General features: G+C 47.1%; 1 protein-coding gene across 1 annotated transcript; it reads left to right on the top strand.

Moving 5' to 3' along the window:
• Positions 1–61,067: 61,067 nt before the first annotated feature.
• Positions 61,068–141,711, top strand: LOC121273243 (transmembrane protein 198-like). Its single transcript, XM_041180274.1, has 5 exons — positions 61,068–61,580; positions 126,378–126,603; positions 138,731–139,306; positions 140,187–140,335; positions 141,568–141,711. The coding sequence occupies exons 2-5, from the start codon at positions 126,447–126,449 to the stop codon at positions 141,709–141,711; spliced, it is 1,026 nt and encodes a 341-aa protein (XP_041036208.1). The 5' UTR covers positions 61,068–61,580; positions 126,378–126,446.
• The last annotated feature ends 279 nt before the right edge of the window (positions 141,712–141,990 follow it).

Here is a 141,990-nt window from a genome sequence, read left to right as displayed (position 1 = left end):
CCTCTTGCTCGCTCTCCTTTTCAGTCTCGATCGTGGGAGCACTTCTTCTCAGTGTCGCTCTTGCTCACTCTCCTTCTCAGTCTCGCTCTTGCTCACTCTCCTTCTCAGTCTCGCTCTTGGGTGCTTTCCTTCTCAGTCTCGCTCTCATTCTCATTCTTGCACTTGCGCGCTCTCCTTCTCAGTCTTGCTCTTGTTCGCTCTCCTTCTCAGTCTCGCTCTTGCTCGCTCTCCTTCTCAGTCGGGCTCTTGCTAGCTCTCCTTCTCAGTCTCACTCTTGGGTGCACTCCTTCTGTCTCGCTCTTTCTCGTTCGCCTTCTCAGCCTCGCTCTTGCTCGCTCTCCTTCTCAGTCTCGCTCTTGCTCGCTCTCCTTCTTAGTCTCGATCTTGCTCGCTCCCCTCTGTATCGCTCTTGCTCGCTCTCCTTCTCAGGCTTGATATTGGTCGCTCTCCTTCTCAGTCTCGCTCTTGCTCGCTCTCCTTCTCAGTCTCACTCTCCTTCACAGTCTCGCTCTTGCTCGCTCTCCTTCTCAGTCTCGATCTTGCTCGCTCTCCTCAGTATCGCTCTTGCTCGCTCTCCTTCTCAGTCTTGACATTGCTCGCTCTCCTTCTCAGTCTCGCTCCTGCTCACTCTCAGTGTCGCTCTGCTCACTCTCCTTCTCAGTCTCACTCTTGCTCGCTCTCCTTCTCAGTCTCTCTCCTGCTCGCTCTCCTTCTCAGTCTCGCTCCTGCTTGCTCTCCTACTCAGTCTCGCTCTTGCTAGCTCTCGGGCTCAGTCTTGCTCCTGCTTGATTTCCTTCTGAGTCTCGCTCTTGCTCGCTCTCCTTTTCGGTCTCGATCTTGGGCGCTCTCCTTCTCAGTCTCGCTCTCGCTCGCTCTTCTTCTCCGTCTCGTTATTGCACGCTCTCCTTCTCAGTCTCGCTCTTGCTCGCTCTCCTTCTCAGTCTCGCTCTTGCTCACTCTCCTTCTCAGTCTCGCTCTTGCTCGCTCTCCTTCTCAGTCTCGCTCTTGCTCGCTCTCCTCAGTCTCGCTCTCCTTCTCGGTCTCGATCTCCTTCTCAGTCTCGCTCTTGCTCGCTCTCCTTCTCAGTCTAGCTCCTGCTCGCTCTCCTTCTCTGTATCGCTCTTGCTCGCTCTCCTGCTCAGTCTCGAAATTGCTCGCTCTCCTCAGTCTCGCTGCTGCTCGCTCTCAGTCTCGCTCTGATCGCTCTCCTACTCAGTCTCGCTCATGCTCGCTCTCCTCAGTCTCGCTCTTGCTCGCTCTCCGTCTCACTCTTGCTCCTGCTTGCTCTCCTTCTGAGTCTCCCTCTTGCTCGCTCTCCTTTTCAGTCTCGATCGTGGGCACTCTTCTTCTCAGTGTCGCTCTTGCTCGCTCTCCTTCTCAGTCTCACTCTCCTTCTCAGTCTAGCTCTTGCTCGCTCTCCTTCTCAGTCTCGCTCTTGCTCGCTCTACTTCTCTGTCTTGCTCTTGCTCGCTCTCCTTCTCAGTCTCTCTCCTGCTCACTCTGCTTCTCAGTCTCGCTATTGGGCACTCTTCTTCTCAGACTCGCTGCTGCTCGCTCTCCTCAATCTCGCTCCTGCTCGCTCTCCTACTCAGTCATGCTCTTGCTCGCTCTCCGTCTCAGTCTCGCTCCTGCTTGCTCTCCTTCTGAGTTTCGCTCTTGCTCGCTCTCCTTTTCAGTCTCGATCTTGGGCGCTCCCCTTCTCAGTCTCGCTCTCGCTCGCTCTTCTTCTCCGTCTCGTTATTGCACGCTCTCCTTCTCAGTCTCGCTCTTGCTCGCTCTCCTTCTCAGTCTCGCTCTTGCTCGCACTTTCTCAGTCTCGCTCCTGCTCGCTCTCCTTCTCAGTCTCGCTCCTGCTCGCTCTCCTTCTCAGTTTCGCTCTTGCTAGCTCTCCTTCTCTGTCTAGCTCCTGCTCGCTGTCCTTCTCAGTCTCGCTCCTGCTCGCTCTCCTACTCAGTCTTGCTCTTGCTCGCTCTCCGTCTCAGTCTTGCTCCTGCTTGCTCTTCTTCTGAGTCTCCCTCTTGCTCGCTCTCCTTTTCAGTCTCGATCTTGGGCGCTCCCCTTCTCAGTCTCGCTCCTGCTTGCTCTCCTTCTCAGTCTCGCTCTTGCTCGCTCTCCTTTTCACTCTCGATCTTGGGCGCTCCCATTCTCAGTGTCGCTCTTGCTCGCTCTCCTTCTCAGTGTCGCTCTTGCTCGCTCTCCTTCTCAGTCTCGCTCTTGCTCGCTCTCTTTCTCAGTCTCGCTCTTGCTCGCTCTCCTTCTCAGTCTCGCTCTTGCTCGCACTCCTTCTCAGACTCGCTCTCCTTCTCAGTCTCGCTCTCCTTCTCCATCTCGATCATGCTCGCTCTCCTCAGTATCGCTCTTGCTCGGTCTCCTTCTCAGTCTTGATATTGCTCGCTCTCCTTCTCAGTCTCGCTCCTGCTCGCTCTCCTACGCAGTCTCGCTCTTGCTCGCTCTCCTTCTCAGTCTCGCTCTTGCTCGCTCTCCTCAGTCTCTCTCCTGCTCGCTCTCCATCTCAGTCTCGCTCCTGCTTACTCTCCTACTCAGTCTCGCTCTTGCTAGCTCTCCTTCTCAGTCTCGCTCTTGCTCGCTCTCCTCAGTCTCGCTCTCCTTCTCAGTCTCGATCTCCTCCTCAGTCTCGATCTTGCTCGCTCTCCTCAGTCTAGCTCCTGCTCGCTCTCCTTCTCTGTATCGCTCTTGCTCGCTCTCCTGCTCAGTCTCAAAATTGCTCGCTCTCCTTCTCAGTCTCGCTCCTGCTCGCTCTCAGTCTCGCTCTGCTCGCTCTCCTTCTCAGTCTCGCTCATGCTCGCTCTCCTCAGTCTCGCTCTTGCTCGCTCTCCGTCTCACTCTTGCTCCTGCTTGCTCTCCTTCTGAGTCTCCCTCTTGCTAGCTCTCCTTTTCAGTCTCGATCGTGGGCACTCTTCTTCTCAGTGTCGCTCTTGCTCGCTCGCCTTCTCAGTCTAGCTCTTGCTCGCTCTCCTTCTCAGTCTCGCTCTTGCTCGCTCTCCTTCTCAGTCTCGCTCTTGCTCGCACTCTTTCTCAGTCTCGCTCCTGCTCGCTCTCCTTCTCAGTCTCGCTCTTGCTCGCTCTCCTTCTCAGTCTCGCTCTTGCTCACTCTCCTTCTCAGTCTCGCTCTTGCTCGCTCTCCTTCTCAGTCTCGCTCTTGCTCGCTCTCCTCAGTCTCGCTCTCCTTCTCGGTCTCGATCTCCTTCTCAGTCTCGCTCTTGCTCGCTCTCCTTCTCAGTCTAGCTCCTGCTCGCTCTCCTTCTCTGTATCGCTCTTGCTCGCTCTCCTGCTCAGTCTCGAAATTGCTCGCTCTCCTCAGTCTCGCTGCTGCTCGCTCTCAGTCTCGCTCTGATCGCTCTCCTACTCAGTCTCGCTCATGCTCGCTCTCCTCAGTCTCGCTCTTGCTCGCTCTCCGTCTCACTCTTGCTCCTGCTTGCTCTCCTTCTGAGTCTCCCTCTTGCTCGCTCTCCTTTTCAGTCTCGATCGTGGGCACTCTTCTTCTCAGTGTCGCTCTTGCTCGCTCTCCTTCTCAGTCTCACTCTCCTTCTCAGTCTAGCTCTTGCTCGCTCTCCTTCTCAGTCTCGCTCTTGCTCGCTCTACTTCTCTGTCTCGCTCTTGCTCGCTCTCCTTCTCAGTCTCTCTCCTGCTCACTCTGCTTCTCAGTCTCGCTATTGGGCACTCTTCTTCTCAGACTCGCTGCTGCTCGCTCTCCTCAATCTCGCTCCTGCTCGCTCTCCTACTCAGTCGTGCTCTTGCTCGCTCTCCGTCTCAGTCTCGCTCCTGCTTGCTCTCCTTCTGAGTTTCGCTCTTGCTCGCTCTCCTTTTCAGTCTCGATCTTGGGCGCTCCCCTTCTCAGTCTCGCTCTCGCTCGCTCTTCTTCTCCGTCTCGTTATTGCACGCTCTCCTTCTCAGTCTCGCTCTTGCTCGCTCTCCTTCTCAGTCTCGCTCTTGCTCGCACTCTTTCTCAGTCTCGCTCCTGCTCGCTCTCCTTCTCAGTCTCGCTCCTGCTCGCTCTCCTTCTCAGTTTCGCTCTTGCTAGCTCTCCTTCTCTGTCTAGCTCCTGCTCGCTGTCCTTCTCAGTCTCGCTCCTGCTCGCTCTCCTACTCAGTCTTGCTCTTGCTCGCTCTCCGTCTCAGTCTTGCTCCTGCTTGCTCTTCTTCTGAGTCTCCCTCTTGCTCGCTCTCCTTTTCAGTCTCGATCTTGGGCGCTCCCCTTCTCAGTCTCGCTCCTGCTTGCTCTCCTTCTCAGTCTCGCTCTTGCTCGCTCTCCTTTTCACTCGCGATCTTGGGCGCTCCCATTCTCAGTGTCGCTCTTGCTCGCTCTCCTTCTCAGTGTCGCTCTTGCTCGCTCTCCTTCTCAGTCTCGCTCTTGCTCGCTCTCTTTCTCAGTCTCGCTCTTGCTCGCTCTCCTTCTCAGTCTCGCTCTTGCTCGCACTCCTTCTCAGACTCGCTCTCCTTCTCAGTCTCGCTCTCCTTCTCCATCTCGATCATGCTCGCTCTCCTCAGTATCGCTCTTGCTCGGTCTCCTTCTCAGTCTTGATATTGCTCGCTCTCCTTCTCAGTCTCGCTCCTGCTCGCTCTCCTACGCAGTCTCGCTCTTGCTCGCTCTCCTTCTCAGTCTCGCTCTTGCTCGCTCTCCTCAGTCTCTCTCCTGCTCGCTCTCCATCTCAGTCTCGCTCCTGCTTACTCTCCTACTCAGTCTCGCTCTTGCTAGCTCTCCTTCTCAGTCTCGCTCTTGCTCGCTCTCCTCAGTCTCGCTCTCCTTCTCAGTCTCGATCTCCTCCTCAGTCTCGATCTTGCTCGCTCTCCTCAGTCTAGCTCCTGCTCGCTCTCCTTCTCTGTATCGCTCTTGCTCGCTCTCCTGCTCAGTCTCAAAATTGCTCGCTCTCCTTCTCAGTCTCGCTCCTGCTCGCTCTCAGTCTCGCTCTGCTCGCTCTCCTTCTCAGTCTCGCTCATGCTCGCTCTCCTCAGTCTCGCTCTTGCTCGCTCTCCGTCTCACTCTTGCTCCTGCTTGCTCTCCTTCTGAGTCTCCCTCTTGCTAGCTCTCCTTTTCAGTCTCGATCGTGGGCACTCTTCTTCTCAGTGTCGCTCTTGCTCGCTCGCCTTCTCAGTCTAGCTCTTGCTCGCTCTCCTTCTCAGTCTCGCTCTTGCTCGCTCTCCTTCTCAGTCTCGCTCTTGCTCGCACTCTTTCTCAGTCTCGCTCCTGCTCGCTCTCCTTCTCAGTCTCGCTCCTGCTCGCTCTCCTTCTCAGTCTCGCTCTTGCTCGCTCTCCTTCTCAGTCTAGCTCCTGCTTGCTGTCCTTCTCAGTCTCGCTCCTGCTCGCTCTCCTTCTCAGTCTTGCTCTTGCTCGTTCTCCGTCTCAGTCTTGCTCCTGCTTGCTCTCCTTCTGAGTCTCCCTCTTGCTCGCTCTCCTTTTCAGTTTCAATCGTGGGAGCACTTCTTCTCAGTGTCGCTCTTGCTCACTCTCCTTCTCAGTCTCGCTCTTACTCACTTTCCTTCTCAGTCTCGCTCTTGGGTGCTCTCCTTCTCAGTCTCGCTCTCATTCTCATTCTTGCACTTGCGCGCTCTCCTTCTCAGTCTCGCTCTTGCTCGCTCTCCTTCTCAGTTGCGCTCTTGCTAGCTCTCCTTCTCAGTCTCACTCTTGGGTGCACTCCTTCTGTCTCGCTCTTTCTCGTTCGCCTTCTCAGCCTCTCTCTTGCTCGCTCTCCTTCTCAGTCTCGCTCTTGCTCGCTCTCCTTCTTAGTCTCGATCTTGCTCGCTCTCCTTCTCAGTATCGCTCTTGCTCGCTCTCCTTCTCAGGCTTCACATTGGTCGCTCTCCTCAGTCTCGCTCTGCTCGCTCTCCTTAGTCTCGCTCTTGCTCGCTCTCCTTCTCAGTCTCACTCTCCTTCACAGTCTCGCTCTTGCTCACTCTCCTTCTCAGTCTCGATCTTGCTCGCTCTCCTCAGTATCGCTCTTGCTCGCTCTCCTTCTCAGTCTTGACATTGCTCGCTCTCCTCAGTCTCGCTCCTGCTCACTCTCCTCAGTGTCGCTCTGCTCACTCTCCTTCTCAGTCTCGCTCTTGCTCGCTCTCCTTCTCAGTCTCTCTCCTGCTCGCTCTCCTTCTCAGTCTCGCTCCTGCTTGCTCTCCTACTGTCTCGCTCTTGCTAGCTCTCGGGCTCAGTCTTGCTCCTGCTCGCTTTCCTTCTGAGTCTCGCTCTTGCTCGCTCTCCTTCGCAGTCTCGCTCTTGCTCGCTCTCCTTCTTAGTCTCGATCTTGCTCGCTCTCCTTCTCAGTATCGCTCTTGCTCGCTCTCCTTCTCAGGCTTCACATTGCTCGCTCTCCTTCTCAGTCTCGCTCTGCTCGCTCTCCTTCTCAGTCTCGCTCTTGCTCGCTCTCCTTCTCAGTCTCACTCTCCTTCACAGTCTCGCTCTTGCTCGCTCTCCTCCTCAGTCTCGATCTTGCTCGCTCTCCTCAGTATCGCTCTTGCTCGCTCTCCTTCTCAGTCTTGACATTGCTCGCTCTCCTTCTCAGTCTCGCTCCTGCTCACTCTCCTCAGTGTCGCTCTGATCACTCTCCTTCTCAGTCTCGCTCTTGCTCGCTCTCCTTTTCAGTCTCGATCTTGGGCGCTCCCCTTCTCAGTCTCGCTCTCGCTCACTCTTCTTCTCCGTCTCGTTATTGCACGCTCCCCTTCTCCGTCTCGCTCGTGCCTGCTCTCCTTCTCAGTCTCGCTCTTGCTCGCTCTTTCTCAGTCTCGTTCTTGCTTGCTCTCCTTCTCAGTCTCGCTCTTGCTCGCTCTCCTTCTCAGTCTCGCTCTTGCTCGCACTCTTTCTCAGTCTCGCTCCTGCTCGCTCTCCTTCTCAGTCTCGCTCCTGCTCGCTCTCCTTCTCAGTTTCGCTCTTGCTAGCTCTCCTTCTCTGTCTAGCTCCTGCTCGCTGTCCTTCTCAGTCTCGCTCCTGCTCGCTCTCCTACTCAGTCTTGCCCTTGCTCGCTCTCCGTCTCAGTCTGGCTCCTGCTTGCTCTCCTTCTCAGTCTCGCTCTTGCTCGCTCTCCTTTTCACTCTCGATCTTGGGCGCTCCCCTTCTCAGTGTCGCTCTTGCTCGCCCTCCTTCTCAGTGTCGCTCTTGCTCGCTCTCCTTCTCAGTCTCGCTCTTGCTCGCTCTCTTTCTCAGTCTCGCTCTTGCTCGCTCTCCTCAGTCTCGCTCTTGCTCGCACTCCTTCTCAGACTCGCTCTCCTTCTCAGTCTCGCTCTCCTTCTCCGTCTCGATCATGCTCGCTCTCCTCAGTATCGCTCTTGCTCGCTCTCCTTCTCAGTCTTGATATTGCTCGCTCTCCTTCTCAGTCTCGCTCCTGCTCGCTCTCCTACGCAGTCTCGCTCTTGCTCGCTCTCCTTCTCAGTCTCGCTCTTGCTCGCACTCTTTCTCAGTCTCGCTCCTACTCGCTCTCCTTCTCAGTCTTGCTCCTGCTCGTTCTCCTTCTCAGTCTAGCTCCTGCTCGCTCTCCTTCTCAGTCTCGCTCTTGCTCGCTCTCCTTCTCAGTCTTGCTCCTGCTCGCTCTCCTTCTCAGTCTCGCTCCTGCTCGCGCTCCTTCTCAGTCTCGCTCTGCTTTTCAGTCTCGCTCCTGCTCGCTCTCCTTCTCAGTCTCGCTCTTGCTTGCTCTCCTTCTCAGTTTCGCTCTTGCTCGCTCTCCTTCTCAGTCTCGCTTGCTCGCTCTCCTTCTCAGTCTCTCTCCTGCTCACTCTGCTTCTCAGTATCGCTATTGGGCACTCTTCTTCTCAGGCTCGCTGCTGCTCGCTCTCCATCTCAGTCTCGCTCCTGCTCGCTCTCCTTCTCAGTCTAGCTCCTGCTCGCTCTCCTTCTCAGTCTCGCTCTTGCTCACTCTCCTCAGTCTCGCTCTTGGGTGCTCTCCTTCTCAGTCTCGCTCTCATTCTCATTCTCGCACTAGCGCGCTCTCCTTCTCAGTCTTGCTCTTGTTCGCTCTCCTTCTCAGTCTCGCTCTTGCTCGCTCTCCTTCTCAGTCGCGCTCTTGCTAGCTCTCCTTCTCAGTCTCACTCTTGGGTGCACTCGTTCTGTCTCACTCTTTCTCGTTCACCTTCTCAGTCTAGCTCCTGCTTGCTGTCCTTCTCAGTCTCGCTCCTGCTCGCTCTCCTTCTCAGTCTTGCTCTTGCTCGCTCTCCGTCTCAGTCTCGCTCCTGCTTGCTCTCCTTCTGAGTTTCGCTCTTGCTCACTCTCCTTTTCAGTCTCGATCTTGGGCGCTCTCCTTCTCAGTCTCGCTCTCGCTCGCTCTTCTTCTCCGTCTTGTTATTGCATGCACTCCTTCTCAGTCTCGCTCGTGCCTGCTCTCCTTCTCAGTCTCGCTCTTGCTCGCTCTTTCTCAGTCTCGTTCTTGCTGGCTCTCCTTCTCAGTCTCGCTCTTGCTCGCTCTCCTTCTCAGTCTCGCTCTTGCTCGCACTCTTTCTCAGTCTCGCTCCTGCTCGCTCTCCTTCTCAGTCTCGCTCCTGCTCGCTCTCCTTCTCAGTCCAGCTCCTGCTTGCTGTCCTTCTCAGTCTCGCTCCTGCTCGCTCTCCTACTCAGTCTTGCTCTTGCTCGCTCTCCGTCTCAGTCCTGCTCCTGCTTGCTCTCCTTCTGAGTCTCCCTCTTGCTCGCTCTCCTTTTCAGTCTCGATCGTGGGAGCACGTCTTCTCAGTGTTGCTCTTGCTCACTCTCCTTCTCAGTCTCGCTCTTGCTCACTCTCCTTCTCAGTCTCGCTCTTGGGTGCTTTCCTTCTCAGTCTCGCTCTCATTCTCATTCTTGCACTTGCGCGCTCTCCTTCTCAGTCTTGCTCTTGTTCGCTCTCCTTCTCAGTCTCGCTCTTGCTCGCTCTCCTTCTCAGTCGCGCTCTTGCTCGCTCTCCTTCTCAGTCTCACTCTTGGGTGCACTCCTTCTGTCTCGCTCTTTCTCATTCGCCTTCTCAGCCTCGCTCTTGCTCGCTCTCCTTCTCAGTCTCGCTCTTGCTCGCTCTCCTTCTTAGTCTCGATCTTGCTTGCTCCCCTCTGTATCGCTCTTGCTCGGTCTCCTTCTCAGGCTTGATATTGGTCGCTCTCCTTCTCAGTCTCGCTCTGCTCGCTCTCCTTCTCAGTCTCGCTCTTGCTCGCTCTCCTTCTCAGTCTCACTCTCCTTCACAGTCTCACTCTTGCTCGCTCTCCTTCTCAGTCTCGATCTTGCTCGCTCTCCTCAGTATCGCTCTTGCTCGCTCTCCTTCTCAGTCTCGACATTGCTCGCTTTCCTTCTCAGTCTCGCTCCTGCTCACTCTCAGTGTCGCTCTGCTCACTCTCCTTCTCAGTCTCGCTCTTGCTCGCTCTCCTTCTCAGTCTCTCTCCTGCTCGCTCTCCTTCTCAGTCTCGCTCCTGCTTGCTCTCCTACTCAGTCTCGCTCTTGCTAGCTCTCGGGCTCAGTCTTGCTCCTGCTTGCTTTCCTTCTGAGTCTCGCTCTTGCTCGCTCTCCTTTTCGGTCTCGATCTTGGGCGCTCTCCTTCTCAGTCTCGCTCTCGCTCGCTCTTCTTCTCCGTCTCGCTCTTGCTCACTCTCCTTCAGTCTCACTCTTGCTCGCTCTCCTTCTCAGTCTCGCTCTTGCTCGCTCTCCTCAGTCTCGCTCTCCTTCTTAGTCTCGATCTTGCTCGCTCTCCTTCTCAGTATCGCTCTTGCTCGCTCTCCTTCTCAGGCTTGATATTGGTCGCTCTCCTTCTCAGTCTCGCTCTGCTCGCTCTCCTTCTCAGTCTCGCTCTTGCTCGCTCTCCTCAGTCTCGCTCTCCTTCTCAGTCTCGATCTCCTTCTCAGTCTCGCTCTTGCTCGCTCTCCTTCTCAGTCTAGCTCCTGCTCGCTCTCCTTCTCAGTCTCGCTCTTGCTCGCTCTCCTTCTTAGTCTCGATCTTGCTCGCTCCCCTCTGTATCGCTCTTGCTCGGTCTCCTTCTCAGGCTTGATATTGGTCGCTCTCCTTCTCAGTCTCGCTCTGCTCGCTCTCCTTCTCAGTCTCGCTCTTGCTCGCTCTCCTTCTCAGTCTCACTCTCCTTCACAGTCTCACTCTTGCTCGCTCTCCTTCTCAGTCTCGATCTTGCTCGCTCTCCTCAGTATCGCTCTTGCTCGCTCTCCTTCTCAGTCTCGACATTGCTCGCTTTCCTTCTCAGTCTCGCTCCTGCTCACTCTCAGTGTCGCTCTGCTCACTCTCCTTCTCAGTCTCGCTCTTGCTCGCTCTCCTTCTCAGTCTCTCTCCTGCTCGCTCTCCTTCTCAGTCTCGCTCCTGCTTGCTCTCCTACTCAGTCTCGCTCTTGCTAGCTCTCGGGCTCAGTCTTGCTCCTGCTTGCTTTCCTTCTGAGTCTCGCTCTTGCTCGCTCTCCTTTTCGGTCTCGATCTTGGGCGCTCTCCTTCTCAGTCTCGCTCTCGCTCGCTCTTCTTCTCCGTCTCGCTCTTGCTCACTCTCCTTCAGTCTCACTCTTGCTCGCTCTCCTTCTCAGTCTCGCTCTTGCTCGCTCTCCTCAGTCTCGCTCTCCTTCTTAGTCTCGATCTTGCTCGCTCTCCTTCTCAGTATCGCTCTTGCTCGCTCTCCTTCTCAGGCTTGATATTGGTCGCTCTCCTTCTCAGTCTCGCTCTGCTCGCTCTCCTTCTCAGTCTCGCTCTTGCTCGCTCTCCTCAGTCTCGCTCTCCTTCTCAGTCTCGATCTCCTTCTCAGTCTCGCTCTTGCTCGCTCTCCTTCTCAGTCTAGCTCCTGCTCGCTCTCCTCTGTATCGCTCTTGCTCGCTCTCCTGCTCAGTCTCGAAATTGCTCGCTCTCCTTCTCAGTCTCGCTCCTGCTCGCTCTCAGTCTCGCTCTGCTTGCTCTCCTTCTCAGTCTCACTCTTGCTCGCTCTCCTTCTCAGTCTCTCTCCTGCTCGCTCTCCTTCTCTGTCTCGCTCCTGCTTGCTCTCCTACTCAGTCTCGCTCTTGCTAGCTCTCGGGCTCAGTCTTGTTCCTGCTTGCTTTCCTTCTGAGTCTTGCTCTTGCTCGCTCTCCTTTTCGGTCTCGATCTTGGGCGCTCTCCTTCTCAGTCTCGCTCTCGCTCGCTCTTCTTCTCCGTCTCGTTATTGCACGCTCTCCTTCTCAGTCTCGCTCTTGCTCGCTCTCCTTCTCAGTCTCGCTCTTGCTCACTCTCCTTCTCAGTCTCGCTCTTGCTCGCTCTCCTTCTCAGTCTCGCTCTTGCTCGCTCTCCTCAGTCTCGCTCTCCTTCTCGGTCTCGATCTCCTTCTCAGTCTCGCTCTTGCTCGCTCTCCTTCTCAGTCTAGCTCCTGCTCGCTCTCCTTCTCTGTATCGCTCTTGCTCGCTCTCCTGCTCAGTCTCGAAATTGCTCGCTCTCCTCAGTCTCGCTGCTGCTCGCTCTCAGTCTCGCTCTGATCGCTCTCCTACTCAGTCTCGCTCATGCTCGCTCTCCTCAGTCTCGCTCTTGCTCGCTCTCCGTCTCACTCTTGCTCCTGCTTGCTCTCCTTCTGAGTCTCCCTCTTGCTCGCTCTCCTTTTCAGTCTCGATCGTGGGCACTCTTCTTCTCAGTGTCGCTCTTGCTCACTCTCCTTCTCAGTCTCACTCTCCTTCTCAGTCTAGCTCTTGCTCGCTCTCCTTCTCAGTCTCGCTCTTGCTCGCTCTACTTCTGTGTCTCGCTCTTGCTCGCTCTCCTTCCCAGTCTCTCTCCTGCTCACTCTGCTTCTCAGTCTCGCTATTGGGCACTCTTCTTCTCAGACTCGCTGCTGCTCGCTCTCCTCAATCTCGCTCCTGCTCGCTCTCCTTCTCAGTCTAGCACCGGCTCGCTCTCCTTCTCAGTCTCACTCCTGCTCGCTCTCCTACTCAGTCGTGCTCTTGCTCGCTCTCCGTCTCAGTCTCGCTCCTGCTTGCTCTCCTTCTGAGTTTCGCTCTTGCTCGCTCTCCTTTTCAGTCTCGATCTTGGGCGCTCCCCTTCTCAGTCTCGCTCTCGCTCGCTCTTCTTCTCCGTCTCGTTATTGCACGCTCTCCTTCTCAGTCTCGCTCGTGCCTGCTCTCCTTCTCAGTCTCGCTCTTGCTCGCTCTTTCTCAGTCTCGTTCTTGCTTGCTCTCCTTCTCAGTCTCGCTCTTGCTCGCTCTCCTTCTCAGTCTCGCTCTTGCTCGCACTCTTTCTCAGTCTCGCTCCTGCTCGCTCTCCTTCTCAGTCTCGCTCCTGCTCGCTCTCCTTCTCAGTTTCACTCTTGCTAGCTCTCCTTCTCTGTCTAGCTCCTGCTCGCTGTCCATCTCAGTCTCGCTCCTGCTCGCTCTCCTACTCAGTCTTGCTCTTGCTCGCTCTCCGTCTCAGTCTTGCTCCTGCTTGCTCTTCTTCTGAGTCTCCCTCTTGCTCGCTCTCCTTTTCAGTCTCGATCTTGGGCGCTCCCCTTCTCAGTCTCGCTCCTGCTTGCTCTCCTTCTCAGTCTCGCTCTTGCTCGCTCTCCTTTTCACTCTCGCTCTTGGGCGCTCCCATTCTCAGTGTCGCTCTTGCTCGCTCTCCTTCTCAGTGTCGCTCTTGCTCGCTCTCCTTCTCAGTCTCGCTCTTGCTCGCTCTCTTTCTCAGTCTCGCTCTTGCTCGCTCTCCTTCTCAGTCTTGCTCTTGCTCGCACTCCTTCTCAGACTCGCTCTCCTTCTCAGTCTCGCTCTCCTTCTCCATCTCGATCATGCTCGCTCTCCTCAGTATCGCTCTTGCTCGCTCTCCTTCTCAGTCTTGATATTGCTCGCTCTCCTTCTCAGTCTCGCTCCTGCTCGCTCTCCTACGCAGTCTCGCTCTTGCTCGCTCTCCTTCTCAGTCGCGCTCATGCTTGCTCTCCTTCTCAGTCTCGCTCTTGCTCGCTCTCCTTCTCAGTCTCGCTCTTGCTCGCACTCTTTCTCAGTCTCGCTCCTGCTCGCTCTCCTTCGCAGTCTCGATCCTGCGCGTTCTCCTTCTCAGTCTAGCTCCTGCTCGCTCTCCTTCTCAGTCTCGCTCTTGCTCGCTCTCCTTCTCAGTCTTGCTCCTGCTTGCTCTCCTTCTCAGTCTCGCTCCTGCTCGCGTTCCTTCTCAGTCTCGCTCTGCTTCTCAGTCTCGCTCCTGCTCGCTCTCCTTCTCAGTCTCGCTCTTGCTCGCTCTCCTCAGTTTCGCTCTTGCTCGCTCTCCTTCTCAGTCTCGCTTGCTCGCTCTCCTTCTCAGTCTCTCTCCTGCTCACTCTGCTTCTCAGTATCGCTATTGGGCACTCTTCTTCTCAGTCTCGCTGCTGCTCGCTCTCCTTCTCAGTCTCGCTCCTGCTCGCTCTCCTTCTCAGTCTAGCTCCTGCTCGCTCTCCTTCTCAGTCTCGCTCTTGCTCACTCTCCTTCTCAGTCTCGCTCTCATTCTCATTCTCGCACTTGCGCGCTCTCCTTCTCAGTCTTGCTCTTGTTCGCTCTCCTTCTCAGTCTCACTCTTGCTCGCTCTCCTTCTCAGTCGCGCTCTTGCTAGCTCTCCTTCTCAGTCTCACTCTTGGGTGCACTCCTTCTGTCTCACTCTTTCTCGTTCGCCTTCTCAGTCTAGCCCCGGCTCGCTCTCCTTCTCAGTCTCGCTCCTGCTCGCTCTCCTACTCAGTCGTGCTCTTGCTCGCTCTCCGTCTCAGTCTCGCTCCTGCTTGCTCTCCTTCTGAGTTTCGCTCTTGCTCGCTCTCCTTTTCAGTCTCGATCTTGGGCGCTCCCCTTCTCAGTCTCGCTCTCGCTCGCTCTTCTTCTCCGTCTCGTTATTGCACGCTCTCCTTCTCAGTCTCGCTCATGCTCGCTCTCCTCAGTCTCGCTCTTGCTCGCTCTCCGTCTCACTCTTGCTCCTGCTTGCTCTCCTTCTGAGTCTCCCTCTTGCTCGCTCTCCTTTTCAGTCTCGATCGTGGGCACTCTTCTTCTCAGTGTCGCTCTTGCTCACTCTCCTTCTCAGTCTCACTCTCCTTCTCAGTCTAGCTCTTGCTCGCTCTCCTTCTCAGTCTCGCTCTTGCTCGCTCTACTTCTGTGTCTCGCTCTTGCTCGCTCTCCTTCCCAGTCTCTCTCCTGCTCACTCTGCTTCTCAGTCTCGCTATTGGGCACTCTTCTTCTCAGACTCGCTGCTGCTCGCTCTCCTCAATCTCGCTCCTGCTCGCTCTCCTTCTCAGTCTAGCACCGGCTCGCTCTCCTTCTCAGTCTCACTCCTGCTCGCTCTCCTACTCAGTCGTGCTCTTGCTCGCTCTCCGTCTCAGTCTCGCTCCTGCTTGCTCTCCTTCTGAGTTTCGCTCTTGCTCGCTCTCCTTTTCAGTCTCGATCTTGGGCGCTCCCCTTCTCAGTCTCGCTCTCGCTCGCTCTTCTTCTCCGTCTCGTTATTGCACGCTCTCCTTCTCAGTCTCGCTCGTGCCTGCTCTCCTTCTCAGTCTCGCTCTTGCTCGCTCTTTCTCAGTCTCGTTCTTGCTTGCTCTCCTTCTCAGTCTCGCTCTTGCTCGCTCTCCTTCTCAGTCTCGCTCTTGCTCGCACTCTTTCTCAGTCTCGCTCCTGCTCGCTCTCCTTCTCAGTCTCGCTCCTGCTCGCTCTCCTTCTCAGTTTCACTCTTGCTAGCTCTCCTTCTCTGTCTAGCTCCTGCTCGCTGTCCATCTCAGTCTCGCTCCTGCTCGCTCTCCTACTCAGTCTTGCTCTTGCTCGCTCTCCGTCTCAGTCTTGCTCCTGCTTGCTCTTCTTCTGAGTCTCCCTCTTGCTCGCTCTCCTTTTCAGTCTCGATCTTGGGCGCTCCCCTTCTCAGTCTCGCTCCTGCTTGCTCTCCTTCTCAGTCTCGCTCTTGCTCGCTCTCCTTTTCACTCTCGCTCTTGGGCGCTCCCATTCTCAGTGTCGCTCTTGCTCGCTCTCCTTCTCAGTGTCGCTCTTGCTCGCTCTCCTTCTCAGTCTCGCTCTTGCTCGCTCTCTTTCTCAGTCTCGCTCTTGCTCGCTCTCCTTCTCAGTCTCGCTCTTGCTCGCACTCCTTCTCAGACTCGCTCTCCTTCTCAGTCTCGCTCTCCTTCTCCATCTCGATCATGCTCGCTCTCCTCAGTATCGCTCTTGCTCGCTCTCCTTCTCAGTCTTGATATTGCTCGCTCTCCTTCTCAGTCTCGCTCCTGCTCGCTCTCCTACGCAGTCTCGCTCTTGCTCGCTCTCCTTCTCAGTCTCGCTCATGCTTGCTCTCCTTCTCAGTCTCGCTCTTGCTCGCTCTCCTTCTCAGTCTCGCTCTTGCTCGCACTCTTTCTCAGTCTCGCTCCTGCTCGCTCTCCTTCGCAGTCTCGATCCTGCGCGTTCTCCTTCTCAGTCTAGCTCCTGCTCGCTCTCCTTCTCAGTCTCGCTCTTGCTCGCTCTCCTTCTCAGTCTTGCTCCTGCTTGCTCTCCTTCTCAGTCTCGCTCCTGCTCGCGTTCTTCTCAGTCTCGCTCTGCTTCTCAGTCTCGCTCCTGCTCGCTCTCCTTCTCAGTCTCGCTCTTGCTCGCTCTCCTCAGTTTCGCTCTTGCTCGCTCTCCTTCTCAGTCTCGCTTGCTCGCTCTCCTTCTCAGTCTCTCTCCTGCTCACTCTGCTTCTCAGTATCGCTATTGGGCACTCTTCTTCTCAGTCTCGCTGCTGCTCGCTCTCCTTCTCAGTCTCGCTCCTGCTCGCTCTCCTTCTCAGTCTAGCTCCTGCTCGCTCTCCTTCTCAGTCTCGCTCTTGCTCACTCTCCTTCTCAGTCTCGCTCTTGGGTGCTCTCCTTCTCAGTCTCGCTCTCATTCTCATTCTCGCACTTGCGCGCTCTCCTTCTCAGTCTTGCTCTTGTTCGCTCTCCTTCTCAGTCTCGCTCTTGCTCGCTCTCCTTCTCAGTCGCGCTCTTGCTAGCTCTCCTTCTCAGTCTCACTCTTGGGTGCACTCCTTCTGTCTCACTCTTTCTCGTTCGCCTTCTCAGTCTAGCCCCGGCTCGCTCTCCTTCTCAGTCTCGCTCCTGCTCGCTCTCCTACTCAGTCGTGCTCTTGCTCGCTCTCCGTCTCAGTCTCGCTCCTGCTTGCTCTCCTTCTGAGTTTCGCTCTTGCTCGCTCTCCTTTTCAGTCTCGATCTTGGGCGCTCCCCTTCTCAGTCTCGCTCTCGCTCGCTCTTCTTCTCCATCTCGTTATTGCACGCTCTCCTTCTCAGTCTCGCTCGTGCCTGCTCTCCTTCTCAGTCTCGCTCTTGCTCGCTCTTTCTCAGTCTCATTCTTGCTTGCTCTCCTTCTCAGTCTCGCTCTTGCTCGCTCTCCTTCTCAGTCTCGCTCTTGATCGCACTCTTTCTCAGTCTCACTCCTGCTCGCTCTCCTTCTCAGTCTCGCTCCTGCTCGCTCTCCTTCTCAGTTTCGCTCTTGCTAGCTCTCCTTCTCTGTCTAGCTCCTGCTCGCTGTCCTTCTCAGTCTCGCTCCTGCTCGCTCTCCTACTCAGTCTTGCTCTTGCTCGCTCTCCGTCTCAGTCTTGCTCCTGCTTGCTCTTCTTCTGAGTCTCCCTCTTGCTCGCTCTCCTTTTCAGTCTCGATCTTGGGCGCTCCCCATCTCAGTCTCGCTCTCGCTCGCTCTTCTTCTCTGTCTCTTTATTGCATGCTCTCCTTCTCAGTCTCGCTTGTGCCTGCTCTCCTTCTCAGTCTCGCTCTTGCTCGCTCTTTCTCAGTCTCGTTCTTGCTTGCTCTCCTTCTCAGTCTCGCTCTTGCTCGCTCTCCTTCTCAGTCTCGCTCTTGCTCGCACCCTTTCTCAGTCTCGCTCCTGCTCGCTCTCCTTCTCAGTCTCGCTCCTGCTCGCTCTCCTTCTCAGTTTCGCTCTTGCTAGCTCTCCTTCTCTGTCTAGCTCCTGCTCGCTGTCCTTCTCAGTCTCGCTCCTGCTCGCTCTCCTACTCAGTCTTGCTCTTGCTCGCTCTCCGTCTCAGTCTTGCTCCTGCTTGCTCTTCTTCTGAGTCTCCCTCTTGCTCGCTCTCCTTTTCAGTCTCGATCTTGGGCGCTCCCCTTCTCAGTCTCGCTCCTGCTTGCTCTCCTTCTCAGTCTCGCTCTTGCTCGCTCTCCTTTTCACTCTCGATCTTGGGCGCACCCATTCTCAGTGTCGCTCTTGCTCGCTATCCTTCTCAGTGTCGCTCTTGCTCGCTCTCCTTCTCAGTCTCGCTCTTGCTCGTTCTCTTTCTCAGTCTCGCTCTTGCTCGCTCTCCTTCTCAGTCGCGCTCTTGCTCGCACTCCTTCTCAGACTCGCTCTCCTTCTCAGTCTCGCTCTCCTTCTCCGTCTCGATCATGCTCGCTCTCCTCAGTATCGCTCTTGCTCGCTCTCCTTCTCAGTCTTGATATTGCTCGCTCTCCTTCTCAGTCTCGCTCCTGCTCGCTCTCCTACGCAGTCTCGCTCTTGCTCGCTCTCCTTCTCAGTCGCGCTCGTGCTTGCTCTCCTTCTCCGTCTCGCTCTTGCTCGCTCTCTTTCTCAATCTCGCTCTTGCTTGCTCTCCTTCTCAGTCTCGCTCTTGCTCGCTCTCCTTCTCAGTCTCGCTCTTGCTCGCACTCTTTCTCAGTCTCGCTCCTGCTCGCTCTCCTTCTCAGTCTCGCTCCTGCTCGTTCTCCTTCTCAGTCTAGCTCCTGCTCGCTCTCCTTCTCAGTCTCGCTCTTGCTCACTCTCCTTCTCAGTCTAGCTCCTGATCGCTCTCCTTCTCAGTCTCGCTCCTGCTCGCGCTCCTTCTCAGTCTCGCTCTGCTTCTCAGTCTCGCTCTTGCTCGCTCTCCTTCTCAGTTTCGCTCTTGCTCGCTCTCCTTCTCAGTCTCGCTTGCTCGCTCTCCTTCTCAGTCTCTCTCCTGCTCACTCTGCTTCTCAGTATCGCTATTGGGCACTCTTCTTCTCAGTCTCGCTGCTGCTCGCTCTCCTTCTCAGTCTCGCTCCTGCTCGCTCTCCTTCTCAGTCTAGCTCCTGCTCGCTCTCCTTCTCAGTCTCGCTCCTGCTTGCTCTCCTACTCAGTCTTGCTCTTGCTCGCTCTCCGTCTCAGTCTTGCTCCTGCTTGCTCTCCTTCTAAGTCTCCCTCTTGCTCGCTCTCCTTTTCAGTCTTGATCGTGGGCGCTCTTCTTCTCAGTGTCGGTCTTGCTCACTCTCCTTCTCAGTCTCGCTCTTGCTCGCTCTTTCTCAGTCTCGTTCTTGCTTGCTCTCCTTCTCAGTCTCGCTCTTGCTCGCTCTCCTTCTCAGTCTCGCTCTTGCTCGCTCTCCTTCTCAGTCTAGCTCCTGCTTGCTGTCCTTCTCAGTCTCGCTCCTGCTCGCTCTCCTACTCAGTCTTGCTCTTGCTCGTTCTCCGTCTCAGTCTTGCTCCTGCTTGCTCTCCTTCTGAGTCTCCCTCTTGCTCGCTCTCCTTTTCAGTCTCGATCGTGGGCGCACTTCTTCTCAGTGTCGCTCTTGCTCACTCTCCTTCTCAGTCTCGCTCTTGCTCACTCTCCTTCTCAGTCTCGCTCTTGGGTGCTCTCCTTCTCAGTCTCGCTCTCATTCTCATTCTTGCACTTGCGCGCTCTCCTTCTCAGTCTTGCTCTTGTTCGCTCTCCTTCTCAGTCTCGCTCTTGCTCGCTCTCCTTCTCAGTCGCGCTCTTGCTAGCTCTCCTTCTCAGTCTCACTCTTGGGTGCACTCCTTCTGTCTCGCTCTTTCTCGTTCGCCTTCTCAGCCTCGCTCTTGCTCGCTCTCCTTCTCAGTCTTGCTCTTGCTCGCTCTCCTTCTTAGTCTCGATCTTGCTCACTCTCCTTCTCAGTATCGCTCTTGCTCGCTCTCCTTCTCAGGCTTGATATTGGTCGCTCTCCTTCTCAGTCTCGCTCTGCTCGCTCTCATTCTCAGTCTCGCTCTTGCTTGCTCTCCTTCTCAGTCTCACTCTCCTTCACAGTCTCGCTCTTGCTCGCTCTCCTTCTCAGTCTCGATCTTGCTCGCTCTCCTCAGTGTCGCTCTTGCTCGCTCTCCTTCTCAGTCTTGACATTGCTCGCTCTCCTCAGTCTCGCTCCTGCTCACTCACGTCAGTGTCGCTCTGCTCAATCTCCTTCTCAGTCTCGCTCTTGCTCGCTCTCCTTCTCAGTCTCTCTCCTGCTCGCTCTCCTTCTCAGTCTCGCTCCTGCTTACTCTCCTACTCAGTCTCGCTCTTGCTAGCTCTCGGGCTCAGTCTCGCTCTTGCTCGCTCTCCTCAGTCTCGCTCTCCTTCTCAGTCTCGATCTCCTTCTCAGTCTCGATCTTGCTCGCTCTCCTTCTCAGTCTAGCTCCTGCTCGCTCTCCTTCTCTGTATCGCTCTTGCTCGCTCTCCTGCTCAGTCTCGAAATTGCTCGCTCTCCTTCTCAGTCTCGCTCCTGCTCGCTCTCAGTCTCGCTCTGCTCGCTCTCCTTCTCAGTCTCGCTCATGCTCGCTCTCCTCAGTCTCGCTCTTGCTCGCTCTCCGTCTCACTCTTGCTCCTGCTTGCTCTCCTTCTGAGTCTCCCTCTTGCTCGCTCTCCTTTTCAGTCTCGATCGTGGGCACTCTTCTTCTCAGTGTCGCTCTTGCTCGCTCGCCTTCTCAGTCTAGCTCTTGCTCGCTCTCCTTCTCAGTCTCGCTCTTGCTCGCTCTCCTTCTCAGTCTCGCTCTTGCTCGCACTCTTTCTCAGTCTCGCTCCTGCTCGCTCTCCTTCTCAGTCTCGCTCCTGCTCGCTCTCCTTCTCAGTCTCGCTCTTGCTCGCTCTCCTTCTCAGTCTAGCTCCTGCTTGCTGTCCTTCTCAGTCTCACTCCTGCTCGCTCTCCTTCTCAGTCTTGCTCTTGCTCGCTCTCCGTCTCAGTCTTGCTCCTGCTTGCTCTCCTTCTGAGTCTCCCTCTTGCTCGCTCTCCTTTTCAGTCTCGATCGTGGGCGCACTTCTTCTCAGTGTCGCTCTTGCTCACTCTCCTTCTCAGTCTCGCTCTTACTCACTCTCCTTCTCAGTCTCGCTCTTGGGTGCTCTCCTTCTCAGTCTCGCTCTCATTCTCATTCTTGCACTTGCGCGCTCTCCTTCTCAGTCTCGCTCTTGCTCGCTCTCCTTCTCAGTTGCGCTCTTGCTAGCTCTCCTTCTCAGTCTCACTCTTGGGTGCACTCCTTCTGTCTCGCTCTTTCTCGTTCGCCTTCTCAGCCTCTCTCTTGCTCGCTCTCCTTCTCAGTCTCGCTCTTGCTCGCTCTCCTTCTTAGTCTCGATCTTGCTCGCTCTCCTCAGTATCGCTCTTGCTCGCTCTCCTTCTCAGGCTTCACATTGGTCGCTCTCCTTCTCAGTCTCGCTCTGCTCGCTCTCCTTAGTCTCGCTCTTGCTCGCTCTCCTTCTCAGTCTCACTCTCCTTCACAGTCTCGCTCTTGCTCGCTCTCCTTCTCAGTCTCGATCTTGCTCGCTCTCCTCAGTATCGCTCTTGCTCGCTCTCCTTCTCAGTCTTGACATTGCTCGCTCTCCTTCTCAGTCTCGCTCCTGCTCACTCTCCTCAGTGTCGCTCTGCTCACTCTCCTTCTCAGTCTCGCTCTTGCTCGCTCTCCTTCTCAGTCTCTCTCCTCCTCGCACTCCTTCTCAGTCTCGCTCCTGCTTGCTCTCCTACTCAGTCTCGCTCTTGCTAGCTCTCGGGCTCAGCCTTGCTCCTGCTCGCTTTCCTTCTGAGTCTCGCTCTTGCTCGCTCTCCTTCGCAGTCTCGCTCTTGCTCGCTCTCCTTCTTAGTCTCGATCTTGCTCGCTCTCCTTCTCAGTATCGCTCTTGCTCGCTCTCCTTCTCAGGCTTCACATTGCTCGCTCTCCTTCTCAGTCTCGCTCTGCTCGCTCTCCTTCTCAGTCTCGCTCTTGCTCCCTCTCCTTCTCAGTCTCACTCTCCTTCACAGTCTCGCTCTTGCTCGCTCTCCTTCTCAGTCTCGATCTTGCTCGCTCTCCTCAGTATCGCTCTTGCTCGCTCTCCTTCTCAGTCTTGACATTGCTCGCTCTCCTTCTCAGTCTCGCTCCTGCTCACTCTCCTCAGTGTCGCTCTGATCACTCGCCTTCTCAGTCTCGCTCTTGCTCGCTCTCCTTCTCAGTCTCTCTCCTGCTCGCTCTCCTTCTCAGTCTCGCTCCTGCTTGCTCTCCTACTCAGTCTCGCTCTTGCTAGCTCTCGGGCTCAGTCTTGCTCCTGCTCGCTTTCCTTCTGAGTCTCGCTCTTGCTCGCTCTCCTTTTCGGTCTCGATCTTGGGCGCTCTCCTTCTCAGTCTCGCTCTCGCTCGCTCTTCTTCTCCGTCTCGTTATTGCACGCTCTCCATCTCAGTCTCGCTCTTGCTCGCTCTCCTTCTCAGTCTCGCTCTTGCTCACTCTCCTTCTCAGTCTCGCTCTTGCTCGCTCTCCTTCTCAGTCTCGCTCTTGCTCGCTCTCCTCAGTCTCGCTCTCCTTCTCGGTCTCGATCTCCTTCTCAGTCTCGCTCTTGCTCGCTCTCCTTCTCAGTCTAGCTCCTGCTCGCTCTCCTTCTCTGTATCGCTCTTGCTCGCTCTCCTGCTCAGTCTCGAAATTGCTCGCTCTCCTCAGTCTCGTTGCTGCTCGCTCTCAGTCTCGCTCTGCTTGCTCTCCTTCACAGTCTCGCTCTTGCTCGCTCTCCTTCTCAGTCTCGATCTTGCTCGCTCTCCTCAGTATCGCTCTTGCTCGCTCTCCTTCTCAGTCTTGACATTGCTCGCTCTCCTTCTCAGTCTCGCTCCTGCTCACTCTCCTCAGTGTCACTCTGCTCACTCTCCTTCTCAGTCTCGCTCTTGCTCGCTCTCCTTCTCAGTCTCGCTCTTGCTCACTCTCCTTCTCAGTCTCGCTCTTGCTAGCTCTCGGGCTCAGTCTCGCTCTTGCTCGCTCTCCTCAGTCTCGCTCTCCTTCTCAGTCTCGATCTCCTTCTCAGTCTCGATCTTGCTCGCTCTCCTTCTCAGTCTAGCTCCTGCTCGCTCTCCTTCTCTGTATCGCTCTTGCTCGCTCTCTTGCTCAGTCTCGAAATTGCTCGCTCTCCTTCTCAGTCTCGCTCCTGCTCGCTCTCAGTCTCGCTCTGCTCGCTCTCCTTCTCAGTCTCGCTCATGCTCGCTCTCCTCAGTCTCGCTCTTGCTCGCTCTCCGTCTCACTCTTGCTCCTGCTTGCTCTCCTTCTGAGTCTCCCTCTTGCTCGCTCTCCTTTTCAGTCTCGATCGTGGGCACTCTTCTTCTCAGTGTCGCTCTTGCTCGCTCGCCTTCTCAGTCTAGCTCTTGCTCGCTCTCCTTCTCAGTCTCGCTCTTGCTCGCTCTCCTTCTCAGTCTCGCTCTTGCTCGCACTCTTTCTCAGTCTCGCTCCTGCTCGCTCTCCTTCTCAGTCTCGCTCCTGCTCGCTCTCCTTCTCAGTCTCGCTCTTGCTCGCTCTCCTTCTCAGTCTAGCTCCTGCTTGCTGTCCTTCTCAGTCTCGCTCCTGCTCGCTCTCCTTCTCAGTCTTGCTCTTGCTCGCTCTCCGTCTCAGTCTTGCTCCTGCTTGCTCTCCTTCTGAGTCTCCCTCTTGCTCGCTCTCCTTTTCAGTCTCGATCGTGGGCGCACTTCTTCTCAGTGTCGCTCTTGCTCACTCTCCTTCTCAGTCTCGCTCTTACTCACTCTCCTTCTCAGTCTCGCTCTTGGGTGCTCTCCTTCTCAGTCTCGCTCTCATTCTCATTCTTGCACTTGCGCGCTCTCCTTCTCAGTCTCGCTCTTGCTCGCTCTCCTTCTCAGTTGCGCTCTTGCTAGCTCTCCTTCTCAGTCTCACTCTTGGGTGCACTCCTTCTGTCTCGCTCTTTCTCGTTCGCCTTCTCAGCCTCTCTCTTGCTCGCTCTCCTTCTCAGTCTCGCTCTTGCTCGCTCTCCTTCTTAGTCTCGATCTTGCTCGCTCTCCTCAGTATCGCTCTTGCTCGCTCTCCTTCTCAGGCTTCACATTGGTCGCTCTCCTTCTCAGTCTCGCTCTGCTCGCTCTCCTTAGTCTCGCTCTTGCTCGCTCTCCTTCTCAGTCTCACTCTCCTTCACAGTCTCGCTCTTGCTCGCTCTCCTTCTCAGTCTCGATCTTGCTCGCTCTCCTCAGTATCGCTCTTGCTCGCTCTCCTTCTCAGTCTTGACATTGCTCGCTCTCCTTCTCAGTCTCGCTCCTGCTCACTCTCCTCAGTGTCGCTCTGCTCACTCTCCTTCTCAGTCTCGCTCTTGCTCGCTCCCCTTCTCAGTCTCTCTCCTCCTCGCACTCCTTCTCAGTCTCGCTCCTGCTTGCTCTCCTACTCAGTCTCGCTCTTGCTAGCTCTCGGGCTCAGCCTTGCTCCTGCTCGCTTTCCTTCTGAGTCTCGCTCTTGCTCGCTCTCCTTCGCAGTCTCGCTCTTGCTCGCTCTCCTTCTTAGTCTCGATCTTGCTCGCTCTCCTTCTCAGTATCGCTCTTGCTCGCTCTCCTTCTCAGGCTTCACATTGCTCGCTCTCCTTCTCAGTCTCGCTCTGCTCGCTCTCCTTCTCAGTCTCGCTCTTGCTCGCTCTCCTTCTCAGTCTCACTCTCCTTCACAGTCTCGCTCTTGCTCGCTCTCCTTCTCAGTCTCGATCTTGCTCGCTCTCCTCAGTATCGCTCTTGCTCGCTCTCCTTCTCAGTCTTGACATTGCTCGCTCTCCTTCTCAGTCTCGCTCCTGCTCACTCTCCTCAGTGTCGCTCTGATCACTCTCCTTCTCAGTCTCGCTCTTGCTCGCTCTCCTTCTCAGTCTCTCTCCTGCTCGCTCTCCTTCTCAGTCTCGCTCCTGCTTGCTCTCCTACTCAGTCTCGCTCTTGCTAGCTCTCGGGCTCAGTCTTGCTCCTGCTCGCTTTCCTTCTGAGTCTCGCTCTTGCTCGCTCTCCTTTTCGGTCTCGATCTTGGGCGCTCTCCTTCTCAGTCTCGCTCTCGCTCGCTCTTCTTCTCCGTCTCGTTATTGCACGCTCTCCATCTCAGTCTCGCTCTTGCTCGCTCTCCTTCTCAGTCTCGCTCTTGCTCACTCTCCTTCTCAGTCTCGCTCTTGCTCGCTCTCCTTCTCAGTCTCGCTCTTGCTCGCTCTCCTCAGTCTCGCTCTCCTTCTCGGTCTCGATCTCCTTCTCAGTCTCGCTCTTGCTCGCTCTCCTTCTCAGTCTAGCTCCTGCTCGCTCTCCTTCTCTGTATCGCTCTTGCTCGCTCTCCTGCTCAGTCTCGAAATTGCTCGCTCTCCTCAGTCTCGTTGCTGCTCGCTCTCAGTCTCGCTCTGCTTGCTCTCCTTCTCAGTCTCGCTCCTGCTCGCTCTCCTCAGTCTCGCTCTTGCTCGCTCTCCGTCTCACTCTTGCTCCTGCTTGCTCTCCTTCTGAGTCTCCCTCTTGCTCGCTCTCCTTTTCAGTCTCGATCGTGGGCACTCTTCTTCTCAGTGTCGCTCTTCCTCGCTCTCCAACTCAGTCTCACTCTCCTTCTCAGTCTAGCTCTTGCTCGCTCTCCTTCTCAGTCTCGCTCTTGCTCGCTCTACTTCTCTGTCTCGCTCTTGCTCCCTCTCCTTCTCAGTCTCTCTCCTGCTCACTCTGCTTCTCAGTCTCGTTATTGGGCACTCTTCTTCTCAGACTCGCTGCTGCTCGCTCTCCTCAGTCTCGCTCCTGCTCGCTCTCCTTCTCAGTCTAGCACCGGCTCGCTCTCCTTCTCAGTCTCACTCCTGCTCGCTCTCCTACTCAGTCGTGCTCTTGCTCGCTCTCCGTCTCAGTCTCGCTCCTGCTTGCTCTCCTTCTGAGTTTCGCTCTTGCTCGCTCTCCTTTCCAGTCTCGATCTTGGGCGCTCCCCTTCTCAGTCTCGCTCGCTCTTCTTCTCCGTCTCGTTATTGCACGCTCTCCTTCTCAGTCTCGCTCGTGCCTGCTCTCCTTCTCAGGCTCGCTCTTGCTCGCTCTTTCTCAGTCTCGTTCTTGCTTGCTCTCCTTCTCAGTCTCGCTCTTGCTCGCTCTCCTTCTCAGTCTCGCTCTTGCTCGCACTCTTTCTCAGTCTCGCTCCTGATCGCTCTCCTTCTCAGTCTCGCTCCTGCTCGCTCTCCTTCTCAGTTTCGCTCTTGCTAGCTCCTCTTCTCTGTCTAGCTCCTGCTCGCTGTCCTTCTCAGTCTCGCTCCTGCTCGCTCTCCTACTCAGTCTTGCTCTTGCTCGCTCTCCGTCTCAGTCTTGCTCCTGCTCGCTCTCCTTCTCAGTGTCGCTCTTGCTTGCTCTCCTTCTCAGTCTCGCTCTTGCTCGCTCTCTTTCTCAGTCTCGCTCTTGCTCGCTCTCCTTCTCAGTCTCGCTCTTGCTCGCACTCCTTCTCAGACTCGCTCTCCTTCTCAGTCTCGCTCTCCTTCTCCGTCTCGATCATGCTCGCTCTCCTCAGTATCGCTCTTGCTCGCTCTCCTTCTCAGTCTTGATATTGCTCGCTCTCCTTCTCAGTCTCGCTCCTGCTCGCTCTCCTACGCAGTCTCGCGCTTGCTCGCTCTCCTTCTCAGTCGCGCTCGTGCTTGCTCTCCTTCTCCGTCTCGCTCTTGCTCGCTCTCTTTCTCAATCTCGCTCTTGCTTGCTCTCCTTCTCAGTCTCGCTCTTGGTCGCTCTCCTTCTCAGTCTCGCTCTTGCTCGCACTCTTTCTCAGTCTCGCTCCTACTCGCTCTCCATCTCAGTCTCGCTCCTGCTCATTCTCCTTCTCAGTCTAGCTCCTGCTCGCTCTCCTTCTCAGTCTCGCTCTTGCTCGCTCTCCTTCTCAGTCTTGCTCCTGCTCACTCTCCTTCTCAGTCTCGCTCCTGCTCGCGCTCCTTCTCAGTCTCGTCTGCTTTTCAGTCTCGCTCCTGCTCGCTCTCCTTCTCAGTCTCGCTCTTGCTCGCTCTCCTTCTCAGTTTCGCTCTTGCTCGCTCTCCTTCTCAGTCTCGCTTGCTCGCTCTCCTTCTCAGTCTCTCTCCTGCTCACTCTGCTTCTCAGTATCGCTATTGGGCACTCTTCTTCTCAGTCTTGCTGCTGCTCGCTCCACTTCTCAGTCTCGCTCCTGCTCGCTCTCCTTCTCAGTCTAGCTCCTGCTCGCTCTCCTTCTCAGTCTCGCTCTTGCTCACTCTCCTTCTCAGTCTCGCTCTTGGGTGCTCTCCTTCTCAGTCTCGCTCTCATTCTCATTCTCGCACTTGCGTGTTCTCCTTCTCAGACTTGCTCTTGTTCGCTCTCCTTCTCAGTCTCGCTCTTGCTCGCTCTCCTTCTCAGTCGCGCTCTTGCTAGCTCTCCTTCTCAGTCTCACTCTTGGGTGCACTCCTTCTGTCTCACTCTTTCTCGTTCACCTTCTCAGTCTAGCACCGGCTCGTTCTCCTTCTCAGTCTCGCTCCTGCTCGCTCTCCTACTCAGTCGTGCTCTTGCTCGCTCTCCGTCTCAGTCTCGCTCCTGCTTGCTCTCCTTCTGAGTTTCGCTCTTGCTCGCTCTCCTTTTCAGTCTCGATCTTGGGCGCTCCCCATCTCAGTCTCGCTCTCGCTCGCTCTTCTTCTCCGTCTCGTGATTGCATGCTCTCCTTCTCAGTCTCGCTCGTGCCTGCTCTCCTTCTCAGTCTCGCTCCTGCTCACTCTTTCTCAGTCTCGTTCTTGCTTGCTCTCCTTCTCAGTCTCGCTCTTGCTCGCTCTCCTTCTCAGTCTCGCTCTTGCTCGCACTCTTTCTCAGTCTCGCTCCTGCTCGCTCTCCTACTCAGTCTCGCTCCTGCTCGCTCTCCTTCTCAGTTTCACTCTTGCTAGCTCTCCTTCTCTGTCTAGCTCCTGCTCGCTGTCCTTCTCAGTCTCACTCCTGCTCGCTCTCCTACTCAGTCTTGCTCATGCTCGCTCTCCATCTCAGTCTTGCTCCTGCTTGCTCTTCTTCTGAGTCTCCCTCTTGCTCGCTCTCCTTTTCAGTCTCGATCTTGGGCGCTCCCCTTCTCAGTCTCGCTCTCATTCTCATTCTCGCACTTGCGCGCTCTCCTTCTCAGTCTTGCTCTTGTTCACTCTCCTTCTCAGTCTCGCTCTTGCTCGCTCTCCTTCTCAGTCGCGCTCTTGCTAGCTCTCCTTCTCAGTCTCACTCTTGGGTGCACTCCTTCTGTCTCACTCTTTCTCGTTCGCCTTCTCAGTCTTGCTCCTGCTCGCTCTCCTTCTCAGTCTCGATCTTGCTCGTTCTCCTACTCAGTCTTGCTCCTGCTTGCTCTCCTTCTGAGTTTCGCTCTTGCTCGGTCTCCTTTTCAGTCTCGATCTTGGGCGCTCTCCTTCTCAGTCTCGCTCTCGCTCGCTCTTCTTCTCCGTCTTGTTATTGCATGCTCTCCTTCTCAGTCTCGCTCGTGCCTGCTCTCCTTCTCAGTCTCGCTCTTGCTCACTCTCCTTCTCAGTCTCGCTCTTGCTCGCTCTCCTTCTCAGTCTAGCTCCTGCTTGCTGTCCTTCTCAGTCTCGCTCCTGCTCGCTCTCCTTCTCAGTCTCGCTCTTGCTCGCTCTCCTTCTCAGTCGTGCTCTTGCTAGCTCTCCTTCTCAGTCTCACTCTTGGGTGCACTCCTTCTGTCTCGCTCTTTCTCGTTCGCCTTCTCAGCCTCGCTCTTGCTCGCTCTCCTTCTTCGTCTCGCTCTCCTTCTTAGTCTCGATCTTGCTCGCTCTCCTTCTCAGTATCGCTCTTGCTCGCTCTCCTTCTCAGGCTTGATATTGGTCGCTCTCCTTCTCAGTCTCGCTCTGCTCGCTCTCCTTCTCAGTCTCGCTCTTGCTCGCTCTCCTCAGTCTCGCTCTCCTTCTCAGTCTCGATCTCCTTCTCAGTCTCGCTCTTGCTCGCTCTCCTTCTGTCTAGCTACTGCTCGCTCTCCTTCTCTGTATCGCTCTTGCTCGCTCTCCTGCTCAGTCTCGAAATTGCTCGCTCTCCTTCTCAGTCTCGCTCCTGCTCGCTCTCAGTCTCGCTCTGCTTGCTCTCCTTCTCAGTCTCACTCTTGCTCGCTCTCCTTCTCAGTCTCTCTCCTGCTCGCCCTCCTTCTCTGTCTCGCTCCTGCTTGCTCTCCTACTCAGTCTCGCTCTTGCTAGCTCTCGGGCTCAGTCTTGTTCCTGCTTGCTTTCCTTCTGAGTCTTGCTCTTGCTCGCTCTCCTTTTCGGTCTCGATCTTGGGCGCTCTCCTTCTCAGTCTCGCTCTCGCTCGCTCTTCTTCTCCGTCTCGTTATTGCACGCTCTCCTTCTCAGTCTCGCTCTTGCTCGCTCTCCTCAGTCTCGCTCTTGCTCACTCTCCTTCAGTCTCACTCTTGCTCGCTCTCCTTCTCAGTCTCGCTCTTGCTCGCTCTCCTCAGTCTCGCTCTCCTTCTCAGTCTCGATCTCCTTCTCAGTCTCGTTCTTGCTCACTCTCCTTCTCAGTCTAGCTCCTGCTCGCTCTCCTTCTCTGTATCGCTCTTGCTTGCTCTCCTGCTCAGTCTCGAAATTGCTCGCTCTCCTTCTCAGTCTCACTCTGCTCGCTCTCCTTCTCAGTCTCGCTCATGCTCGCTCTCCTCAGTCTCGCTCTTGCTCGCTCTCCGTCTCACTCTTGCTCCTGCTTGCTCTCCTTCTCAGTCTCCCTCTTGCTCGCTCTCCTTCTCAGTCTCGCTCTTGATCGCACTCTTTCTCAGTCTCGCTCCTGCTCGCTCTCCTTCTCAGTCTCGCTCCTGCTCGCTCTCCTTCTCAGTTTCGCTCTTGCTAGCTCTCCTTCTCTGTCTAGCTCCTGCTCGCTGTCCTTCTCAGTCTCGCTCCTGCTCGCTCTCCTACTCAGTCTTGCTCTTGCTCGCTCTCCGTCTCAGTCTTGCTCCTGCTTGCTCTTCTTCTGAGTCTCCCTCTTGCTCGCTCTCCTTTTCAGTCTCGATCTTGGGCGCTCCCCTTCTCAGTCTCGCTCCTGCTTGCTCTCCTTCTCAGTCACGCTCTTGCTCGCTCTCCTTTTCACTCTCGATCTTGGGCGCTCCCATTCTCAGTGTCGCTCTTGCTCGCTCTCTTTCTCAGTCTCGCTCTTGCTCGCTCTCCTTCTCAGTCTCGCTCTTGCTCGCACTCCTTCTCAGACTCGCTCTCCTTCTCAGTCTCGCTCTTGCTTGCTCTCCTTCTCAGTCTTGCTCCTGCTCGCTCTCCTTCTCAGTCTCGCTCCTGCTCGCGCTCCTTCTCAGTCTCGCTCTGCTTCTCAGTCTTGCTCCTGCTCGCTCTCCTTCTCAGTCTCGCTCTTGCTCGCTCTCCTTCTCAGTTTCGCTCTTGCTCGCTCTCCTTCTCAGTCTCGTTTGCTCGCTCTCCTTCTCAGTCTCGCTCCTGCTCGCTCTCCTTCTCAGTCTAGCTCCTGCTCGCTCTCCTTCTCAGTCTCGCTCCTGCTCGCTCTCCTACTCAGTCTTGCTCTTGCTCGCTCTCCGTCTCAGTCTTGCTCCTGCTTGCTCTCCTTCTGAGTCTCCCTCTTGCTCGCTCTCCTTTTCAGTCTCGATCGTGGGCGCTCTTCTTCTCAGTGTCGCTCTTGCTCACTCTCCTTCTCAGTCTCGCTCTTGCTCACTCTCCTTCTCAGTCTCGCTCTTGGGTGCTCTCCTTCTCAGTCTCGCTCTCATTCTCATTCTCGCACTTGCGCGCTCTCCTTCTCAGTCTTGCTCTTGTTCGCTCTCCTTCTCAGTCTCGCTCTTGCTCGCTCTCCTTCTCAGTCGCGCTCTTGCTAGCTCTCCTTCTCAGTCTCACTCTTGGGTGCACTCCTTCTGTCTCACTCTTTCTCGTTCGCCTTCTCAGTCTTGCTCCTGCTCGCTCTCCTTCTCAGTCTCGATCTTGCTCCCTCTCCTACTCAGTCTTGCTCTTGCTCGCTCTCCGTCTCAGTCTCGCTCCTGCTTGCTCTCCTTCTGAGTTTCGCTCTTGCTCGCTCTCCTTTTCAGTCTCGCTCTTGCTCACTCTCCTTCTCAGTCTCGCTCTTGGGTGCTCTCCTTCTCAGTCTCGCTCTCATTCTCATTCTTGCACTTGCGCGCTCTCCTCAGTCTCGCTCTTGCTCGCTCTCCTTCTCAGTTGCGCTCTTGCTAGCTCTCCTTCTCAGTCTCACTCTTGGGTGCACTCCTTCTGTCTCGCTCTTTCTCGTTCGCCTTCTCAGCCTCGCTCTTGCTCGCTCTCCTTCTCAGTCTCGCTCTTGCTCGCTCTCCTTCTTAGTCTCGATCTTGCTCGCTCTCCTTCTCAGTATCGCTCTTGCTCGCTCTCCTTCTCAGGCTTCACATTGGTTGCTCTCCTTCTCAGTCTCGCTCTGCTCGCTCTCCTTAGTCTCGCTCTTGCTCGCTCTCCTTCTCAGTCTCACTCTCCTTCACAGTCTCGCTCTTGCTCGCTCTCCTTCTCAGTCTCGATCTTGCTCGCTCTCCTCAGTATCGCTCTTGCTCGCTCTCCTTCTCAGTCTTGACATTGCTCGCTCTCCTTCTCAGTCTCGCTCCTGCTCACTCTCCTCAGTGTCACTCTGCTCACTCTCCTTCTCAGTCTCGCTCTTGCTCGCTCTCCTTCTCAGTCTCGCTCTTGCTCACTCTCCTTCTCAGTCTCGCTCTTGCTCGCTCTCCTTCTCAGTCTCGCTCTTGCTCGCTCTCCTCAGTCTCGCTCTCCTTCTCAGTCTCGATCTCCTTCTCAGTCTCGCTCTTGCTCGCTCTCCTTCTCAGTCTAGCTCCTGCTCGCTCTCCTTTGTATCGCTCTTGCTCGCTCTCCTTCTCAGTCTCGCTCCTGCTCGCTCAGTCTCGCTCTGCTCGCTCTCCTTCTCAGTCTCGCTCATGCTCACTCTCCTCAGTCTCGCTCTTGCTCGCTCTCCGTCTCACTCTTGCTCCTGCTTGCTCTCCTTCTGAGTCTCCCTCTTGCTCGCTCTCCTTCTCAGTCTCGCTCTTGATCGCTCTACTTCTCTGTCTCGCTCTTGCTCGCTCTCCTTCTCAGTCTCTCTCCTGCTCACTCTGCTTCTCAGTCTCGCTATTGGGCACTCTTCTTCTCAGACTCGCTGCTGCTCGCTCTCCTCAGTCTCGCTCCTGCTCGCTCTCCTTCTCAGTCTAGCACCGGCTCGCTCTCCTTCTCAGTCTCGCTCCTGCTCGCTCTCCGACTCAGTCGTGCTCTTGCTCGCTCTCCGTCTCAGTCTCGCTCCTGCTTGCTCTCCTTCTGAGTTTTGCTCTTGCTCGCTCTCCTTTTCAGTCTCGATCTTGGGCGCTCCCCTTCTCATCTCGCTCTCGCTCGCTCTTCTTCTCCGTCTCGTTATTGCACGCTCTCCTTCTCAGTCTCGCTCGTGCCTGCTCTCCTTCTCAGTCTCGCTCTTGCTCACTCTTTCTCAGTCTCGTTCTTGCTTGCTCTCCTTCTCAGTCTCGCTCCTGCTCGCTCTCCTTCTCAGTCTCGCTCTTGCTCGCACTCTTTCTCAGTCTCGCTCCTGCTCGCTCTCCTTCTCAGTCTCGCTCCTGCTCGCTCTCCTTCTCAGTTTCGCTCTTGCTAGCTCTCCTTCTCTGTCTAGCTCCTGCTCGCTGTCCTTCTCAGTCTCGCTCCTGCTCGCTCTCCTACTCAGTCTTGCTCTTGCTCGCTCTCCGTCTCAGTCTTGCTCCTGCTTGCTCTTCTTCTGAGTCTCCCTCTTGCTCGCTCTCCTTTTCAGTCTCGATCTTGGGCGCTCCCCTTCTCAGTCTCGCTCCTGCTTGCTCTCCTTCTCAGTCTCGCTCTTGCTCGCTCTCCTTTTCACTCTCGATCTTGGGCGCTCCCATTCTCAGTGTCGCTCTTGCTCGCTCTCCTTCTCAGTGTCGCTCTTGCTCGCTCTCCTTCTCAGTCTCGCTCTTGCTCGCTCTCTTTCTCAGTCTCGCTCTTGCTCGCTCTCCTTCTCAGTCTCGCTCTTGCTCGCACTCCTTCTCAGACTCGCTCTCCTTCTCAGTCTCGCTCTCCTTCTCCGTCTCGATCATGCTCGCTCTCCTCAGTATCGCTCTTGCTCGCTCTCCTTCTCAGTCTTGATATTGCTCGCTCTCCTTCTCAGTCTCGCTCCTGCTCGCTCTCCTACGCAGTCTCGCTCTTGCTCGCTCTCCTTCTCAGTCGCGCTCGTGCTTGCTCTCCTTCTCCGTCTCGCTCTTGCTCGCTCTCTTTCTCAATCTCGCTCTTGCTTGCTCTCCTTCTCAGTCTCGCTCTTGCTTGCTCTCCTTCTCAGTCTAGCTCCTGCTCGCTCTCCTTCTCAGTCTCGCTCTTGCTCGCTCTCCTTCTCAGTCTTGCTCCTGCTCGCTCTCCTTCTCAGTCTCGCTCTTGCTCGCTCTCCTTCTCAGTTTCGCTCTTGCTCGCTCTCCTTCTCAGTCTCGCTTGCTCGCTCTCCTTCTCAGTTTCGTTCCTGCTCGCTCTCCTTCTCCGTCTCGCTCTTGCTCGCTCTCCTTCTCATTCTCGGTCTTGGGTGATCTCCTTCTCTGTCTCGATATTGGTCGCTCTCCTTCTCAGACTCGCTCTTGCTCGCTCTCCTTCTCAGTCTCGCTCCTGCTTGCTCTCCTTCTCAGTCTCGCTCCTGCTTGCTCTCCTTCTCAGTCTCGCCCTTGCTTGCTCTCCTTTTCACTCTCGATCTTGGGTGCTCTTCTTGTCAGTGTTGCTCTTTCTTGCTCTCCTTCTCAGTGTCGCTCTTGCTCGCTCTCCTTCTCAGTCTCGCTCTTGCTTGCTCTCCTTCTCAGTCTCGCTCTTGCTCTCGTGATATCTCGCCTTATACTTTGATTTTGATTTTCTTTCCATTTCCAGCCCTGGCACACAAATAAGCTTCATACACTGCAGAAATGAGTGAATATACTGCAGCAGGTGTAAGCCACATATTCTGGACTGGATACATGGAAAGGATCAATAAATCGATGTGGAGAATATCAAATAAACGCCTTTTAGTTAATTCAAGCACGGCACTGAATTAAAGTTTCATTGTTTCAATGAGGTCAGGGTGTATTGGACTGGAAATGGAGCTTGAACTCTTCAGTGTCTCTGAGTCCAAGGAAGTGAGTGGCTTATTTGAAGTGCAGAGCCTAGCTTTAAAGGGCTGCACTATGTGCGGTATATAATACATAACAATGACAGATAAAGTAAATAGGATTCAGTCTGTGTCCTCTTTTATCTGTTCCATCCTGGGTTGAATCCAAATAAAATCTTTTGATATATGTTCCAACAAAACATCCGGATATTTTGAGTCATTCTTTGGAAACAGGATTTTATCTTCATCTGATGAAAATGTTTGTTGTTCTACTTTGGCTTTAATTGTTACCTTCTAGTGGTGAGTTCTCCGGTGTTGTGTTGAAATTTTTTGCTGTAGTTGTGCCCAGCGTATCTTGTGCCAGGCTTTTCAACGCACATGTAGTTCCAGTGCGACACTCCAAGTGTGCAGGGCAGGATTTGGACAGCATGCCCATGTACAAATGGTTGTTCGTTGAATCTAGGCATGTCTCTGGTGGGCAACCTCATCAAACTCTGGGTGTGTCACTGAGCTACGCTACAGAAAATTAAGTATAGCCCTCACCATGTACACCGTCCACAGGTATCACGGGCAGCCGCCCATAATCGAGCAAATGATGCCAACCGCTTGTCAGTGCCACAGGAGCTATGTAACTTGTGAAGCTCCCAAACATTTTTTGGGCAGTTCCATAGATTCTTCGTTCCTCCATGGGCGAAACCAAACTATGATGATTTGCCTAATGTGCCAATCCCCTGTGCATCTCCGTTTAAAAACTCCTCTGATTTCAGGCAGAATCAGGTTTTCAGGCTGCTTCAATCCGCTGTTCGAACTGTTAAAATTGCGCGAGTTATTCCGTTGCCACAATCTATTATGATTATACCGACCACCGCAGGTGGCAGGCAAATTGTGTTGGTGCAAGCATGCCCACCATATGCAGTAGTAACTGCGATCAAATGGTGTCACATTTGACCCCAAGATGAGCTTCCAATCTCATATTGACACCATCACTAAGACCACCTATTTCTCTCTCTGTGACATTGCTGCACTTCGCCCTTGTCTCAGCTCATCCGCTGCTGAAACCCTCATCCATGTCTTTGTTACCTCTAAATTTGACTATTCCAACACACTCCTGACTGGTCTCCCATATTCTATCCTCTCTAAACTCAAGGTCATCCAAAACTCTGCTGCCCGTGTCTTAACTCAAACCAAGTCCCATTCCCCTCTCACCCCTGTGCTCACTCACCTACATTGGCTCCTGGTCAAGCAACGCCTTGATTTTGAAAATCACATCCTTGTTTTCAAATCCCTCCATGGTCTCAACCCTCCCTATCTCTGTAATCTTCTCCAGCCCCACAACTCTCCGGGATCTCTGTACTCCTCTAATTCTGGTCTCTTGGGCATCCCCAAACTTAATTGCTCCACCACTGGTGGCTGTTTCTTCAGTTGCCTGGGCCCCAAGTTCTGGAATTCCCTCCCTACACCTCTCTGCTTCCCTACCTCACTTTCCTCCTTTAAGATGCTCCTTAAAACTTACTTCTTTGACCAAGCGCTTGGTCAGCTGACCTAATATCTCCTTATGTTGCTCATGCATTGTTTTCTAATGCTTCTGTAAATTGCCTTGGGATGTTTCATTCCATTAAATACAAGTTGTTGTTGAATCCACAGTGCTTCCATGGGCCCAGATTTGTGGGAGGGCCGTGGCCAGCTCCCCTCATGTGTCATGGATTGTGGGAGCTGATTGACTGTTCATGCTTTCCAAAAGGCTGGTGGCACCATTTCTTGACTGGCAGCCCGCTATCCTTGGCAGGGCACCCGTGCTGGCTACATCTCGCAACCTTGTTCCTGGGCAGGCTGGTCTCACCTTCCTCACTGAACTGGCATGGTGATCTAGTAGCAGTGGTTGGGGATTGGGGTGGGGGGGGTGTAGTGGCAGGGAGGGAGAAGGACCCGAGACCTGTACATGTCACGATGTCATAAGATGGCAGTACCAGGCACGTGGGTTCCACTCATCTACTGATAATAGCTGCGCACACATGAACGCAAATGAGCAGACTCAGGACACAATAGTATGCTACCAGGGCGGAGGGGGGTGGCAATGCTCATTGGTGAAATTCTAGACCAATTATTGAAAAAAAAACTATCTCCTGGAAAGTAAGAGAGAATTACATTCATTTCTGAAGTAATACAGAGAATCAGTAATATCCTTCCATCTTTTCCCATTCTATCCTTCTCCTTTGATGCTGTAGCATCTTCTTTTCTGGTTTTGTTCCAGTCTAGCTGGTGGCAGTGCAGGTATCAGTGACAACATTATGTGTGTGGATTTCAGACAGTTCTCCTTTGAACATCCTCCACAAATGAAGTATCATTTTTTTCTTTACATGAATAGCCATTTGGACGAAGTATTGGAGGGTCGCCATGGAACCACGGCAAGTCCTTTAGGAGGGGAGGAAAGAAAGTATCTTTTTGGAGGGAATCAGTGGGGGTCTAGGTGGGGTGGGGGCATGGGGGGGGGGTGGCGCTGGGAAGGAAGATAGGCTTGATCAAGATGGAGAAAAATAATTGCACTTTGCTCTGAATATCACCAGAGAAGGGAAAAGATACAAGGCTTGTACTTTGGGCCTATCTCCCACACATATCCTTACTACACAGTCCAGTCCTGTGACTGACATAACAGACAACAGCTATGGCCATCTGTATTTTCACAGGACCCTGAGCAGAAGAAAGAATTCTAAGGCTTTTCACAAATAAGCATGATGAAAATCGATGTCAAGCAAGGAAGAGAGAGATTAGGAAAGGTAATCAGGAGCTGGGTTGAAAGAAACTGGTTTTGAAAAGGTTTGAAAGGTGAAAAAAGAGGGCCAGAGGCAAAGCAGTTTAGAAAGAGTGACCCCAAACTATGATAAAGCAACTGAAGATGCTACAATAGGAGGTAAAGGGAATAGCAACAAAACTTTATTTATATAGCGCCTTTAACCTAAGAGGAAAAGGAGGTTGGAAATGCAGCATTAGTTGAAGTGAACAAATAAGTTGAGTGTGAATATACGGAGGTGTACTTTCTGGCCTGAGTCAAAGTTGAAGCCAAGAAAACCGCCTGTTCACAACTGCCCAGGAGCTTGATTTGATATTATATGTAATTGTGCTGCATCCTATTACATACGGATAGCCTGTGACAGGAGAGCAAATGAGTGTCAATTCACCAGGATATAACTTGTGGTTTTTCCAATGCTGCTTCCAACTGCTGCATATACAGTTACAGGGAGAATCTTCACATATATAATTCCAGAGTACAATGTGCAGAATCAGGTTCCTGTGCAATATCTGTCACTGAGTGACTCCCAGCATACTCCAACATATACACCAATGGGTTCTACACCAAGACAAGGATAAGACCTTCTTTCTTCCTCTGGTGCTGCTGTTTGTTAAATAACTTTTCTATGGTTCTACTTAAAAATGCACAGCTTGTTTACTAGTTTAGCTTTTTTTCTCTTTTTTTGGCCGGCGCAGACATGATGGGCTGAATGGCCTCTTTCTGCACCATAACTTTTCTATGGTTCTAAATCTTGCATACAACAATGGGTACTAAGGTGACCAGAACACCCAGCTTTACTGATATATTAATATAAAGAAGAACAAAAGCATTTCTATAGCACCTTTCACAACCACTGGACATCTCAAAGTGGTTTACAGGCAATGAGATAGTCACTGTTTTAATGTAGGAAACGTGGCACCAATTTGTGCACAGCAAGCTCCCACAAACAGCAATGTGGTAATGATCAGATAGCTTGTTTTTGTGAGGGATAAATATTGACCAGGACACCAGGGACAACCCCCCTGCTCTTCTTCAAAATAGTGCCATGGAATCCTTTATGTTCGCCTGAGAGGGCGGGGCCTCAGTTTAACATCTCACCCAAAAGACAGGGCCTCCAACAGTGGCGTGTCAACCTTTATTTTTGTGCTCAAGTCTCTAGAGTGGGTCCTGAACCTGGAACCTTCTGACACAGCGCATCACTATTTACAAGGCTGCAACAGAGACATCTTGTCCTTCAGTTGAGGGAAGGTTTCTTTTCTCTCCTAGACAATTTTCTCCTCTTTCCTGAGGCTCTTGACTCCTTGCTGGGGTTCAGTTCACTGGGTGACTACCCCTCTACCATTTTTTTATTCATTCATTCATGGGATGCGGGTATCACCCATTTCTTGCCTATCTCTAATTGCCCTTGAGAAGGTGACGGTGCGTCGCCTTCATGAATAGAACTGAGTGACTTGTTAGGTCATTTCAGGGACAGTTAAGGGTCAACCATATTGCTGTGGGTCTGGAGTCACATATAAGTCAAACCGGATAAGAAGAGCAGATTTCCTTCACATTAGTGAATCAGGTTACAACAAACCAGCATGGTCACTATTACTGATTCTGGCTTTTTAATTCCAGGTTCAGTTAATTAACTGAATTTAAATTCCCCAACTGCCATGGCCGGAATGCAAGTCTCTAGATTGTTCATTCGGTAACCACTGTGCTTCAGTTAATGGTATCTATTCCCCACAGTGGTGCTAAATGGAGCTCACACAGAATCTCCTGTTGACTGTAATGCTGTGGTGTGTTTTACAGTCGAATCCCCTAAGAGGTCAACAGCAACAGCCTGAAAGGAAGTTGGCCACTTTACAAACTGCTCAAGCGCAAACTTCAATGGACAGAGGGAATATTGTCAGAAAATGATTGTATTGTTCAGCTCTGCTGTTAATTAAGGCATACAACCTGAGGAAATTAATCCAAGGATCACCGCTTAACAATCTGCACAGCACTGATACATGTGTGTGTCTGTGTGTGTGCATGTATGCTTATGGGGCTGTGCAGGTCTGTGTGCCTGCCTGTGTGTGTGTGTGTGTGTGTGTGCCTGTGTCTACGCGCGTGTGTGTGTGCCTGCATGTGTGTGTATGTCTACCTGTGCTTTTGCCTACATGTGTGCGTGTCTTTGTGTGTGTGTGTGCATGTGTGCGTGCATATGTGTGGCAGTGTCTGGACAGCGAGTTTGCATCTGGGGACTAGGGAGGAGTGCTAGAGGAAAAACATATGGGAACGAATCCTCATTTTTGTTCCAGCTGTAACTTTTAATCTGTTCCATATTTTAAACTGCTTTGAGTGGCACTGCAGGGGTGAATGAATTTACTTCATTATTAAATTTTCCCACCTTCTCACTCAGGCTCATTCCTGCCTCTAAAACAAAATAGATTTAAATCGGCTTTGGCATAAATGGTATCTTTAAATCTCTCCTGCCCTAAGGTTTATGTGTCATTGGTTCAAATCTGCAGTCCCTTCATGTATTGCTGTTTAACACATTGCAAACTTTGGTTGCTTTAAAAGATACTAGACTCTGCTCCTTTGCTTTTCCACTGCAAGATTTAACAATAAAATGACTGGCATCCCATCTATCTGCTCCATTGATAGACGTTTTGCAACTGAGCCACAGGGACCAGAATGTCTCAGGTTTAATTTCAATTGATGACCAGGACTTGTGCCACAGTATTAGCCTCAGTACTCATGGACTGGTGTTGGGGTCAGCATTCCCACTCTTGATTTGCTCTTCCGTGCCCCCACCCTTCGGTGGGATGTTGGCACTGGATCATGCTCATGGATGGCTGCTGTGCCCAGGTATTGGAGCATGGTTAGGTGCCTGTCAACCAGCCAGCCCAATAAGAGTCAGCACCTCCAGTCGAGGAAGAGGCAGAAAATTAAAGGCAGCAAAGTCTCAGCCATGGCTCAATTGGTAACACTCCTGCCACTGACTCACAAGGTTCTGGGTTCCAAGTCAAGATCCAGGGCTTGAGCACAGACATCAAGGCTGACACTCCAGTGTAGTACTGAGGGAGTGTGGCACTGTTGGAAGTGCTGTCTTTCAGATGAGATGTTAAACTGAGGCCCCATCTGCCTGCTTGGGTGGATGTAAAATATCCCATAGCGCTATTTCAAAGAGCAGGGGAGTTCTCCCCTGATACACTGGCCAATATTTGATCCTTGATCAACATCACCAAAGTAGATTATCTAATCATTATCACATCGCTGTTAGTGGGAGCTTGCTGTGCACATTTTGGCTGCTGTGTTTCTTACATTATAACAGTGACCACAGTTCAAAAGTACTTCATTGGCTGTAAAGGACTTTGGGAAGTACTGGGGTCACTGAAAGGTGCTATATAAATGCAAGTCTTCTTTCTTCTTCAGAGAAGTAAAGATGGAGCCCAATGGAGGGGAAACATGTGAAAATTGAGACGTAGACCCACAGAAGGCTCACTCTGTGAATGCAACATTCAATATGGTACAGAGCCGCAGAAAACAGCCAAGCCCCAGTTTAAACTGAGTCTGGACTGTTAGTTCATCTCAGACAGCACTGTCAGTGGGAGGACATCATCAGTGCCTCCTGGTCTAGAGAGGGTAAATAAACTGTCCTGGGTTCCTGATCTTGGTACACAATGCCTTATTCTGAAAGGGGCATGTGTTGATGATGGGTGAGGGTGGAATTGGGCTCTTCTATGAAGCTCCCCTCCCTATGCCTCTCCCCCAACATTGAAATAGCCACCTGACCCTCCATCTGGACCTAATCATGAAGAACAGTCACTTGGCTGTGGACAGTAACCCTGGAGCCAGCACATTTATCTGTTGATAAACTCAGGCACCTCCAAAACTCTGCTGCCCATATCCGAACTTGCACCAAGTCCTATTCATCCATCACCCTTTGTCCTCACTGACATATGCTGGCTCCCAGTCTGGAAATGCCTCAATTTAAAATTCTTTTGTTTTCATATCCCTCAATGGCCTGGGCCCTCCTTATTTCTGTAACCCCCTCCAGCCACACAGCTCTCCAAGATCTCTGCGCTCCTCCAACTCTGGCCTCTTGAGGATCCCCGATTTCCATCACTCCACCATTGGCAGCCGTGTCTTCAGCTGCCTGGATCCCAAGCTCTGGAATTCCCTCCCTAAACCTCTCCTCTTCTAGCTCTCTTTCCTCCTTGTAGACATTCCTCGAAACCTACCTCTTTGATCAAGCTTTTGGTCATCGGACTTAACATCATATTTGTCTGATAACTGATCTGGTGAAGCGCCTTGGGATGCTTTACTCTGTTAAAGGTGCTATATAAATGCAAGTTGTTGTTGATCATTTAAGCTGCTGCTTTCAAACGCAGAGGATTAAAAACCATTATGATAAAAGAAAGAGAAAGACACACAGAAACAAATAAAAGATGGTGAAGGATTGATGGATGGACTAGAGAGAAGGCAGGGGGAAAGTGGAGAGAAACAGGATGTGCTCTTGATTTAATGGTCATTGAAAATCTGATTGGAAGAGGGAGGAAAGGGAGATAAACAAGAGCTTCCTTCCCTCTTGCAAAATCAATGGCTTAATTTCTTGAGTAAATGGAAACTGAATTGGATACAAAGTCCCTTCCATTTCCTCCCAGCCTTGCTGCTTTTTTGCTGATTTTGGCAGTGCTGCCTCAAATTTCCTGTTGTCTCTCAAGGGATAGTCTCTTTTGTGAAGTTTTCAACTTCGGCCATCAGTGCCAATTTACATTTTCTTTAAGCGCTTGAACTCGGGAACATTTGGCTTTCTAATAAAAATGCAGGGTTCATTCCCCGACTCACATGAATTTGAGATTCACGAGCAGGCTGGAAGCTGATGCCCCCCCTGTTCCGTTGCAAATTTTCAAGACAAAAGAAAGGTTAATCTTTGCAATATTTAAGTATTAGATGATATTTCAATTTAAATGAAGAGCTGTGTAATTTTGCATGCAACTTAACAGGTACAATGGTTTGTTAACCTTTTCAGATCAGGATAGTTCTAAGAGATGTGTAACAGTTGATCAGTGCAGTCTATTGAGGCCTTTCCATTGCTGAAGCAGGCCTTGCTGTCTTTCGGTTTACTTTGCTGACCGCTGACTGCCCATTTAGCCTCTGCTGTCGCTCAGCAATGTCACTCCATGTCACAAATATTCAGGGGGAGGCAAGGGAAGATCCCTTGAACGACAAGCATGGTACCCAATGGAAACATTTACAATTCATTGGCCAACGTTTCCCTCCCATCTAGGGGGGGGAAGTGCGGGGGTGGGTCTCTGATCGGGCTGCCATTTCACGTGGGTGGGCCAATTGAGGCCCGCCCAGCATGACGTCCCCCAGGAAGCGCTATGTGTCCCTGTGTGGGCAGGGGGAGGGGTGTTCCCTCATGCGTGCGAAAGAGCACACAGATCTCCCTTGGGCAAGGTGCTGCCTCATGGAGATTGCCTCCAATGTAAAAGTTGAATTTCATGTGACACTGTCACATGAGTTGGGACATGTGCATAACTTTTATTGAAACATTTGTTAAAATTTTAAAAAGCCTCATGAAACCTCATCCCGCCCGTGGGTGAGGGTTCATGCTTTTCCTGATGCCCACCTGGGCTCCCGGCCTGTCCCGCCGGCCTTAAGGTTGGACGGGCAGGTCCATCAATCAGGTTAATAAGTTTTTTAATGGCCTTAATAGGCTGTTGACAGTTTGGCGAGCGCCCGCTGAACTGAAAATCTAAATGATGTGAGGTGACATCGGGACGCACACCTGACGGATCCCCATGTCATTCTACACGTCGACGAGCGGGCCCTGCCCTGCTTGCCGACTGGAAAAACCTGCGCATTGAATTTGCTCCTGCCATTATTAATGATTGTAGATACCTGGCAATCTTGAGTGCAGATGGGAGCTTTTCCTGGTGTTAGCTCCAAGATTGGGGTTATCAATTTGAATCCCAATTCACTCCTCTTTCCTCATATCTGTGTTTCCTACATCACAACAGTGACTACACTTCAAAATTACTTCATTGGCTGTAAAGCACTGTGGGAAGTCCTGATGTTGTGAAAGGTGCTATAGAAATGCAAGTTCTTTCTTTTTCTTTGCTTTCTGTATTCTTCTTCTTCAAGCCTTCAACCATCACTGTCCTGTATTCTGAAGTGCTTCCCTCAAACTCCAGCTTCAGAAACCTGTATAAACCCACTTCGTTCATCTCAACCTTCAGTCACTGTCTTCTCAAATTCCTGTTCCATGTCTGGTCCCTCCATGTGAAAGCACCATTGGGAGATTTTATTACATGAAAGACATCAAAACAATTAGGGAAAATTGTGGTGATACCCTTCAAAATGACCTGCTGCATCTCAATGTCAAGGTTCAAATTTGAATAATGGCCACGCTCTAGTTACAGGGGACAGGTTGGGGTTGGGGTTGGGGGGGGGTAGGGGTCAACTGGTAATGGCAGAACCGAACTCTAGCGTTGAAGTCACTGCGCTCTTGAGGGAAGGGAGGTGAATTAGTGCTTGTGGCCTGTGCTCGCTGACCTACCTTGAGTCCTTATCCTCAATTTTCAAATTCTCACCTCTATTTTCAAATTCCCCCCATGGTCTTACCATCAACACCCCCCCCCCCCCCACCCCCCCCCACCCATCTTGACCTCTGTAATCTCCTCCAGCCCTACAACCTTCTAAGGTCTCTGTGCTTCTCCAATTCTGGCCTCCTGCACATCCCCAATTTTAATCACTCCAACACTTCAATTGCCTAGATCCTTAAACCTCCCTAAACCTCTCCACCTCTCTACCTCGCTCTCCTCCTTTAAACTGCTCCTTAAAACCTACCTCTTTGACCGAGCTTTTGGTCATTTGTCCTTGTGGCTCCCTATGTATCACTACATAAGAGGTTTTGACAATATTGCCCCTTATAGAATAACACAGGAGGAGGAAGCACTTTGAACAGATCAAAGGTCGTTCATTGGCCGCAAAGTGCTTAAGGATGTCCTGAGGTCATGAAAGGCACTGTATAGATGTAATGTTAAAAATAGCAAGAGAGCAAAGGAACAATTCTTATAACACGTCAGCTGTGGCTCAGTGGGTAGCATATTGCCTCTGAGACGGAAGAGTCTGGGTTCAAAACCCACTCTAGGGCTTGAGCACAAACAAATTAAGACTGACACTCCAGTGCTGCACTGTTAGAGGTGAAGTCTTTTGGATAAAACATTAAACTGAGGCCCTGTATGCCCTCAGGTCGATGTAAAAGATCCCATGGCACTATATTGAAGAAGAGCAGGGGAGTTCTCCCCAGTATTCTGGTCAATATTTCTCCTTCAATCAACATCACAAAAACAGATTATCTGGTCATTATCACATTGCTGTTTGTGGGATCTTGCTCTGTACAAATTGGCTGCTGTCTATTCTAGATCACAACAGTGACTACACTTCAAAGGTGCTTCAATGGCTGAAAAGTGCTTTGATTCATTCAATGATGGTGAAAGGCACAGGCCTTATTAAATTTATAGCTCTTATAAAATTTGAACAATGTTGCTGATTAATTTATCATGGCCTGAAGGTGTTGGACCAGCTCCACTGGTGCCAGTCACCTTATACAAGTGGTCATTCTTTCAACATGTGTGGGCCTTGTCAGTGGTTGTTGGCCAATTATCTTGACTACAGGGAATGCTGGAGTTGATCCAAATCCTGTCTTCTTCTGATGTCCACTTCTAGCAGGGGTTACTGGATGGAGTTCAGGAGTCCTGACTAATTTCCACTCCCTAATCTATGGTCCTGAGGTCAATTTTACCCCTCCTGCTCTGGGGTCAGCTAACTGTGCGATCTAAACCTGTGACCCACCCTGCAGTTCTGGGCAGCACAGTTATTTGCAGGTAAATCACTGAAGGAATCTAGATTGCTGATTTTTAATGAATCTGATTAGTTCTGACCTCTCTCACCCACAGACTGACCAGGGGAACCACGCTGACACTTATACATCCCAAGATTGCTCAGTACTTCATGGAAACATCAGCCAGCCTTATGTCAAGTGCCAGTCTTGTGCTCAAGTTGCTGGAGTGGGACCCAAACCCACATTCTTCAGACTCAGAGACAAAAGTGCTACCAACTGAACATGAGTGACACTTATAAATAGCTGGAAATGTAGAAAAATATGAGAGTGGTAGTGAACCTTTTCCTTATCCTGAATCCTGCCCTATATATGACTGACAATTTATGACTGGTTTTTATTTCTGTGGTTATGATTATAAAATTCAGTTATTATTACGCGATTCTCTTTGCTTTGAATTGAGATTTCCAGCATTTCATTTCTGCAAGCTTTGTGTACAGATCATGTGTTCACAATACCATTAACCCTGATAACCATTTCCCTCCTGTTGCATGTGCTTTTTGGTCCAGTTTCCTTTGTCTGTGCCCAGCTGCTGAAGTTGCCTGAGATCGAGTTGAGTTACATTTGAAAAACATATGCTTTGAATTTGATCCTTTCCTGTCGTCAGCTTTCAAATCTCTTTTAACCCATTCAGCCAACCACTGAGAATCATCAGCTGCAATTCAACCTTACAGAGGCAGAGCTGCGAATCCACATGTGAAAGCCCGCCAGTTCCCATCGCCAGCCTGCACCCTGCTAGCTTATCCTGGGCAAAGGCAGTTGGGGTGGCATGATTGGCCTCGAAGTCCTGGATCGGGAGCAGACAGGACAGTCAGGGTTCCCACTACTGATCACCATCCAGTTTTTAAAAAATTCTTTCACGGGATGAGGGCGTTGCTGGCTAGGCCTGCTGCAAGCACACATGTGTGAACACCAACCGTGGACGGAATTAGGTGTGCTGCCTCGTGCTGCCAAAGTGTCTGTACTAGGCTCACCTATGAATAACAGCCAGTTATGGAGGGTGACCAACCATGCCATCCAAATCCAGCAAGGTGTCAACAAAACAATAACTTGCATTTATATAGCACCTTTAACGTAGTAAAACGTCCCAAGGTGCTTCAGAGGAGTAATTATCAAACAAAATTTCACACAGAGCCACATAAGGCAATATTAGGTCAGGTGATCAAAAGCGTGGTCAAAAAAGTAGGTTTTAAAGAGTGTCTTAAAGGAGGAAAGAGAGACAGAGAGGTTTAGGGAGGAAATTCCAGAGCTTAGGGGCCAGGCAGCTGAAGACACGGCCATCAATGAGCAGAGAAAAGAGAAAATAAATGCACTTCAGGAGCTTCCAATCATTATCCTGTGGACTGTAACATGGAATGTGCTTGGACACTGGTTCAGAACAGCAGTGGACTTGGTTGTTAGTCCTGCTACAGGCACCTAAGTTCAGGGGCAAAGAATGGCCACTTATGCAAAGTGACAATGGACTGCTAGAGCCCACAGACCTGTATCTCAGAATGAGTCCACTTGCTTCTGCAAAAGAGGGGAGAAAATCAGAGCGGAAATAAAAATCCATTGACCAAACATGTTTGCGGCTCTTCTCCTAAGGTCCATGCACAATACTTACCAGGGAACCAAAACATTGGAACACACCAGTTAGAAAATCAATAATGAAGGACAGCACGACAGCATATCAGGAGACAATGAATTTCAAGTGAAAAAAAGATTGCACATCACAGGTAGTGCAGTATCTGCTATCAGTAGTGGCATAGGCATAGGTGGCACAGTAACTGGTGTAGATGGGGGCAGAAGCCAGCGCTACTGGCTCAGAGACACTGCCACTACCTCCTGAGCCACAGGAATTCATGCCTGTTGACTTCACCAGAGTCTAAAACCGTGCAGGTTTGTAAGATAGGTGGTCAATCCAAAATCCACCTGCTTCTCACCTCGCAGGTTACGATAAAACCACCTCCCCACCATTGTGTTCCCCTGTTCTGGCCATGTACTTGCACATCTTATTGGTTTTGTTGCTTGTTCCTCTCTATTGCTCGCACATGTTGAGTGTTGAGTGACTCTTTCAGATTGAATCAGGCTGCCATAAAATGGCCTTTCCTATCCCAGCGAAAATAAGTTGCGGAGTTCGCAGCCTCGATCAGTGATGTGCTGACGTAAGCAGCACTCTCAGTCTGACCGCACGCTGGTATGGTGCCTCTGCACAAGGTATCTGACTGAGCACGAGTCTTGGCTGACAGTTGACTAAGAGGCTTCGAGGCTGTTTGGCTGCATTACTCAGACGGATTGATGTTAACAGAATACCAGTGATGATCAAACAATGGTTTCCATTATTAGGGACTTAAGATCAAAGGATTGTTCATCATGTGATCTACAGTGAAGCATGTTGTACCAGGCTCCACTGGCAAATGGCTCTCCCTCCACATTAACACTCTCTCACCCAGTGATTACCTGCCATCCGGGCTGTGTGCCATTTCAGCTCAACCCTCGCCTCGTGCTACTCAGCTTTTAGAGACATCTGTCCAAATAGGAATGTCATGAACCCATCACCCCTCCCCCTCCGTGCACTCTGATTTACACTGGTTCCCTTTGCTCCAATCGCACTGCATTGCAGCCTTTCCAGTAGAGCACTGCAGTCGGCTCCCCTCTCCACAGTCAATCATTCCAACAACAGAATTTGCCAACAAATGCTTTCAGTTAAATAACAATGGAACCTACACAATACAATATGAGGCAATCTTCTCTTCTAGCCTTCAATCAGTTGCATTCTGACATGGTTGAGGAGCTGGTAGATGAGGGGACCAGGCTGAAAAGGCACAACTGCAGCATTATAAATAATGTTATCTGTTTTCAGGAGCTATTTGTGCTTTCGAGAATGTAATTCCAGTTTTACAATGGATAAGGAGGAAAGAGTAGCCTTGTTACATTTCTGAATTCAGTCAAATTGCTAGGTTTTGCATGCCAGTATACTTTGCTGCAAACAGGATGGCAACATGCTGGAAGCAGGATTTAAAATTGCTAATTGTTTCCCAGCCAATATGAAAATCCTCACATAAAGCAAGAATGTACCAGCCCTAGGGCACGTTATTTAAAAAAAGAGCTGCAAATCCTTGCTAATGATTCTTTCCTCCCCCCTCTCCCACAGACACTCACATGTGCTGGGGTCACCCATTCCACAGCAGCTGGCAGTTCCTTGCCCAGTGACCTTTCTTTTTCTGTCAACACAGTGAAAGGTGACCAGCTATTCAACTGGCAGGGCATCGCAGTCCAATCTGATGCTAACCTGGCCTGATTTTCGCCCCCATTCCAGCACAGAGCACTGGATAGTGATTTAGGAGGAAGAACCCTGGGCTTTCTTGGTGTGTATGATTCAGCTACTCAGTGGCTAAGTTATCAGAACCAGCCCACCAGGACTGTCCCTTAACCACATGACCCTGTGAACCCTTTAATCCAAAAGCAAAACACTGTGGATGCTGGAAATCTGGGATAAAAAGGGCACATTCTGTGGACAGAGAAAAACGGAGTTACATTTCAGGTTGATGGGCAATTCACCAGCAGTTCTGATGGAAGGTCATCGATCTGAAATGCTGGGCTTGATTTTTAGCGCTCACTAGGGCTGGGATAGGAGGCTGGTGGGTGCTAAAAGTAACGCCATTGGTCAGCCTGCTGGTTTCCCCAGCATCATCCCGACCCCTGGACCATTTTCCCACAAGCGGCGGGTAGCCAATTAGGCTCAGTGACCATCACTTAAAGCCAATTGAAGGAGGCTGGCTAGGATTTCCCAGTCAGCCTCCAGGTTCCCGCAAGCAGCGGGGGACAGTTTAATTGCCTGGAAGTGGCACCCTTGTGGCAGACCAGGGGGCCAGCATTCCATGCAGGCTTAGGAGCCCTCCCTGCCTGCCTGGGCCCAGGAGCAACAGGCTGCCCTGTATCAGAGCTTTGACCCTCTCCCTCACCCCACAGTGGTAGCAAGGCTGAAAAAGCCATTTTTACTTTAAGTTTAAAACGTTAGAGAGCAGGCACCTCCATTTTGAAGCACTCTTTCTCTTACCTTCCATTGCATTCTGCTGTTCCTTTCAAGGCCTCTGATTGGCCCTCCATCTTTGAACCTCTGGTCATTAATTGACCTCTCATGGGGAAGGTCACAATGAGTGACTTTCCCCACACAGGGTGGAATTTTACAGCCCTGTTGTAGCAGGGCCATAAAACGCAGTGAGCCATTCAAAAGTGCATTGACTTCGGCGGGACCATAAAATGCTGCCGGCGTAAAATTCCGAACAGTGTGGGCTTCTGACCCCCGTTTGAGCCTGATGGCGGGATTCATAAATCCACTGGGAAAATCCTGCCCGCTGTTTCTCTTTCTCCACAGATGCCAAGATTGGCTGAGTATTTCCAGTGTTTTCTATAGCAGCCATTCAAAACCTGGAAAAGGCAACAAATAACACAGGAAGAAAAATAACCCTGGGTCAAATCAAGGCAAAGAATTCTGGGAAACCACATCCCCAATATCTCCTCTCCACCATGCCCCGACCGCAAAGATGGTCAAAAGGATTTCAGGAGATCACATTAGACATGAGGAACATCACCCAATATCTCACCTTTTACATCAACCTCAACCAGGAGTTTGTCCAGTTCCCTATTGAACATTTGCAACCAATCCTCCTGTTCAAGAAGGGCACAAGTAGAAGACTGATAAGCAGGTTACCTGTCTACTCACTTGGTTGGACTGGGCACTGCATTGCATGGGAGAACCCAGGGCTTTGGTTTGGGAAACAAAAAGGTGTAGGAGTCTGGTTTCCTTTAGTGATTTACAATCCATGGATGACATGGCGGAAACATGAAGCATGTGATTCACCTTGTACAGGAGATAGACAGAAGTAAGGAAGAGCTTGCATTTATATAGCACCTTTCACAACCTCAGGACGTCTAAAGCACTTCTCAGCCAAAGAAGTACTTTCTGACCTGTAGTCACTGTTGTAATGTAGGAATCCCAGGAACTAATCTGCGCACAGCAAACTCCCACAAACAGCAATGTGATAATGACTGGCTAATCTGCTTTTAATTAAAGGTGACAACCGAAGGAAGGGACCTCTGATAGTGCAACACTCTCTCAGTGCTATACTGGAGTGCCAGCCTGAATTATGTGCTCAAGTCGATCTCTAGAACGGGGCTTGAACCCACAGGCATCTGACTCCGAGGCAAGAATGCTACCAACTGAGCCATCGCCGACATTATTTAGGCCAATATAGTCTCCTGGTGGCGTTTTTTTCACCTTCAAGATTGATTTCACCAATTGGCTCTGGGATTTTATCTGCTTTTTCGTCTCCATGGATCTGGGTGGGATAGACGCTTGGGTGAGTTCCTGGCAAGATGCAGCCATCTGTGGAACTGCACACCAGCAAGAGTCATTGTGTTGAAGAGACAAGACAAGATAAAACCAGAAGCAAAGGACAATTGCCCAATGCTGAGCATTATACTGTTCTAAACTCAATCTTCTAAAGACCCCAACATGTCTTAATTTCTGTTAACCATTAAAAATAGCATTGAAAAAGAAACAATTGACCCTCCATGCTTTTACATGCAATTGCTGCCTCTTTGAAGAATTGTTGCTGGTGTTACATAACAATACAATGTCACTTAACTACTTTCTGAATTGCTGTAGTGTGTTTGATGCTCCTGCATTCTTGCAGTCTGATCCTCGATTCACTATCAATGCATCAACGCACAGAGTGAAAACACAATTAAGAAAGGGAGCTCCCTTCAAACTCTGTAAACTTGAATTCATCCAAATCTCTGCTGCCTGCGTTTTAAATGACACCAAGCCCATCACCCGCTGTGCTCACTGACATACATCGGTTCCCAGTTCAGCAACATCTTGATTTTAAAATTCTTATCCTGGTTTTCAAATCCCTCCATGGCCTCGTCCCTCCCTAGCTCCTCTGGCCCCACAACCCTCCAAAATCTCTGTGCTCCTCCAGTTCTGGCTTCTCACACATCTCCAATTTTAATCGCTCCACCATAGATGGATGTGCCTTCAGCTACGTGGGCCCTAAGCTCTGGAATTCCTTCCCTAAACATCTCTGCTTCTCTACCTCTCTCTCCTCCTTTAAGATGTTCCATAAAATCTACCTCTACTATCAAGATTTTGGGCACCTGTCCTCACTTCTCCTTGTGTGGCTTGGTGTCAGTTTTGTTTGATAATGTTCCTGTGAAGTACTTTGGGATGTTTTGCTACCTAAAGGTGCTATATAAATGCAAGCTGTTGTTCTTTTCAAAACCAGGCTCCCCTCAGTCTTTTGGATTTTACTAGAGGAATTGATGTCTTTTCCATTGCTATTGTAATGCAAGTTTATAAGGTTTACTGTGCTGTCAGCAACCATCAAGGCCAGTTGTTTTGTGACCCTTGTGGCCTTTATCATCAGCTCTGGATATCTCCTCCTGCTGAAACATCACAAATGCCTTGTGACATTGTTGCTACATTTAAAGATGTAAATGAATTGCAAGTCGGTTTGTTGCTTATTCACCTAAAATACAGAAAAATATGTAGGCCTTACTGTTAGAATCCACAGCTACTTTCCCTTCTGGGCAGACAAATAAACGATAGACTTTTTCCAAGTGAGCTTCCTTCTGTTTGATTTCTGCAGTTCCACGGGCCATGGGAAAGAAAAGGAGCAAAGTTGCGTCCCTTTCCTCCACTGGCACCCCTCCCACATACACCCCCGCTGCCCGCCAGCCCCCCACCCCCACCAATCTGCCTCCACTAAAGCTTCCAATTTTATCCTGGGAGGTCCTGGAAACTCTTCAAAGTGAAGACACCAAGAGTGCAATTCTCATGTTGCACTAATGCTGTATATTTTGTGGTGTGCTCGTTGAATGTACCATTCTGTCTGTCCCCACTGGGTGCATGAGGAATTAACCCTTACCCTACCAGCAGATTCAGGGGACGTCCCTGGACTGATCAATGTGCTTGTTTTCATCTCATTCACTGACACTGTAATGAAGATATTCAAACATCAGGAATAAATTTACTATGGTCGCGTTAACCTTAAACTGCTAAATTAATCACAAGAAAAGAAACATTTTACCTGCTGTTCCTTTTTGGCCTGTTCTCTTGACCCTTTTATTTCCCAGTCCTATTTAATTTTCATTTGAATTTTTTTCTAATTAACCAGCCCTTTGCATTTTTTTAAACTCTTTTAAAAAAAATTCTTCTATATTACTGTCCACTTTGGGAATGAGGAGTCTTTTTAATCTGAAAAAGAAGGTTCTCATTGACTGAAAAATAGTTTACAGGTTGCTTTTCCAGCCAATCAAAATCCCATATTCAGAAGGCTGTCAGTCATGGCTCAGTGTATGCACTCTTGCCTCTGGGTCAGAGGTCACAGTTTCAAGCCCCATTCTAGAGGCTTGAGCAGATAATCTGAATTGATACTTCCAGTACAGTACTGAGGGAGTGCTTCCTTGTCAGATAAGACATTAAACTGAGTCAGTCTTCCTTCTCAAGTGGATAGAAAAACAACGAAGAGCAGGGGAGTCCTCCTCCAGTGCCCTGACCAATATTTATCCCTCAGCTAACACCTAAAACAGATTGTCTGGTCATTACCACATTGCTATTTGTGGGAAGTTTCTGTGCTGCAAATTAGCTGCTGCATTTCCTACAACAGTGACTACACTTCAAAAGTGGCTGTAACACATATCGAAGTGTCCTGATGTCATGCAATGCAAATTGTTTCTTTACATCTTGTTCAAACTAGGAAGGGCCACTGCCAATGAGTCAACTTCTCTGTGATGCTGGCATGGTTACTGCAGTGCCCATGGCAACCAACACTCAAATCATTTTGAGGTGTCATGAGTGCTCCTCTGATTTGTCTCCAGAGGCAGCATGTTTGGTGCAGTCATTGAAATGTTGTCTTTTAAAACAGTAAACTATAAGATAGGCTTAATGCAGAGCAAATGTGATAAGATCTGATCTAGAAAATGCAAGTTTCTTAGAAAATTACCATGTCTGGTGCCTTGGTAGGTAAATGCTCTGTTCACATAATAGGAAGCATCCAGATGGAATCCTTCCCCCACCCCACCAGAGTCCTCCCCTCACCTCTCCTCTTTCCCCCTTCCCTCTTCCCTTTGCCTCTCTTCCCCTTTCATCCCCCCTCTCCTCTCCTCCCCTCCACTCTCATTCCCCTCCCGTAAAATAATTAAATTCTGAAGGCAAATTGCACAGACTGGGCTTGTATTCTCTTGAGTATAGAAGATTAAGAGATGATCTAATTGAGGTGTTTAAGGCAATTAAAGGATTTGCTAGGGTAGGTAGAGAGAACTATTTCCCTGGTGGGAGAGTCCAGAACAAGAGGGAAACAATATAAATTTAAGCCAGGCCGTTCAGGGGTGATGTCAGGAAGCACTCCTTCACACAAAGGGAAGTAGAAATGTGGAACTCTCTCCCCTAAAAAAGATGTTGTGGCTGGGGTGGGGGGCAGCGGGGAATGTCAATTGAAAATGTGATATATTTTTGTTACTGAAGGGCATTAAGGGTCATGGAACCAAGGCGGTTGAATGGAGTTAAGATACAGATCAGCCGTGATCTAACTGAATGGCGGAACAGGCTCGAGGGGTTGAAAGGCCTCCTCTTCCTATTATCCTATGTGCTTTTAATTCCATAACAAAGTATTACAAGTGGCAAAATGAGGCATTGATTAACCTTTTAAAAATATATTTTAAAAACATGAAGAACTTTTAAAATAAATACATTACAGGGCTGTGTTAGGCATCAGGGCACTTCACAATAAAAGCAGTATGGGGTTTTAAGCTGCAGTATTCCTTTAAATCCAGTTCACCAAATGTTTAATATCATAAAACAAATTGATTTTGTCCTGATTTCTGCTGTACTGATATCAACAAGGATATCCTTTAAACTATCTTGTAGATCAGGTTAAATTGACAATCAAAGCAGAGAAGTGGCTACGTTTTGAGCAGAAAGAGTTTGGTCTTGCAAACAAATGCTTCTAAAACAAACGGTTGGGGAGAGCGTCAAATTACTTTCGACATCAAAGTATGAGGTTTTCCATCGAATTGAACTCCATATGGCAGGACCACCAATTCTGATCAACAGAAACAAGCCTTCGCTTTCCCCTGGGATAGGGAAGGCCTGAGTTTGAGCTCTCCAGTATTGTATAACTTGTTTCTTTAAACCCTGTTAGATTTACCTTAGGAACCATTCTGCACAGCTGAACATAGGTGGAGCAGCACTGTGCTTGGATGATTTCAGATCTTCCACCTCACCTTCATTTCTAACCAACCACCTACAGATTGTAATCTAGAAACTATGAATGCTTACTGTGATATTAAACAGAATAAATGAAGATCTTGTTACAGAAAGTTACACTGAGTCTATAGTACAGAATCAGGCCATTCGGCCCAACTGGTCCATGCCAATGTTTATGCACTTGAGCCTCCTCCCACCCCTCTTCATTCATCTCACCCTATCAGCATATCCTTCTATTCTTTTCTCCCTCATGTGTTTATCTAGTTTCCCTTTAAACGTATTTATTCAATTCAACCACTCCCTTTGGTAGCGAGTTCAACATTCTCACAACTCTCTTGGGTATAAATGTTTCTCATGAATTCCCTGTTGGCTTTATTGATGACTATCTTATATTCAATTCCCCTAGTTTTGGACTCCCCCACAAGCGGTAACATCTTTTCTACTTTATCCAATCCCATTAAGAATTTTAAAGCCCTCTACCAGGTCACCTTCTCAGCCTTCTCTTTTCTAGAGAAAAGGGCACCAAAGATTTTGTGAGAACTCAAGCGGTGGGATTTTCCACACCTGCCTGCCGCCAGGATCTTCCGGTCCTGCCACAAGCCAATGGGCTTCTGGCTGAGGCGCCGCCTGACCCATGGGGGGTCCCACCCATGACAGGGCCGGAAAATCCCGTCCAAAGTTTCCAAGGGGCTAAAGCATATCTGAATCTCTTAAAAATTTGCTCATTCCCTCATAACATTTCCCTCAGGTTGGGAGCGCTGTAGTTCAGAGAATCTAGGCAAGAATCAAGAAGATCTGAGGGGCAGTAGATGGAGCCAGAAAAGAGTGATCTTTAAATGTCTTGAGAGCGTTTGTGGAAACTTTCACTTAAGTACCCCCACACCTATTGCCCTTTTCATCCAATGCCCTGCCCTGCTTGGAAGTTACGATTTATCATTTGCCTTACATATTCACATGGAGCTGTCTGCAAGCGAGATGATGGACAAGCGGAGATTGAGGCAAATTCCATCATTTTCATTTACATTACCACGCACAGAACTAGGAGCGCAAGTCTGACAGGATACTATTGTCACACTGCCCCTTTGTGTATACCTAACAACAAGCCTGTATTGGAAAGCAAAGAAAAACTTGCATTTCTATAACACCTTTCACAACGTCAGGGTGTCCCAAAGCGCTTTGCAACCAATGAAATTCTTTGAAGTGTAGTCACTGTAGAAATGCAGGAAGTATGGCAGCCAATTTGCACGCAGTAAGCTCCCACGAACAGTAATGAAATAAATGACAATATCATCTATTTCAGGTATTGTTTGAGGGATAAATGTTGGACAGGACAACGGGGCACCCCAGTTTGTCTTCCAATAGTGCTGCCCAAATAGTACCCCACAAAAGCTTCTAATTATAACTTAAACAGTTAAAGAATGTTCTAATCGCTGACATGTGAGACAGAAACAGAGAAAGACACACACAGATAGATAGAGAGAAGGAGTTAGAGTGTCTTTCCTCATCTTAGTTTGAGTTCCCATCCAACTATATTTAACTTTGAAAGTAAACAAAAGACTTTTGAAGGAAACAGAAAGGAGGGGAATGTAGGAAGGGAAAGGAGGAGGGAAGCAGGTTGAGGGTGAGGAAAACTCTGGCTTCTCATCATCCATTCTTGGGAGGAGTGACTGGGAATAAGAGGACAGGTTGAAAGTTAAAGTGACTGGTAGCAGAGCAAGAGGGAGGGGAGCATACAGGAAATGAATAGATTGTTCAAAGACAAAGTGGTAGGCTACCAATGGGATTGAATTGGGATAATGATGGAAGTAAGGGGCTGGTATGAAAAGGAGGAGTAGTGAGAATATGAGGGGGACGTGATGGGAGAGACAGTGGAGAATGCAGGGATTGGGGGAGGGGTAATGGGAAGAAAGCTTTTGAGGGTTACTGACTTAACTTTCCAAGCAACCTCCACACAGTGAAATGTGTTACCCTCATGGCTCCTTTAGGCCATCACCACTTCTTATGAGAAAGAAAAGAGGAAAAAGACAAAGAAATAAAAAGCAGAGTTAAGGGAAGGGGAGCAGGGGGGGAAGAGAAAGGAAGAAATGAGGAAAAAGACAGAGAGAAACAGTAGCAGGAAAATGTAAAAGAGAAGCCATATGGTGCCATGGGAGATCAGTTATATAAGGGTGCACATTATTTGAAAGTAGGCAGTGGCTCAGTGATATATTAGAAATATAAGGTTAGGAATTAACAAATGCTGGATCTGGCATTTTAGCATTAACCCTTCTTTTAAAAGGCTTAACTTCTCCATTAAAACAGCAGAGGAATGCCATCTGAATGAGTTAAATGCTCACCCACTATTATTGGCGAGCGCAAGTGTCAGCATATTGATTGAGGGCTGGGTGAGGCTTAGCTGTGATGCCTTCTCCCTCCCCATGCCACACATGTGTGACCAACAGGAAATTGGTGAGGTGCCAGCGCAAAAATGACTGCCTTAGGAGAAAGCGAACAAGGGGAGAACACTGTTAGAGAAAGGCACCTTTTAAAAAATTATGTGGAAGATTTAACAGATTCAAGCCTGAGTATGAATGGTGATGATGAGAAGTGAGAGATAAAACAGTGTCAGGAGGAGACTGATATGATGCCGCCCACTGCGTGTTCATCCTTGAGTTGGATTGGGTCAGGGGACGCGTTGCTATCCTAGGACTGATATAAACACCCACAGGATAGCTTGGGGCCCTTAATTATACAATAGTGAGCTGGCAAGCCATTGTTCCAGGCATTATGTGAATGTATTTACTGTGTACAGTCATTGCAGTTAAAAAAGTAACTCATTGTGTAAAGGAAAAATAGGGCTGCTTGGATAAACTGCAAAAAATACTAGTGAAATATAAATTGTTCAACAATCAAATTTGTCAATTAAACAGGAATTAATGCCCCAGCCATGGTGGGGGTTGGGGAGGAGAGTGGCTAAGTCTACAAAACTACAGCCCTCTCAGTGTCACTGTTGGCAGCTGCTGGACCCCAATAACTGACAAAATAAAAAGAGCCAGAGGGATGCACTGCACTGTGACCTGAGTCTGCAGGAGGCTTGTGTGTGTGAGGACAGAGAGTTACCTTATTAACAAGATGAAAGATTCAGTGCTTCCATCTCTTGCCGGCAGGCCACAGCAATCAAAATTAAAAATCGTATCAGATGAAATAAAGGAACATCCATCAATTTTTGCAAACATACAAGTTAGGATTGAATTGAGACACAGGGAAACATCTTGTACTATGTTGCATAACTCAGTGGGGTCGATGTAGATTGTTTACAATGGGGCCACACTGTCCTGGGGTCACCCTTCATCTGTAACAACAACAACAACTTGTCTTTAATGTAGTGAAACATCTCAAGGGGTGCCCCCATCAGACAAAATTCAACACTGAGCCACATAAGGAGATATTGCGGCAGGTGACCAAAGGCCAAACAGTTTTAAGGAGTGCCTTAAAGGAGGAGAGAGAGATAGAGAGGGATGGAGAGGTGTAGGGAGGGAATTCCAGAGCTTAGGGCTCTGCTTCAGGTCATGCTTTCAGATTAGAGGTTTGTGGTTTCACAGAAGGAAGCCAATGTTTGTGAACATCATTTGTGAACATTGTGAGGCTGAGCAAAAAATCATCTCAGCAAGTTTCTTTTTTAAACTAAAATTATACAAGAGAAAGATGAGTACTTTTTAGGAAGATCGGAGGGCGTTGGACTGTTTTCAGGAGTTTTGTTTCTTCTTAGTGGGTTTTTAAAAAAATGCAGCCAACATGGGGGAGGAGACCATACAGCCCCTCGATGCCTGTTCTGCCGCTGAATTAGATCATTGCTGATCTACCAGTTTTGTCAGTAGGAGAGCACTAGACTGATCTTTTGGGACCCTGCAATGTTGTGGCTTCTTGAGATAGGTCCCAAAGAGGATGAGGAGCATGTGGTGGCAGATGACACATCTGTCTAAATGACGGAGGGTTACATAGAATCAACAGCACAGAAAAAGGTCATTTGGCCCAACATGTCTGTACCAGTGTTTAGGTCCCACATGAGCCTCCTCCCACCCTACTTCATCTCACCTGATTAGCATCTTCCTTTCTCCCTCATGTGTTCATCCAGCTTCCCTTTAAATGCATCTCAACCAATCCCTGTGGGAGTGAGCTCTACCAACTCACCACTGTCTGGGGAAAGAGGTTTCTCCTGAATTCCCTGATTGGATTTATTAGAGGCTATCTTTTTTTGATGACCCCTAGTTTTGGACTTTTTTTCTTTTTTATTAACCACAAGTGTAAAAATAATTGTTCGCCTATCCTCTTTCCAGAGCTTCTTCAAATAAACCTCTGTTTGTAGGAAAAGTCTGCTGTTTTTAGGCCGTACGTGCAAGTGGAGATAATTTGGTAATCCCTTTCAATCATGCCTGGAGCCCACACTGTAAGTGACCAGGATTGAGTTTACCCACATGACTTTTATAATGCATCTATCCTCCACTCACTGTCTTTTGCTGGACAAATAATCCTGCTTTTGTCGGGAGACTTGGCTGTACTTTCAGTCAGGAGTTCTGTAGTTCATGTAGAGTGTTTGAAGAGACTCTGTTTGCTGGGTAAATAGACTGTGCATTGTAAGGGTGTAAATTAGACTCGGACATAAACTGGGCTCTGCTTTCTGTAAACTAGACTCTGTTTGACATAAGTCCCATTTCACCTCGCAGTGGTAAAGAAAGACTTGCATTTATATAGCACCTTTCATGACCTCAGTACATCCCAAAGCACTTTCACTGGCTGTAAACACTTTTGAAGTGTAATCACCTTAATGTAGAACACATGGCAGCCAATTTGCACAGAGCTAGCTCTTTGCTATTTGTGGGAGCTTATGATAACTTTGTTTAGTGATGTACTAAGCACAGGCCTTGAGGTCCATCAAGTTCTAAAGTGGGGCTTGAAACCCCCAACCTTCTGGCTCAGGAGGTGAGAGTGCTATCCGCTGAGCCAAGATGACACTTCAAGTTCATGCAGAGGGCTCCCGGCACTGGTGTCACTAACTCCAGGGGAGTTGCTGGTTAACCTGAGATAGAGAATCAGCTGGTGTTTTTTTTTAAAAAAGAAAAGATTTGGATTGAAACATGATATTCACTGAGCTGGAGTCAAGATTAAAGCTCAGTTTCTAACAAACAATAATGTTTGAGGAGTGAAAGAAACTACTATTGGAGAACTGTTCACACATTCCTCATCTTGGAACTGACTGGGTTCAATTGTTTAAGAGATAAATGATTTGAATCAACCCAACCCAGCAAAATCACTTGTTCCCAAGTGCCTAAACATGTCAGACGCACAGAGACCTTCAAGGACACAAACAGCCCCAAATTAGTACTGTAATTATCTGCAATTAGAATGCAGGACAGTTTATCCCGGTTAAATGGGAACGGGAAAAATAGGCTACGTTCATGCAAAACAATCTCATCTGTTTTTTTTAAATTCAAACTTGAAGGATTTCATTACAGGAACTTACCATTTTACAGTCAATCGTAAACCAGCAGTATCAGGAGGTGAACATAAATGAAGCTTTTCTCTCTCTCCCTTCACTAGTGAGCTTAATTGGTAGAGTCTGGAAGTGAGGTCATTGCTAACTGAGTGTGGGGAGAAAAATTTAAATTCAATCTGCAAGGGAGAACAGTTAGTGTGTGAGAGAGGGCAGTTAGTGAAGGGGAGACTGAAAAGAGAGCAGTTAGTGAAGGAGTGACTGAACCACACAGAGAGAGCAAGAGACTGAGAGAGAGAACAGTTAGTGAAGGAGAGACTGAAACAGAGGGAGAGAGAGAGAGCAGTTAGTGAAGGAAAGACTGAAACAGGGAGAGAGAGAGCAGTTAGTGAAGGAAAGACTGAACGAGAGAGAAAGAAAGAGAGGGAGTTAGTGAAGGAGAGACTGAAACAGAGAGAGCTGTCAGTGAAGGAGAGACAAACAGAGAGAGAGAGAGAGGGCAGTTACTGAAGGAGAGACAAACAGAGAGAGAGAGAGGGTAGTTACTGAAGGAGAGACAAACAGAGAGAGAGAGAGGGTAGTTACTGAAGGAGAGACAAACAGAGAGAGAGAGAGGGTAGTTACTGAAGGAGAGACAAACAGAGAGAGAGAGAGAGAGAGAGGGCAGTTACTGAAGGAGAGACAAACAGAGAGAGAGAGGGCAGTTACTGAAGGGGAGACAAACAGAGAGAGAGGGCAGTTACTGAAGGAGAGACAAACAGGCAGAGAGAGAGGGCAGTTACTGAAGGAGAGACAAACAGAGAGAGAGAGAGGGCAGTTACTGAAGGAGAGACAAACAGAGAGAGAGAGAGAGAGGGCAGTTACTGAAGGAGAGACAAACAGGGCAGTTACTGAAGGGGAGACAAACAGAGAGAGAGGGCAGTTACTGAAGGAGAGACAAACAGAGAAAGGGCAGGTAGTGAAGGAGAGACAAACGGAGAGAAAGGGCAGGTAGTGAAGGAGAGACAAACGGAGAGAAAGGGCAGGTAGTGAAGGGGAGACAAACGGAGAGAAAGGGCAGGTAGTGAAGGAGAGACAAACGGAGAGAAAGGGCAGGTAGTGAAGGAGAGACAAACGGAGAGAAAGGGCAGGTAGTGAAGGAGAGACAAACGGAGAGAAAGGGCAGGTAGTGAAGGAGAGACAAACGGAGAGAAAGGGCAGGTAGTGAAGGAGAGGCAAACAGAGAAAGGGCAGGTAGTGAAGGAGAGGCAAACGGAGAGAAAGGGCAGGTAGTGAAGGAGAGGCAAACAGAGAAAGGGCAGGTAGTGAAGGAGAGGCAAACAGAGAAAGGGCAGGTAGTGAAGGAGAGACAAACAGAGAAAGGGCAGGTAGTGAAGGAGAGACAAACAGAGAAAGGGCAGGTAGTGAAGGAGAGACAAACAGAGAAAGGGCAGGTAGTGAAGGAGAGACAAACAGAGAAAGGGCAGGTAGTGAAGGAGAGACAAACAGAGAAAGGGCAGGTAGTGAAGGAGAGACAAACAGAGAAAGGGCAGGTAGTGAAGGAGAGACAAACAGAGAAAGGGCAGGTAGTGAAGGAGAGACAAACAGAGAAAGGGCAGGTAGTGAAGGAGAGACAAACAGAGAAAGGGCAGGTAGTGAAGGAGAGACAAACAGAGAAAGGGCAGGTAGTGAAGGAGAGACAAACAGAGAAAGGGCAGGTAGTGAAGGAGAGACAAACAGAGAAAGGGCAGGTAGTGAAGGAGAGACAAACAGAGAAAGGGCAGGTAGTGAAGGAGAGACAAACAGAGAAAGGGCAGGTAGTGAAGGAGAGACAAACAGAGAAAGGGCAGGTAGTGAAGGAGAGACAAACAGAGAAAGGGCAGGTAGTGAAGGAGAGACAAACAGAGAAAGGGCAGGTAGTGAAGGAGAGACAAACAGAGAAAGGGCAGGTAGTGAAGGAGAGACAAACAGAGAAAGGGCAGGTAGTGAAGGAGAGACAAACAGAGAAAGGGCAGGTAGTGAAGGAGAGACAAACAGAGAAAGGGCAGGTAGTGAAGGAGAGACAAACAGAGAAAGGGCAGGTAGTGAAGGAGAGACAAACAGAGAAAGGGCAGGTAGTGAAGGAGAGACAAACAGAGAAAGGGCAGGTAGTGAAGGAGAGACAAACAGAGAAAGGGCAGGTAGTGAAGGAGAGACAAACAGAGAAAGGGCAGGTAGTGAAGGAGAGACAAACAGAGAAAGGGCAGGTAGTGAAGGAGAGACAAACAGAGAAAGGGCAGGTAGTGAAGGAGAGACAAACAGAGAAAGGGCAGGTAGTGAAGGAGAGACAAACAGAGAAAGGGCAGGTAGTGAAGGAGAGACAAACAGAGAAAGGGCAGGTAGTGAAGGAGAGACAAACAGAGAAAGGGCAGGTAGTGAAGGAGAGACAAACAGAGAAAGGGCAGGTAGTGAAGGAGAGACAAACAGAGAAAGGGCAGGTAGTGAAGGAGAGACAAACAGAGAAAGGGCAGGTAGTGAAGGAGAGACAAACAGAGAAAGGGCAGGTAGTGAAGGAGAGACAAACAGAGAAAGGGCAGGTAGTGAAGGAGAGACAAACAGAGAAAGGGCAGGTAGTGAAGGAGAGACAAACAGAGAAAGGGCAGGTAGTGAAGGAGAGACAAACAGAGAAAGGGCAGGTAGTGAAGGAGAGACAAACAGAGAAAGGGCAGGTAGTGAAGGAGAGACAAACAGAGAAAGGGCAGGTAGTGAAGGAGAGACAAACAGAGAAAGGGCAGGTAGTGAAGGAGAGACAAACAGAGAAAGGGCAGGTAGTGAAGGAGAGACAAACAGAGAAAGGGCAGGTAGTGAAGGAGAGACAAACAGAGAGAAAGGGCAGGTAGTGAAGGAGAGACAAACAGAGAGAGCAGTTAGTGAAGGAGAGACTGAAAGAGAGAGAGGGAGCAGTTAATGAAGGAGAGACTGAAAGAGAGAGAGAGAGGGAGCAGTTAGTGAAGGAGAGACTGAAAGAGAGAGAGAGAGGGAGCAGTTAGTGAAGGAGAGATTAAAAGAGAGTAAGGGGGCAGTTAGTAGAGGACATAAAGATTCAAACTTAGTTTGTGAGAGATAGGAAGCTAGAGAGAGACAGCAAAACTCAAGTCTGAGAAAGAATAGTTAGTGAGTGTAGGCATTCAAACCAAGAGAAAGGAACTGACATTCATATTCAGAGAGACAGGAAATAGTTAAATGCCAGACCCAAACTGAGGGATTTGCAGACAAGGCAGTGAGGAGTTCATTTCTCTGCTTGTCTCTCTTTCTGTCTCTGAAATCCTGTTCCCAGTGTGCGTGGACCAGTTTATCCAAAGGCCACAGATTCTAATGTATGATTCACAAGAAGTTCAAGAAGAGTTTGGGAGTTGTTTTGTGTAGACGCTTTGAGAGATATTTTCACCCCACTCCAGAGGAAATGGCTTCAGTGCACGAGTGCTGAGAGGCTGCTAAATTCAAGGGTGAGTAACATGTGTTGTCTGCTGACTTGAAGACTTGGCTTTTGTTCACTGTTTGCACGAGGCAGGGGTGACAGATAAATCCTTGAAGCTCTTCAGCGAGGGCCTGTTGCTTCCAGCACAGTACTGAAGTCAGGCAGCTCTTCTTGCTCTGTTTACATTGCTCAGAGGTTCTAGAAAAGAGGAAAGCCTGTTACTGGGGGGAGTGGTGTGTGTATGTGGAAGCAAAACTCCAACTACAGATCCCACTACACAATAAGTCAATGAGGCTGGAAGAAAAACCACAACAAAAGGTACTTCACATTTTTCTTTTGGTGCAGTGACTTTGTCACTTGTGAGAGACTGGCTCAATCTGAACCTGTGAGAACAGAAAGGTGATTCAGGATTCACCACCCATTCTCCAATGGAGTATCCATGTCTCTGGCATTGAGCCCAAGATGGTACCAGGGAACATGTGCCAGCATCATTTTAAGAGGAATATTCTGGAAATCTTATAAAATAAGATTGCTCTGAGTATTGAGCCACATCCATTTGTTTCACTGCCTGTAATCCTGACAACACGTGATAAACGCAGACTGTGTTGCTGTGAAAGTTTCTGTTTGCTTCCTTTGCTGTCTATTCAGTAGATTGGCAGCAGGGTTAATTCTATCTGATATGATTTCATATTGAGTTCACGAAGATAAACACTGATGGGGGAACCATTCAGTCTATGTACATCATCCTTCCATAAAAACAATAACTGCCATCTCAATAGTTTTTTTATATCCTCCTCTTGCTCACCAGGATAACTAATGGGTACTGACCACTTTGTGTGAAGAAGTGCTTCTTGACAAGTTTGTCAGTTTGTACGTATGCCCCCGCGGTTGTGGTTTGCCTGACATAGTGCTCAGGATTAACCTTTTCTATTCCCTTTGTGTTTCTTGTATCCTCCAAAAGGACCTCCTTATTCGTTGCCTTTTCAAGATGGAAGATTCCCAAGTTTTTCTAACATCATCTCAGAGCTCTTTTTTCAACAATACTCAAGAAAGGGAGAGTTCTCCTTGGTGTCCCACTCAATCAACATCACAGAACAGATCTGATCATTATCACATTGCAGTTTGTGGGAGCTTGCTGTGTGCAAATTAGCTGCCACATTTCCCATCACCCATCTCCCATCACCAGGAGTTAGATTGACCTCCTGGACATTTCCCTGCACTCTTTCAAGGGTCCCTTGTGCCTTCAGTGACCAGAATGAATGCAGTGCTCAGTAGACTGACAGACCAGAGCATCGCAAAGAAAAGGCTTGCATTTCTATAGTGCTTTTTACACTCTTAGGGCATCTTAAAGCACTTTACAGCTAATGAAGTACTTTTTAGTGTAGTCACTATTGTAATGTAGGAAATGTGGCAGCCAATTTGCACACAGCAAGCTCCCACAAACAGCAATGTGATAATGATCAGATCTGTTCTGTGATGTTGATTGAGTGGGACACCAAGGAGAACTCTCCCTTTCTTGAGTATTGTTGAAAAAAGAGACATGCTGTCAAAGTTTTTTGTCTTGCACTCATCAGGACAGATGCAAGAATGTCAAATTTCAAAGGGTGCTGATTAGCTGGCATGTGGACTGTGATTGAGGTGTTTCCCTGGGGAATGCATCAGGGAACAGTTATTCCCCTGTTATGATCCCAGCTGATGTTACTACTGGACGAGTCAGATCCCAGGATGGAACCTGGCTTGATGGATCCTAACTTTTATTTTTTTGCTTAGAAACGTGGAGGGCTGCTACTGAACAGAGTCATAGGAGTCTGCTGATGAACTTTTAACAAAAGAATAAAACATTTATTAGAAAAGATGTACTACATTACGCTACTCCTTCACCCCAACTATACCTTTACAGATATATATATACAAATTCGTAAACGTTATACAGGTTACAAAATCTATCTTATACTCTAATATTCACAGTAAGCACACAATCCATGTAAACTAATGGGCGAACTGTGGTCAGACACACCATGCTCCAAAACCAAGCTTCTATCGATTTCTCATCGGTCCCCCAGATGCTCATCACACAGTGAGCCAACTGGTCTCACCGAAACGCTGTCTTTCTCACAAGGGCTTCCAATCTCCATGTTCAATGAACTCACCCTGGAATTCTCTCCCAAACAGCGCTTTCTCTCAGGCATCTCCAATAAGGATCCACCTCCAGGGTTTCAACCTCTCTTTCCAAGGTTCCTTTCCTCTGGATCTCTATGTGCATTCAAGCTTCACCTTCCACATGCACACTCAGATATTCAGCTGTATCAAGCAGGACGCCACTGCCCCAAAGGCCTGTAGTAAGGAGTCACTGACCTTTGGCTGTATCCTCAGGTCCTCTGGCATCTCGCAAGCCCACCTCAATCCAAGTTTGCTCCCTGGAGCTCTGTCTTTTTAATTCAGAGCCTTTTTCTCTGCTCCTCACTCTTAACTTCACTTAACAGGATCTGTTTCAGATTCCTGTCCTCATCCCTTAACTTGACTGTCTTCCTAGGACCTCTTCCTATCCCACTTGCTGGTTTGGGGTGACTTCTTTGTTTTGGGACCTGCTCCTAGTCCCTCTTCTGTGTCTAGCTTCTTCTGGCACTTTCTTCCAAATGGTGTTCTCTTCTAGGTCACCTGACTCTCTTTTCCCACTGTTTCACTTTTGGGTCGTCTTTTCCTTCTGCACTGGTGCAGAGCTGGCTTTCCAACCTGAAATTTAAAAAAAAAAAGAACTGCACATGTGCGTAGGGCCATTTACCGGCCTGAAGAAGTGCATGTGCAGCCACTCCCCAGCTGGCACATGCGCAGACCCACCAAAGATCATGTAACAAAAGAACAATCTGCACATGTGCAGCCATCCCACAGCCGGAGCATGCGCAGAGACCGCTGGGGCCCGATCTCTGTTTTCAAAAGAAGTTTTTTTTTCCTTTCTCTTTGGGGTTCATCACACCCCAAACAAAAGCTTGGGGAATAACAGTTCCCTGGTGCATTCTCCATGGCAACATTAGTGATGATGGTGGTGACAGCGGTGACAGTGACGGTTTGGCGGCTGTGTTGGTGGTGACTTCGATGATGGCAGTGGCATTGCCAGTGGTGTTGGCGGTGACAGTGACAGTTTGGCAGCTGTGTTGGTGGTGATGATAGCAGTGCAGGTGGCGTTGGCAGCAGTGATGGTGTTAGCAGTGGTGATGATGGTGTTAGTAGCAGTGATGTTGGCAGTGCTGGTGATGGTAGCAGTGATGGCGTTGGCAGCGGTTGTGGTGTTGCCAGTGACAGTGGTAGTGGCGGTGTTGGTGAAGGCAGTGGTTCTGGTTTTGGCCGTGATGATAACAACATATCTGGAAAAGTTCAGCAGCTGAGCCCAACCAACAAAAAAAACTTGCCCACATTAAAATGTCTCACTGTGGAAAAACTCCATCGCAAAATAAAACTCACAGCAAGTCCCGATTAATAATTTATTCTGTCCATTTCGAGAAACATTTTGTTCAGTCAGCACTGACTGTAAGTGGTTGGTGGGCATGACTTTTGGGGAACTGAAATAACATTAAAAGACATACAGCGATGGAATCAGTGATTATTCAGCATTAAGAGTGTTTGTTAACTCGAACTTTTAAAAAAAAAAGCTTCTGGTAGGCCAAATATTTTTACAAGACAAAGGAAGCAGTGCAAAACCCAGGCTTTGACATGAAGCCGAGTTAGTCAGTTGAAATGGCAGGAAAGCACTGATCATTGTGATCATGAAGCTCCTGATTAGTTTAATGAGAAACTTGATCTCCGGGACATTTCCACTGCAGTTACACAAACTGACCAGATTAAAACCAGTCTGTGCAGTGAGTGAGGATTTTCAACCAACCTCTGGAGTCGTAAGAGCTGTGAATGAGCTCGTTGTGGACTCTGTAACTTTTCTTAACTCTTGCTTTCCTCCTTCAAGGCCCTCCTCAGAACTGACCCTCTTTGGACAAGCTTTTGGCCACCTGGTCTAATATCTCCTTATGTGACTTGGTGTCAAATTTTATGATACCCCTGTGAAGCGACTGGGGGCATTTTACTATACTAAAGGCACTATATAATTGTAAGTTGTTGTTGCTGACTATAGTCTGACTTTTAAGTAACCAGTTTTTAACTTTTGTTTATATTCTCAAGCTAAAATATTTGAAATGCTTTCCTCTTGGTGTTCTATTCTTGTCTCCATTCCTCCTCTGAAGTTGCCAACTAGTGCTGAGGTTGTGGGGTGGAGCAGGGAGTGGGGTATGAAGGGGGAGGTTACAGTCCTGTGAGTACCAGGCACCCATTGGTATCTCACCCAAATGTCATCCTTCATGTAGACTATTTCACCATGAGAGAATCACAACTGACCCCTGCCGATGTGCTTTCCAGCAGAGGTCATTGGAAATAGGTGATCTTCATGATGGGGGGGGGCGGGGGGGGGAGAAGAATATGTGAAGAAGCCCAACTCGAGATTGGCTGCTTATCTTTGTCTCCTTTTGTTAAGCAAGTGGCACTGAGGCCAAGAGCGGTGCCCTGCACCTATGATCAGTGAACCCAGCACAGATCGGGGATGGAAGCAATACCTGGGGCAATGATGTACAAAGGCAAAGCAGGTCCATTTTGGCACAGAAGGCCAGGTTAGAAAATTGTCTGGTTTTAGTATTTCAAAGGCTGTTGAACCATTAACACTCAATTCCACATTAGAAGGGGCACTTAGCATTGAAATAAAACTTCTGTTCAAAAAAAAAGAGAATGATCAAGAATAGGAAAAGCAAAACTGTAATCTGATTCAGAAAACCACAAGATGGGACCTCGAGGCCTGTACAGCAGGCCCCTGCACACTAGCACTGGATTACTGCTTTGGGTTTACTTTGCTCTTTGCAAGTTATGGCTGTTGCTGATTTCTGTGTCATTGATTTGTAATATTGACACTATTGTGGGTTGGCGGAAATGATTCTGACATTGTTACTGCAAATGTCCTCAGTCTGCAGCTCATTGCCAGGGACTTGTGCAATCAAGTTTAATAAGCACGGACACCCTTTCTGATTTTGCCAATCTTCTTCTCCTCCTCTCCTGAAGGTATTGACTGGTGCTGGGCTCCAGTTCCACAGGCACCAACCATCTCTCAAGTATCTTCACAGAGGGCATAGATAGCCAGTGTTTGGCTATGGGGGCTGTCACAGTTCACCCACTTCATCCAACTTCCACGTCTGCTCACTTTCCAATTGACAGTCACTAGCAAGCAATTGGGAATGGGAAACAAACTGATGTTCACCGCCAGTGCCCCCACCCCGCCATCCCTCACCTCAGGGTCACCGAGGTAAATTGGAGCAATCCCAGCTGTGCCCAGTTGATATCTGCTACATCACTCCAGAGTAGCACTGTCCAGCTAAATATTGGAAAGACCAAAGGCATTGTCTTCATGCAGTCCCTGCCACAAACTCCATTGCCCAATCACTGACTCTAGCCCACTCCCTGGCAACTGTCTTGAGGTTGAACCAGACTGTTTGCAATCTTGGTATCGTACCTGACCTCAAGTTGAGCTTCTGCACATATGCCCTCCATCATGAAGACCACCTATTTCCACCTCCGTAACATTACCTGGCTTTGTCCCTGTCTCAGCTTATGTGCTGCTGAAACCTTCATCCATGTCTTTATCATCTCTGGACTCGCTATTCCAATGCACTACTGGCCAGCCTTCCATCTGTCACCATCCAGAAACTTCAGCTCGTCCAAAACTCTGTTGCCTGTGTCACTCTGCACCAAGTCCCTTACATCCCTGTGCTCGCTGACTTACTTTGGCCCCCACTTAAATAATGCCACAATTTAAAAATTCTTATCCTGGTTTTCAAATCCCTCTGTGGCCTCGCCCCTCCCTATCTCTGTCCACATCTTTCTGAGATCTCTGTGCTCCTCTAATTCTGGCCTCTTGAGAACCCCCCGACTTCTTCAGTTGCCTTGGCCCGAAATTCTGTAATTCCCTCCTGAAACCTCTCTGCCTCTCTCTCCTCCTTTAAGAAGCTTCTTTAAACCTACCTCTTTGACCAAGCTTTTGGTCACCCATCCTAATATCTCTTTTTGTGGCTCGGAGTTGAATTTTGTTTGATAACTGCTCCTGTGAAGCACCACGGGAGGTTTTACTGAGGTAAAGGCGCTATATAAATGCAAGTTGCTGTTATTGTGTTTGGATGTTACTTTTCTGTCAACCACTAATTTTCTCAAATTGTTGCATTACTAATTTGCATCATTTTGAGCAATACCACAGTTTTAATGCACCAAGTGTTTGAGTTTGAATATGATGTATGTCTGTAAGTTTCCAGTTGGGGAATGGTTGGGGGTGGGGTGGGGGCAGAGGGTGGGTGGGGGTGCAGGATGAAGGAAGTTAAGCATATGGAGGATCTTGTGCCTCCTTAATTGATTTCAGAAAGTGGCCCATTCCCTCTTGACCTCAGTCCCTGCAGGTTAAACAGTTGTGTTCTGTTTGTTGCCCGAGCACCAGCAGAAACCCTTCTGATGACTATGGAAACAATTATGAGCCAAGACATTAAAAAAAATCTGGCACAAAGATTGCTGCAGAGAAACTTCAAGAGACATAATGTTCTGTGGTTTGATAGATCTTAACTTCTACTCTATAATCAGTATTACAGACGTTGCAGAAAGCTTCAGTAGATAATGTGCATGTTTTCAAAGCTGCAATGAAGAATCCTGTTCCTGAGATTTTGGCTTAAGCTACACTGTTTCAGAAGATAACGCCATTATTTTTTTGTCATTCTTCCATCCCCCGGCACTCTATTGTTCCCTTCTTCCCTGTGCTAGCTGTCGCCAGGGTGAAATCTCGTGGTGTCCTCCAGTCGTGCCATTCTTATGTGAGTATAGACGGTGAGTGTGGTTGGGCTATTCGACTGCAGCATGAATTGTGGTGATGCCAGATACAAGGATCCTCGCCATAAGTCGTCATTGGGAGCAAACTGGTGCTGAAACCTGGGTCAGGGTAGCATGGTGCTGCATCAGGCATTAGAGTGGGTGCAAAAATGATTGACAAGAATGGTTCCAGGGTTGAGGGGTTCAGTTAGGTGGATAGATATGGGAAGGGGGAAAAGGGCAGTGAGTGGGACCATAAAACAAAGACAGAAAATGCTCTCCACAGATGCTACTAGACCTGCTGAGTTTTTCCAGCATTTTCTGTTTTTGTTTCAGATTTCCAGCATCTACAGTATTTTGCTTTTATCTTAGTGAGTGGGACTAGTTGAGTTGCTCCGGCAGAGAACAGGCATGGATATGATGGGCTGAACGGCCTCCTTCTGTGCTGTAAGCATTCTATGATTCAACCTACTCACTGAGCCACAGGCAGAAGCTTTTGGTAAAGTTTTGTTCAAAACAATCACTTGAAGTCTTATCAATTGCTTGCTACAAGTTGAGGCAGGTGGTCAACCAGAGTGTATACTTATCTTTTTAATAAAAACAAAAAAACTGCGGATGCTGGAAATCCAAAACAAAAACAGAATTACCTGGAAAAACTCAGCAGGTCTGGCAGCATCGGCGGAGAAGAAAAGAGTTGACGTTTCGAGTCCTCATGACCCTTCGACAGAACTTGAGTTCGAGTCCAGGAAAGAGCTGAAATATAAGCTGGTTTAAGGTGTGTGTGTGGGGGGCGGAGAGATAGAGAGACAGAGAGGTGGAGGGGGTTGGTGTGGTTGTAGCGACAAACAAGCAGTGATAGAAGCAGATCATCAAAAGATGTCAACAACAATAGTACAATAGAACACATAGGTGTTAAAGTTAAAGTTGGTGATATTATCTAAACGAATGTGCTAATTAAGAATGGATGGTAGGGCACTCAAGGTATAGCTCTAGTGGGTTTTTTTTTTTATTTTATATTATGGAAATAGGTGGGAAAAGGAAAATCTTTATAATTTATTGGGAAAAAAAAGAAGGGGGAAACAGAAAGGGGGTGGGGATGGGGGAGGGGACTCACGACCTAAAGTTGTTGAATTCAATATTCAGTCCGGAAGGCTGTAAAGTCCCTAGTCGGAAGATGAGGTGTTGTTCCTCCAGTTTGCGTTGGGCTTCACTGGAACAATGCAGCAAGCCAAGGACAGACATGTGGGCAAGAGAGCAGGGTGGAGTGTTAAAATGGCAAGCGACAGGGCCCTGTCGCTTGCCATTTTAACACTCCACCCTGCTCTCTTGCCCACATGTCTGTCCTTGGCTTGCTGCATTGTTCCAGTGAAGCCCAACGCAAACTGGAGGAACAACACCTCATCTTCCGACTAGGGACTTTACAGCCTTCCGGACTGAATATTGAATTCAACAACTTTAGGTCGTGAGTCCCCTCCCCCATCCCCACCCCCTTTCTGTTTCCCCCTTCTTTTTTTTCCCAATAAATTATAAAGATTTTCCTTTTCCCACCTATTTCCATAATATAAAATAAAAAAAAAAACCCACTAGAGCTATACCTTGAGTGCCCTACCATCCATTCTTAATTAGCACATTCGTTTAGATAATATCACCAACTTTAACTTTAACACCTATGTGTTCTATTGTACTATTGTTGTTGACATCTTTTGATGATCTGCTTCTATCACTGCTTGTTTGTCGCTACAACCACACCAACCCCCTCCACCTCTCTGTCTCTCTATCTCTCCGCCCCCCACACACACACCTTAAACCAGCTTATATTTCAGCTCTTTCCTGGACTCGAACTCAAGTTCTGTCGAAGGGTCATGAGGACTCGAAACGTCAATACTTATCTTTTTGCTGTGTTTAACTTCTGAAGTTGTTGAACTCAAATGCTAAAGCCAGAGAGTTGTAAAGTAGAATGATGAGGACATCGTGAGTGTGGGAGTGGGGCAGAGAATCAGCATGACAAGAAGCTCAGGGTGGCACTTGCAGACTGAATGAATGCAAGTGCAGGAGATGCCACAACTGCCCTTTCACCTCCTCCTGCTTCACCTTCCAGGGCCCCAAACACTCCTTTCAGGTGAAACACTGATTTACTTATACGTCTTCAAGCTCAGTACACTGCCTGTTCACTGTGTGGTCTCCTCATGGTCTAATTTCCCCTTGGTTCTGTTCCTTATATAAGCTGTTTATCTGTAATATCGTCTGACAAAAGGTGATCAATCTGAAACTTTGATCCTTACCTTCCTCTCTCCACAGAAGTTGGTTGACCTGCTGAGTGTTTCCACTATTTTCTGGTTTTACTTTGGATTTGCGGAATTCCCAATATTTTAAGTCTGATAATGCCTCATGTTGTCCCATTGCATCCAAGTGCAGGGGATACAGAGATGTCAAACTTTTTATTTGATAATCACTCCTGTAAAGCACCTTGGGATGTGTTACTATGTTTAAAGACACTATATAAATATTGTTGATTTGGGGAGGGGGTGGGGAGCTGTGAAAAGCTGCCTCTTAGGTACTGTGACATCTCTGCAGTATCCAGATAGAGGATGGGGTGAGGGGTATTTGCAAAGCTTGTTCAAGGGCGATTTTTCAACTGTTTAATGCCTTGGTTTGAGTCAGTACAAAAGGATATTTGGTAACATGAATTGAGTTATTCAAGGCTTACTCCAAGACAAGGATGAAATAAATTAAGCTGGATATTTCTGTAAATGAAGCTGGGTCCACAAATACAGGAACCCAGGTTGCTGAGATGAAAAGACAGGCCGTTGACGCCTCATTCAGTAAAGACACTATGCAACTGAGCCATACAGATATAGAGCCTCAAGTTACCATTGCAATCTCTGATGCCAAGCGGAGAGGGATTGGGGTGGGAGAAGGAGGGTGACTATAGGAATGCTACAATTGGCCTCAGTACCCGAATGAGGGGAGGGGGAAAATCAGTCAGGGTTCCCGCTCCTACTGGGTAGCACATGCGTGGATGTCATAACATAAGAAATAGGAGTAGGCCATTCAGCTCCTTCAGCCTGCTCTGCCACTCGCTGATCTTCTACCACAATTCACTTTCCCCATACCTCTTGATTCCCTTAGTGTCTAAGGTGAGGGCAGAATCAGGCTTTACAATGATGCATTCCATGGCTGAGCAGCCTATGAACACTCACTGTCCAGGCTTAGTGCTCTTCACCAGACTAGACTAGTAATCCAGAGTCCCAGCTAATGGTATGGGGACATGGATTCAAATCCAACCAGGGTATCTGGTGGAATTTAAACTCAATTAATAAATTTGGAATGTAAAAAAAGCTAGTATCAGTATTGGTGACGATGGCAACTGCTATTGATTATTGTTAAAACTCATCTGGTTCACTATTGTCCTTTAGGAAAGGAAATCTGCCATCCTTAATGGTTTGGCCTACATGTGACTCCAGACCCAGATCTAGAGTAATGTGGTTGACTCTGAACTGGCCTAGCAAGCCACTCAGTTCAAGGTCAATTTGGGATGGGCAACAAATGCGGGCCTTGCCAGCGACACCCACATCCCATGAAAGAATAAAAAAAGCATCCCTTTCAGGATGACAAAAACAAATGTGTCAGCCAGTCCATTTTAATCTCTTTTTTTGTTGTTGTTGTTACATTGTTTCAGTATAGTGGCACAGGATTAAGTTGTGTTTCGGTTTATAAACAGTAACAGGATGATATTTCCTGTGCAGTATCATCTCATTCTTTTTAAAAGCATTTATTTCAAGATGTTCCTAACTTGTTAAAATGAAGTTACAAACAGGCAAACTGGAGCAGCATTGAGATGCAACGACCACTGCAATTCTTAAATAGCTTGCATTGGCAGCAGATAGAAAGAGATAGAAACTGAGAGAGGAAAAAAGGCACAAAATCAATCCAAAATCCAATTCAAAATGAAGAATTGAAGACTTATGGTTGGCCAGGTTGAGGTTGGGGAAACAAGAAAAAAAATCCATTATCCCCATTTGAAGAGCTGTGAAGCCTACATTAGAAGTGATGATTCTGGGAAGATGTGAAGGCTTTAGAGAGGGTGCAGAAAAGATACACAAGATGGTTCCAGAGCTGAGTGGCTTCATATATGTTGGAGAAACTGGGACTGTTCTCCTTAGAAAAGAGGTTGAGAGGAAATTTGATAAAGGTGTTCAAAATCATGAGGGGTCTGGACAGATAGAGGCAAAATTATGTTGGCAGAAGGATTGAGAACCAGATGACACTGAAGGTGAATGGCAGAAGAAGCAATGGTGACAGCAAAAGGAAATCTTTTTTACGCAGCGAGTGGTTAGAATCTGGAATGCACTGCCCAAGAGTATGGTGGAGGCAGGGTCAATCGAGGCTTTCAGAAGGGAATTGGATAATTATCTGGAAAGGCTACTGGGAAAAGGCAGGGGAGTGACACGAGGCCAGTTGCTCTTGCAGAGAGTCAGCATAGACACAATAGGCCAAATGGCCTCCTTCTGGGGGGAAAAGGCAGGGGGGTGGGACTAAGGGAATTGCTCTTGCAGAGAGCCGACACAAACACGATAGGCTGAATGGCCTCCTTCCGTGCTGCAACCATTCTACGATTCTATGAACTAAAGAGGAGTCTTTGGTAACAGGAGGAGGCTATTCTGCCCCTGAAGCCTATTCTGCAATTCAACTGGATCATGGCTGATCTGTACCTCAACTCTATTTGCCTGCATTTGTTCCATTTCCCTTGCTATCTTTATCCAACAAAAGTCAGTTTTAAAAGTTCCAATTATCATAGAAACATAGAAAGTAGGAGCAGGAGTAGGTCATTCAGCCTTTCGAGCCTGCTCCACCATTCAATATATCATGGCTGATCCTCTATCTCAACGCCGTACTCCCACTCTCTCCCCATACCCCTTGACACCTTTAGAGTCCAGAAATCTATCTATCTATCTCCTTCTTAAATATATTCAGTGACTTGACCTCCATAGCCTCTGTGGTAGAGAATTCCACAGGTTCACCACTCTCTGCATGAAAAGGTTTCTCCTCATCTCAGTCCTAAATGGGCTAATCCATATCCTGAAACTGTTACCCCCCCCCACCAAGCCAGAGGAAATATCATCCCTGCATTCAGTCTGTCCATCCCTGTCAGAATTTTATATGTTTCAGTGAGATCCCCTCTCATTCTTCTAAACTCCAGTGAATACAGGCCTAGTCAGCCCAATCTTTCCTCATATGACAATCCTGCCATCCCAGGAATCAGCCTGGTGAACCTTCGCTGCACTCCCTTTATGGCAAGTATATTCTTTCTTAGGTAAGGAGACCAAAATTGCACACACTACTCCAGGTGTGGTCTCACCAAGGCCCTGTACAGCTGCAGTTAAGATATCCTTGCTCCTGTGCTCAAATCCTCTCGCAATGAAGGCTATTTGCTTTCTTAACTGCTTGCTGTACCTACATGCTTGCTTTCAGTGATTGGTGTACAAAGACACCCAGGTCCCTTTGTACATCCTTTCCGAATCTATCGCCATTTAAATAATACTCTGCCATTCTGTTTTTCCTGCCAAAGTGGATAACTTCACACTTATCCATGTTATACTGCATCTGCCTTGTATTTGCCCACTCACCCAACCTGTCTAAATCGCTTTGAAGCTTCTTAACACCCTCCTCATCGCTCACATTCCCACCTAGTTTCCTGTCGTCAGCAAACTTGGAAATATTACATTTCGTTTCCTCATCCAAATCATTGATATATATTGTGAATAGCTGGGGCCCAAGCACTGATCCTTGCAGTACCCCACTAGTCACTGCCTGCCTCATTTATTCCTACTCTGTTTCCTGTCTGCTAACTAATTCTCAATCCATGCCAACATATTATCCCCAATCCCATATTCTTTAATTTTACACACTATCCTCTTATGTGGGACTTTATCAAAAGCTTTCTGAAAATCCAAATATACCACATCCACTGGTTCTCCCTTATCTATTCTGCTAGTTACATCCTCAAAAAACTCCAGGTTTGTCAAACATGATTTTCCCTTTCATAAATCCATGTTGACTGTCTAATCCTGTTGATATTTTCTAAATGTCCTGTTATCACATCCTTTATAATAGACTCTAGCATTTTCCCTACTACTGAGGTTAGACTAACAGGTCTGTAATTTGCTGTTTTCTCCCTCCCTCCTTTTTTTAAATAGTGGGGTTACATTTTCCACCCTTCAATCTGCCAGGACTGTTCCAGAATCTACAGAATTTTGGAAGGTGACAATCAACACATCCACTATTCCCATGGCCAACTCCTTTAGTATCCTGGGATGTAGATTATTGGGCTCTGGGATTTATCAGCTTTCAGTTCCATTAATTTCTCCAGCACTGTTGTTTGAGTAATTCCAAATGTATTACTAAATACTTTGGCACCCTTGTTACATGCATCTCTATTTCCTGCTTAATGCCGTCCCCTACCTTATCACTACTGTTTGGAGGCCTCTAGACAACTCCCACTAACGCTTTCTGCCATTTGTTGCTTCTGAGCTCTACCTAGACTGATTCTACATCTAGATTTTCTGAGCCAATATCCTCTCTCACTATCGCACTGATTTCATCCTTAACTAACAACGCCATGCCACCTCCTCTTTTTTGCCTGTCCGTCCTAAATATCGAGTACCCTTGGATATTCAGTTCCCGGCCTTGGCCATCCTGCAGCCTTGTCTACGTAATCACAATCATATTATGCCCGTTAACGTCTATTTGCACTGTTAATTCATCTACCTTATTGTGAGTGCTCTGTGCATTCGGATACAGTGCCTTTAGATGTGTCTTTTTAACATTTTTACACTTTTTTTGTTTTATGGCCCTATTTGCTACTAGCCCTCGTTCCCTCTGCCTTCCACTTTTGCTTTCTACTTTTCTGTCTTTCATTCCTATCTTTCCCTCTCTTGTGTCTCCCCGCTCAGGTTCCCACCCCCGTGCCAATCTAGTTTAAACCCTCCCCCACAGTATTAGCGAATACCCCTGCGAGGATATTGGTCCCGGTCCTGCTGGGGTGCAACTTGTACAGATCCCATCTTGCCCAGACCTGTACAAGCTGGATGGGTTGCACCCCAGCAGGACCAGGACCAATATCCTCACAGGGGTATCCGCTAGTACTGCAGTATCCACAGGCTTTAGGGGAGAGAGTTCCACAGTCCTTTGTGTGGTTTTGCATCTGTGGTTTGAAAAGTGACAATTTTAATGCTGCAAAACAAGATGGCAATTTGAGTGTGCTGCGGTGTGATTTTAAATACCATGTGCAATCCAAAAAAAAAATCCAAAGTGTTACTGCACAAAGAAACACTTAATTTCCCCCCCTTCCCATCCCCTCTGCACACCCCCAATCTCAGGTTCCGAGAGCTGTCAGGGAAATTTATAGACTGTGACAAATAACATTCCAGAGTAGAAACATGCAGGAAAGTATTATTGCAAGCATGGAAAAAAGTTTATTTTTCCCCTCAGGAATTTTTTCCATTCCTGTTTGTTACAAATTTGAGGCCTCGCACCACAGTGTTAACAAGCTCCAGCGATTTGTCAAGAGGCAATTTCCCTCCTTGGCAAAAGCCACAGATGGTCTATCTATATAGATCTTTCAAAAAAAAAACTGGGCAGGATTTTTATCTTATCAGCTGGGCCCGGGAGTGGTCACAAAATTGACCGCTGCCCGCAACCAGGCCCCGATGGCAATTTCACGCTGGCTGGCCAATTAACAGTCAGCCAGTGTGAATCGTGCACTGGAATGCTGAGCGCTGCCTCAGGGAGCTGAAGAATTTTAAAAACATAAATGAAGAACTTTAAAATGTTAAAAGCATGTCCCTGCTCATGTGACTCTGTCACATGAGCAGGGACATGTTATAAATGAGATTTAAACTTTTAAAAAATTTTAAATTCCTGTTGGAAACATCCTGCCCGTGGATGAGGTTTCATAAAAAATCCAAAGGCCGCCTGGCCAATTCGCCTGCCCGCCAACCATAAGGTTGGACGGGCAGCGAGAAGTTGCATTTAATTATTGCTTTAATGGCCTTAATAGGCCTGTTAATTGTTGGTGGGCACGCTGCCGACTCCGGCAGGCACCTGCCGACTAAAATGTCGCTTGAGTGTATGATGATGTCGGGATGCTCGCCGGACATCATCACGCATCATTTTACGCTCAAGCCTGCTGGGCGCATGCCCGCATGCCGGGCAAAATATTCTGGCCAATGTCGTCTTCCTCAATGTTCCACCCTGTCAGTTTATAAAAAGTACTTTCAGGTGATGGATTTACATTAGAGGTAGGTTGCAGGCAAACAATGGGTTTGCATATTCCTAATTTTAAAAGCTCCACTATTGATGGCTGTGCCTTCAGTTGCCTGGGCCCTTAACCTCTGGAATTCTCTCCCTAAATCTCTCCACCTCTCTCTTTCCTCCGTTAAGATGCTTCTTAAAACCTACCTCTTTGACCATTCTTTTGGTCACTTGTTTTAAAGTCTTCTTATGTGGCCTGATATCAAATTTTGTTTGATAATGCTCCTCAGAGCCTTGGGATGTTTACCACATTAAAGGCCCTATATAAATTCAAGTTGTATCCCTGAGAGTATAGAAGATTAAGGGGTGATCATCTTGAGATGCTTAAAATGATTAAGGGAATTGATAGGGTAGATAAACTATTTCCTCTGGTGGGCAGAGCCCAGAACAAGGGGGCAGAACCTTAAAATTCGAGCCAGGCCGTTCAGGGGTGATGTCAGGAGGCACTTCTTCACACAGAGAGGGGGAATCTGGAACTCTCTCCCCCTAAAAAGCTGTTGAGGCTGTGGGGTCAAATGAAAATTTCAAAACTGAGATTGATAGATTTTGATAGACAGACTGGGTGACTACTTTGCGGAACACCTTCGGTCTGTCTGCAAGCATGATCCAGACCTTCCTGTCACTTGCCATTTCAACACCACCCTGCTCTCATGCCCACATGTCCGTCCTTGGCCTGCTGCATTGTTCCAGTGAAGCTCAACGCAAACTGGAGGAACAGCACCTCATCTTCCGACTAGGCACTTTACAGCCTTCCAGACTGAATATTGAGTTCAACAATTTTAGATCATGAACTCTACCCTCCATCCTCACCCGCTTTCCGATCCCCCCCCTTTTTTCCAATAATTTATATAGATTTTTCTTTTCCCACCTATTTCCATTATTTTTAAATGTATTTCCATCCATTGTTTTATCTCTACCTTTTAGCCTATTTCGATCCTTTCCCCCCACCCCACCCCCACTAGGGCTATCTTTACCTTGCTTATCCTGCTTTCTACCCTTAATGTCACCTGTTAGCACATTCCTTAGATAATATCACCACCTTCAACACCTCTTTGTCCTTTTGTTTATGACATCTTTTGGTTATCTCCACCTATCACTGGCCCTCTATCCAGCTCTACCTGTCCCACCCACCCCCCCTTAAACCAGCTTATATTTCACCTCTCTTCTATTTTTACTTAGTTCTGTTGAAGAGTCATATGGACTCGAAACGTTAACTGTGTTCCTCTCTGCAGATGCTGTCAGACCTGCTGAGTTTTTCCAGGTATTTTTGTTTTTGTTTTGATAGATTTTTGTTAGGCAAGGGTAGTGAAGGATAAGGCAACAAGGTGGCTAGACAGAATTAGAAATACAGATCAACCATGATCTAATTGGATTTCAGAACAGGCTAAAAGGGATGAACAGCTTCCTCCAGTTCCATTGTCCCTGAAACAAGTCTTATGCCTTCAACATTGGATCCTCCATCCAGCTTTCATATACATACGTTTGCGAAGAAATGCTGGGTTTACCTGCAGCTTAAGTTACAAGTCCATGTCCCACAGCACTTTCAATGTCCTTATTTATTTGCATATGTTGTAGGCTTATGTTTAGGAGTGTTTCTGAGTAGTTTGCTTTTTAAAAGCTTTTGCTAGCATTCTAGGTTGGCATGTGTGTGAATACTTTCTGAAATGGGGCTTCTTTGAGCATGTGTTAAGCTGCAGGTACTCTAGCAACTACCAGTGTCAAATATGTCAGGCATCTGTCCAGGGCTCAGGCGTCTCCACAGCCATCTGTTCTCTCCCGAATATGGCAAGTCTCTCCAGGGAGCTTCATACTTTCCTAGATTGTCATTTGAAGTGTTCCTCGATGGGCTAGAGCCTTATTTTTGGATTTCCCACTAATAAACAAGGCTCACAAGCTGCTGCTGGCTGATGTCAAGTGGCACAGAGGAAAGGCGCAGATCCAATGTGACTCAAAGGCTTTTGTGGAATATTCCCCTTTTCAGTCCCAAGGATGGAACCCACAATGAGGGAGCACCAAAAGGAAAAGGGGTGGCTGTTTTAAAGTCACAGCTTGTGATTTTTGTTCTTGCCTTTTGTGGTTTAGGAAAACTTTCTCCCCACCAACAGTTAAGAAAAAAAAAAAGTTTTAATGACCTGTACGGGCTGTGTAACAAAAACTTGTTGCTGCCTCCGGCATGGACTCCTTCTATGCTGTAATAATGACGCTGACTCCTCCAGTAGCTGCCAGGAACAGCAGAGCCTTCAAACTGGGTCACCAGCCCAGGTTGGACATACTCCTGCAGGCATTATCAAATGACCCTCCTGCCTCCGAGTTGTCCCACCCCCATGCTATTGCCATTGGCTGCTCAACATGTCCATTATTGCAGCACACCACCTTCCTTCTCCAATTGGAATGGGAGCTCACTCTTGGTTACCCAATTGGATAATTCTTGACTGTCAATCAAACAGCCTGTCTTCCCACCCCACCCAACCCTGCTGCCACCTCCAACACCTTTATAACAAATAAACAGCAGTGTTCAAAGTAAATTGTAAAAGAAAACTTCTTTATAAAAAATGCTCTGATGATTTTTCTCTGGAGTTGCTGAAAGCCATCCAGGCGATCAGTCTCTAATTCCTGGAGACTCCAGGGCAACCCTGGAGGGTTGGCAACAAAGCCTCCAAAAGGTGCTGAACGAGGCCCATATCTTCAGGCAGGTCTTGGCATTCCTGGAGGCAGTGGCACCAACTCCACTGGCACTGAAGTTGGGTCTTGTCTCGGCTGGGTGGCACAGTTCAATGTGGGCACTGGCCTTGGATAATAACTGGCACGATTGCAATCAAAGATGGCACAGCTGATCCATTGGCAATTCTTTTTCAGTGCAATTAGAGGGTGCCAACCCTCTAGGAATTAAACATCAATGTCCTGGGCACATGCTGCCAGCAAAAAGCCAGAAGAAAAATTCATTAGGGCATTAAAAATGTTGTTTTAAATTTTTAGCTGACCATTTTTGTTAATTAACTTTGAGGAATGGAGATGGGGGAAGAAAGGGGCAATTTGACCAGATGGGGCAATTGGAGGCGAGAAGTCATGTGATTAAATCTCCAGGAATATGTCCAAGCAGAGTTGGCAACTGGCAGTGTGACAGCAGCTCGGTGCTATAGTGCCCTCTGGTCCCCATCGTTGGGGGAAGAGGCATGTCAGTTCAGAATGATCCCTGGCAGGAGCTGCTGATTTACCTTTTTTCTCCTCTGGCAATCTCGTTGCTTTCTCTGTCAAAGAGGTGGAGAACTCCCAACATGACCGTATTTGAATGGAAACAGCTGTTGGAATCTAACTCGAGCGAATCTGGTGTAATTATGGCAGAGGAGCATGCCGAAACAGGGGAAATTTATCCCACGTTCACATATCTGGACCGTTTCTGATGCCAAGGCTGTAATTAATCCTCTCTTGCTGCTCAGTCCATTTTGACAGATTTACCCTTTCCTGTACGTATGTTATTCAGAGAGCTGTTAAAAGATTTGTTCTTGTGATGTTGGTGATGATGGTAAGCCAGTGCTTTACTGTCCAGCCTCGGTTGCCCTGATTAATAATAAGGCATATCGTGTGGGACTGACATCACGTGTAGGCCCAGGCCAGATTGGATAGACAGGCCCACCTCCTTGAAAACCATTAATAGACCGCAGAATCATAGAATAGAACAGTTACAATGCAGGAGGCCATTTGGCCCGTTGTGTCCATGCTGGCTTTCTGCAAGAGCAACTTACCTAGTCTCACTCCATCACCTTTTCCCCGTAGCCCTGCAAATATTTTTCCCTTAATTATCTAATTCTCTTTTGAAAGCCACGATTGAATCTGCCTCCACCACACTCTCAGGCTGTGCATTCCAGATCCTAACCACTCGCCTGCAGTTTTCCTCATGTCGCTGTTGGATCTCCTTAAATTGGTGTCCTCTGGTTCTCAATCGTTCCACCATTGGGAACAATTTCTCCATATCTACTCTGTCCAGACCCTTCACGATTTTGAACACCTCTATCAAATATCCTCACGACCTTCTGTTCTCCAAGAAGAACAACCCCAGCTTTTCCAATCTAACCATGTAGCTGAAGTACCTCATCCCTGGGACCGTTCTTGTGATTTTTTTTCCACACCCTCTCTAAAGCCTTCACATCCTTCCTAAAGTGTGGTGCCCAAAATTGGACATAATAATCCAGTTGAGGCCGATCCAGTGTTTTATATAGATTCATCATAACTCCCTTTCATGCTAGGTTATTTACAACAATTGGGCAGCTCATTTTATCCCATGCCAGTAAATTACCTGATTTATTGACATGCCTTGATGGGATCTGACCTCTATCCTGGTACATAACCTCTCAGCTACTGCCTCCATTATCTAACTGCAGCTCTGCTGTAGCTGCTCCCTAGCCCCAAGTTCTATGCCAAAAAGTGGGACCCACGCCTAACTCTGGATACGTGTAGAAAGATTTGATTGACTGTGTAACAAATCTGTTGGGGCTGAAGCTGATAAGACTTCAAATAGCAGGGACCCTAAGAGTGAGGGAGACATAACACTTAAGGATAAATAGCCCACAGAGATAGGATTGTCTTTGAATTTAAAAAAAAATAATTTTTCTTTCCCTGTATAAAAACTTAATCCCTTTTTATCATTTAACTAAAGGACAATCTTTTCGGTGAAACACAAAGCCAGCAACTATATATGCTGTAATATGAAAAGAAGACTTGCTAGGAAGAGTCCAGATCAGAATGAGGAGAGAATGGACAGTTAATGCTTCAAGTCTGACTAGCTGAGTGTCTCTGGCAGCATTGTGAAAGCTCTTTTTAGCTCTGAGCACATGGCCTTCACTCCTGGATGAAACGGAACTGCAATCACACATTTTTTTGTGTCTCCCCTCCTCTCCTGATGCTGATTGGTGTACATTTCTAGAGGAGTGCTCACAACCTTCCAGTACCTTGCCCTGGTGATCACTTTTCGTGTATGAACCTAGACAGTGAGCACCAGTGTACTATTCCACTTTGGAATGCATCACATGCATTAGCACACTTTCTCAGCAGGTGTCACTAGGTAGCAAACGCCAGCCAGGGACTCTGGACAAATGTCTCTTTCTCCTCTCACCCCCTCCCAATAGCATGTAGTCTAATGTTAACACTCCTACTGCAGTCTCAGCTTACAGTTGACTCAGTTCTGACAAGGGATCAAACATGGTATCTTCTTAGTCTATTTAGAATCTTACAGCACAGAAGGAGGCCATCATGCTTGTGTCTCTCTCTGAAAGGGCTATCCAATTAGTCCCACTCCCCCATTCTTTCCCCATAGCCTAGCAATTCTTCACCTTCGAGTATTTACCAACTCCCTTTTGAAAGTTACAACTGAATCTTCTTCCACTGCTCTTTTAGGCAGCGCATTCCAGATCATTAAAAACTTGTTGCATTAAAAGCAAAATCTCCTCGGTTCCTCTCTAGTTCTTTTGCCAATTATCTTCAATCTGTGTCCCTTTGGTTACCGACCCTCCTGTCATTGGAATCAGTTTCTCCTTATTTACTCTATCAAAACCCCTCATGATTTTGAGCACCTCTATTAAAATTTCCCTCAACCTTTTCTGCTCTAAGGAGAACGATCCCAGGTTCTCCAGTCTCGCCACGAAACTGAAGTCCCTCATCCTTGGAGCATTCTTGTAAATCTTCTCTGCACCCTCTCCAATGCCTTCACTTCCTTCCTAAAGTGTGGTGCTCAGAATTGGACACAATACTGCAGCTGAGGCCTTGGTAAAGTATTGCTGTTGGCACCAGAGCAAAAACTGTATTTTTAAAGGAGTCCTGCTAATAGTTAGAAGCAACCCTGCAAGCTAGAATAGGGAAATTGTGAGTTCTTCCATCCTCCCTAATCCGAGTAAAATTCTCTGTCGGTGATTGAGTCCAGTCTGCAATTCATCGAATTCAGTGCTTGCTTTATACAACTAAAGGGACATTGTGGCAAACCTCTCCTCCCATCTTACAAACAGGAGGCAATGACAGAAGCTTACACTTAGCACCAATCAGTTCAACTGAATCAGCACTGACCAGCACCTTTCAATAAGATCATGTCATTTCATTTTCCCTTTCTAAAACTCTGGCATTCCTGTGACAAGTGAAGGATTTTTTTAACCTCCGCCTTCTCCAGCAAAGGAGAATGACTGAATCCCCACTCTGTTCATCCTGCTCAGGATCCATAAAATCACCTTTGTGATCCTTTGAGCTGTGTGTGAATGTTTAACACCGATTTTCTCTTTGAATTCATGTCCATCTAGTCCGATCCAGTCAACCCCGAGGATAAATTATCTGAGGTTTTGGCGGCTCTCTCTTGCCTGCTTGACCCCTTTAAAAAGCAGTAACTGAGTTGAGAGGGTCAATAGAAAGAAAGCAACTATTTCATCTGACGAGGGGAATCCAGAACAAGGAGGTGTGACCTTAAAATCAGAGCCAGGCCATTCAGGGGTGATGTCTGGAAGCACTTCTTCACAAAAAGGGTAGTGGAGATCTGAAACACTCTCCCCCAAAAGGCTTTTGCGGCTGGGAGTCAATTGAAAATTTCAAAACTCAAATCGAGAGATGTGAGGTAATTAAGGGACATGGAGCCAAGGCGGGTAGATGGAATTAAGATACAGATCAGCCATGATCTCATAGAAAAGCAGAGCAGGCTCGAGGGGCTGAATGCTCTCAACAATTTTTTCCTACATTCTAGAGAAAAAAAGCTTTAAATTTGGAAAGGATTTCTTTGGTGCCGTGGACAAATCCATAGGATTGAATCTTGCTAGAGGACCCGAGGTGTGACACTCATCTGTGCTGGATCGCTGATAAAGGTCAGAGGAATAGATGGGGCACCTGAACTGGCACTCATGCCTCTGAACCAAGCAGAAGGAAGAAAGCTGCCCAGTATTACTCCCCTCTCCTGGTTGTTGTTCAGTAGCCTGTGCTGAAATGTGCCCGTGTGGTGAGGGCCAGGTTGTGCTTGGCAGCAGTGCACCCCCCACCTACAATGGTGGAATAGCCGATGCATGAAAGAACACCATTTTGGTGAGTTACCTGGGCAACCATGCCACTGTAACCCCAGCAAGATTCACTGCCCGCAGGGCAAGAAAGGGGCAAACCTTCCATTTGTGGTGTTGTCCCTGTGCAGCAATGACTTCAAGTTGGTTTTGCATGGGTTTAAGTATCAGAGGGCAGCTGCTTGATTTGTGCTCTTGTCGACTTGTATGCCTGCTGGGGTAAGTTGAAGTCAGTGGGATGAGGCTTGTGTGAAGCATCGACACCAACATAGGCCAGTTGGGCTGAATGGCCTGTTTCTGTGCTGTCGACTCAATGTAATTTAATCCTACCAAGTAAGATTTCAATGAAATGTGTAGCTTGCCACGGAGGGGAGTGCACAATACAGCTGCTCTTGTTGGCAACATTTCATTTGAGCGAGACACAGCAGTTTCTGGAATCGATCCCAGACAGATCCTGTAGGAATTCTACTGCATTGCAAAGCAGAAAGCCGGCATTTCCTAACGGGAATCTGCACTGATTTTTACCTGCTGTTTGTCACAGGATATTATTCAATCGATTTTGTTTGTCTTTAAGAATACCTTATGTCTCTTGCATGCGTGAATCCAACTCTTTTTGCCTCCCTCAGGGAAAACTTGCATTCATATAGCCCCTTTGACATCCCAAAACACCTGAAGTGTGGTCGCTGTTGGACTGTAAGAAATATGGCAGCCAATTTGCACACAGCAAACTCCCACAAACAGTGATAATGACCAGATAATCATCTGTTTTAGTGATGTTGGTAGGACACCAGAGATAACTCGCTTGCTCTTCTTCAAATAATGCCATGGGATCTTTTACGTCTACTTGAGGGTAGGCTAGGCCTCAGTTTAATGTCACGTCTTAGCACCTTCAACAGTACAGCACTCCCTCAATGCTGCACTGGGGTGTCAGCCTATATCTTGGGGCACGGATCTGTGGAGTGGGACTTGAACCCACAACTTTACAACTCGGAAGCGAGAGGCCTACCAACTGAGCCACAGCTGAGACCTTTCGATGAGGTGATTAGAAGTGTGACTAGAATTCTACTGTCAGGGTAAATTTTACAATGGAAACACAAGGAGTCAGCACACAGACATCACTCTCTCGAAATCTAAGCCATGGAAGGCATGGGCAAGAAGGAAGTTGATTCATATAGCTCCTTATCAGATCCTCAGGACATCCCAAGGCATTTTACACCCAACAAATTACCTTTGATGTGCAGTCACTTGTTACATAGACAAAAATAACTGCCAATTGATACACTAAGCAAGAAAGTGCTTCTTTGCTGATGAATTTTGCACTTGGAAATCTAAAGGATGATTCCCAGAACAAGGAATCTATTGTCATTTTGGGCACCAAGTCAAAATGGCATTGGGAAGTTCTCCAGGAAGGGAATTCTAAGATAATGGCAACCCCAGAAACATTGGTGGATAAATGCACCATGTTGTTTATTATTGAGACACACAGGCCAGGGAGATTACAGGCTCAATTTCCAGTCTTACAGAGCATTACAGAGTGTAAACAGCACAGAAACAGGCCATATGACTCAACAGGTCCAAGCTGGTGTTTAAGCTCCACACAAGCCTCCTCCCAACCATCAGTTAAACATTCTATCCCTTTCTCCTTAGTGTGTTAATCTAGGCTCCTCCCTGTGGTAGTGAGTTCCACATTCTGACCACTCTCTAGGAAAATTTTCTCCTGAATTCCCTATTGGATTTATTAGTGGCCATCTTCTATTGATGGCCCCCTAGTTCTGGTCTTGCCATTAATTCAGCCCATGCTGCACGAGCTGGTTTCACCAGTGGAGTTCAGCATGCCTGACCTAGAGAGGAGAAGATCAACCTGAGGTGCCTCTCCTGGTGCCCACCCATTGATCCCTGCTTCAAAGTGAATGGTTGTGGATTAGTGAGACCAGACTAAGATACGCCTGCCACTGATCATCTATGCTCCCATATGAAGAGTCATAGAACTTATGGCACAGGAGGTGGCCATTCAGTCCATCAAGCCTATGGTGGCTATCCAGTCAATCCCATTGCCCTGCTCTATCCCCGTAGCCCTGCAAGTTTATTTCCTTCAAGTGCCCATCCAATTTCCTTTTGAAATCATTCATCATCTCTGCTTCTGCCATCCTCGTAGGCAGCAAGTTCTATTACCACTGGCTGTGTAAAAACAGTTCTTCCTCACATTCCCCACCCCTATATCGCATGCCCAAGACCTTAAATCTGTGTCCCCTAGTCCTTGGACCATCAGCTAATGGGAACAGCTTTTCTTTATCTCCCTTATCTAAACCTGTCATAATCTTGTACACCTCTATCAGATCTCTCCTCAATCTCCTTTTAAGAGTAGCTACTTAACTGGGTTTTGCTGATCTATGATTGCTAGCAGCAACAACTTTTATTTATATAGCACCTTTAATGTAGTAATAACGTCTCAAGATGTTTCACAGGAGTGTTATCAAACAAAATTTGACACCAAGCTATATAAGTAGATATTAGATCAGATAACCAAAAGCTTGGTCAAAGAAGTTGGTTTTAAGGAGTCTTCAAGGAGGTAGAGAGGTGGAGAGGTTTAGGGAGGGGATTCCAGAACTTGGGGCCAAGGCAACTGAAGGCACAACCACCAATGGTGGAGCGATTAAAATTGGGGGATGTTTAAGAGGCCAGAATTAGAGGAGCACAGAGATCCTCCATAAAGGTTATTTCTTGTACAGCAGAAACATCGGGACTATAGCAGTTGCTGCCAGGTTACAGCCAGAACAAAACATCACATAAGGAATACCATCTTTGAGCAGGAAAAGTTTAAAAAAAAATTTCATGCTGTATCCATTGCTTTATGGAAATTTGGGCCTTCAGCCTGGAATTGAGTGAACAAGTGAAGAAAAATCCTCTTTTTCGTTCTCAAGCAATGGAGTAAAATCTTGGGAATGAGATTTATAACCAGCAAGAGTGAGTTATGATTTCCAAGAAACTTAAAGAGACAGAGCTGTCAAAATGAATCACATTTGTGCTGTAAAAATGATTGACGTGTGGACAATCTGGTTGGAGTGTTGAAAATTCCCCCGAACAGAGACCCAGTCACATTAGGAGACGGTCAGGGGCCTGTAATGTAGATTGACATGGCTGAGCCTTGAGGGTTTAGGGTGTGAACCCTTCCTGTTCACTTCAGTTGAGATAGTGTCTGATCTGCTTCAGATCACGAATGATGCTATTACATGCAAGAATTGCATAGGGCTGGGTTTTAACTTTGAAATCTTTTTTTGGAAGAGGCTGCAGGCATTAGTTCAGTGTGGCACCTTCAAAATAAAACAAAATTAGCCGACTCACAGCAGATTACTACTTGTGGAAGACTAACTCTTCCAGAATATGTCTGAAGGAGCAATGATGCAGCTCATCAATCACTGGGATCACTAAATTCCGGGACTTAATGTCTGGACTTTGCCTGAACGCTCTTGTCAAATTATTTTTAAACTTAACAGTCATTATTTTAAGTCTCTACGACTTGATGTCTCCCCTGCATCACCAGGCTGTCATTTTCGAATCTTGGCTCTGACATTTCTTTACTGTTCAGGAAGGTGTTGGGGAAAAAATAGGATGCTAATTGCACCTCATAGAATCAGATAGCACAGGAGGCCATTCAGCCCATCATGCTTATACTGGCTCTTAGAAAAAACTATCCAATTAGTTCCATTCCTCCCTGCTCTTTCCCCATAGCCCTGCAATTTTTTTTCTTTTTAATTAGAGATCAATTGGGTAAATGCGATTACTGAATGTGGCTCTTAATGAAAAAGACCTGCAGTTCTACAGTGCCTTTCACAACCACAGAACATCTTAAAGTTCTTTACAGGCAATGAAGTACTTTTGAAGTGTAGTCACTGTCATAGTGTAGGAAATGTAGCAGCCAATTTACACACAGCAACAGCAATGTGATAACGATCGGATAATCTGTGTTTGTAATGTTGATTGAGGGATAAATATTGGCCAGGACACCCAGGGAGAACTCCCCTGCTCTTCTTCAAAATAGCATCATGGGATTTTGAGAGGGCAGATAGAGCCTTGGTTTAAGGTCTCACCTGAAAGGCAGCACCTCCAACAATGCAGTTACCCACTGAGCCACAGCTGATACTGCCTTGAAACCACACAAGCCACAAAAGTTCCCTGCCTCAGTTAACTGACTTTAACCATGCAGACACAAGGGTTGTTATAATTGGTCTCCACATCCTTGCCTACGTTGCAAGGAACAAAATGTCAGCCAGGGTCAATGTTGCCATTGATGTCTAGATTACAGGTTAAAAACTTAGGACATTTTCTGGCATAGTGTTCAAACCCCTGAGCCTGTCAGGCACCCTAAGACAGAATTTCCACTGCTAATCGTGAGGAGGTAGGCAAGGGGATGTTGGGATGAAGACAAATCTGTCATTGCTGTGATGCCTTTGCTGGGCGAATAACAGACTGACTCACTTTTGCAGCTGACTCACAAAGTGAGGAAGCTGGAACATTTGGAAGTGAAAGCTAAAACACTAAACATTAACATTCCTGAGATAACTCGTTTTAGAAGCCTTCATCTAGGCTGACAGGAGCATGTAACATTTCCTTTGAGATTGACTCTTATTTGTCAAGAGTAAAGGTGGTGAGCTAAATTTATAGAACTAGCTTTATTGTTGTCTCACTTGGTATTGCTAGTTAGGTAAGGTTATCCCAACCAGTATGAAGGCCATTTCCTGAAGTACAATTTGGAGCCCTGGCAAGGAGACTGAACAATGAGCAGATCACAAATTGACAAATTATATACTGCCATGAGCATGTTGTACTTTGGGATGGGGGACGTGGGGCAGAGGGGAGGACTTCCATCCACAGAAACCCTCAATCGAGGTCCAAACTGCCCTCTGAATGACTTCAGAGCTATTGTCTTCATTCTCCTACCCAGAGAGGGTTGCCAATCCTCCATGATTGCCCTATAGGAAATCAAAAATTAATCTCCAGGACACTGCCACTGAATAAAATCCTGAGGAACTCAAGGGTGTAATCACCGGAGCATTTAAATAAAAAATGTATTTCACTCATTTCTTTGAACATGTATTTTCACTTATTAGTAAAAAAAAAATGGAGATTCAAAAAAGGGCAGCTTGATCCAGTCAAGAGTCTTGCAATAGATGGATATTTAGACATCCATCCTGCCGCCTGCTCAAAATATATCTTCAATTTAACTAAACATTTCGAGGAATTGGACGCCTGATGGTTGAGAAACGCAACCGCTCTTTTTTTTTGGTCCAAATTCCTGAAATGAGGCTCAGATATGTGCTGGAAAAGGGAATGAAAAAGTATAAAAGTGAAACGTTAACTATAGTCTGTGGTTGAAGTAAATCAATTTTCCAACTTAACTCCGGCCTGACATTTACACAGGAGGAGGCTAAACCTCACACACTTTCTCACAAAACGTGTCCACCTCCGGCGCGCTCTTTTCTTTGCCCTACCCGAAATGGTGAAAGGAAAATGGCTCTGCAAAAATCTGCACAAGCTTCATCCTGCTTTTTTTTTTGGCAGCGTCCCCATTGTGTCGTTGGCCTGCAGCGGATTGCTGGAAACCCGCTCGCAAACACAAAACAGCTTTTTTTCCCCCCCCCCCCGTCCCTTGGCGAGGAGGTCAAAGGTCAGAGTTCATACAACTGATCCCAGGTGCAGTTCATAAATCATTGCAGCAGCAGCTTGGTTTCTGAACGTGAGGGAGAAGGATAAACAGGATGCGACTGTTTTGTCGCAGATAACAATACCTGCAGTCAAAATCCTTCCAACAGGATTCCTTAATTAACCCTTTAGTCTCTTAATATTTCAGTGATAGGTGTAAAAATGGACTCTTTGGCTGCAGGGCCAAGAGGGGCTCAAAATCCGATGGCGGCTCCAACTCCTGATCGCTAGTATTCAGTGAGGTAACCCTCTGCATGTGTGGATTTTGTCTCAAATAAAAACTGGGCTTGACTGTGATGCTCCCATGGTCAAATAACTCCTCACCATTCACCATGAAGGCTCACACAATGGATACCTGCCTCCAGCCTGCACTCTGTGGCTGCCTCGGTTCACTCTTATTTGTGCAGCTGAAGGTTTGATGGAGAGGGCATGCAGGAGGAGGAGGCAACTCTGGTTGATTCCCCGCAGCCATCGGAATGTAATCCCAATGTTGAATATGTCACCAAAGGCCATTCACTTTCAGGATCATTGCTTCCCCCATCCTGTCCTGAAGGTGCTGACTCCTTCCTTCCAGTATCAAGTTGTTCTGTGAGCTCATCCAAAACTTTGCTGCCCATGTCTTAAATCGCACCAAGTTCCCTTGACCTATTACCCTTGTGCTCGCTCATCTACATTGGCTCACAGTCCAACAATACCTCGGTTTTAAAAGTTCTCATCCTTGCTTTTAAATCCCCCTATGACCTTGCCCCTTCCCCTAACTCTGTAATCCCTGTAACCATCAACATCCTGGGGGTTACCATTGAGCAGAAACTGAACTTAACCAGCCATATAAATATTCTGGTTACAAGAGCAGGTCAGAGGCTGGGAATTCTGTGGCAAGTAACTCACCTCCTGACTCCCCAAAGCCTGTCCACCAGCCTTCTACATAGATCTAGAGATTTTATATTGAGGATAAAGTACCAGGCTTGGTTTGAACCACTGTGTTGATGATTTGGGCTGCAGGTAACCCTGTCTTGGGAATGGTCCTCATCCAGATGAGAAGGAGGGCAGATCGCAGGTTGGCACGGGGCCAGGAGGAGCAAGGGCCTGAACAGCAAGAGGCAGCGGGGCCTTTAGAAGGTCAAGAGGTGATGGTGTAGAGGTATTGTCCCTGGACTAGTAATCTAGAGACACAGGGTAATGCTCTGGGGACCAGGGTTCAAATCCCATTATGGCAGATGGTGGAATTTGAATTCAATAAAAATCTGGAATTAAAAAGCTAATGATGGAAAAAAAACCTACAAGTCAGGAGTGTGATGGAATACTCCCCACTTGCCTGGACGAGTGTAGTTCTAATAACACTTAAGAAGCTTGACATCATTCCTGACAATTCATTCCTGATTATTCATGGGATGTGGGCTTTGCTGGCTATACCAGCATTTATTACCCATCCCTAATTGCCCTTGAGAGGATGGTGGTGAGCTGCCTTCTTGAACTGCTGCAGTCCATGTGATGGAGATACACCCACAGTGCTGTTAGGGAGGGAGGAACACAGTATGTGTGTTCCTCCATTTCTGGCCTCTTGCACATCCCCAGTTAGTCCACCATTGGCAGACATGCCTTCAGCTGCTTAGGCCCTAAGCTCTGGAATTCCCTCGCTAAGCCTCTCTCTCTCCTCCTATAAGACACTCCTTACAACCTACCCCTTTGACCTGACCTAATGTTTCCTTATGTAGCTAATTTTGTCTGAAAACACATGTGTGAGTGTTGGGTGTAAGGGGGATGGAGGGGCTTGTGTTGGGGGAGTTCATTAGATTCTGGAGACTTACTGCTGCCAGTACCTGGCACAGAAAGAAATGTAAAGTCTGGTCTGAGGTACTGCAGAGTTTCTCACTGATGAATAAAGGGTCTTTTTTAAATTAAACCCTTGTCTCTCTCTTTTAAAAATGAAAACCATATGTCAACAGTCTTGTTCTGCACTTTGTAGAAAGCTGCATCTGCAGCAAATTCTCTACAGTCATCCTGTATCCGTAGCTAAGCAGCTGATTGCTGCCTTCTTTTCCAGCTCATTTGTGAAGGAGCTGCAAGCTGAGGCGTTGCCCAGGGGTAATAAGACTGACATTGATGGGCATAGTTGGGGTGTGAGGTGGTGAGTAATTTACCAGCCTGTGTTTGAGGAACGCCTGTTTCCTTTCCTTTTTGAATTGTCCCTGATTTCTTATGAATTATGCTTTTCTTATGTGCTGCACAAAAACCCAAATAGCCTGTGTGTGTGTGTGTGTGTGTGTGTGTGTGTGTGTGTGTGTGTGTGTGTGTGATGGGTGGGGAGGGTAGGCCATGGATACATAAGGGATTCTTATGTACCCTCCATTTCACTACCCCGCCCCCCCCTCAGGACTGTTGATCTCTATATAAAATTGAAATACAGGCACTAAGCAGGCACTAAGGTTCAAAAAAGATGAACAAGTATGATACTAGAACTGGGAGAGTATAACAATCAGGAAACGTTGAACAGGCAGGGGCTCCTTTTTCTCTAGAAAGGAGAAGGCTGTGTGGGGATGGGGAGTGGAAATCAAGGTTCCCACCTCTGAACGCTACCTGTGTGGGTGCGTGTGAATAGGATTGAGTTCCTCACCACTGTGTAATATGTCAATGCTCTGCCGAGCCTCATGCATGACATCACAGAAAGTTAACATGCAGGTACAAGCAATCAGAAAGGCCAACTTTTATTGCAAGGGGGTTAAGAGTATAAGAGTTAAGGAAGTCTTGCTGCAATTATATAGGGCTTTGGCGAGACCACACCTGGAGTAATGTGTACAGTTTTGGTCACCTTACCTAAGGAAGGACATACTTGCATTAGGGGGAATGCAACGAAGGTTCACTAGACTGAATCCTGGGAATACGGGGTTGTCCAAGAAGAGAGATTGAATAGACTAGGCCTATATTCCCTAGATTTAGCAGAATGAGACATCTCATTGAAACATAAAATCCTTACTGGATTTGACAGGGTAAGTGCTGAGATGCTGTTTTCCCTCCTAGCTGGAGAGTCTAGAACGGGGGGTCACAGTTTCAGAATAAGAGGTCGGCCATTTAGGATCGAGATGAGAAATTTCTGCACTCAGAGGCTTGTGAATCTTTGAAATTCACTACCACAGAGGGTTGCGGATGTCAAGTATATTCAAGAGAAAGGACAATACATTTTTGGATACTAAGCAATATGAAGATGAGGTGAAAAAGTGGATTTGAGGGAGAAGATCAGCCACGATTGTATTGAATGGCGAGCAGGCTTGAGGGGCCAAATGGCCAACTCCTGCTCTTACTTACGTTCTTATATTTTTAATGGTCGCATGGTTATCACAAGACCCTTGTTACTGATGAAACTTATACTGCTGATCCATGAGGGGAATATTCAGTTAATCTGGTTTCAGTGGAGAGTGAGAAATGTTGACCAGTGAAGAGAAAATAGGGAAGAAACATGAGGGGAAAGGACTTGTTACCAGAGTAACCCCATCTGTAATCTTTTTAAATCAGGGACAACAGACTAACAAGAACTCACACTTATTTATATTGATTCTTTAACGTAGAATGAAACATCTTAAGGTGCTTTGCAAAGGCAGAAGGAAATGGATGCTGAGGCATTAGGAAGGAGATATTAGGAGGGCTGTCCAAAAGTTTGGTCAAAGAGGTGTGTTTTAAGGAGAGTGCTGAAGGAAGAGGGGGAGGTGGAGAAATGGAGAAGGTTAGGGAGCGAATTTGGAGTGTGGAGTCTAGGCAGCTGGAGGCATGGCTGCCAAAGGTGAGGCAAAGAGAGAGGTCATGCACGAAAGGGCAGAGCCAAGAGGATTGCAGAGCTTTTGGGGAGGGGGGTTGTTGTAGGCTGGAGGAGGTTCATAGAGATAGGGAAACGTGAGGCCATGGGGGGATTTAAACACAAGAATCAGAACTTTAAATGTGCAACTTCGGGTACATAGAGAAGAAAGAAAATAAGAGCAACATTAGAACTCCATTTTCTAAGCTTGTAGATTTAAACTTTAAATAAGTATTTTAAAATCAGTGCCCTGTAGCATAAGTTGCTATAGACAACAGCTGCTCAGTACTCTGTTGCTGACATACTGTAAAACAATTAAGCCTTGGGGGAATGGGGATCATTTTTAACCATCAAAATGAGACTTGGTATAGCATACCCTGGGGAAGACTGCATAAACCTGTAGAGCAATGTGGTGTTGAGCAGGTGGCTGTTGACCCAGGTACAAAAGAAGAATAATTCTAAAGCACGTATGTAAAAGAGTGGCTCACATTACAGAGTCTGGGGCTGTTGTAAGCTGCTTGTTACAGCAGTAAATCCAACTGTGTTTAGCAGGTGGCTGTCTAATCTGGTCAGAGCTCTTAATTAAATTAGAAGCTGGTTAGCTGGAAGGGGAGCAGTTGTTTAATCAGCAGGACGAGGGATTCCTTATGTGTGACTCGTTCTTGATGCTCAAGCGGTACAGAAACTCTGCAACAGGGCATTGCTGTACTTCCTAACTTATGTGGGCCTCTGTTTTATAGACGGTGAGAGTTGTTTGAGGTTTTGGCAGTTGTGGATATTGTACAGTGTATGCATGCTGCCCATAACTGGATGGTACCATAGTTTGAGTGTATGTTTAAAAAGGGTCCCTGGTGCTTATCAGAACTGTACAGACTGTGGCATGCAAATATACATCATTTTTTGTGGCAGAGAAAATAAGAAAAAAAGTGCCTCATCCTTTATCATCCTTGCTTTCAAATCTCTTCATTGCCTTACCCCCTCATTATCCCAGTAATCTCCTCCAGCTCTACAACCCTCTGGGATCTCTGTGCCCCTCCAATTCTGGCCACTTGACCATCCCTGTGTTTAATTTCTCCACCATCAGTGGTCATGCCTTCAGCTGTCTGGGCCTTAAGCTTTGGAACTCCCTCGCTACACTTCTCCAACTCTCTACTTCTCTTTCCTCCTTTAAGGCGCTCCTTAAAGCTTCTTTGACCAAGCTTTTGGCTACCTGTTCTAATATCTCCTTAAGTGGCTCGGTGCAAAATTTTGTTTGGTAATGCTGTTGTGAAGCATCTTGGGATATTTTACTGCATTAAACATGCCGTATAAATGCAAGTTATTATTATGTAAATAGTTGCAGCTGCCACCTCGCACACAGCAAGATTCCATGAATAGCAATGAGTTAAATGTCCAATTAATCTGTTTTTGATAAGTGTTGATTGAGGGAGGAATGTTGGCCGGGACAGGTCAATGTAATATTGGATTATATCTCCCTCCACACATAAAGTTAAAGAAATATTCCTTGTGATGTTGCTGTGCTGGAGAAGACAGATGAAGTTTTCAAGAAAGAAAGACTTTCATTTATGTAGCATCTTTCATGATCTCAGAATGTCCCAAAGTGCTTTACAACCAATGAAGTAGGAAAAACAGTCACTGTTGCAATGTAGAAAACACGGTAGCTAATTTGTCCACAATGAGCTCCCATAACAGCAATGTGATAATGGTCAGATAATCAATGTTGGCTGAGTGATAAGTATTGGTCAGAACACAAGGATAACTCCCCTGCTCTTCTTTGAAATCGTGCCGTGCATTCTTTTACATCCACCCAAGAGGCAGACAGAGATTCAATTTAACATCTCATCCTAAATAGTGCATTTCTGTCAGTGCAGCACTCCCTCAATACTGCAATGGAGTGTCAGCCTAGATTTTTGTGCTCAAATCCTGAATTGTGTTGTTGAACCCACAACCTTCTGACTCAGAGTTGAGAGTGCTACCCCCACACATTGGGACTTACTTTAGTTTCTATGGATACTGAAATTGTAAGTGTACTCAAAATTCATTCCCCTTCATGTTGTCTTCGGATGAATGAACATTTTCTATTTTCACCCCTTTTGTTCATCCTTCTTCTGAATGTAATTTGCTGTTGCTGTCAGACTATAGTCCAGGCACTAGGGGCTCTTTGGCTGTCACTCACTGAAGGAAGATGACTGAGAAGCATCTTAGGGAGTAGCTCCAGCTACGTCTTGATCTTATTTAACCTTTGTAATTAGTTAGCATGTAAATAAATGTTTTTTCAACAAAAGACCATTGCCTCCAGCAAGATCCCTTCCAGAGTAAGAAGCTAATGGATTCTGAGATAAACCTATGATAACAGATGGTGGCAGCAGTGACTACACCCACACAGGAACAGTAGAAAATGGAGGGTAAAACCTCAAGTGAAGCCCAGCATCAGTGCAGCTCAGTGGATGAAGGACTTTGAAGCCAGCCCAGCAGCCACACCAGAGACGACTAAATAACGAGGGCAGCCCAGCGACTGGCAAGACTAGCAGTGTGGGAAAAGACAACCTCGAATCAGGGTGAGAAATGGCTACTACTTTACCCCTACCAGAATCATTTCAAAATATAGAGGGCCCCAGACAGACTGAGCTATGGCAAAATTGGCAATGATGTTTTACCTGGTACTGCAATGCCTTAGGTCTTGTGAATAAAGAGAACAAGGATCACGTTTGCATTTTGTTATACATTGTTGGGACCATTGCAGACAACATACTGGCCAGACAGGGAGTGAACAAAGAGACAGCCTCCTATGAGGATGTCATCAGAGCTTTTGGCTCATACTTCAGTCTTTGTAAAAATATTGTCATTGAGAGGGCGAAATTTCATTGGCGCAGTCAAAAACAGGCTGAAGGGATTGACTCATTTATGAATGAATTGTACCACCTACCTGAAAATTGTGAGTATGGAACACTAAAAGACAACCTGATCGGAGATAGAATAGTCATTGGTGTTTTAGATGAGAATCTCTCCTGAGAACCTCCATGAGAACCTGCTGTGGCAGGAAGAATGCCCTACCCGAATAATACAGTGCCATGACAGCGGCAAGTTTCGTCATTTTAAAGTGGTCTGCCATTCCAGGAAACCTGTGTTTACCAGACAGAAGAGGAAATCTGTTAAGGGAACCTCCATTCAAGAAATTCAAGACTTTGACAACCAGGAAATCACCTTCCTAGGAGAAATAAAGGAAAATAAAAAAAACAGTAGTGGAGTGCTGACATTGATGTAAATGGGCAACTGACTGAATTCAAGCTAGACACAGGAGCTGGTTTCTCAGTGTTTTCTGACAAGAATTTCATGGCTGAATAAAGTGACACTGTAACCATCCTCTATTCAGCACCAAGGACCACAGGAGGATGTTGCAGATCTTTCACTTATCTTTAAGGACAGGCTAGAAGAAGCGGGAACAGGATGCACCAGGAATGATGGTGACCACCCGCAAGCTGATATTTTAGACCTTAATTTACTCTTTCAAGAGTGCAAGGGAATGATGTCACCACAGAGGCAGATGATCTGTTGGAAGATGATGTCTTGGACCTTACTACACTCTGACTCCACTGCCAATGATCACAAAGTCTTTGTTGTCTCTTTTGAGGAGAATTACCCTTTTGTTGAAGAACATAATAAAGAGGTGAATTTGTCTGCTTATTCCAATGAGCCCACCGACAACATGCATCAAACATTGCAAGCAGCCAGCAAAAAGCTATTCAGGGAGAATGAGACACTTAACTGCAAATTAGATCAAACGTTTACCAGATTCATTCCTCGCTCAGGTATTAAATGCTTCTCTTGTCATCACTACAGTGGTGAATGATACAGCTGCAAAGTTCTTCATCAGAGCCGAAAGTGCTTCATTTTGTCAAGCCGGTGCTTTCACCTTTCCCCAGTGTACAACACAGAAGAAAATTACAGGGAGAATCTTAGTTTTTTGTCTTCCTTTTCTAGGGTTTGTGTTCATTCGAATCCTGGAGGGTTCTCTTTTGAATCAGTTTTTCCTTGATTGGTCTTCACAGCCTTTACATTCAGGTTATTGTAAGTGTCAGAGCCCAGGAGCCAGCTCTCATGAGAAGCTGCTATCCCACTCCATCAATGTGTTTGCCTTCCAAGAAGATGATATATCCTCCACATCCTCTAAGAGAGTCAAGAACATTGTTGGGGATTGACGTCTTTGGTGAAAGTGACTTGTCAGGGGGAGGGGGGTGCGGTGCAGAAGTAGGAGTTGGATGGAAACTGTAAATAGTACATGAGGTTAACAGTTTATGGGAAGAGTCAACTTGGGGGGAGATGTAAAGGGTTAACTCTCATGATAGCTACTAAGCATGTGTGTAAGGAGCTATGTCAAAGTGATGTCACTCACTGAGGGAAGATGAGAAGTATCTTGGAGAGTAGCTCCAGCGTTGCCTTGGTCTTATTTAACCTTTGTAAATAGTTAGCATGTAAATAAATGTGTTTTCAATGAAAGACCATTGCCTCCAGCAAGATTTATTCTGGAGTAAGAAGCTAATGAATCCTGAGATAAAAACCTGATAACAGAATTGGGAATGGGAACCTGTATTTATTCCTGTAACACTTTCTACTGTCAAATCAGCTGAGATTCAGCTAACTGCAGCCTGACTCTGGACCTTACGTGGTGTGTGATGGATCAGCTGCTACTAGCCGCCGTATTTACCCAGTGAGAGAAGTGGGAAGACTAATTTCAGAAGTACAGATTGAAGTATCGGAAGCAAATATTGACACATGAGGTAGAAAAAAAGAACATGTCACTGCCTGACATACATATACTTGTTCAAGTAATATGCACCACAGCATTCCAAAATCTTTGGCAGGGAAATACTTACTGCCGTAAAATTCCAAGGAGCTTGATAATTGGCTTTATTATTTTAATAAGCATTTTTTTACAGCTAACTTGGGCAAGGATGCAAGGCCTCTTGTCAGCCTCTCTGAGCAGGGGAGACTTAAATGGCCATTTGGAATGTGACATGCTCAGCATCACTCAGGAAATGAGCTGCTGTAGCATCGATTTGACTACTTAACGAGGAGTCCCCTGGATAAAATAAATAATGCTTCAAAAAAAGTTTATTTTCACCATAGAAAATAAATCTTGTTGCAGCACACTTTCCCCTGCGGGGAGCTTCCATTTTATGAGAGGAGCCGGGCTGTTTTGAACCACTCAAGGCAGCAGTGAATGTAAACCCCTGGAACTTTGGCCAGACCTGTTGGTAAAATCCCGTGATGCATGGGAGGCAATCGATCCAAGTGTCAGTATTGTCTCCAGTCCCTAATCACTATTATAAGTCTTCCATCCTGCTATCTAAAGGATATGAGATGATCAGTGTGAGATCCTGGAATAAGTAGGTTTGAATCCAATTTGGTTAAACCTCTTACTCATGTCCCTAAAGGTTGCCGAAGAGATTTGGAGTTCAACTTGCAGTGCTAATCCTAAATCAACTAAAATTTAGATTTGGCCCACAAATTGATGCCCAGCGACCATGAGACTTGTATATTAATGCTGAGATTCCAAGAAGTTAACACTGAACTGGAGCCTCACAGTTTGCAAAACAAAAACAAAATTACCTGGAAACTGTGTTCTGTCGAAGGGTCATGAGGACTCGAAACGTCAACTCTTTTCTTCTCCGCCGATGCTGCCAGACCTGCTGAGTTTTTCCAGTTAATTTTGTTTTTGTTTTGGATTTCCAGCATCCGCAGTTTTTTGTTTTTGTTTTTACCTCACAGTTTGCACCCTGGCTTCCTTCTCTTTTAATGGCGCACATGTTGCCAATTCCATTGGGGTGGGGGGGGGCGGGGGTCAATAGGAATTACTGCTTAGTGTCTCAGTAAACTTACATGACAAGTTTACACAGGCAGTTTCCATTCTACGTGTAGACCCAGGAATTTCTAATGCAATCTGATCAAAACATTTAAAGGATTCAATAGGGTAACTGGAAAGAAACCATTTTGTCTGGTGGAGGAAGCAAGGGGTGTAACCTTAAAATTAGTGCTAGGTCGTTCAGGGGTGAAATAGGGAAGCACTTTTTCACAAGTAAGCATACGAGGGAGAAGGGAATAGAGGGCTGTGGATGTTAGGATGCGAGGAGGCTCGGATGGAACATAAATGCTGGCATGGATTGATTAGACTGAAAGGCCTGTTTCTGTGCTGTGTCATGTACCAAGGGGGAATGGAAATCTGGAACTCTTCCCCCCCGAAAAGATTGTGTGGATGCTGGGGAAAATTGGAGCATTCAAGACTGAGATTCCCAGCCCTCTAACCTTGCTCCACCCTGTGTGCAACTATATATGTATATTGTATACATATATCATATTAAAACAAGTTTGACAATTGGTTGCTGTATAACAAATATGACTCAGGCTTAATTAACGTGCTCAATTACTTGGATGACTTTATAACCAGCGTTTAGCAAAACAATACAAATTGAAGTTTTCTTATACACATGCTTTTAATTTAATTTTTACTATTGTTTTAAACCCTTATTGCACACTCCCATATGTGATCCATAAAGTCCTAATTAGGCTGCAGCCACAAATTTAACAAGTTGATATAATATACCCTATTATTTAATCACTCTAGTTATTTACCCCAGTTGTTAAGCTTTGGTTAAAATATTCCCTTCGCTCTTGGCATTGATTCTTGCTGGGGTACAGTTTACTTTCCCGTCTCCCGAGCAAGCGTTTGACAGAGCAAAATGGAGCCCTGCAACTGGCTAAAATCTGCCAGCCCTACACAGATGGACAATCGGAGTTGAGAACAGCTTTGAGAGCTGCACTAGATGGTGCATTTCACCAGCTGCAAGCTTCTAGCCTTGATTTTTTTTCTGCATGAATAATTAAGTTGAAAAGTAGAGATCACTGTGACAAAAGTAAGGGCACGTTAATCCTTACAGAGAACCAGCAGAACTGGAGTTCCTTACAGCACCTGGGGCAGAGCTAGCACATCGTAAGAAGGAAGGGAACAAAAAGGGTAGATTGGGAGAAACAATTTCCACTGGTTGGGGGTCTAGAACTAATGGGCATAGTTTAAAAAATAGAGGCAGGAGTGAAATTAGGAAACACTTCTACACAGAAAGGGTGGTAGATGTTTGGAACTCTCTTCCACAAATGGCAATTGATGTTAGATTCATTGTTCATTTTAAATCTGAGATTGATAGATATCTGTTAATCAAAAGTAGTAAGAGATATGGGGCAAAGGTGGGTATATGGAGTTAGCCCACAGATCAGCCATGATCTCGTTGAATTGCGGAACAGGCTTGAGGGGTTAAATGGCCTCCTCCTGTTCTTACATTCCTAAACATAAACCTTGCATCTAAATAGCGCTTTTCATGACCTCAGGATGTCCCTAAGTGCTTTACAGACAATTAAATATTTTTGAAGTGTAGTCACTGTTGTAATCTAGGCATGGTAAACATCAACAACCTGCATTTATATAGCACCTTTAACATAATGAAACATTCCAAGGTGCTTCACAGGAGCAAACAAAATTTGACACCAATACTTTGAACTGGAATATTATACAATGCACCCATATAACAATTGGTTTTAACAAGAAGTCTCTGAGACAACACTTAGAGGATCTGTTCTGTTGAAGGGTCATTCGGACTCGAAACGTTAACTGTGCTCCTATCCGCAGATGCTGCCAGACCTGCTGAGTTTTTCCAGGTATTTTTGTTTTTGTTTTGGATTTCCAGCATCCGCAGTTTTTTGCTTTTAACTTAAACTGGAACAGGCCGATCCTCTATCATTGCTACTGGGTCATTGTAGTTGGGGGTGGTTATTGTTCTGTATTGAACTAAACAAAACTTTAATGTTTCAAGAAACATTTTTAAAGATAATTAGCAAAAGAATCAGAGGGAAGCTGAGAATTTTTTCTTACACAGCTTGTTATGATCTGGAATGTACCAATATGGTGGTGGAAGCAGATTCAAAAGTAATTTTCAAAAGGGAATTGGATAAATACTTTAAAAAAAGTGCAGGACTGTAGCAAAAAAGCAGGGGAATAGGACTAATTGGAATGCTCTTCTAAAGAGTAGGGGCAGACACGACGGGCCGAATGGCCTCCTTCTGTGCTTTATGATTCTATGTTGAATTGCTTACACTACGAATAGATCACAAAGAAACCATTTTGATTGTCAGATTGTTCCCAAAAGTGACGATCACATCATTCCTGGTTTCAAAAATCAACAAGCAAACAGCTTTTTGTGAATTCTCTTTTGCCAAACGAAGTAGGAGTAAAAGTTACAATGGGGGATATGTTGACATTTTCCGGATGTTCTGTAATTGATTGACTGAAGGCCACACAAATGATATGATGCAATTTGTTTTTCATTGGGGGTAATATGGTGGCCTACTAGAGGCTGGATTTTGCTCCACTCACTACCTTGAATCCATTGACAGCACCCTCTGACCTAGATCACTGGTATCAGTAGCAAAACAAGATTTGATGCCATCATAAATTCTTGATCATTTTAAAGCTTATCTGAATACTCGTTGTAAAATGGACAATTCTATGAGTGAAGAAGAATTACCAGAGAGTGGAGATGGGGATGAGACTGTGGGCGGAATTTACTGTGCTTGTTGGCATCAGGCATCATGGTGGATGTGAGCAGAAAATATGGCGGGAAGGCCAAAAATTGGTTTGACGGCGTCATGACACCAGTTTGCAATTGTCCGCTGTGCCCATCAATGGTGGGCTGCGTTTCCTGTTGCCGCACATCAGGAACGTCGTTTTAATACGTCTGCATATCATTATAAGCCCTGCTCACCGCAATCATCCCCCCCCCGGCTGGAATATCCGGACACGTGCGACGTGTTTCACAACTGAACATTAACAACATGCACTTGGCGAGCTGCACTTCACTCGGGACTTCGAGGTTTGTTTGCCTATCTTGCTTCGGGCAGCACTCGCTGTCATCAGCGCTTCACAGGCAGCACCACATCACTTTTAGGGGTTCATGGGCAGGTCTCTACTTATGAGACCTGCTGTAAGGCGGGGGTAGCTTTTCAACAGCTGCAGGGCTAGGGCTTCCTTGGGGAAAGGGGAGAAGTGGCCTCAGGCGAGGGAAGAGGCTGCAGGACGAGGGCTGTACTGGGGAAGGGAGGTATCCCAGGGTGTGTGGGGGGGCCACATGTTGATCTGTACAAATGGCCTCAAGATGGTGAGGACTGAGGAGGCAGTCTCCAGCGGGGATGAGGCCAGATGGAGAATTGAGGGTGTGTGTGAGAGAGTGAGTGGTGATGTCCCTTGAGCTGGCAGTGAGTGAGATGCCAGTGAGTGTGTGATGGGCTTGTGAGTGTGTGAGTTTAGAGTGATGAGATGGTTGCCTTACCATGCGGCACAGATGAGATCATTCATCCTCTTTCTGCACTGGATGGCCATCCTCTTGTGTACAGCGTTGGCACTGACCACCTCTGCCACTGCCCCCCAAGCTGGAGTGGTGAGACTGATGGGCCTCCTGTGGCCAGAGTGGGGGTAGAGGACATTGCGGCAGGCTCCAACGTTTCCAGAAGGTGTTCCAGGCATTCATCACTGAATCAAGGACTGCAGGCTTCTTGCCTTTCGGGACCATATCTTCTGTGCAGCAGTCCTGGGCTGGAAGCACTGAGAGTGTGCGTGTGGCTGCACTTTAAATATGTTGTAATGCAGGAAATGCGGCAGCCAATTTGTGCACAGCAAGCTCCCACAATGGGATAATGTGATGATGACCAGATAATCTGTTCTTGAGATGTTGACTGCGGGAGAACTCCCCTGCTCTTCCTATAATAGTAAAATGGGATCTGATATGTCCACCTGAGGAGGCAGACGGGGCCTCGGTTTAATATCTCACCCAAAAGACGGTGCTTCCAACAGTGCAGCACTCCCTTAGTACTGTGTCGGATTGTCAGTCTGGATTATGTGCTCAAGTGAATGGAGTTTATTAAGTGAGTAGTTATCTATTTGTTCAGGAAATTTCCAGTAACCTGAGCTCAGGCAGTGTGAGAGGAAGGTGACATTACAATTGGTCTCGGTGGGGGGGGGGGGTGAAAGCAGTCATGGTCCCCACTCCTGAATATCCAGCAGCCCATACTTGAACATGCATGTGCGCAGTGCTGGGTAAAGACTGTTATTGCCACTGTGGTAAAATAGCTTGCTGGCATTTGGTGTTATGGTACACATGTGAGTGAGCACTAGCCATTTGGGAGAGGAAATGGAGGATGGACAGTGTCTGTAGCTCAGTGTGGAATCAATGCCTTATAGCAGCAGAGACAAAAAAAATGAAAAGAAAAGAAAAAAAGATAATTGAAAGCAGGAAGTACGAGCCCTGAGCAAGTCAAGCTTTGCTTTGGCACAGTACAAATGACCCACTTTGAATTGGCTCTGATTTCTGGCCCAATCAATTCATCCCTGATTTAGAGCATTTTTTGTTTCTCTCACAGGGTTCCCTTGTGTATATGCAAATGAGAAGGGTTTGAGCTCACTAGAAAGCAAAGTTAATGATCTATCATCACAGAAAACAAAAGTGTTCAGAGCATTTTGTATGGGCCGATCTTGGTTATGTTTAAGAGTTGCTGAGGTGTCCAAGTCCAGATTCTGTCTGATGCAGTCGATGAATACTGGAGACTGAACTAGTTAGTCCCTGGCCATCCTCTTCTGATTGCTTTCTGAAAGCGCTCCAACACTCTGTGATGTATTCCCCAATTCCCAAAGTTTTGTAAAGAGCTTTAAATGAAAACCTGCTTTGGATTTTTTGCAAGTTATGTAAGCCTATTTAATGTGGTGCATCCTCCAATCCCTCCATTTTGGATCCAGGTCCTGCCATTCCCACAAACAGCAAGTGCCGATCTCTGAAATCAGATTCCTCCTTTATAACAGGCTGTGCTCAGAACAAGGGTGGTGTAGATGGAATGTAGCATTTTGCTTATTGGATAAATGTAATCAATGACAATGCTAAATTACACTCAATATAATCTTGACAGCCCATTTAGGAAAGAATGCACTTTTAAATATTCAATTTCCAATAAATATTAATGAGCACACTTCAAATGCAACCTTATTTCAGACAGAATGTGATAGTTTTTCAGTAAACACTGCTTCATTGAAGAGAGCCTTTGAAAGACTATTAATAAAATGAAATTTGTAAGAATCTTCAGAACCGAGTGGTTAGCTCAATTGCTTTAGATCGGAGCCAGCATTCATGGACAAAAGGGACACAGTTCCTTTAACAAAGGCTTCAGTTACAGTGTCCAAAGTCAGAAGTGTGTGGGGTCGAGATTACAGCCTCTTATAGGGGAGTCAACAACAGTTTCCTTCTCCAACTCCAAAATGAGATGATATCATTAATAAGTAAGATTTGGAGGTCAGGTTAGTGTGGGTGAAGGACAAACCTTTTGATCCAAGTGCATTTTTTAAAGACTGAAAGTAATCCTTATAAATCACAGAATCGATACACCACAGAAGGAGGCCATTTGCCCATTGTAGCTATGCTGGCTCCCTGAAAGCTCTATTAAATTAGTCTCACTTTCCTGTTCTTTTCCAATAGCCCATTTTCCTTTTTAAATATTTATCCAATTCCCTTTTGCAAGTTACTATTGAATCTTCTTCCACCGCCCTTTCAGGCAGCTCATTCCAGATCATAAACTCATTGCTGATAGACATTTCTCCTCATCTCCCCAAGCGTACAGATAGCCTGGTTCTCTCCATTTTCTGTACTTGTGATTTTCCTATATTTTCAAGACATTTCTGAACTTGGGGGTTTACAGAAATGTCATGGCTTTTTTTGATGTGTACAGAGCAAGGTTCTGCAGCAACACAAATGCAAAATACTACAGGTACGGGAAATCTGAAATAAGAACAGAAAATGCTGTTGATCATGCAGTAGGTCAGGCAGCATCTATAGAGTGAGAAACAGGGTTAATAACCTTTCATAGACTTGAAACATTAACTCTGTTTCTCTCTCCATAGATTCTCCAGCAATTGGTCCTAAGTCCTTTCTCATCCTGCCGTGTTTAACCAATACTGTATGGTTCCAGCTGTTTCACTGCTGTCATCTAGATGCTTCCTTTCAACAGCGGTTGTAGGTGAAATGAACCCACTTCTGCCCAGAGTCAGTGCTGAGGTTTTCCGCAATCCCAGAAAGCAAAGTCTTTGAAATGTTTCTATTCTGAAAGAAGCACAGTTTAAAAATTATGACTGTATCAAAACTTTGTGAAAGTCACATGGGTGCAAAATGCGATGTGAACCACAGCTTGAAAACCCTGAGGAGGCTTCCACAGCAGACTTGTGATCGTTGTCTTGCTTCGTGTTATAATTTGCTTCAGTGAGATTGCTGAGAGATTGAGGCGTAGTTGTAAGATCTAGGTATACGTGTACAAGATTATGAGGGTCATGGACAGGGTGGATAGGGAGCAGCTGTTCTCCTTAGTTGAAGGGTCAGTCACAAGGGGGCAGAAGTTCAAGGTGAGGGGCAGGAGGTTTAGGGGGGAATGTGAGGAAAAACCTTTTTACCCAGAGGGTGGTGACGGTCTGGAACGCACTGCCTGCGAGGGTAGTGGAGGCGGGTTGCCTCACATCCTTTTAAAAGTACCTGGATGAGCACTTGGCACGTCATAACATTCAAGGCTATGAGCCAAGTGCTGGTAACTGGGATTAGGTAGGTAGGTCAGGTGTTTCTCACGTGTCGGTGCAGACTCGATGGGCCGAAGGGCCTCTTCTACGCTGTGCTTTGGTGATTCTATATCTTTTGGGGCTTAAGGGATACTGAGTGCCTCAGTGAATGAAGATAATTACTTACTTCTGTGAGTAAGCTTTTGCTGACGGTATGGACACCTGTTTTGGAAAGTGTCTTTGTGGACATGGGTAATGTACCTGATACTGTAGCTGAAGAACCTGGAAACATTGACACTGACTATAGTGTCTCCTTCACAAGTTGGCACCTGGAACATCTGGTTTTAACAATTGGTTATGAGCCCTTTTTAAAGACTACAAACAACTCACACCAGCAATGACCTCCCAACCCCGCCCCCCCCCCCAAAAATTGGTGCCACTCATCATTTCAACACATTAAGCATAGGATCTATTGGAGTAATAGAGCCACAGGATCTGTATGAGGTTTGGGTGGAGGTGGGGTGGGAGGTGGGTGGTGTATATTCTGGAGTCTTACTTCATTACTTTTTGTGGATTAGGGAATATCCATGTAAATCTTGTCCTCAGGTGATTAGTGGAGTAAATTGTAGATTAGGAGAGAGATTGATGATATTGTGACTGCCTTTTGTTGCATTTTCTTATGACTGTAATATATTTTTGAGATTAATGTGCATTATAATAACTTTAATGCTCAAAGACTCGTGAAATATGTAGGCTCTTTTTTCCTTCTTCAGTTTTGCATGGACAGTATCTCATCTTTTTAGACTGTGCTAATGCTTGTAAGGTTTTACACATTACACTTTTGTTCTCCTAGGCATCTGATCTTTGGTTTGCATTACTTCTCCTGCACAAAAGACTTGATATTTTGTACCTCTTCTAATTTATGATGAAACTGAAGTTAGATAGAGGTATAAGAGTTCCAATGCCACTGTTAGTTCAAGCATGAAAGACAAAACCCATTCATTTGACTCCTTGCCCTGGATGTAACCTTCTTATTCAGTGTGTAGAATCTAAACTTATAGCAAATGACATTTCACATGCATTTTGTGTTCACTGGCACTGATGCCATCGGTGCTTAGCAGAAGATCTTCTCCTGTTCCTCCTCAGTCAGTGATAAGTTTTCCTCTGCTCCAGCTACACCTCGAGCCTTTCTAAAACCCTTTTCACAGGTTTTATCTACTTAGCGTGAGGACTTTCCAGAGGGTTGCAAGCTATAGTGACGGTGCCAAGGAAGTGCAGCACAATCTGCACAGTTACACCAGGTGCACAATTCAATGTTTACCCACTTATTCCTGCTGCCATGGGCAACCAGCTGGCAGATGCCAATCAGGAGCCCCAACTCCTGGAACGTTTGGATGGAATGAACCAGTGTCAGATCATTGTGAGACCAGCAGTAGTGCAAGTGTCTGCAGTACTGATGAGTTTTGTCTTGCATACTTGAAACAACTGTTATTGGAACTCCTATACCTATATGTAGCTTCAGCGCTCATGAAGTATTTGCTAATGGTACCCTTTTGAATACCCTTGCCTCTGCTATGGCGGTATAGAGTTTATTATAGATTGCTGATATATGGTACTGTAGCAACTGGCATACTAATTATAGACAGAGCCCAATATATTTTAATCCTTAGTGTTTCATTCCATTTGTCTGGAGTCTATGACAGCAGATCTTAACATTTTGGAGTGTCCATTTTCATGGGGTGGTTCCCAACCAGACAGTCAAAGGTTGTTCCCGAAACTGTCCAGTTTAATGGAAAGTAGTAAATTGTCCATGGTGAGGTGATGAATATAAGATAGCAATGGAGTTGAAAGACTTCAGAAACTCCCTCCACAGAGCCACATAGTCGGTAGAGCCTACAACTACATTGTGACTGTTGAAACTGCAAATTACAATGGTAAGTCTTGGCACAAAGTGTGATCAAAAATCATAATAGGAAGTAAGGCTTATGGAGGGGAAGTGTGGACCTAACGCATCCAGGTATTGATGCTAAAAAATTGCTGGCTGAGGAAAACTTGACCAAACCTCCAAATCAGGACGATCTTGGAATAGAGGGAGCATTCTATTATTTTAAAGGAAAAATCTACCTCACCACCTGGGCAAAGAGAAATTGTGTGAGTGGAAAACACCATTGATTTGGAAGGCTCCAGCTCCAGCTGGAAGATTAAGGCTTCTTTTTATGCGAGGGGTAGCAGGGGCGAAAGATCTATTTTACATTAATGAATAGAAAATAAGTTTGAATTTATTCATAGCCCTAAGGGTATAATCTATGACTTAATGTAATCTGATGATGCTCCACTATCTCCTAATGGCCCTGTGTGAAATACGTGGGCATAAATATCTGCCTTGATGGTAACATCACGTCTTGTTTCTAAAGAAAAGTATCCCATGTGCTATAAAAATTGTAAGGCTCTCCCGTGGTTTCTAATTAATACTGAGCATTGCCCTGGCTTGACACAAGGAATTTTTGCCACACTTAAATGGGTAATTCTTGCTGGCCCATTTGGACAGCATCTCCTTTTGTGCTGGCTGAATTCATCCAGACTAATGCAATGCGCCATGTTAAACTCCCTATTGTTAAGCCAATGATTATAGTAGTCTGTACTGAGCAAATAGACATGAAGGTAATTGCAAAAATGCATCCTGCTCCCTTTCTGAAGATTTTACCTAACATTCTGGAATAAAATGGCTGATGTGAAACTGAAGTAGAAGTGTTCCAAATCCAGGGAGTGTATTTTGAAAGCCTTTCAAGGGTTAAAGTGCAGGTCAGAGGATTGGTTCTGTCTGAAGAAAGAAAGGCTTGCATTTAAATAACATCTTTTACAACCACTGGACGTTTCATAGTGCTTTACGGTCAATGAGTTACTTTTTGAAGTGTATTCACTGTTGTAATGTAGGAAACACAGCAAGATCCCACAAACAGCAATGTGATAATGACCAGATAATCTATTTTAGTGATGTTGATTGAGAGATAAATATTGGCCAGGACACTAGGGTTAAGTTCCCGATCTTCTTTGAAATAGTGCCATGGGATCTTTGACAGGGGGCAGATAGGGTCTCAGTTTAAACATCTCATCCAAAAGATCGCACCTCCGACAGAGCAGCACTCTCTCAGCCTTGCTTTTTGTGCTCAAGCCCTGGAGTGGGACTTGAACCCATAACCTTCTGACTCAGAAGCAAGAGTGTTACCAAGTGAGCCACGGATGACAAGAAAAAAACACGAACCCAGGTGCCAGTAATGTCACGCTCCCAATTCTGTAGTTGTTCACAAATGTTCAGGTGTGGTGCTGAGAGTATGTTCAGCCCTCATTATGGGTGGGTGCTGATGGGACCGGAAATTCCCGCTCAAAGTTAACGGACTTTTGGCTGCTCCCCAAATTTTCCAGTCCCGCCCATGCTCATTAAGGTAACTAGGCCCCACCATGAATTGCCTCCTCAGTCTTTGTCGAACATTGCTTTATAATGCTCCTATGAAGTGCCTTTGGACATTTTATTACGTTAAAGATGCTATATAAATGCAAGTTGTTGTTGTATGCTAGTGTAAAATGGTCACTTCTCAGCTTCCAAACTTTCCACTCCTAAAGCTGAGACTGTGTGGTTTGTTTTTGGGTGGGTTGGTTTGGACTGGTTAATTCTGCATTATGTTTCTCTCGCCAGCAGTTTGCTGCCGAATTTCTGTCAGTACAAGTTTCTTTGCAGAAATCCTGAGCCCCAGGCTTGTTGCTGCTGCCAACTGCCAACCTCGGCTCCAACTACACTGTTCAGCTTGGGCATTTCACAGGGTCTGCTGCTAATGACGGTTCTGAATTTGAAGGAGGTTAGACAAGAACAGGTGGAGAGAAGGCAGAAAAGGCATGCTCATCCCTCAGGTCTCTGGTGCCACTCTGAATTGGCTCAGGAATTACCTCAGAATAGTTGCTCGGGCCCATCTGAGCAGACCTGCCTTTTGATGTCTCCGCTGAGACTCCTTCCCCTGAAGCCTGAAGGTGAGATCCAGCACAGGGATAGCCCTATCCATTGCTAGGAAAGGCACTGCAAGATTGAATTTTTACACAACCAGAGCCACCAGTGCTAACATTTGCCACAGTACTCACGAATGGATCACCAATGCATCAAGCAGATGGCAGAAACCTTGACTGCCGAGACTTGTTTTCCATTGAAAGGAGGAAACAGAACAGGAGGGCACAGTGCCTTTTGCCAGCTGCGAAAGTCTTATTTGAAGCGCAGGGCTTCATTGATGGCACACATCAATATATGACAAGGAAAGTCTTTCATTCCATCAATTTTCAGATGGTGTTAAGATCATAAGAATGTAGGATAACATGCGATACCTCAACATCAATCACAAAGGGCCCAAAACTCTGCAGATCCCTCTAAGGAAATTGAAAGGCAGCTGGCCAGAACTTTCACCTTTGATGTTGGCAGGCCATTTGACCCTGTCCCAGATTGCAAGGATGGGGTCATTTACATACCCTGGGTGAGTGGCTTGCATGTGTGGAGGTGGGAAGCACCTGTCCCAATGAGGTGCACTGTGCTGCTCTTATTAGAGAACTTGGAGCCAAGGAAGGGCTGAGGGAAAAAAAGACAGTAGAAATTTTTGAATGTGCCTCAGAGAGCGAAGTAGGAAGCTCTTAAAGGTGTGTCAATCATTGATCGAAAGAACTTAGGCTTAAAAGCTCACTTGTAGCCCTGGATTATCAGTCTTGTGATGCACTCCATGCTACACCAGTGCCATTAACAACATCCTCTGCCTGATCACCTCTGTCTGTGCTGCCATGTCTTCCACTGCAACATTCATAAAACCCTTCTGTTGATAAATCTACACTGTTTATTTTTGTACCTCTGGTTCAATGTTTGGTTCCCTCACGTTTGCCTTCGGTGAGAGCATAAGGGTTTGTGTTGCCTTCTTTCTGTACTTGTGTTCCTTTGAAGAGTCACCTCAGTGAATGGGGGAAGAACAAGTGTGTGCTGAGTGCACTTGTTCCTCAGTCGTGACCTCTTGGTCCAGGTGCTGAGATTCCTATCTTCCTGCTGGGTTACTGAAAGACCCTAACTACTGTCAGCCCTCTGGCCTTTGAGCTGCTTCTGTCCCGGGCTCCCTTTTCTGCAACAGATCCTGGTCTCCTTGTGCAGCACATCTGTCACCTTCATTTAGTCTTCCTCACTTACACTCAACGCCTCACTAAAGTGATATCTCCTGATCCTTTCTCCAGATTCTGCTGAGGTCCAGGTGTGTGAGCTGGTGTTTGTAGGGTCTGCAGTGTTGCAACATGGGCGCATGTCTATTTTAAGAAGGACCAGTGCGGCACCTGCCCGTGCTGGATGTGTCACAACTTTGTACAGTCTCCAATCATATGGAACGTGCCTTCCTGGAGAGGTAGTAATGATGTTGATACAGATTGGGACTGACAGAATAGTAAGTGACTCTCTTTAGAGGAGCATAATTGGCCTCCTATGGCTGCATGACCCTTTGCTTCACAAGCATGTGGATGGACCCCTGAGAGAAAATGGCGGCATGCTTATTGTCCTGGGACAATAAACAACCGGTTTGATCTGCTGTAAACATGGCTCACTCTGACCTCTTCATCACAATATTGTAGTTTCTAGCCCCACTTCCAAGACTTGAGTGCATAATCTAGGCCGATGTTCTCGATGCGGTACCGAGGGAGTGCTGCACTGTCAGAGAAACTATCTTTTAGATGAGACATTAACCCAAGGTATGTGTAAAAGATCCCAAGACACTTTTCGAAGAACAGAATGAAGTTCTCCCCAGTGTCCAGGCCAACATTTATCCCTCAACTAATATCACTAAATCTGATAAACTGATGATTATCACATTGCTGATTGTGAGAGCTTGCTGTGCACTGTTTAAGTGCAAGTCTTTATTTGTTTATTTGTAAAAATGCTGCTATGCTCATTATGCTCTTAATTGTGGTACTTGGAACAACTTATAAACAGAGACCATACAAAATCCAACATTGAAACTTTGGATGGACAGAGTTGAATAATATTGGAAATGACAACACTCCTTGCATTGCTGGTATAACTGTTTAAGTATGCACCAAACACTGAAATAGTTTAAAGAAACTGGGACATGAGTGTAGTCATCTGCTCCAATCAAAGAATGAGGTCACAACAACAACTTGCTTTCATATAGCCCCTTAAAGACAGCTTTGGAGAAGGAATTGTTCTGTATCACTGCATAGTAACAAGAGCAATTCTTAATTCTCCAGAAGCAGTATCATTGGCCTGAATGTTTCATTCGTCGGGCGTGTGCGATCAGTGGGCCTAGGAGCGGACAGGAAACGGCCCCCTGACTGCGATTTCACACTGGCTGGCCAATTAACGGGAGGAAGGCTCTGCACTACTGGTGGGGGGTGGGAAGAGGGTGGGCACTGATGTCACTGCGGCTGCTGGTGAGCGCTTCCAGTAAGCTTCCTAAAGGCAGACAGCTGCCTGAGGGAACTGCAGACCCCCACAGAATAAACAAAACAACAAAAATGCTGCAAAATATGTCCAAGCAGCACAATCGAGCACCTGAAGCACACCTCATAAAAAAAACAGTCCCCAGATATCTCTTTTTATTTTATTTCCCCAAGGAGATTTCATCCTGCCCTGGATCGAAGTTTGAGCAAAAATGTAAAGACCGCCTGGCCGATTGGCCCCTCTGCCGACTGTAAAAGTGTACGGGCCATGAAAAATCGCTTTCTATTGCCTTCTTATTGGGCTTAATTACCCGCTTAATCATTGGTGGGTGCGCTTCCAACTGCTGCATGCGCCCACATCGTGTGAGTGCAAAATAACATCGGGACACTCGCCCGATGTCAACTCGCTTTATTTCACAGCCGGACAGGACAGGCGTGTGCCTGCCCACAGGGCATAAAATTCTGGCCATTGTGAGAAGTTGGTGAAAATTCATCATCTTCTGTGTTTGTTTTGCCTGGGTGTGAGGGGACCAAGACCTCACACTGTATATTTTTATAAAATAGGTATCTTCCAGGTTATTTCTAAAATTTTAAAAAACTGGAGAAAGACCTTTTAAAATGGCTGAAGCTATGTCTGTCTGTGACCTTCGAACAAAAGGAGCTACCATGGCAGTAGTGAAGAAACTTGCACCTCGTTATCTCTGAAGAGACACTAATGACCCCCCTTGTGAGCTACAAAGACCAAATTCAAAGACAGCTATACAAAGGCCATCTGCATTTCATAACCCAGACTGGCCAAGAGTAGTTTGCTGATCTACTAAGACAAAGAGCCCCGCAATCTTCTTTTCAATTCTTAATGGTTGAGACTTAACAATCTCGGGGACCCAGATGAGGGATGCACATCTCTTTGTCAAAGACAGTGTGGAGGTGGGAGTCATATGGCATGGGCCACTAGCTTGTGTAACCAGTAATACTGCCTTGCTGTGCTGCAAATTCTCAGTCTTCTATTTACCATTATACGAGCAACCTCACAGAAAAGGAGCCCTCTGCCCATGTTTGAACACCTGGCCCCATTTACACTGCTTCCACTGGAACTTCTGTACCCTCATTACAAGACTTTTTGCCTGCCTATCTCATCATGTGAAGTCAACACCACTTGAAAAGTGATTTACCCAGCATCGGTTTTCAACCTGCCGACCTCGGTGAAGGAATACCTCATTGGACTTTGATTCTGGACCCTGGACTCACGTGACACAATATTTCTTTTCTCTGTAGTCTCTGCACTGTAAATCTTTCCTTTCTCTATCCCTCTGTTACTGTATGAATGCACAGGAGGCAGCGTTGTGACCCTCCTCCCACATTTTGAGCTTGTGCAAATAAACTAACCCTTTGAGTTCACCCTATCTCGAGCTTGCTGTGGGGTTATTACCAGAAAATTGGATCATACCAAAACTGAGGGGTTGGGAAATACGCCACCACTGATAAAGGGGGAAGAAAATCAAAAGACCTTTCTGTTTACGGACAGCTGGTGAAAGAAGAAATTAGTGCAGATCAAATTAACCCCCTACCTCTCCATAACACTCTGAAAATTTGGTTCCAGAAAGTACTTTTCAGCAGACAAGGCATGATTTGGTTAAACCACAAAATATAGAGGATGTGACCAGATGAGCATCATTAAGTGCTAGCTCATGAATAGCACCAAATGGAAATACAATTGAGACTTGAGTCATTGATTGTCATTCCCTGTGTTTCATCGAGTAGAATTGGCATTGGTCCTATTTATGTGATGTGGCCAATTCTTAAGTCAGCAAGTTCTTTTAAAAAAAACATTGAAAGGGCTACAAGTATCTTACTCTGTTAAACTGTAGTTAGATTTTGGCATATTGGCCAAAGTGTTAGGAAAAAACTTGTCAGAAGTAATACTCCACAGGAAGATGCCATTGTGATGTTGTAGAGGCTCCATTATATTGAGCAAAAGTTCAGTCTGTTACAGCAACTCGTTTGGTTTCCTCTTCCCGACTCCCTCCAAGACATGACAGAGCCTTAAATGGGAAATGGAAAACAGACTTTGTTTGTGGTGAGATCTGCATGAAAGTAGTTGTGGAAACTCCTCATCTCTCGCATGGTGCATGGACCACTGCCAGACTTTCCAGCCTCATCCCCAGTCTGTTGCAGCCACAGTTTGGAGACTATTAACCAGATGTAAAGGGGAGAATGTTTCTGCTATGACTCACTCGGCCGGCTGTGAGAATTTCACAGGTCATGTGAAATGTCACACACCGGCTCTGAGGTGGGACAGCCCAATCACTGAAGGAATCCTCCTTTATTTTTGGCAGAAAAAAATGGATTTGTTTGTCTTGATGGAGAATATGCTGTGAACTTTGAGGGGAGAGGCAGGAAGTCCTTCATTAACCCTTACAGGTCTGTGGCAGAATAGGCCACCATTGTTTCTGAATTGGGAAATGTTCATTGGCATCATCTTTTATAGAGATTCTATTCTTGCAGGATTCATTTAATTAAAATCAGTCCAAATTAAAATCATCCATCTTTCATATGGATATACTTGTACTTTCCACCAGGAAGAATAGAAATCAGAATCTGGAAAATGACCCAAACATTAAAAAAAGTTCTATTTTGAGGCTGTTTGCCCAGATATATGTCAGGATATTGTACACTCTCCACCCGTGATTTTGCATTCATAAAAATTAATAAATGGAAAAAAATGGAAAATCACAGATTGGAAGTTTCACAATACTCCAGGAGTAGGGGAACCGAAAGTTTTACTCCATAGTAACTTAAATCAAAAGAAACTGTGTGGGTGAAGGGGCAGCATAGACAGGAAGTGGAAGAGAACTAAGATAAAGTTTGCTCTAGTTTGCTCTAAGCTTTGGTCACTATAGTGCCAATAGTATCTTTAAAATAGTCAAACCCATAAAACTATCAACCTGGTAAAATGAGACTCCACTAAAATATGCATGTGGTCCTGGTTAACTAAAGACTGGTTTCCTAATACTCTTGTCAACCAACCTGCATACTAATTAATGAGCTAACCTTAAATATATATTTCATTGCAGATCAAGACAAACTAAATATGTAACTACACATCAAGTAACTGAAGGGAGCGCTTAAATTTTGGATGTAATGGCACCCACGTGCCATTTCTCGCACAGTCACCATTTCCTGAGTCTTTTTTAAATAAACCTATCCTGAACTGACCAACATGTGGCATGTGGTTTAAAAAAATCATGTAACACCACTTGTCACCAATAGAGATACACACTAAACCCAACATATGTCAAAGTAATAAAGGTCAGAATGGGGTCAGGTGGACTGGATGCACTAAATCCATTATCCACTCAATACAGGGAGCACCCTTCTGATTCATGAGGCTTAGTCAACCTCCTGGGGCTTAAGACAGAGGTTGAACAGCTTTGCTCCATTCAGAGCGAGGGCAGGATTATGCAACATGTATTTTTACCTCTCACCATCTATACTTGATATTTACTGAGAAGTTTGGCAGAGAGCTTCTCTTGGCATAGTGGTTAGATCATTTTAATTTGTTTTTTCCTTAAGCCTTAAGTTTCAAGGACTCTCTACAGTGATAACCATCTGTAGCAGATGGATTTAAAAATTCTCATCCTTTTCAAATCTCTCCATGACCTTGACCAATCCTATCTTTATAATCTCCTGCAGCTCAACAACCCTCCAACATTTTTATGCTTCTCCAATTCTGGCCTCTTGCACATGCCCACTTCCTTTGCTCCATCACTGATGGCAAGTGCTTTCAGCTGCTTGGGTCCTAAGCTCTAGAATTACCTCTTTAAAACCTTTCTACCTCTCTCTCCTCCTTTAAGACTCGACTTAAAACCTACAGTTTTTGGTTATCTGTCCTTGTAACTCTTTACATAGCTCGGTATCAAATTTAGTTTTATAATGCTCCTGTGAACTACCTTGGGAAGTTTTACAATGTTAAAAGTGCTATATAAATGCAAGTCATTGTTGATAATCATAAAACCAATCCGATCTAAATGAATTAAAGTTGACTTGATTTATCTCGAAGAACTTGGGCAAGATACCAGAACATATTGTGTGCTTTTAGATCTGTTCCCCAACAATAGTAGCACCTGTGGGGGTAGGGGGAAGAAACCTAGGAAACATTTAGAACAGTTGTCTGTGAGTTTCATTCATTTTAAGCATACACATTTTTAAAAAATGTACTCCACAGTACTTTTCCCAATGTTAATGTATTTCACTGTATATGACATCGCTTTAAGATGGACATGTCTTTGTGGAGTATGCACTCTTTATAAGGGCAGCCATATTTAAGCAACCTGACTAACAATGTCCTCTGTAATGCTTGAACACAATCTTTGGAATTCTCCACCCCAAAGGGGTGGATACTGCATCGTTGAGACAGAGATTTTTAGACACTGAGGAAATTAAGCAATATTGGGATAGTGCAGGAATGTGTAGCTGAAGAAGATCAACCATGATCTTATTGAATGGTGGAGCAGGCTCAAAGGTGCCAAATGGCCTGCGTCTGCTCCTATTTCTTATGTTCTTATGTAATATTTGCCCACTCCTAACTATAGATCCAACATCTCCAATGCATCTAACTATATTGGACAGTCTTAAGTAGTCCAAACCAAATCTATTTGGACTTATTTCCAATTAGCCTTAATCCTTTCAAGATGGATAATTTAGATAGTAGCTTGATGGCAGTAAAAACCAATTTGCTCATCAACTGAAGTGCATGTGTGGACATTGATGGGTCTCTGATGCCACCCAGTGGCCAAACACAGGATTAGGATAGCCACACACCAGGGGGGTAGTGGGAGGGGAAAGGGCAGTCAAACAACCCGTGATGAAGCCAGTTGTAGCGCCCAACTGTCAATTTGGCTGAGGGCAACTGAGCCTGGACTATAAGTCTCAGGGCCTCATTGGACTCACTGAGCTGAAGGGGAAACCCATTGCAGTAATTTTATCGTAACATCATCTTTAGGTATTCCATTGATCATTTGATAATAATTTCACTGGAAAACACAGTAATAGTCGCTAGAGCCTGAAGCATTAATTGGGCAAGTGCTACCCATTCCGTGTGTATTTTTTCTAAACTTTGGATCATCTTTGGTTCAGGTCCAAACATTCCATGCATACTTTTTTATTGCTGAGTCTATGTTCTCAAGCTTCTTTGTTCCTGCTGTGCTGGTAGTCTCTCATGTCTATTGTTAATGGTTTTGGGCATTTGTCAGCACTCTGGATGAAAATGTGGGGTGCCCTTGGGTATAATTATCTATTCAGTTTTGTGTCAAATTGTGCTCCAACTGACATCTCTATCGAGCAGTAATCTCCCAGCAGAACAAAAACCAATATCCCTGCGTACCTAGTTGGGACAAAATCTACAGTTACTTGACTGGTGTGCACTTATGTAATTTTATGCAGTTCTTGCCAGCTGGAAAGTGAGAAAATTAGAAGGGCGAACACAATTCTAGCCAGGGGAGAGCATTCTTGCCTGAATGAATCACATGCAGTATCTCAACATGCTTCACATACAGTGACCATGATTGTGTAGGTAAGTACAGCAACCATTTTGCACACAGCAAGATCCCACAAGCAGCAGCGAGCTGAATGACCTGTTAATCTTGAGTTTTTTTAACTGTTAGTTGAGGAGGGCCTGTTGACCAGGACACAGGGCAGAACTCTCTTGCTCTTCTTCAAATAATGCTGTGGGATCTTTAAACTCCCACCTGATTAGGCAGATATGGTCATGTTTTGAACACCTCATCCAAACAAAAAAACACTACCGACAGTGTAGCACTCTCTCAGTATCCCACTGGAATATCAATCTAGACTATGTGCTCAAGAGGAGGATTGTTTAGCAGCAGAGAAGGAAAAGCTGCTAATTGCATCGGGCGCATGTGACAAGCGGGCCTGGTAGCTGCCGTGCAATGGTCCTCCCCCTGCAATCGGGCCCCGACAGCGATTTCACGCTGGCTGGCCATTAATTCACGAAGAGCCCCAGTGCTGCCTGGGTGGGGGAAGGGCGAGCGCAGAAGTCAGTGCACGTGTGCGGGTACGCTCAATGAAAGCTCCCTGAAGGCACAGGGAGCTGAAGGTTTTTAACATGAAATATAAAGAAAGGAAAAATAAGGGGAAACGTCCTCTCATGTGAGCAGGGACATATTAAAAATGAGTTTTAAAATTTTTTTTTAAAATCACTGTTCGAAACCTCATCCTGCCCGTGGATGAGGTTTTGCAAAAAATGCAAAGGCCCTTGGCCTATTCGCCCATCTGCCGACTGAATGATTGGAAAGGGGAAACGAAGAATTCCATTTATCTAATTGATTAAGCATGCCCGCTGAACAAAATATCGTGAGAGTGCGCGATGATGTTGGGACACTTGCCTGACATCATCATCACACTATTTCACTCTCGTTCAGGTCGGCCGCGTGCCTACCAGATGAGGGAAAAATTCTGCCCCAAATCTCTGGGGTGTGACTTGAGCCCACAGACTTTATTCATAGAGGCAAGGGTGTTATTGGACTGAGCCAAGCTTCAGCATTGGTAAAAGTCTGGCCGTTGGAGAATACAAAGAGTCAATTGAGGAACAAGCTTGTTGACTTGGCCATGCGCAATAAAGTTTAGTGTAACAGCTCTAGCGATAATAAGATGGCTCGCAGTGTGCTAAGCAGATCAGTCAGATGAATGAAATGATTGTTTAGCAGCAGAGAAGGAAAAGCTGCTAATTGCATCAGTTTATCTAGGACTAAGATTCATTCATTTATACAGCACAGATATTAGTTGCTTGCTATGCTGGCCAGTTTCTGAAACAAGAAAGTGGTCATTCTGACCCCGAACAATATGTATGTTGTTCAACAAGCTCTCAAAACTTCTAAGCCCATTTACAGTATTGGCTTTGAACATGGGCTGTCATGGATTTAGCTAGATTTATTTATTAGACCATGACCTATTCTTCACCTCCAATGCTTAAATTTTCCTAAGTAATAGAAATAAAATTAGAATTTTGTCTTTTGTTACAGGATCTCAGCCATTCATCAGTGCTACACTGAAACCAGCTGCTAAGCAGTGCAAATGAATGGTTCAGACCAGTTTCCTTCAGATATGTGTGCAGTACTTGTACAAGTATGTCTGTCATTTCCTGTTGTCTGTTTCTTCTCTCTTGTTCTGCAGTCTTTCACTCCTTCTGAGGATCGGTTTTCAAAGCCTCTGGTTCTTTACCCTAGTGGCAGTTCCTTAAGAGTTAGCCCAGATAATGAGTGTTGGCAGGTTAATCAGCTGTGGGGAAATCCAATTCTGTTCTTGCTGTACATCCAGCCATGTGCATTTCCTATCAAGGTCACTGGATAGTGACTGGGACTGTGATGCTCACCACCTGGAATCAGCTAATTCAGTACAGATCAGAGGCCAAATCTGTCTCATGCTTCAGAACTGGAAGGAATGCATATTTATGACTTAGTACATAGAATTTACAACAGAGGAACAGGCCATTTGGTCCAACAGGCCCATGCTGGTTTTTGTGCTCCACACAAGCCTCCTCCCACCCCCTCTTCATCTAAACCTATCAACATATCATTCTATTCCTTTCTTCCTCATGTGTTCATCCAGCTTGCATTTAAGCATGTCTCTGTGATTCACCTCAGTTACTTCCTGTGGTCACAAAATCCACTTTCTCACTACACTCTGGTTAAAGAAGTTTCTCCTAAATTCCCTACTGAATTTATTCATAACTATCTTATATTGATGTCCCCTGGTTTTGGTCACCCCCAGAGGTGGAAACATCTTCTTTATGTCTACCCTATCAAACCCTCATAATCTTAACAATCTAAATTGTGGATTATGTAAATTGTTCAGCAAATGTGATACTGTATGAAGACTTATAGGCCAGAATTTTCTACTTGCTGTGTTAAGTGACATTTGCCAACATGGTACTCACCCTTCCCAAGTGCAAGAGGTCATTGAATCGCTTGTGGCACTGGACCCTTGTGCGTCGCACCATGTTGTGGGGACTCACTATCTCTGCCACCTCCTCCCAGGCACGTTTGGTCATGTTGGGGGTCGGGGGGGGGGGGGGGGGGGGGGGGGGGGGGGGGGGGGGGGGGGGGGGGGGGGGGGGGGGGGGGGGGGGGGGGGGGGGGGGGGGGGGGGGGGGGGGGGGGGGGGGGGGGGGGGGGGGGGGGGGGGGGGGGGGGGGGGGGGGGGGGGGGGGGGGGGGGGGGGGGGGGGGGGGGGGGGGGGGGGGGGGGGGGGGGGGGGGGGGGGGGGGGGGGGGGGGGATGGCGGAGGCGGAACGGACAGACCTCCTCCTCCTCCTCCCATCCCTAGGAACGAGGGCCTCCCACCAAGCTCCCACCTCCTCCAGGAGGGCAGCTAGGCACTTGTCAAAAAAGGGAGGGGCACAGTGCGCTGCTGCCCTACCCTCCTGCCTGGCCTGCTCTCCAGCAGCGCTCTGGGGAGCCCTTCCACTGGCCACGATTCACAGCCTTTGAAAGGCTGCCTGTGCTGTATTTGAACAGGACACCGGGTCGCCATTGAACCCGGTGGTCATTGCACCCCTGCTGCCTCCCGCCTGCTCCCACTGTCCTCTGGCCTGCCCATGTAAAATTGCAGCGCGGACCCAATCACCACCTGCCCATGTCCACTCCCAAACTGACAGGGAGAAAATTCTCTCCATAGGGTTTTTCATGACCACTGGACATCTCAAACCACTTTACAGACAATAAAGTACTTTTTGAAGTGTAGTCACTGTTGTAATGTCAGAAACCTGGCAGCCAATTTGCACACAGCAAGCTCCCACAAACAGCAATGTGATAATGACCAGATAATGTGTATTTGTGATGCTGGCTGAGAGATAAATAGTGGCCAGGAGAACTCCCCTTCTTAGAAAAGTACCAGAGGATCTATTAGGCCCATCTTACTTAACATTTCAGGCGGAATTGTCTGGTCCTGTCGGCATTGGGCATCATGGCGGGCAGGGGAGACAGCTTGGCAGAAGGGCCAGGAATCAGTTTTACACCGGCGTGAAAGCACAGCGGGATCGTCCGATGGTGTCCGCCAGGGCGGAATGCCAATCCCACTGGAGGCCGGAGTGAACCCGATTTGCTTCCCGCTAATGGGATGCAAAGTAAGACCCGACCAGAGTCGTCCCTCATGTGCCAGATTTACCGTTACGTCGGTGGGAAAACGCACCAGCCCAGAACACGTCGGGACCAGTGTGAAGTGCAGAAGTCGGGACTCACCGTTAGGGCCTTGCTCAGATTGTGGATATCCAAGGAGCAGGAGATTCTGGAGCCTGACAGCTACCAGACCTGGGAGGAACATGTGCATTGCATGTTGGGTGGATTCTCAGGGAAATGGCTCCATCGTGAAGCAGCTCACAGAATGTGGAAGGTCTCCGTTGATGCTTCGGGTCTGCTTTGGAACATCACGGTCTTGGCCATGGGCTGCTACAGATGATCAGCGAGGGTGGGGAGAGGAAGATGTACCGGGAGGGCTGGTGGGAGAGGAAGGTCTAGGCATGACTGGGAGAGGAAGGTGTACGGTGAGGGGGCGGGGGGGAGTGCTGAGGTTGTGGGGACTGAATGAAGGTGTCGGGGGGGCGGGGTTGGTAAGGTTGGCAGGGGGGTACAAAGGTGTCGGAGGGGTGAGGTTGGGAGTAGGGAAAAGGGAGTACAGGGGGAAGGAGGGCGTAATGGGAAAAATGCAGCAAGTGGGGAGGTAGGTGCAGGTTGAGAGGAAGGTGCAAGGGAGGGATTTTGGAGGGGGGAAGAAGGGAGTTCAGAGAGGGGAAGGAGTCCAGGGGGAGGAGGGAGTTTGGAGGGGGGGAAGGTGTCCAGGGGAGGAGGGAGTTCAGCGGGCGTAAGGTGTCCAGGGGGTGGGGGAGGACCGAGTTCGGAGGGGGGAAGGTGTCCAGGGGGAGGAGGGAGTTCGGAGGGGGGAAGGTGTCCAGGGGAGGAGGGAATAAGGGTGGAAGAGGGACTAAGTGGGGGAGGGGCGATGTCCAGGTGAACGTGCAAGGGAGGGGTCTGTAGAGTCAATGACAGCCTTCTGAGGAGCGAATTGAGGGCGGGTGTGGTAGGAGGGAATGGTGAGAATGACCAAGGGCAGAGTGAGGCGGTAGGGTGAGGGTGTGTCAGTAGCAGTAGAAGGGACGGCGGTGGAAGATTCTGCCATAGAATCCGGAATTAAAAGTCTGATGATGACCATGAAACCATTGTCAATTGTTGTAAAAACCCATCTGGGTCACTAATGCCCTTTAGGGAAGGAAATCTGCCATCCTTACCTGGTCTGGCCTACATGTGACTCCAGACCCACAGCAATGTGGTCGACTCTTAAATGCCCTCTGAACAAGGGCAATTAGGGATGGGCCATAAATGCTGGTCTAGCCAGCGATGCCCACATCCCATGAACAAATAATTTAAAAAAATACCGGAGTTCAACAATGATTGGGGGAAAGGACATGCGTGACCAAGGGAGGGGAAAAGATGCGGGAGCTAATAGTATACTTCACTACTACCGTGGTTGTCGAAGTCGAAAGTGGGCGGAGCCTTGTGTTGGACGGGCACACAGGTTCTGCATGGGAGTGTGGTCAGTGGGCGGGCGGAGATGCAGGACAGCTCATACGGATAACTGAAAGGGAACCCAGCAGGCAACACTGAAAATGCTTGGGACAGTGAAATGAGTGTGATGGAGGGCCTTGAGGGCCCCGGCTTTCTTTGGCTGTCCTCCTCTGGGCCAGTTGCTCCTTCTGCGGTGACAGAGGATGAGGTTGAGGGGGTCACAGGCAAAGGGACTCGGAGGGAGAGGACAGCCTCTGAGATTCCTGAGTGAATGACCCAGGGGTGTCCAGCTGCCGCTCCTCCTCCCTTTGGGTGCCTGAGGGCCCCGGCCTGACTTTTTGAGGGGAAGGAGCACCTGGAGGGACGCTGAGGTGCCCCATTTCCTTCTTGTGTTGTCACTGCAGGAACTCACCCATGGCTACCGCGATGGAGTGCTGGCCTGCACACATCTCCATGTTCTGCTAGACCAGGGTCTCCATTGGGTCCACCATCCTTCCCATGGAGACCTCCATACGTGCACATGTGGGCACCACTTCATCAGAGAGCAGGCAGACCCACTCTTTCAACTCATGTGCCACTCTGTTGATGGCTTCCAACAGCTCTAGGTGATGTTCCCCCACCTTCTGCTGACTCTCCACGATGAGTTGGAAGGCCAAATCCAGAGGCTCGTCACCTGACTCGGATCTCATAAATGCCTCTTCCCCAGCAGTCCTCCAAGTGCTGGGCAACTCGGCTGAACCTACCTCCTCCTGCTGCAGACATGTGTCCATGTGGTGACCACCAGACTGTGAACCCGAGCCTGCTCTAGATCTAGGTCCCACTGAGATGTGTCTCTGCGCTGGTGGAGGGTGTGGGTAAGCGCTGTGATGGGTCTTCCAGGCTGCTTATTTCCAGCTCTTCAATGGAGGAGGTGTCCTCTTGGCTGGAGGTGAGGATGTGGATGGAGCTGAGGGACTGACTGGCTGAGGGTGTCGGTCGCTTGGCAGAGTTCCCTGTGAACCAAAGTAGAGATAATTAATGCACGGCAGCAGAGTCTAAAGCAGGAGAGAGAGCACTCACAGTTACATTGAGAGAGGGATGATGTGGTGCAGGATCCTCATGTGGGTGTTCATCGCTGACCTTACCGTCACCACAGGCACTGTCCACGTCCTCACCAGTCAGTGTGAGGGCTCACTCCTCAAAGTGAGTGAGGGGCCTAATGTGGGCCACTCCACCCCCAGTCTGGGACCTCTCCCTGCTGTTGTGAACCAGCTTCTCCTGCATGAAAACAGATGGAGAGAGTATGAGCAGGATGCGTGCCACAGCAGGTGATAAGGGTGCGTGGAATGTTTGTGTGGTGAGCGGAACCATGGACGGGATGAGGACATGAGCTCCAGAGGGTATGAGCCTGATGGGGATGTGAGGGTGTGTGAGAGTTAGTGGTGTCCCTTGAAGTGTGAGATCCATGTGGATGTGTGATGGGCTTGGGAGTGTGTGAGTTGAGAGTGATGAGGTGGTTGATTTACCCTGGCAGAATGGATGAGACCATTCATCCTCTTCCTGCACTGGATGGCTGTCCTCTGCTATGCTCCAATGGTATTGACCGCTGCTGCCACTGCCTCCCAGGCCGGATTGGTGACTGATGGACCTCCTGCGGCTAGAACGTCAATAGATGGCATCGCGGCAACCTTCCACTGCAGGTACCCCAGAGAGGCGTCACTAGATTTGGGGGCTGCCGTCTTCTTTGCTTTCGGGGACATCTGTCACCTGGAGCAGTCCTGGTGTGAAGACATGGGGCAGAATTTTCACCTCAGTGGGCATATGCCTGACCTGCTCGAGTGTGAAATGATGTGCGCTGATGCACAGTTACATGATAGTTCGGTCGGCGGGCGCGCACATGGGAATTGGCAGCATGCCTGACAACAATTAAAAGGGCTGTTATGGCCATTAAAGAATCAATTAAGTTAAATTTTTCGCTGCCAGTCCATCCTTATGGTGGGCAAGCAGGCAAAAAGGCCAAGCGGCCTTTGCATTTTTTTGGAAACCTCATCCACGGACGGGATGAGGTTTCCAAAAGCAAATAAAAATAAAATAAAAGTTTTAACTTTTAATTAATAACCTCCAACAGTGCTGCATTCCCTCAATGCTGAGGTGTCAGCCTGGATTTTGTGCTCAAGTCTCTGGAGTGGAACTTGACCTCACATGTTTCTGACTCAGAGGTGAGAGTGCTATGCACTGAGTCAAGGCTGACTGCTAGTCGAAGGGAACCAGGGAACAGGCAGTTTGCACACAGTCTCTGTAGAGTCACGATGAAGTTTCACTCCTGTGTACTTGTGAGTGAGTACAGTAGATTGTGGGTTGGCTTCACCAATGGCACAGGAGAAGTTCTTAGGCTGTCTCCGACCAGCAGTTTGCAGGTATCAAACGGGCAACAAGAGTTATCTGAGAGACAGCACTATCTTTTTACAACATTTATGATAGTGGAATAAACTTGCCCTATTAAGAACCACTTTCAAATTAAACTTTGCTTCAGAAAGCACTGATTTTGAGCACAGGGTATTTGAGCAGGAACCAGACTGAAGTTTAGTTCTGCATCTGTAAACAAGAATATTGAACTGTTAACTTAAATACAGTAAATTGTCTCAACAACTGGGCTCCAGCAGGAACAATTTCTTCATTTGGTACAGCCACTGTCCTAAAAAAAAATTGCCTATGTGAATTAAATTCACTTTTGTGCATAAACTGTGCTTTTTATGACTTGGTTGACATTCATGTTTGATGAATATATTCAAATTACTTGAGTTATGAGTCCAAGTGTTCACATTAGAAGGATTTATATCATTTATATAGCACCTTAACATGTGTCAGGCTGTCCCAAAGCTCTTTGCAACCATTAGCTTTAAAGTGCAGTAACTATTGTTTAGTTATGTATTAATTATAAAAGCCGTATTTCTTTTTCTGTCTCTAGTTAGGTAGGTATAAAATATGTGAGATTTTAGGCAATAGGTAATGTTTGAATGCCATAAAATTTGGAAATTCTTAAGTGCCAGGGAGCATTTTTTTTAACATTATTGCAAGTATGGCTTTAGGTACTATGAAGGAAAAGCTTTTGCTACAAGCCAATGCAGATGGACATTTTGGCACCCTAATGATGCAATTGTAGAGAGCCAGTGCATCCAACCCCAAATTGGGCTACGTTTGTGAATTCATTAGTCAGCATGAGATATTTCAGTTGGGGGTCTCTTTGGATTTGCCCTGTGGTTAGATACACTTCATATGCCCCATTAGCTGCAGGGTCCCATACCTATACCTACAATATCATGAATGCACTGAGGAAAATTCACTTGGTTCCATTCTGATTTCTATGGGCAAGGTGGAATGGCCACTAGTTTAATGAAAATTTAATCCTGTTTCATTTCAGATTTCCAGCATCTGCAGTATTTTACCCTTTATCTAATTCTGTTTGTTTTGTGCCTTTCTCTTGCAGGACTTGCAGTGCTCTGATTGGATGGACAGACCCACCTAACGTTCTTGCTCCTGTTGATTTTGGACAGCTATGACCTCTACACTGTTGGACTTTAACCTCATGGACACAGGTCAGGAGGACATCATTGTGAACCGCTGTGACCTGGAGGTGGAAAGGAAATATCAACTCATTCCATCTATTATTTGTGCCATGTGTTGCCTTTTTGGGGTCATCTACTGCTTTTTTGGTGAGTGAGGTATTAATAAATGTGTGTGAGACACCTAGAGAGATGCTGCACTGTGAGTAATAGCACATTTCAAAGTGGCTTTGTCCTGGTACAGTGAAGTTCTATTGTTGCTGTTGATCAATTGCTGTCTCAAGTCTATTGTTGCTCAACTCCGTGTTCATCAGGTTGAAGAAAATGTTTCTTAATCTTGGATCATTAGAATTAAACGTCTTTGTAGGCTGAAGCAGTCCCTTCTGGGAAAACAGAGGAAGCAGTTGGAAGTATTGTTTGAACTGATGCAAATTTTTGTGAGCATCACATGTGTCTGTTTGGCCTGGAGGATGGCAAAGGAAAGCTTTGAAATGGCAGTCTTGTGGGGAAATGTAGAGTGGCTTGGGAATTGAAGTGAATGCTTGGGAGGCTGTGGTTTGATAGGCAAGGATTGAGGCAGTGCCTGTGGGCGAGTGCAGTTACAAAGCAAATGAATAAACAGTGAGATTGTAGCGCCATGTTTTTGTGGAAGAGAATTTTCTTTGTGTCAGATAAATCGCACATAACGTAATTTGAAAAGTTAGTCAGGTGTAAAAGGACAGTGTCCTAAGTCACTATTGCCACAAAATTGGGCCAAGCAGTGCTGCTGCTGCTGGTGTTAAGTCACGAATTGAAAAAAGTTGCCATTAAAGCTTTCCTGGCATGGCCCATGCAAGTGTAGATGTGCTGTGTGTCAGCTGGAGACATGCAGAGTGGTTATATTGTGCCATCAGACAGTCTCTAATATTAATTTGACACCTCATCTGCCACAGAGGTCCAGTTAATGCCCTTGATTAAGCATTCCCAGGTGAACATGTGTTCACCAGCCAGAGGGACCGACCCATCAATGTTATCTAGAGGGCCAGCCATCCAACTAGCAGGTGAGGTGCTTTCAACCTACAGAGACAATGGGCAGGATTTTTGGATGGTGGGGTTTCCCATCCTGCTGCCACCCGTTGATTCGCTGCTGATCACAGCAGCCCCACAGCCATTCAACCATGGAGCATTAATTGGCTGGAAGTCCCGCCTCAGAGAGCTGCCAGCTAATCCGACTGGCAGGCAACTCTGCAGTCCTAGCAGTGCCAACAGCACTAGAGGCCAGGATTGGGACTACATGCAGTCCCCAGTTTCTAAGTCTCAGAGTCCAGGACCAGGTAACTGTGGGGTTTCACAGTTAGGGAGAGGAGGTGAAGCCTGGGGGGGGGGGGGGTGCGGGTCTTGATGGAGAGGCCAAGGGACAGAGGGAGCATCTACAGGGGCAGACCTTGGTGGGGGAGTGGGTGGGCACCCATTATGGAAAGGGGGACCTTTAGGAAGACACTGCCCCCATTTCCTGCCCAAGGCCCAAGCAGGGTCACTTTTCAGCTTCCCTGCTGCCCCTGAGCTCCTCCCACCAGACTCAAAATAGAGGCTGCCCAGGAAGTGGCCTTTAAGTGGTCAATTATTGGTCTCAATTGGAGCGAGGGCGGGCAGGCCGCCCTAGGTTTCACCTGCTCCGCCCCCACCCCTATGAAATTGCAGACAGGTTGGGGACATGTGGGAGGGTGGCAGGAAGGCCACCTGGGAATTTTAGTGTCCCCCCTACCTGCAAGTCTGCCAGCGGGGGACCATAACACTCTACCTAATGTGTTAGTGGAGTTCTGCTGTAAGCCTTTTAGATTTTCAAGGGAGTACTGCTGGATCTGACAAGGAGGTCAGAGGCGTTGGAAGGCCTGTCAGGAGAAAACCTGCTGCTTTCAGTGAGGAGGTCTATAGCTGCAGTTCCTCTTGGGCTGCAGCATGACTTGGAAATGGAGAACACGCAGCAGAGAGTGGAAGCTGCGTCTAGTGGGAAGAGGGATAGGAAAATGGGAAAAGGCATCCAGGATCCCTTCGCTCTGGATGAGCTGTTGAGAGCAGATTCTCAGACTCTAGTTCTTTTGAGATCACACCCCCACATCATAGTTGCTCCACAATTTCCCACCTTTCAACCCATCCACTACGTACTGTACCATCACAGCATTTTCTTGGCTCAAATCCTGAAATAAAACCATTCCTTAACAACTTTAACAACACTTCCAATAGCACATGCACAACTGAACCATTCACCCTTCCGCATTCCCTTTGTGTCTGTTTTGCAGGACTGCAGATGGTCTTGCAAGATGACCTTGAGCAACTCTGGGCCTAGAAGGCCCGGCTTCAGGCTGCACGTGCTGCAGCAGTCTGGGCTGACTGATTGGCAACAACAGGGGCACTGGCAAAGTGGCAGCGGTGGAAGCACGAATGTTGTTATCCTCCGAGAGGACAGCAGGTTTGTGCTGCACAGAGCCAATGTCACTCCCCTGGGGGTGGCGCCTCAGATATTCTAGTTATCTGTTGGCGAGCAGATGGATGGACTGCTGTGAGAGCCAGCATGCCCCTTTGAGCACTAGTACCCGTAGCCATAGATGGCAGCAGTCTGAGCCTGCATGGCAGCAAGCGTGGAGCTTGTGATCTCAGTCTCAGCTTCCACTGCAGCACCCAGATGTTGGGTGGCTTCTGCCTGTGCTGCAGTGGAAGCTGAGACATTGGCCACAAGATATTGCATCACAGGTTGGTCTACAAGTGTTTTCTTGGAGTTGGCTGTTCCTTCCACACTGGAAAGGATGGGCTCCAAGATCTGCACAAAGCCCTGTGCCAAGTTGGAGCCTAACTCCTCCATGCTCCTTGACATTGGCAGGCCTGCCAGATAGTCTGTTGTCAGTGTAGCAAGCATCTCTGTGTCCAGGTCCATCAGCATTCTTCTGTGTGCTACCCCATCGCAGTTCTCATCTGAGTCCCCTGCAGCAGAATCATCGACCAAATCACCCTCCGGTGAGCTGGCACACAGACTATCCTTTCCCCCTGAACTGGCTGCAGACTGCTTGCGCCCAGTGACTCACCATGTACAGATTCCAACTCTATACTAACATCTGAGGTACCCACAATGCCAGTATGTGAGTTGGTGTTTGCGAGTGTCAGATCAAGAGAGAGTGTTTCTTTATCAGTGGTGTAGCTGTCAATCTTCCTCCTGAGGCTGCATTTGCTGGCCAGGCGACAGGTCTCAGGGTATCTGAAAGCAGAAATGCAGGAGAGGATTGGGGTGAGGGGTTTGGATTGGTAATAGGGTGGGAAACAAGTGGTCCATGGTCACACCATCTGCAGCTTGCACTTCATGCCATTTAGCAGGATGAGGAGGGGGGGAGCTAGGATTTGAGATGGGGCATAATGCAGTATCATACTGTCATTGTCAATGGAGAACAAGCCCAGGCTGCGTTGCATTTCCAGCTGTGAACTGGCAGCTAGTGCACAGTTATCAGCAAAAAGAAACTCGTTAAGTGTGTCCTTGGAGAACTTAGTCTTGACCTGGAGTCATCTCAGATTGAGCAGCTTCCCATCCATGCAATATCTGATTTCGATGCTAGGACCACCATCATGGAAGACATTGGAAAGCATGGCAGAGAAAAACATACTGGAAAGGATTGGTGCTAGACTCCTACAACCCGGATGGGTGACCAAAAGCTTGGTCAAAGAAGTGGTTTTAAGGAGGGGTGTGAAAGGAGGGGAGAGAGAGGTAGAGAGGTGGCGGGTCTTAGGAGGAAGTTCCAGAGTGAGGCCTAGGTAGCTAAAGGCACAGTTACCAATGGTGGAAAAAAGAGAGGGAATAAGCTCAAGAGTCCAGAGTTGGAAGAATAAAAGTTGGGGTGAGGGGGTTTTGATGCTGTCGGACTGCAGGAGGCTACAGAGCTTGGGAGGGGTGGAGTTTTTAATTTGAGGTGTTGGAGGAGTGGTCAGTGAGCACAGGGGTTATTGCAGTGAGTCTTGCATAAAGCAGCAGTGCTTTGAATCAGTTAAAGCTTATTGAGAGTGGAGGACAGGAAGCTGGCCAGGTGATCATTGGAGGTGATAAAGATATGGATGAAAGCTTCAGTACCAAAATGGGCTGAGGCAAGGGCAGAGGCACACACAAATATCAAATTTTACTCTAATCGTGGTTATTCCCTGTACTTACAAAACCAGTTCACTGGCTTCTTCATGTGTCACTGCGGGTTGTAAGTATAGACTGGCTTACTGTGATATTGATGGTAATAATTGCCATAGTTCTCAGTGACCTTTGCACCACTGTCAGTGCCTGCAGGATCCAGCCAGTGATAATCTACACCCTGCCCACTTCCAGGTGATTTTCCTAAACTCGCTGTTCAGAGTATTATCTGGACTTTGTACTCTGACCTAACATTATCACTGCCATCCCTCAGTTCCAGTATAGCGAACTCTTTTCTTCTATAAAGGCAATTGATATAACTGGAGGTCACAATGAGGGTTTTATTGGGTTATTTTCCACCCATTTGTCACTTTTTAAAAAATGAACGTTTTATCTAGTCTTATAATCTTTGCCTTTCTATTTAATTTGTAGCAACATTGAGCCAAAAACGATTGATAGGTATTGCAGATGTGTTTTCGCCTCTGCCCTATTTATTCAATCGAGTTACTTGCTCTCTGCTTACTCCAGATCTCTTCCCAGTTAAGCAGCTACATCTTATATTACTTCAGAGACTTGAGCGCAAAATCTGGGCTGATACTTCAGCCCCTCCTCTTATAGAGAGTGCATATGTGTGAATGTGATTGTGCATTTGTTATACGGGCAATCTGTGAGTCATGTTAGTGATCAAATGCAAGCAGTCTCAGGCCTCACTGCTGAAACACCGGCAACAATCTATAACAGTGTTAAACTCAGCACTGGCAGCAAAGTATAAAAGCACTGAACACTGGGCACTGGCAGCAGAGTATAACAGCACTAAACTCTGGACATTGGCAGCAGATAAGAAGGGCACTTAACACTGGCAGATTATAAGAATGCTAAACTCTGGGCGTTGGCAGCAGATGAGGATAGCACTAAACACTGGCAGCAAATTATCAATGTACTGAACACTGGGCACTGGCAACAGATGAGGAGAGCACTCAACACTGGCAACAGATTATAAGAGTGCTAAACTCTAGACACTGGCAGCAGATGAGGAGAGCACTCAACACTGGCAACAGATAATCAAAGTGCTAAACTCTAGGCAGTGGCAGCAGATGAGAAGACCACTGAACACTGGCAGCAGATTATAAGAGTGCTAAACTCTGGACACTGGCAGCAGAAGAGAAGAGCACTAAACACTGGCAGCAGACAATAAGAGTGCTAAACTCTGGATACTGACAGCAGATGAAAAGAATACTAAACGCTGGCAACAGATTATAAGGGTGCTGAACTCTGGGCACTGGCAGCAGATGAGAAAACCACTGAACACTGGCAGCAGATTATAAGAGTGCTAAACTCTGGGCACTGGCAGCAGATGAGAAGAGTACTAAACACTGGCAGCAGATGAGAAGAGTACTAAACACTGGCAGCAGACAATAAGAGTGCTAAACTTTGGACACTGGCAGCAGATGAGAAAACCACTGAACACTGGCAGCAGATTATAAGAGTGCTAAACTCTGAGCACTGGCAGCAGATGAGAAAACCACTGAACACTGGCAGCAGATTATAAGAGTGCTAAACTCTGGATACTGACAGCAGATGAGAAGAGCACCAAACACCGGCAGCAGATTATAAGGGTGCTAAACTCTGGACACTGGCAGCAGATGAGAAGACCATTGAACATTGGCAGCAGATTATAAAAGTGCTAAACTCTGGACACTGGCAGCAGATTATAAGAGTGCTAATATCTGGACACTGGCAGCAGATGAGAAGAGCACTAAACACTGGACACTGGCAGCAGCTGAGAAGCGCACTCAACACTGGCAGCTGATTTTAAGAGTGCTTAACTCTGGGATTTGGCAACAAAGTAATACAGAGCTAAACACTGGGCACTGGCAATTTATAAGAGTGCTACAAGAATCTATCTCTGACATAATAGACTGCCTGATTTGGTTGTCAGTCTTTGGTGTTCAGCACACATATCAATTGGTCAAAAGGCAATATATATATATATTATAATCCATACATCATTTTGTGATATGACCTTCACTCATCCAGTATCACAGGTGAGGAAATGCAGTTCTTCCTGCCTTAAATAAAAATAAGATTTAAAATGCTATAACCAGGAAGTTTGAAATGTGTTAATACAAATGGACATTGTGTTTTGGCCGCCATAAGTGAGTGCCTGTTTTTAACATTAAAATGGTGTGGACTTTACTGAGGGAGTACTGCTTTGTTGCCCTTTTTCGGCCATCCCAGGGGAGTTTGCCTCGGTGTTCTGACCAATATTTAATCTCAACCAACATCTAAAACCAGATTATCTGGCCATTACATTGCTATTTGTGGGATCTTGCTGTGTGTAAATTGGTTGTCATGTTTCTGACATTATAGGAACTAGGAGCAGGAGTAGGCCATTCTGCCCTTCGAGCTCTGCCATTCATTATGATCATGGCTGATCATCCAACTCAATAGCCTGCTCCCGCTTTCTCCCCATACCCTTTAATCCCTTTCACCCCAAGAGCTATATCTAACTCCTTCTTGAAAGCATACAATGTTTTGGTCTCAACTACTTTCTGTGGTAACGAATTCCACAGGCTCACCACTCTCTGGGTGAAGAAATTTCTCCTCATCTTAGTCCTAAATGGTCTATCCCATATCCTCAGACTGTGACCCCTGGTTCTGGACTCCCCCACCATTGGGAACTTCCTTCCTGCATCTACCATATATAGTAATGACTTCAGTTCAAAAGTACTTCATTGGTTGTAAAGCACTTTGGGATGTCCTTAGGTTGTGAAAGGCACTACATAAATGCAAATTCTTTATTATTGGTGCCTTTACACTGCTATTGCTTTAGTGGGGAAGGTGAACATCAGCATAGCCCATTCTCAGTGCTGCTCTCCCATTTGTTCTTTGCTTTTCTGGTGTCATTATCAATAAGCCCATAGGACATTGAGTGGGATTTTTCAGTGCATGTAAGGGGTGATTCTATGATCCAGTGCTTGCAGTGAGCACATGTTGAGAAACCATGCGCAGAATTTTAGGGCACTGTCAGGGTAGTAAAATGCGGTAAGCCATTCAAAAGTCCATAAAATCCTGACAGCGTAAAATTCCACCTCATGGGTATTAACCACACAACTCCTTGAAAATCACTCCATCTGCATTTGTATGGCATCTTCAATGTAGTAAAACATCCCAAGGTGCTTCACAGGAGCATAATCAAAGTTTGACACCATAAAATGATATCAGTGCAGATGACCAAAAACTTGCTGAGAGGTAGGGTTTCATGAGCATCTTAAAGAGGAGAGAGAAGTGAAGAGGGTCAGAGAGGAAATTCCAAGTTTGGGGGTCTTGACAGCTGAAGGCATGGCCACCAATGGTGGAGTGATTAAAATCAAGGATGTTCAAGAGGCTAGAATGATGTCAGTATAGATCTCAATCTGAACATTTTAATTTGTCAACCTTAGCTCCAATGGCAATAGTCTGGTCGTTTACATTTACAAGTTTTTTTTTATCATCGGGCGTACTCCCCTTGTGCCTCTAAATGAGGGCTAACCACCAATTTACACACCCTAAAGGGAGTTTTCTGATTCATTTTTGGGAATTTTTGATTTACGAGTTAATTATATGATAAATCATTGGTGGTGTTGAGAGCCTCCATTTTGAAAACTAGAACTTTACAAAATGGCTGTTGCGAGTGAAACCTCTTACAGGAAGTTTGATGCTCTTATTGGCCTGGCTGAAACTGCAATGAATTAAATGTTCCAATTACTTAATGAAAATGAGAAGGCAGCAGGAAAGGAGCCTGTGTAAGCCAACTTAATTAGATCCTTCCCATCCGAGTAGAGGCAATTCATATAATCTTCTGGGATTCCTAACTAAGCTCAAGGCTCCATAGTCCTGTTTGTTAAGTGTCTGATACATACAGATCTGGATCCAGTCTGCTGGGACTAGTAACAGGTGCTATTGCTGCCAATTAATATGAATGCAATAAAAGGGAAGAAAAAGAATGTGGAACCTAAACATGGATAGTTTTGGGCAGCTTCAACATACACAGCTGCAAAGCAATCTGATGTGCTAGAATTATCTACAAGCAGAAATTGGACACGTCTTTTTTCCATTTCAGAGCAGATGCTGTGCATTTTATCCTGCTCTTGGTTCTTTTCATGACTTCTCCCTAACTGTGTCCCGCTCTTATTGTATTGAGTTGTTCCTGTATATTCCATGCTGCTGAGATGTTATAATGCCAATGATTATTCTAGAAGTGCCAGTGATGTGAAAATACGTAAGCCAGTGCAGTGATTGCAGAATTTCATGGTGTACAGTCAAAGTGGGGAACTGTGTCAGTTTTTAATTGTGAAAACTAATTGAAAGGCCAGGGTTTATAGTGTGTTATCACCATGGTTGAACTGTGCTGACGTGAAGCTGAAGTCAGAGTTCGGAGCCAAGCAGGAGTTTTTAAGGCTGGCGCCCAAGTTATTTGAGGTCTTTCCCAAAAAGGACTCAGTTGCGATGTAGTCAATATGGATGCCATTGCTCTCGACTCCATACCATGAACTTGCTTCAAATATCCTGCCCCCACCACCAACTAATACGGAGGCGTATGGCCATTTTACGGACAAGATAAAACAATTCACAAGTTACTAAAATATAGATTTTGTTTGTGTTGTGTGATCCTTTTATTGTCTCTTTATGTTCAGCCTGCTGCTATCTTGTGGTCCACCTGCTCAGTGGTACCTTCTGCCGATAGACTTTGGTGCTACAGGCAATTTACAGCAGATTATTTATAACAATGCACCTTATTCTGAAAGGAGAATGCTGTGATTATGAAATTAGAGATTGCTTCGGAAATATGCTTTCAATAAAACATTATTTGTTCTCTTGAACACATCTCGGTAGGTTATTTGCAGTTCAGGTGACGTGTTGAAAGAGTAGTCTCTATTTTTTTAGTTCTTGAATGCATTGTTGTCTCCCAAATCTGTTCCCATCTTTCTCAGAACTCCATGTGTGAATTCCTCCAATCAGGTTCCTGCCCCTGCCACAGTACCGAAACGGTCTCTTATCAAAGTCACAAATGGCATCCTGTGTCACTGTGACACAGGTAAACTTTCCCTCCTTATCCTTCTCGCCCTGTCTGCAGCCTTTGACACGGTTTGACCACACCATCCTCCCCCATACCTCTCCACTGTCGTCCAGCTGGGTGGGACTGCTCTCACCTGGTTCCATTCTTATCTATCTAATCGGAGCCAGAGTATCACTTGCAATGGCTTCTTTTCTTGTTCCTGTACCGTCACCTTTGGTCTCCCCCCAAGGATCTATCTTTGGCCCCCTATTTCTCATCTACATGCTGCACCTTGGTGATATCATCTGAAGACACGGCGTTAGTTTTCACATGTGTGCCGACAATACCCAGCTCTACCTCACCGCCACCTCCCTCAACGACTCCACTCTCTAAATTATCAGACTGCTTATCCAACATGCAGTACTGGATGAGCAGAAATTTCCTCCAATTAAATACCGGGAAGACTTAAGCCATTGTCTCGGCCCCCATTCCAAACTCTGTTCTCTAGATACTGACTCCATCCCTCTACCTGGCAATGGTCCAAACTTAAGCCAGTCTGTTCGCAACCTTGGTGTTACATTTGATCCTGAGATGAGCTTCCAACCTCATATTCATGTCATCACTGAGGCTGCCTATTTCCACCACCGTAACATCGCTCAACTTCACCCCGTCTCAGTTCGTCTACTGCTGAAACCCCCATCCATGCCTTTGCTACCTTTAGGCTTGACTATTCCAATGTACTCATGGCTGCTCTTCTACCTTCCGTAGACTTGAGGGCATCCAAAACTCTGTTGCATGACTCGCAGCATGACCTGCTCTCCTATCACCCCTGTGCTCGTTGACCTACATTGGCTCCCAGTCAAGCAACATCCTGATCTTAAAATTCCCATCCTTGTTTTCAAATGCCTCCATGGCCTCACCCCTCCCTATCTCTGTAATCTTCTCCAGCCCCACAAGTCTCCGAGATCTCAGCGCTCCTCTAATTCTAGTCTCTTGAACATCCCTGATTTTAACTGCTCCACCATCGATGGCCGTGCCTTTAGTTCCCTGGGCCCCATGTTCAGAAATTCCCTCCCTAAATCTCTCTGTCTCTCTACCTCACTTTCTTCCTTTAAGACATTTCTTAAAACCTACCTTGTTGATAAAGCTTTTGGCCATCTGACCTAATATCATTTTATGTAGTTTGGTGTCATATTTTGTTTTATAATGTTCCTGTGAAGTACCCCGGGATGTTTCATTATATTAAAGGTGCTATATAAATATAAGTTGTTGTTCTGTTTTTTATGTTTCTATGTAGCCTGTTCATGTTCGGTTTCCAAGGCTAAAATGAAAGAAAAATACCAACCACAGGCAAATAAACACCCAACAGCTACCAGAAACAAGTTGGGGCTGAAATTAGTTAAAATGTATCTGAATGGCCTGAACAACTTTATAATAATGCTTATGTAGCTGTGCTTGTAGCATGGCTAGCTGTGTCCATGTTATCTGGCTTCCATTTGTTATCCAGAACAACCATTCAAACTTAAGGAAAGTCTATAGGAGCCATGATAGGACTATTTGTGTAGCTTCAAATTGCTGACTATATGCAAACTCAGTCTGAAACTAGGACCAGAGGCTAAAATTGTTACTGAGAATCTGACTCGGCTTCAAGCACCTCCTGCTTCAAAGCTATTTCAGATCCTGCAGGATGTGGTTTCAATTTGGGATAAGTGAATCTGAGTGTTGGACAGGCAAGCTTCTACACTGTGCATGTTGTAGCTTTCACTGATTTGATCCACACTTTCATACTCACTGTCCCTTTTTAACAAAGCCCCAAAGTTGTCAATATGCTTTTCTTGAATTGACAACTTAAAAACTCAGAGCTGGTTTCATTCAGTAATCATATTGGCTTGAAGTTAATAATGTTTTTTTTTCTGTTTTGTGTGTCAATCATGGCTCAGTGAGTACACTCTCACATCTCAGGCAGGTCATGGGCTTGAGCCCCACTCCAGAGACTTGAGCACGTAAGATAGGCTGACACTTCAGTGCAGTACTGAGGGAGTGGTGCACTGTCGGAAGTGCTATCTTTTGGATGAGACATAAAACTGAGGCCCCCTGTCTGCGCTATCAGGTGAATGTAAAAGATGCCATGGCACTATTTGAAGAAGAGCAGGAAAGTTCTCCTGCTTTCTTGACTAACATTTATCAGTCAACCAACACCAAAGAAAAACTGATGACTTGGTCGTTTAGCTTCTTGCAGTTTGTGGGATCTTGCTGTGGACAAACTTGCTGCTGTGTTTTCCTCAATTACAACAGTGACTGCACTTCTGAAGTATTTCATTGGCTGTAAAGTGCTTTTGGCCATCTTGAGGCCTTGAAAGGCACTATAGAAACGCAGGCTTTCTTTAAAAACTTTCTCAATTCCCATCACTCTTTGACAAAGTTTTTGATCACCCCTCCTAATTCCCCTTCCCTGTCTGATTTCCATACACCATTCTGTGAAGTACCTCAGGTTGCTCTTTGTGTTTAAGACCTTATGTAAATGCAAGTTGTTGCAGAATATTTCTTAAATCTGGAAAGATTCCAAACTGTCGTAGGAACCTTGCCAAGTGCCTGACAGATCTCGGAATATTGACACATTCTGGAGTTTTAAGAGGCCAGAGAGAAATGGCTGCCCCAGACCAAAAAACGACGGGTCAATCTGAAATAAAAACAAAAAATGCTGGAAATGCTCAGCAGGTCAGGCAGGGTCTGTGGCGAGTGAAGCAGTGTTAACAGTTCAGATTGATGAACTTTCATCAGAACCACTGTTGGAAATAAACTGGTCTCTTAAAGATGGCACTTATCAACTAGTTTCTGAATCCGTTGATAAACTTGCTTCAGCGTGGTGATGAAATAATAATGAACCCAATCTCCACTGTTGTGTAATTCAAAGAACTGGTCTTAGCAGCAAGTGCGCTATTGCACAACCTTATGTAGGGATAGGAATTACTGTTGCCTGTTTGCTACTGTAAGGGAGTTGTTAACTCAGTTAAGCATTATGTTGCATGACAGCTATTGTTTCTGTGCCTGGGTTCTAGTGTAAAAGTTATTAATCTAACTTTTTGAAACTTTTGTTGCAGGTTATCGCTGTTTCAAGGCTGTCATGTTCCTCTGTGGGCTGATGTTTGGCTCCATCATCATTTTCCTGCTGTGTTACAAGGAGCGAGTTCTGGACATTCAGTTGAGCGTGGAGGCCAGTGCTGGTATTGGTCTAGGCATCGGAATCCTGTGTGGACTGGTCACCATGCTTGTCCGTAGTGTTGGCCTCTTCATGATTGGCCTGGTGCTTGGCCTGCTGGTAGCAACTGTCACCCTCATTGTAATGGAGCAGTTCTACCACCCACACACCATCTGGGTTCCAGTGGGGCTTCTTATTGGCGTCGGGATGCTGTTTGCTGTCTTAACTTTACAGTGGCAAAAACTCTTCACCATTATCTCCACTGCAGTCTTTGGTGGTGCCATCATTACACTGACTGTGGATTATTTCATCGAGCTGTTTCTGTTGGCACAGTATGTCTATGAGAGGCTCAAGATTGCTCCCTCGCTGCCTATTTGTTGGTACAGTTGGGTGATCCTTGGCATCTGGCCAGTGCTGAGCATGCTGGGAATTCTGGTCCAATGGAAACTCACAGCTGAAGGCTACTCACATACTGAAGGTAAGGCCAGCTCAGGCCCATGTTTGTGTGTTCATCCTGTGAACATTACCTCTGTGAAGGGGAAGGAGTGGGGGTGGGGGGCAGAGGAGTTTTTTTTTTACATTAATGACATTTGGAAAACTTTTATGAAAGGATTTTCTACTTCTCTGTCTGTAATCAAACAGACTGCCATGAGGGTACTGTTGGAGGGATGCTGACAGCCCTCTGGTTCTTTGTCAACTTGTCATCTCAGCCATCCAGCTGAGCCTGAACTTGCTGCCATTGGTGCCTGCATGCATACACTTTAGAGCAGAGGTCACTGGACAGTGATCAGTGGCAGAAACATTGATGGTTATTCAACTTGTTCCTTTCCTTCAGTCTGGGGGTGGCCTGAGATCAATTCTAGTGTCCCCAGCACTCCCCCCACTTAACTCATGAAAGACCAGGGATCAAACCTGGCACATTGCTAGTTTGTGTAGCACGGAACACACTGGATGATGGTTTTAGCCACTGAGCCATTTGAATGATAAGATTCAATGGACTCATTATATTTCCTGCTCAGTTGCTGCATTGATGCCGATCTCCAGTAATCATCTGGATGGAAAGACCCTTTGGGACCAGGTAGAGAGAGTTCACTGGTGCTGCCCTGGGTTAATTTGTTCTGCTGTTTGTTTGATGACCAGTTTCTCACTGAAGAACATTGCTAGGTCCAAATTTCTTGCAGCCATGACTGTTTGCTGCTGAGGGAGAAGAAAATGGGAATAACAGAAGTGTGTTTTAGCTCAATTGTTCTATTCTTGAGTAAAGATGGAGACATCCTGTAAAGGGTAGGTGAGGAGGAGAAGGAATTAGAGGTATTAATACAAATTCTATTACCACTAATGCTTTTTTCTTCCTGTAGTTATTATCAGCAAACGACAAAAACGAGTGCAGTTGATGAGAATACGACAGCAGGAAGCAAAGAAGCGACAGAGGACATCTCAGGCAGAGGGCACATACCGCAGGAAACCATACCCAGTCAAACGGTACACGGGAGACATTCTTTCACCGGTAAAGTATCAAAAGTCAAACTCTTTTCCCTGGAATATTGGAATGATCAGAAGCAAGAGCATAGACCTGCTGATCTTAGCATCTCCATTCTTCTGCACAATGTTAAGCTACATGGTTACATAGGATATATGGGCACAGTAACAGGCCATTCCGCCCAACTGCTGCCGGTATTTATACTCCACATGACCTTCCTCCCACCCCTCTTCATCTAACCTATCAACCTAACCCTTCTCCCTCATGTACATATCTAGCTTCCCCTCAAAGGCATCTCTGCGATTTGCCTCAATTACTTCATATATAACCAATCCCAACACAGGAATCGAGTAAGATAACGAATTTTTAAAAGTCACCAGTTATGTGATGATAGGGTTGTGTACATGGGAGCGAATTATAGAAATCAGACTGAGTGATGCAATGGAGCACTAGAATGCCTGCTACTCATCCAGCCCTCTTACCCAGTGTTTGTTCCCCTGCTCTCCTGAAGGTGTTGGCTCCTTGTGGGATGTGGTTCCATGGACACTGGCTGTCCTCGTGCCATTCTTCATGTGTGAGCCAAGGCATCAAAGCTGGGATTTTCCACTTAGGTTGAGTTCCAGTGCAGTGACAGTGGAATAAGAGTTCTGCCCATTCTGATCCCAACTGATTTTCTGTTGGCATTCCCACTTCTATTGGGAAGCCTGATTTGAAGGGCGGGAGAGAGTAGATGGTGGGGGGGGGTTTCAAAATGTTGGCTGCAGGTCTTGCTATTTGAGGGGAGTTGGAGAAAGGATTGGGGGAGGGGGAGCAGAATGGATGATGTGGATGGGGGAAGAGGAGCAGCTCCTTAACCAATTTCCTACCTACGTCTCCTGGTGTTAGGCTGGACAGCCACAGCAACTCTAGTGGAAAATCCTGACAAAGAAAGAAATCCTTCAGATTCTGGGAAGTGGTTATTGTCCCAATTTCCATATAAGAAAGAACCAGAGTCCACATGAGGAAAAGAAATGTTACACAGTGAGTTGTTAGGATCTGGAACGCACTGTCTGAAAGTTGATGAAAGCCGATTCGATCATAATTTTCAAAAGGTAATTGGATAAATACTTGGGGGAGAAGTTTGCAAGGCTATGAGGAAAGAGCTGGCGAGTGGGATTAATTGGATAGCTTCATCAAAGAACCAGCACAGATGTGATGGCCTGAATGGGCTCCTTCTGTGCTATTCTATAATAATTAATTTCTCTCTCTTTTCCCTCTAGAGCTACATTCAGAGTATCCGAGATCGGCAGACAGCAACATCCATGAGCAGTCTGAACACAAACATTCACACCATCGTAGATCTGGATTATGACTGTGGTTCCACTGTCCCACTCACAGCCACAACTCCCGTGGTCACGGCATGAGCTAGTCATCATTGCACAGCGTGTATTGGTCAAGGTTATTAGTGAACAACCAGTTTATTTAGCTCCTAGCAGGTGACAAGTAGATAATATGTGGCGCTCTAGCCAGAAGTCTCCACACACCATGGTCTGTTTGTGTCTCTCTCTAGGAATCACAGTTCCTGCAACTATGAAGAAATCTCTCGAGTCTCCTAGTTTGTTCACTGCCTGAACAGTTTTTTCAGCAGTCTGACTGAAAGGGCCTGCTGGCTAGAAGAAATGACACCTCTGCTCAACAGGCAT

This window comes from Carcharodon carcharias, chromosome X (assembly GCF_017639515.1).
Source record: "Carcharodon carcharias isolate sCarCar2 chromosome X, sCarCar2.pri, whole genome shotgun sequence".
In the NCBI taxonomy this organism is placed as follows: domain Eukaryota; kingdom Metazoa; phylum Chordata; class Chondrichthyes; order Lamniformes; family Lamnidae; genus Carcharodon; species Carcharodon carcharias.
This window is presented reverse-complemented; position numbering and strand designations above follow the sequence as displayed.

Bases quoted from the DNA above. Each gene is read 5' to 3' on its own strand.
- LOC121273243 (XM_041180274.1), top strand. From the start codon at position 126,447: ATGACCTCTACACTGTTGGACTTTAACCTCATGGACACAGGTCAGGAG. The intron at 126,604-138,730 runs GTGAGTGAGGTA...CTTTTGTTGCAG, and splicing joins GGTCATCTACTGCTTTTTTG to GTTATCGCTGTTTCAAGGCT. The intron at 139,307-140,186 runs GTAAGGCCAGCT...TTCTTCCTGTAG, and splicing joins AGGCTACTCACATACTGAAG to TTATTATCAGCAAACGACAA.